This window comes from Hydra viridissima, unplaced genomic scaffold, assembly GCF_058129835.1.
Source record: "Hydra viridissima isolate aposymbiotic clone 2 unplaced genomic scaffold, HvirCarnegie_v1 scaffold_6, whole genome shotgun sequence".
In the NCBI taxonomy this organism is placed as follows: Eukaryota; Metazoa; Cnidaria; class Hydrozoa; order Anthoathecata; family Hydridae; genus Hydra; species Hydra viridissima.
Genome location: NW_028324305.1, coordinates 5646820 through 5790998, shown reverse-complemented (window position 1 = coordinate 5790998; position 144179 = coordinate 5646820). Strand labels below are relative to the sequence as shown.

The 144179-nt window shown below is 28.6% G+C and overlaps 7 protein-coding genes across 29 annotated transcripts; 4 read left to right on the top strand and 3 right to left on the bottom strand.

Moving 5' to 3' along the window:
• Positions 1-2395: 2395 nt before the first annotated feature.
• LOC145190773 (26S proteasome regulatory subunit 8) lies at positions 2396-11227 on the top strand. Its single transcript, XM_090090015.1, has 14 exons — positions 2396-2573; positions 2711-2782; positions 2981-3050; positions 5948-6045; positions 6226-6282; positions 6361-6429; positions 7129-7227; positions 7625-7687; positions 9196-9359; positions 9516-9598; positions 10396-10571; positions 10690-10800; positions 10906-10992; positions 11076-11227. The coding sequence occupies exons 1-14, from the start codon at positions 2490-2492 to the stop codon at positions 11127-11129; spliced, it is 1287 nt and encodes a 428-aa protein (XP_089946141.1). The 5' UTR covers positions 2396-2489; the 3' UTR covers positions 11130-11227.
• Positions 11228-13957: 2730 nt separating this feature from the next.
• Positions 13958-16541, top strand: LOC145190460 (ORM1-like protein 2). Its single transcript, XM_090090016.1, has 3 exons — positions 13958-14194; positions 14695-14846; positions 15505-16541. The coding sequence occupies exons 1-3, from the start codon at positions 14003-14005 to the stop codon at positions 15638-15640; spliced, it is 480 nt and encodes a 159-aa protein (XP_089946142.1). The 5' UTR covers positions 13958-14002; the 3' UTR covers positions 15641-16541.
• Positions 16542-29385: 12844 nt separating this feature from the next.
• Positions 29386-54729, top strand: LOC145190503 (uncharacterized). Of its 14 annotated transcripts, none has more exons than XM_090089752.1 (43): positions 29386-29405; positions 31947-32034; positions 33662-33751; positions 34006-34290; positions 35982-36053; positions 36892-36963; positions 37289-37440; positions 38259-38471; positions 38799-39010; positions 39263-39374; positions 39591-39766; positions 39935-40063; positions 40291-40450; positions 40747-40908; positions 41193-41417; positions 41655-41942; positions 42149-42427; positions 42510-42791; positions 43386-43673; positions 43801-44088; positions 44281-44541; positions 44737-44910; positions 45002-45258; positions 45751-45960; positions 46044-46112; positions 46372-46489; positions 46667-46786; positions 47105-47180; positions 47288-47381; positions 48927-48973; positions 49054-49168; positions 51082-51194; positions 51307-51433; positions 51604-51757; positions 51843-51912; positions 52004-52076; positions 52197-52282; positions 52374-52503; positions 52637-52678; positions 52765-52824; positions 52980-53188; positions 53385-53664; positions 53754-54729. In XM_090089752.1, the coding sequence occupies exons 4-43, from the start codon at positions 34106-34108 to the stop codon at positions 54216-54218; spliced, it is 6645 nt and encodes a 2214-aa protein (XP_089945878.1). In that variant the 5' UTR covers positions 29386-29405; positions 31947-32034; positions 33662-33751; positions 34006-34105; the 3' UTR covers positions 54219-54729. The 14 variants fall into 14 exon arrangements, with proteins under 14 accessions (XP_089945878.1, XP_089945887.1, XP_089945879.1 ...); XM_090089753.1 differs by lacking the exon at positions 29386-29405 and adding an exon at positions 29478-29567; XM_090089751.1 differs by lacking the exon at positions 29386-29405 and adding an exon at positions 31591-31790.
• Positions 54730-58886: 4157 nt separating this feature from the next.
• LOC149886763 (potassium voltage-gated channel unc-103-like) lies at positions 58887-62682 on the bottom strand. Of its 2 annotated transcripts, XM_090091815.1 has the most exons (8): positions 62443-62682; positions 61960-62247; positions 61540-61653; positions 60988-61384; positions 60513-60712; positions 60149-60401; positions 59845-60050; positions 58887-59530 (listed from the first exon to the last, which is right to left on the bottom strand). In XM_090091815.1, the coding sequence occupies exons 1-8, from the start codon at positions 62560-62562 to the stop codon at positions 59054-59056; spliced, it is 2055 nt and encodes a 684-aa protein (XP_089947941.1). In that variant the 5' UTR covers positions 62563-62682; the 3' UTR covers positions 58887-59053. The 2 variants fall into 2 exon arrangements, with proteins under 2 accessions (XP_089947941.1, XP_089947942.1); XM_090091816.1 differs by lacking the exons at positions 60988-61384; positions 61540-61653; positions 61960-62247; positions 62443-62682 and adding an exon at positions 60863-60950.
• A 2353-nt stretch (positions 62683-65035) lies between these two features.
• Positions 65036-73860, bottom strand: LOC145190506 (voltage-gated inwardly rectifying potassium channel KCNH6-like). Of its 3 annotated transcripts, none has more exons than XM_090090013.1 (9): positions 73722-73860; positions 71999-72104; positions 70383-70682; positions 70126-70239; positions 69478-69874; positions 67579-67778; positions 67210-67462; positions 66548-66753; positions 65036-66253 (listed from the first exon to the last, which is right to left on the bottom strand). In XM_090090013.1, exons 2-9 carry the CDS (start codon positions 72071-72073, stop codon positions 65816-65818), a joined length of 1983 nt encoding a protein of 660 aa, XP_089946139.1. In that variant the 5' UTR covers positions 72074-72104; positions 73722-73860; the 3' UTR covers positions 65036-65815. The 3 variants fall into 3 exon arrangements, with proteins under 3 accessions (XP_089946139.1, XP_089946140.1, XP_079923515.2); XM_090090014.1 differs by lacking the exon at positions 73722-73860 and adding an exon at positions 72246-72298; XM_080067389.2 differs by lacking the exons at positions 71999-72104; positions 73722-73860 and adding an exon at positions 71036-71390.
• A 964-nt stretch (positions 73861-74824) lies between these two features.
• Positions 74825-100943, bottom strand: LOC145196704 (dual 3',5'-cyclic-AMP and -GMP phosphodiesterase 11A-like). 4 transcript variants are annotated; one of them, XM_090090011.1, is made up of 23 exons: positions 100477-100690; positions 100062-100206; positions 99783-99983; positions 94319-95357; positions 91069-91158; positions 90829-90891; positions 90607-90696; positions 90328-90474; positions 90166-90227; positions 89721-89808; positions 89495-89606; positions 89342-89409; positions 89065-89157; positions 88912-88962; positions 88611-88757; positions 88196-88303; positions 82415-82524; positions 82079-82166; positions 76919-77019; positions 76309-76450; positions 76093-76167; positions 75923-76006; positions 74825-75171 (listed from the first exon to the last, which is right to left on the bottom strand). In XM_090090011.1, the coding sequence occupies exons 4-23, from the start codon at positions 95342-95344 to the stop codon at positions 75010-75012; spliced, it is 2907 nt and encodes a 968-aa protein (XP_089946137.1). In that variant the 5' UTR covers positions 95345-95357; positions 99783-99983; positions 100062-100206; positions 100477-100690; the 3' UTR covers positions 74825-75009. The 4 variants fall into 4 exon arrangements, with proteins under 4 accessions (XP_089946137.1, XP_089946136.1, XP_089946135.1 ...); XM_090090010.1 differs by lacking the exon at positions 100062-100206 and having other exon boundaries at positions 100477-100943; XM_090090009.1 differs by lacking the exons at positions 99783-99983; positions 100062-100206; positions 100477-100690 and adding an exon at positions 98864-99336.
• Positions 100003-140062, top strand: LOC145190501 (uncharacterized). Of its 4 annotated transcripts, none has more exons than XM_090090007.1 (36): positions 100003-100089; positions 105906-106035; positions 112053-112109; positions 112703-113374; positions 113600-113767; positions 119042-119855; positions 120462-121477; positions 121585-121734; positions 122602-122817; positions 123035-123379; positions 123551-123713; positions 123879-125031; positions 125278-126167; positions 126317-126412; positions 126615-126646; positions 127298-127594; positions 127753-127890; positions 128288-128674; positions 128904-128960; positions 129148-129278; positions 129368-129549; positions 129863-130048; positions 131358-131425; positions 131910-132570; positions 132725-133404; positions 133960-134199; positions 134515-134616; positions 135078-135359; positions 135483-135543; positions 135851-135984; positions 136113-136304; positions 136398-136541; positions 136618-136913; positions 136994-138032; positions 138182-138589; positions 138948-140062. In XM_090090007.1, the coding sequence occupies exons 2-36, from the start codon at positions 105910-105912 to the stop codon at positions 139929-139931; spliced, it is 12567 nt and encodes a 4188-aa protein (XP_089946133.1). In that variant the 5' UTR covers positions 100003-100089; positions 105906-105909; the 3' UTR covers positions 139932-140062. The 4 variants fall into 4 exon arrangements, with proteins under 4 accessions (XP_089946133.1, XP_089946132.1, XP_089946131.1 ...); XM_090090006.1 differs by lacking the exon at positions 100003-100089 and adding an exon at positions 101343-101547; XM_090090005.1 differs by lacking the exon at positions 100003-100089 and adding an exon at positions 105048-105310.
• The last annotated feature ends 4117 nt before the right edge of the window (positions 140063-144179 follow it).

Genomic DNA, 144179 nt, shown 5'->3' with positions numbered 1-144179 from the left:
TGCATTAATCGATATTAGTTGTCTGTGACTTTCCATTCAAGTACTTTTAGCATTTCCTAGACCGATTTGGCAATCGCATTGTAGAATTGTCATCTTAAAAAGTTAAGTTGTATACTAGTCCCATTATTAATCATAATTTATACGCAGCATAAGTTATATTTGTCTAAGGAAAAAAATATGAATTTCAAGTTAGCAACTACAATAAATATTTTAAAAGTGTATTAGTTATTGCCCAGGATCACCGAATATAAGCCAACAAAGCATCCCATTAAGAGTTAGTACCCAATTGTAGCCACCGTGTTACAGTAAGGTACCTACTATACATGAGATGTTGCAAAGTAAGTGCTAAAATATTGGTATTTTATTTGTCATTATAGCAGATAAAAGGTCTTAAAATGAAGTTATACACAAGAGAAAAACTTTTTTTCCTAAATGCAGTCATGAAAGTGAAACTATGCTGTATACTAAAATCCAATTAAAACAGAGGTTTGTTTAAAATGGGAATTATAATTACATTAACGCCCAAATAGCAACTATAGATTTTAATCAGGTTTCTTTGGTTACTTCTTTATCTCCTCTTAAACTTCTCTTTGTTCAAGTTTTTTCATCTCAGTAATTTTATTTTTTCTCGCTTTTTAATCAAACCTAGCTTTTAAAGTCATCACGGAAGATACATTTTTTGCGTTGATTTTAAAAGAATTTTTGTTCATACCATGAATGTTTGGGCAAAATATCGCTATCATCTTTAATAACCCAGAGTCAATCCAGTTAATAATTTTTGCATTCCTTGTATCAATCAGTCAGTTCATTCAATTTAGAATTGATTCATTCAATGACGGATTCTTAACAGTTTCATTCGTATATTGGTCAACAACTAATTTATTTAACAATAGATTCACAGCATAATTAACTTTAGCTTTATTGTGTACTGTGGATCAGGGATGTCATAAATATTTTTTAGAAACAGAAGTTAGCTATAACCAGTTGCTTTTGAGTTAAACTTATAAGAATTTAAATAATTATCCAGATCTTCCACATTGCAATTCAAACAGGTGTCAAAAATTGAGTTTGCGTTTGCAGAATTTTCTGTAAAGACAACACTTGTATTCAGTTCTACAATCTTTTCACCTTGGTCTTGTTCAGTGTTATTCACTGTACAACGTCATCTGTATATTCATTTTCTGGAAATCGAGAAGAGTGATGTTTTTGGCTGTAAATGCTTCATCCTCTGATTTTTTGAAAAGGCTACTGAAATTAAATTTGTCTAATGTGACTCCTAGATTTGTACCCATTAGCTCCTGACTGGTGTATTATTTTTTAAGTGGACTAAAAAAATGTCCAATTGCTGAAGTCAATCTGAACAATGCGCTTACATCTCTACAATCTCAATCTAATTTTCTTGTGGTCTATCGTTATCAAAGTGTGTTAATAAAAGTGAGCCAAAAAAATCCAATTCCTTATTTGATTCATTCAGTCTCGCTGGCGTTGCAGTTGGGCCCAAAAAACTGGGATGTATTCCAATTTATCTAAAGCATTTAATATCTTTTTTAATTATATCAGTGCTCATGTTTCCAACATAACTTCGAACCTGACTAGCAGGTTCGAAATCATGTTAGAAATATGAGCACTAAACAGGTTTTAAAATTGGTTTGGAACTTGAGCTTTTTATAAATAATTTTAAAGTGAAAGAAAAGTTTGTGTTGAAAGTTTTGTTTTTTAAAGTAAAGGTTCTTTATAAGAACATATAGGAATGAGAAGCACTGATATGGTTAAAAAATAATTACATGCTTTAGAGAACTGGTCGATAAACGTAAAACATTTGATTGTGTATGCTTAAATTCATGTAAAAAAAGTATGAAGCAATAGTTAAGTTTTTAGACTTAGGCGCAAACGTCATATTGTTAAAGCAATATTGAGATCATTAAACGGTCAGTAAAATGAAGTTATGTTCCAAAAGGGTGTCTTTGACAAAAAAAAAAATACAGTTAATCAAGAAGTTTTCCGAAAAATAATAGTCTATTGATAGACCATATTATATTTATACATGTTACTTTCGTGATCGATACACTTATTTAGACATTTTATATTTGTGATCTATATACAATATAATATAATTTTTTATGCAATCCGTCTTCAAAAATTTATCATGTTTATACAATCGATGCTACTCATAATTGAGCTTCTTTAAGTTGCTCAAGTGTAGCTATAATTATAATTATTACCTGCATATTGGAGGTAATAATAATGACGTTTTTTTTTTAACTCAATAAGTTCAATAAGTAAAAAAAATTTCTTTACCTATTGTATATTTATTATTTGTGCTGATCCCATTCTTTTACATAAATATTGGTAATGATAAAATAGGCAAAGCTAGAAATCTTATGCTAGACATACATATTTTTTAAAATATTTTGCTTTAGTATAGATAAAGATAACGACTCTACTATTTGTATACCTACTAGTAGAGATATTTATATAGCTTATTAAAAATGGCTGCAGTAGAAGTAATCACAAGTTATCCAAGAGCACCAATTGTAAAGAAACCAATGAAAGTCATGGCTCAACCTGTGGAGGTAAAAAAAACTCATTGTAATATGTATGCATATGTACATATACAAATTTTAAGAACTTTAATAGAAAATTTAAATGTGTGATTGTTTTAATTTATGAAAGAAGAAAGATTTATTCAAAGTTGAAGCTTTAAGTTTAGATGGAAGTAGAAAATGAAAAAACTCATGAGGGTCTCCAGCAATATTATGTGACAAAGATAGAAGAGTCGCAAGTATGTTGTACATATAATTTTACTGGCTTCAATGTATAAAAGTCATCAATATTTATCTAATGATAACTTCTATACATTGAAAACTATTTTCCTAAATATTTCTGTAAATCTTAGGTGAAAACTTTTTTTGTTGTTGTTTTGTTTAAATGGCATTTAAGTTAATTAAGTTTACATCACTATTTGCATGTAAAAATTTAGATGGAAGTTGCTGAGAAAGTAAAAAATTTAAGGCGGTTAGAAGCACAAAGGAATGAACTAAACGCTAAAGGTTAAGTTTAAATGTATTTTATGTAAGATTTTTTGTGTAAATGAATTTTAGCTTTGAATAATGTTCTAAATAGTCAAAACAAATAGTCAAATGTTTACACATGTTTATATGTGTGTGTGTATATATATATATATATATATATATATATATATATATATATATATATATATATATATATATATATATATATATATATATATATATATATATATATATATATAAATCAACAACTAAGCAAACTCCTATATTTTGTGATTAGAAAAGAAATATAATAGGGATATAACAGGTTTTGAAAATTGGGGCAGTACTTTAACACTAGGATAAAACTCTTAATACTAGAAGAACATGTAAGCATAACCTAAGATCAGTCACTTATAACAATTTAACTATTACACTAAAACAGACAACTAAAGATGGAATAAGTTCCATTACATACCAATGTGTCCTTTCTTGCAACACCCTTCCAAACACCCTAAAAACAGATTTTATCCTTATCTACAAGAATCTGTTTTTAAAGTCACCCTATCATTTCTACCTAAAATGTTATGCTTAACTTCATTCTTTACCTCTCTAACTTTTTTATTTGTGTATATATACATCTAATAATTTTTTATTTGTGTGTAAATGTATCCTGCATATATATCTGAATACATTGTGTTAATGATTTGACCTATACTTTATCTCAATTAAAAGTCTTTTTTATGGGTGTATCTTATAAATTTTTGTAAAGTTCTACTGTTATTATGTGATTAATTTATAATGTTTTTCTTTTGTATTTTGTATCTTATTTAGGTCATTGTGTTTCATTAGTGAATTACTATTTGCAATAACCTGTATTTTTTTGATAATGTTAATAACTGTAATAATGTTAATCTTCAAATGATTGCATTAGCTTAAAAATTGAGTCATTTCTCTCAGTTTTCTTATGTTTGCTGCGCAAATTTGGCTTAAACAATGTTCAGTGCACAAAAATTCAGCAGTGATCATTGATATGAAGGACAGTTTGATCAGTCTTCAAGAGCTTCAGTTAAAAGTTGAAGATCCAAGTTTAGGAGCTAGAATATTAAGGAGTCTATTCCAGTTAGGTTAGCAAAAGTTGTTAAAAGTGTAATGCTTTCTGATATTTTGGCTTTCCTAAGTAATTTCTACATCTTGTCATCAGTTGATGCAAGTCTTTGCTTGGCTTCAATTCTAGTAACAGATCAGCAAAATGTTGATTTTTATTTGTTACCATATCACTAGACACTGCAAATTTTTGTTGATTTGTATTTGTTACCATTTGTATTTGTTATCACTAAACAGTGACGATTTTTAAATGCACATGTTGCACTAGCAGAAACTAGAGTGTGAACAGCTTTTTTCACAATCTGCTCATACTTAACCTGATTGTGAAAAAACTTTAAATCATTCCATAATGTATCCATGCCACAATTGCATATCATCCACCATGAGCTATAGACAAGTGTTGAGGTATTTGTGAAGCCTCTGACTTTTGTAACATACTGCTGCATATTTGTAGTATCACATGGTAGCTCTTGAATTTGCTGCTCAAATAGTCGATTTTTGAAATATGTAACCTTGTGAAGTGCTTCTGGTTGTATGAAAGGGATCTCTAATATGGAAAACTGTACACAATCTAATGAAATCTAAATATTCATACATAAAGAACACTATGAGCAAGGAAATTCCATTACACTGTGTTGAAATTCAGTGGCAAATGTCTTAGCTGTATTTCCAAATTGACTTCAGTCAAACTGTGACAATTTCTTTTTTTATGCCTCTGACTATGTCCTTCTGACTGCTGACTGGTCTGTTTGCTATCTGCAGTAAATCAAACTGACTCAAATTCAGTTCTGACTCCTAAACAAACCCATATCATTTCTTATGAAAATGCCACCTGAGATCAGAGACTTTTTGGAGCCTCCCATTTTGTGCAATTTTGCATGCACTCTGTTTTGAAGATAATGTAACTGCAGTGTAATTCTTGTGAAGATGTTGGAAGATTTGAACTGATAATATTTGAATCAGCTTCAATTATCTTGTCATCTAAACCAAATACTTTTGCTGACTTGTGTGTCACTGCCTCTCCTTTGCTAGATATATGAGCTGTGGCTAACCCAACAATTGGTGTATCGTTGAGATGAGTTAGAGTGCAAGCATCAGTACTAATAACATAGATTGTATAGCATCAGATTTGCTTTCAAACATTATGCTCTGAAAACAATAAAAAGAAGTATTATAAATAAATGAAATATGGATTATATAAATGCTTTATGACCATCTGCATAATATGCCATGTATCTTGTGCTTAAGGCTAGCAAACACTAATGGGCACTTGCCAGAGAAACTATGTTCAATATGAGCTAATATCAAATACAGTGAAATATTATAATTATTGTTAGAGATTTTAAAAATAATATTGAACACTAAACAGTTTAAATTTTTTATGCATTTAAAACACGTTTTATTGAAATATTTATATTGTAAAAGACAATATTAACAAAGAATAGTTAACACCATCATACAGATATATATATAAATATATATATATATATATATATATATATATATATATATATATATATATATATATATATATATATATATATATATATATATATATATATATATATATATATATATATATATATATATATATATATATATTCATCAGCTTTTGTTTTCACCAGTTGGATTTTATAATAAATGGTTATAAAATTCATTATTAAAACTGGTGAATAACACTTCATTTAAACCAACTTTTCCATAATAAGAAAACTAGTGAAAATCAAATGTTTAAAATCAATAAGTAAATGTACAATTAACAAGTAAAAATATTTCAACAAAAGAATGTCTGTTCAGACAGTCAGATTGACACTTAGCTTTCTTCGTTAAAGTGCGTCTGCTAAGAGAAGAGTTGCAGCTACTTCAAGAGCAAGGTTCCTATGTTGGAGAAGTTATTAAACCAATGGACAAAAAGAAAGTTTTAGTCAAGGTAATTTTTTTTTTATCTTTTTGATTTCTTTATTAATTACACTGCTAATATAAATAAACAATTTAAAGTTGATAACAAATGTTTTGGAAATGTTTTTTGTCATCAGCTTTACAATGTTTTATCTTAACTTTACATTATTTTGTTAATGAACTTTAGTGCTAAAGCTGATTTTTTTTATAGGTTCACCCTGAAGGAAAATATGTTGTTGATTTGGATAAAGGAATTGAAATGTCACAAGTTTGTCTTTTATCTCATAATGAAAGCTGTATTTTTTTATTTTAGGAAAAGTATTTTTTTGTATTTTTAATCATTTAGATAACTCCAAATTTAAGAGTTGCATTAAGAAATGACAGTTACACTCTTCATAAAATACTTCCGAACAAGGTATATTTATCCTGTAAATTAATATTGAACTCTGAGTGATTCAATATTATTTTTCAGTTCATTTTGATTTCAGTTTAAGTATTAACTTTTTGCTTAGTTGTTCATAAAAGTTTACTCAAGATGTTATTTTTTAAAAAAAGGCATAATGAGGTTGAACTTAACAACACAATTGAAATTTAAGTTAATAAAGTTAAAATAATTAAGGTGGTTTTCATTAAGACTCACTTATTTGGAAAAAACCCTCCAAAAATAATCTATTTTGCAAATGTACTATTTTGTAAACCATATTTTTCTTACACTTTTTATTATATATATATATTTTGTCAAATATTGTCACTTGGATTAAGATCTGTTGATCTAGGACACCATAGAGCATGCTATTTGTCAAAATTGGTATTGTTTATTTTGGCTGTAAAACCTCTTCGGGAATGGGTTAAGCTGAAATTTTCTACTTAAAATTACTTTTATTGGATTAATTTTTTTTTGCTTAATTAACAAAAATTTGAGCATAATTTTGTGTATAAATTAACAATACTGGAAAAATGACCATAAGTTAGATACATTCATTTTATGGTTTCAGGTTGGCTATGTTTACAATGTCTAACATTTTAAAATGTATAAACTTTGCAAACTCTATTTTTTCAAAATCTTGATGATACATAAACACTAAATTATTTCACTAAAGTTGCTTTGTTCTAGGTTGATCCTTTAGTCAGCTTGATGATGGTTGAAAAAGTTCCAGATTCTACTTATGAAATGATTGGTGGCTTAGATAAACAAATCAAAGAAATAAAAGAGGTTTAATAAATAGTTGTTAAATTTATAAGATAAATGTTTGTGGGTATATATAAAATTATAAGATAGACATGTGTGTATGTAAATTTATACAAACAGATTGTCACAGTTAAGTCAAGAGACAGTATAAAAAGTAATAAAACAACAGAAGATTGAGTGAAACTGTGTTTCACCAGAACACAAGCGTGAACATTTAACTTGATTGATACAAACTGCATTCATTTCTGAATATTCTAACAAATAAATAGTTAATACATAATTAACAAGTAATTGCTGATCAACAATATTATAACCATTTATTATGTGTATTTGCTAGAATATTTGGAAACAATGGTGTCCATTTTATCATTCTTTTTTAGTTCATTCTTGTATTTAAGTTACCTTTTTTTTTTTTATTCAGGTCATTGAACTTCCTGTTAAACACCCTGAATTATTTGAAGCACTTGGCATTGCTCAACCTAAGGTTGGTGTTAGAGTTTTATATATTCTCAACCTGTCTTGACCATTGTAAAATATCTTCGCAGAGTTTGAATGGATTGAAGTTCTGTCAAATAAGAGAGAATTCTCTATTTGTTATTTTTTAATAATTTTTTGTCTAAATTCTATTAGTTAAATTAGAACATTTATATTGTTAATTCCATTTGGGAAGCTTTAACATTTTTATTTATTTTTTGTTTTCCATTTTTTGTAATAAAATAATAGTAGTTAATAGAATTGAACTTATTGATCTTGATGTTTATTGTAGTGTTCCAAAAAAATCAATTTCAACAGATCAGGTCTCTAAAAGCTCTAATTTTGATCTTTGTGAGCCCACAACTGTTTCTACAAAGTTTAATGCCATTTTATTAAAGTTTTGGGGTCACTCAAGCTCAAACTATTTACATAACATTATCTTTGTTGATGTTATTCAAATCAGCTTCAGAACATTAATTCAGATAGGGTACATTCACATTCCCTTATCCATATCCAATTTAAATTTTTTTAGAATATATATTTAAAGATGCACACTGCACAAATAATACACATCGTAGAAAACTAGATCACAGAATTTGTTCAAGGTGTTCTGGAGCCCTGGCAGATTGTTGGCCCTGAAGGTTTTTTCACTGTCTGTCTCTTCACATCCAAATCAACTCTGCCATCAAATAAAGATAAGCTTACTAAAGTTTAAAAATACCAAAGGTATTGTGATGGAGTTCTCAAAGTACCATTGGTTGAGTTGAGTCCACCAGATTGGTAGATACTTCAGAATCTAGGAAGCCTAAAGTATTGCATGAGTGCTTGGTAGTGGAAAGGAAATCACATTCAAAGATGGAATGTATGAAATAATTGCAAATATTTTGTGCAAATGTAATAGTCAGCCATTACTTTTGCTGAAAACATTTGAAATTGTTTCTCTTAAGCATGGTTTCTCTCTTCCTTCTTAGCCAGGAAAACATTGACCATTGCTACCATTTTGCAAGATGAGACATTATTTTTTTGCATGATGAGTAACTATCTTCCTATGTTGTTATGGTTCTTGATTTATTACTTGTTGCAATATCAAAAGAAGAGGTGGGCTTGAAATCCTTCCTGGTTGGCCTGAGCCTTGTTATTATTTCTCTTTTGGTACTCTTCAAGCTTTTTGCAGCTATCATAATATTTTATCAGGGTTTGCATTTGGGATCAATTCTCTAGATTGGAAATTCTGCTTGCTGTCAAATTTCAATAACCTTTAATATGATAAGGGATGCTGATTCTTTTATGTTAACCTTTAGTCTTTGTGGAAGAAAGTAGATAGTCAAAGAACATCCCTATTTATTGGAAAATGTTAGTCTGGTAGTTCATCTGTACCTTTTCTGTCAACCAAATTTCAGTACTACTTCTTGTTTTTGCTGCTAAAACTTACTTGCAATTATAAGTTTCAATCATTTTAAAAACCATTAGTCAGTATACTGAGCTCTGTGTATTAATTAAATGTTTTTGTTTTTTTAGGGCGTGTTATTGTATGGACCTCCTGGTACTGGCAAAACTTTGCTAGCACGGGCTGTTGCTCACCATACTGAATGTACATTTATTCGAGTTTCTGGTTCAGAGCTAGTCCAAAAATTTATAGGTGAAGGCTCAAGAATGGTTCGAGAACTTTTTGTTCTTGCAAGGTATTTAAATATCATTTGTCTTGTTTATTAGATTCATTTCAATGCCATGTTTTTTTTTTTTTTTTTTTTTTTTTTTGTTAGTTCACAATTTTACAATAATATTTTTAAATATAGTATGCACAATAAATAGTTTTTATTTCTTTAAAATATTTATAGAGAACATGCACCATCAATTATTTTTATGGATGAAATTGACTCAATAGGATCATCTCGTATAGAATCTGGAGGATCAGGTGGAGGTAAACAGTGAAATCTAATTAATAAAATTCGCTATGGAAATTTGGTGAAGGAAAATTAATTTATGTTGCAAGATAAAAAAAAAACTTCATTATTCACTAATGTAATACCTGACTTTTTTAGGGACTGATTAGTTGTCAGTCCCCCAGATAAAAAATGAGGAAGCTAAAATTTCAGTTTTCCTTTTAAAATTTTACTTTTTATTTCATGATAATATTTTCAATGGTCTAAATTGTAGTGCGTCTTTGAAATATTGCCCAACTATTATTTAATACTACAAAAAGATAAATCTTCCAGACAAATAAGTCTTTGCAAATCATTGTTTCAATAATTTTCCATTTTATTAAGAGTTTATTTATGTGTTACTAATTTCTGCTATAACTCGTTAAATTATATTCTCTTACCAAAGAAAAAAAACTAAGTAAAACAGATTGGTTCCTCTACAGCCAACTACTTGAAACATTTTTGAGAGTACAAACATCGCTACTGAGCTAAAGAAATTAATTAAATAAAAATACGAGCAACTATTATAAACATAAAACAGAATTTTAAAATTTAAATTTACAAATATTTCTCTCTTAAAATGAGTCGCAGTTATTCTGAATTTATTTGACATTCATTTTTGTTTACTCTCAGACTGTTCCAATGTTTTAGTAAAAATTTTCAACCCAAGTGTAAGGTTTCAATTTAATTACTGCTGAATGGCCAGTCCTGCCCAGGGTTGAAAATGTATCAGTCCTATTAGTAAATAATCCAAATGTTTAATAATCGTAAAAGAATCTGGTTTTCTTTCATGTAGGCGATAGTGAAGTCCAACGTACCATGTTGGAGTTACTTAATCAGCTTGATGGTTTTGAACCAACTCAAAATATAAAAGTCATTATGGCTACAAATCGTATAGACATTTTAGACATCGCGTTACTTAGACCTGGTCGTATTGATAGAAAGATAGAATTTCCAGCACCTGGTGAAGATGTGAGTTAAACTTTTATGTTTTATCCAGTTAAATACGAACTTATAAAATTATCTTTTTTATCTTCTTAAAACAGCCTATGCTATTAAAATTTGTATAATGTTTGTGTAATACATTCAGGCACGAGCGGATATTTTACGTATTCATTCTCGAAAAATGAATTTAACTCGTGGGATTAACTTGAAAAAGATAGCTGAAACCATGCCTGGAGCATCTGGCGCCGAAATTAAGGTAAATACCGTTTGAATTAAAGCTTAATAAAGTAGAAAATTGCTTTTTGAAACGTTGCACAGTATACAGAAATTTATTGCGATTGTGACTTTTTTTTTAAAATAGGGAGTTTGCACAGAGGCTGGAATGTATGCGCTCAGAGAAAGAAGAGTACACGTTACTCAAGAAGACTTCGAGATGGCTGTAGCGAAGGTAAGGAAAAAAAACGGTCAGTTTAAATCTAATTATAAATGTGATCATAGACGCTTATAGTAATTTTCTGTTTCCTCAAATAGGTCATGCAAAAAGATTCAGAAAAGAACATGTCAGTTAAAAAGTTATGGAAATAAAAAAGGCGTTCAAGAATTCTTTTCATCGGCAACTAATTAGTCCATTAGTGTTCTTATATTCCCGTTTTCATTTATGAAAATAATAAATAGAAAATAAATATTTTATCGTTATTGTCAAAAATTGAGATATGGTTTCCTTTTTAAAATTACAGCTAATATTTTTACACTGTTAGGCGTAATTATTAGAAATAATTTATCGCATTTCTATTACACCCAATAACGAAACGCGTGAACGATGTTAGCTAGTGGCTCTTTATCTAAAAAATTATTAAAATAACATTCGTACAAACTTTGTAAATGAAAACGGTTACAAAATAATAGACATTTAATTTTAAACTTTAAGGATAATATTTCAATGCGTAAATATTAGCAATAATGTTTTTAGACTTAATCTTTCCAAGTTCTGTTGTTTAATGGACGAAAGATATCGCTAAGATAAGTTTATTCTATTTTTCTATTACGTAGCTTGGTCATTAAAAAAAAAAGATTTAATTACATTCGGAATGTGCATTGAACCGAAGCGTCATGAGAGTGAAAAATGTTTTCACCCCAATTTTCTACGGCGAAAATTAACTCTAAGAATAACCTGAAAAATAAACCGGGTTCAAAATATCTGAGGCGTAAAATTACAGGTTTTTTTTTTTTTCATAGACGTCATTCTAAGGCAACATTGGATTTGTTTATTTTTAAGTTTTTAATCTCTATTTGGTGCTACAAACTAACAGAAACTTAGAACTGTGAAAATAAAATTAACTGTTCTAAAATAGTAAGGAACATACTGTCTTATACAGCAAAAAACGAAAATAACTTAAAAAATACCACGAAGGATTTTTTGGTAACCCAATTTTCAAAAAAAAAATCGATCCCAGCTGTCCGAAAGTTTTTCTATATAAGAACGGTTTTGAAAATTGTTTTTAGTTAGATTAACAAAAATGTCGACAAGTTTTTGTAAATTTATTGCTTGATGTACTGAAAATAGAAAGCAACCAACGCACGATGTTCCTCTCATATTAGATTAGTATTAGAATAAAGAAAAATAACGAAAAGATTCTTAGAACTTTTTTTAGTTTTTTAAGCATAATTTTGTAAAAATGCTTTATGTTTTTGACGATTGCCATTGGTTTCTCGAACAGGTGGTCAAACTACTTAACAGACTACCTGTTTTCGTTTCTACCATTGAAGATGGTGAATTCTTATTTAAACTAGGGAAAACGACAGCTGATGCTGTTCTAAATAATCAAGCCAGTGTGGAATTACAAATGTTGTTATGTGCTTTGATAAAATTGCATTAAGCGTAGAAAAAATCAACAGAGCTTACAGTCTTCGACCTTTTAATAGAATAAGATTTATTTTGAATTTCTTTAATCAAATTTGTGAAGAATTAATAGCAGATGCCTACCACGTATTTTGCTGATCAACATAAGAACCTGATATTTTAATGCTTAAACAATTCAAGATAAATTTTCTGCCTTGAAAAGTCGCATCGCAACACTGAAAAGTCATTTTTACCAAATCAGTTGGCCAACAAGTATCCCCAAAATTATTCAGCATTTCAGTAACCATGGTAGTTCCGGAAACTAAAGTAAATATTTAAAAATTTGGTACACTTTATAGAGCTCGCTGGATCGCGAAAACAATATATATTCTGAAGATGGAGTGACTTTTTGATCGCAATAAACTGGTAATTCACCTGACTGCTTACGTAATGGAAGCTCTTCATCGGTTCAGCCCATTTGTAATCTTTGAGTATTTAGCTCCCCTTTCTGTTTACAAGAAAATCTGTTGTCAAATCTCTAACAAAAATTTTAAGCTTTTCAATAATTAAAGATTTTACAAAACATTTGTTTCGTATATTTATTTTACAAATAAATATACGAAACAAATGTTTTGCAATTTAAAAGTTTAACTTTACATTGCAAAAGAATTTTAATGTAATATTTAAAACTTGAATATCCTTGCGGACCTCTAAATATCATTTAATAAAGCTATAACTTTGCAGGTGTCACCATATAGCTCAAGTTTAAGAGGATGGCGATTTTTAAATTTAACGACTTTTCGGAGACGACTTCATTATATCCCAAATGGCAATTAGATTTCCGCGTGATGTAACGAAAATAAAGTAAATTAAAATTTAGGATTTTAGTGGATTTCAAGAACATAGTAACATTTGTTATAGTGAAAACTTAAAGTATTTTTAATTACTAATAATTTTCTACATTTTTCAGTTTTGATTTTGAAACAGCCATCTTTAGTTTTTAAATTTTGTTAGATTTGCTTAATATAAGGACAGCATAACACTGACGTAATATCAAACGTCGAACTATTCGACTTAGGAATTTTAAGAAATAATTGCATTACCAGGGTTTTAAAATCACTTACTTATTAAACAAAGATGTTTTTATTATAACTATTGTTCTTATTTTTTAGTTTATAAAACTTTATCTTTATGAAAGCTAAGTAATAACAACTAATAAGTAGTATAAAAACCCAGTTTCTGAAATGGTAGGTAGCAAACATTTTCTGAAACACTTTCAAATAGATTAGGTATCATCAGTAAAAGACTTTCGTTTCAAAAAGTTCTTTTAAGATAATAAACGCATGGCAAGGAGATACCTTATAATGCATAGCTAGATAGCTATGCATGCTAATGATCATGATTAACGTAACTACACAAAAAAATTTTTAACAATCATCAAGAACAAACTTATACTGTCTTTTAATTTAAAAAACCTGAATGTTTGTGAGCTGAGTGTTTTGGGGAGGTAAAATGTATCTAGCCATGTTAAAAAAGTGTTTTTTTACTTAGCTTGTGTGTATGTAATGGTACTTTACAGAATATAACTTAAAATGCTTTTAGTGAATCATAACTAAAAATGTCAACTCTTGTGAATGAGAGAACTAGAGCTCATAGTACTATTGATAACGCGAATGAAAACTGGCTTGATATGAAGGGAGCTTGGATCTCTTATGGATTGGTTGTCGCATTTTTTCACCTCGTTTTGCTAAGCATGCCATTTTTTGATACTGCAACTGTTTGGACTTTGACAAATGTGTTTCACAACTTGGTGAGTGTATATATCACTGTATCATTTTATGTGTTATAGCCATTATTAACTTATGATAGCTCTAAGTTTTTTTAAACTGGTAATCAAAAAGCTTCTTTGGTACTTTTCATCTGTCAAACCACTAAAGTAATAGGCAAAATTATATTATTTGTTGCTGCTATAGTATATTAAATATAAAAGCAGCCTTTCAAAATTACTTATGACCTAATTTTTCTATAACCAAAATTCTGAAGTAAACAAACTTTCATACAACCAAAGGCTGATTTTATCTTTATTATATAATTAAGATATTCTGAAAGTTCAGTTAAATATGAATTAACCAATTAAAATTGAACAATCAAAAGACTGACTAAAGCCGAACTCAAAACCAAAGCTTTTATTAAAAGCTGGCTGATATAAAATGAATAAGAAATAAAAAGTAAAGGTTTTAGGTGTTCTTTTTTTTACTGTTAGAATTAAAATATTGATATAAAAATACTAATAAAAAAGTTTTTTTATAGGCCAACTATTTAATGCTTCATCATCTCAAAGGCGCGCCATTTGAAACATATGATCAAGGTCAGTCAAGGAGGCTCACACACTGGGAGCAAATTGACAAAGGAGAAATGTTTACTGCTACTCGCAAATTCCTTACACTTGCGCCTATTGTTGTGTATGTTTATCTTAACAATTTTTTTTTATGTACTCTCTCTTTTTTTTTTATTTTTATTTTTTATTTTTTTTTTAAATTTTGTGGTGAAATACTTTTCATAAGTTGTCAGATATCCAGTATATATATATATATATATATATATATATATATATATATATATATATATATATATATATATATATATATATAGAGAGAGAGAGAGAGAGAGAGAGAGAGAGAGAGAGAGTAATACTGGGACATAACACAATTTCCATGTTATCTATTTCAATTATTTTGTAAAATATTTTTAAGTTAGATTTTGTTAAATTTACAAGAACAGATAACTGTCTAAGATGCACAAAGCAAAAGTGATCACTTTATCAGTTATATTCAGGCCATAACAAGACCTTAGTAATGTATGTGAGGCCCTAACAGGACCAAAACAATTAGCTTATTGATTTTGAACAAAATTTATTTTTAACCTTTGTAGTCTTATAATATATGTAAGATGTGTAAAAATGTACAGTAATGTGTGTGAGAGTTTTTGTTTGATTGATGTCTTGTTAGAGAATAATCACTGATTATTATGGCCTCCTTACAAGACTTACCTATTAAAACATAAGAAGTTTTTTGTTTTGTTGATAGTTACTTAATTTAACTTATTAAAATGATATTTTAGATTTGTATTGGCAAGTCACTATTCTAACTACAACTATTCGCATTTTGTCATAAATCTTCTGACGTTGGCCTTGGCCCTTGTTCCAAAATTCCCAGAGTTTTACAAATTCCGTTTGTTTGGTCTAAATAAGTATTAATCATTAAATCATGATGTGCAATTTTGCATAAAATTTTTAATACAGTTTACAAATAAACCTGTTTAAGTTTGATAGATTTGAGAATAAAATATATTCTGTAACTTTGAGCTTTTTGCTTCTTATTTTTTTCAAATCATACAATAATATTTATTGCCAAACTTCTTTGCCTAAATATACACGAATATATGTTTAGGCAGCATTTCAGTTTATTGTACGTCTTAAAGTTGTTAGAGTGTTCTCTATACATATTCAAACATTTCAAGCAATTGAAATTGTTGTATTTGTGAAGGAAGCGACCTCAGCCTTTTCTTTGTTTTGTGTGCGTTTGTGGTTTAACAGTAAAGTTTTAATCTCTTTGATTTTAAAAATGTGTTTTATTCAAAACTCCCTCTAACGGTGCAAAATGGTTCTTTTTTTTTTTTCGCTTTGCTAATCTTTATTACAATCATTTTTTTTTTTTTTTTCATTTTGCTTGCCTCAATTTTATTCGAGATTATTTTGCATTTGATATGTTTGCGTTTCCAATTCTTTTGTTCACATTTCTAAACTTTGGTTTGTCTTCTTTAGCAATAGATGAGGGATTATATTATAGATTATGGTGTTTTTTGTATGATATACAGGCATTACGATTAAAGGTAGACAAAAAGTTTTATTTTAAATAAAAGATGCTGCGGGACGGCATAGTTTAAAACGATTTTGTACGATAAAGTAAATTGTCTTTCTTTATTCGATGCTTTTATGCATACTTTCGTACTAATTTATAGTTATATTTCTAGCTTATTTGTATGTTATGTTAAAAGGTAACAAATTGAAGATTTTATCTTAAGGTTTGTTTCTGATTTTGTGAGGGAGTTCTTAAAATTATTAAATTTTTACAAAAAGTGTCAACCCGAAACCCTCGTAATCTGACTTTTTCTTCTCTGGTTGACGCGCCGCTGAATAAACGCTGTTTAGCCTATATCACAAAAACTCAGGTGAATGAATCATAAGATATGTATTTAAGGCTGTAGGTATTTCATATATGCCATTTTATCCGCTTATTTAAAGATGGCGCTTGATGTTTGCTCAACAAGCTGACTGATATAAACCTTTCTAAGATGTGAGGTAATAATCTTGTTGAACTTGAATGTTGTAAGCATTAAATTATGAGCTGTGCCATAAATGAAAGAAATGAACAGAGTTGCAATACAGAGAAATGAACATGTCGTAAACAAGAAAAACAGAATTTAAAAAAAAACAACAGAAAAACAGAATTAAAAAAAATAAACTGAAAAATGAACTTCATTTTTTTACTTTTTAAAGAAAAATCAATTAGCTATACAATTAATATTAATAAGAAAAAATAGTTTTAAAAAAGTAGTTACAAAAAATTAAATATATATAGCCAAAAAATGAATTGCATAAAAGTTTAATCGAGTAAGAGTTAAGAACAGAATAAGTGAAAAAAAAATACAAATTTAATATTTTATTGGTTTCCTATAAGCTCAAAAACAATAAGAATTCGTCTCTGCATTGATTCGATTTCATGCAGAGCTAAAGTTGCACTTTTAATCAATACTCACTTAAAAATTGCTTCAAATTCTAAGTTGATTGAATTTGGTAATTTAGCAATTGAGTGTCAATCCATAACCAAACATTTTCGATTGGATTGATATCTAGTGATCTAGGTCACCAAAGCAACAAACAGATTTTTAAAACCCTTATGAGAAAAACATCCCCATGAGCCTACTGAGTCTTGATCTCCCTTTTGTCACGCTTGTAAGTAGTGTTCGTTATACAACTACTTTCAGTTACAAATCTTTTAACATAAATTCTCCCTGTGCAGTTTACGAGCTGAAAATTTGACTCGTCGCTCAATATCACTTTCGCCCTATCTTCTACTGCCCAATTCAAACGTTGTTTGCACCATTTTCGTTTTTTGCTTTGATCGATGATTTGCAGGATAGACTTTTTTATAGCAATGTAAGAACGAATATTATTTTTTGCTAGCGTTCTTCTATCAATTTCTCTGCTTACAATTTGACTAGAAAAGGATTTTGGCTGAATATTTGAACTCATTTTTTTGTTGCTGAGCCTAGGGTTTTTTTTTATTGATTCTGATTATTGAATATGTTTTTTTTGTCACGGTCACTAAGCTTTGATGGTCTTCAAGAACGAGGTATGTCAACGACGTCACTTGTTAGCTCCCAGGTTTTAACCGTTTTGCACGCAAAATTTTAAAACACCCTCAAGTTTTCCTATTTCAAACCAAGGCCGGAGTGGCCTATAGGGATATCGGGACTTATCCCGGTGGGCCGATAGTCCAACATGTTTTGGACCGATCTACACAAAAATATTGCTGTAAAACGTAAAGATAAGCGACACAGTGATATGATTACATATACAATTCAATTGTATATCGAGGTAAAAGACTGTTTCTACTTATAAATAGGCCACAAATATACTCAAAAATATCATAAAACTCAAGATATCAAATTTCGATATCCTTGAAGCTAAAATTTAAAAATAACAATATACCAATATATATCATTAAAGATAAAAAAAATAATTTTAATTTCACATGATGCACCTGTTGCATAAATAAAATGGAGAATGTCACAAAATTGCAAGTTAAAATTTGACGATTTTTAGCGATTAAAATACTGTTTTTTAATATTAAAATGATTTTTTAGTTAAGCATCACGAATACCTAGTAATTTTATCAATTAAATCGGTAATTAAAATAGTTAGTGATCAAGTGTCAAAAATGTATAATTAATAAACTCGATTAAACTTCTATGTCATCTATAAAATGAATCGTCTAACAATCAGTTAATTTTACAGAAGTTCAGTAGAATGTGTAAAAGTATTTTTCGGCTATTTTATCAATACAAACGTAAATAGCAAAAAACAAAAATAATAAATTTAAAATCTAATTTCGTTAAATATAAACATGAGAAAAACCAACATTTCTTAATGAAAAACTTGATTAAACTTTTATGCACGGGTGTTTATTGTAAATTTAACAAAAAAAAGATGCATTCTTTAAAAAAAAATCTAAAAGAGTAGAAAGTGTGGAATTACAATCAAAATGAGAAAAAAGATGACGAAGAAAACTCAGAATTTAGAAATACAGAGGAAAAAGACTTGGATTACCAGTTAGCAAATAACTTAAATTTCACAGATGAACTTAGACGTTGTTTAGTGGGCGTTGACGATACAATAGAAATTCCACGAGACCCATTTCCCAGAGTTCCTACACAAAATAATCTTTGCTTCTCCACAAAGTTTTTCATATGTGTTACTAAATATGGTTCAGTGTCAGAAAAATACAGGGTGTGTCAGAAAAATACAGGGTGTGTTAGAAAAAGTGGTACGATTTATTTTTTGAAACTACAACACTTACAAAAAAGTGAGCAACAGTAAGAAGCATAATTGTGAGTACTGAGTAATATAAGAATAATTACAGTATCCAGAATATTCAAGTGAAAAATTGTTCAAAATACCTGACCATAACAGTTTTTGAGAAATGACTCCGTGGATTGCAAAGATTTTCACTAGGTGGATTGCATTTTTAGTCTACTTCACAATACACTCTGCTATTTTGAATATTTTTTGGAGTTTCCTCAGTAAAAATCTTTTCATCTGTGAAGAAAATGTTCTGAACTTGACGAATAGGAAATCTATCTCATGAATTATCTGATAAATCTAATAAATTTTGGCAACATGCGACATACGTCGTTCTTTTTGAGCATCAGTCAACTTATACGTCGTTCTTTTTGAGCATCAGTCAACTTCTGAACACATTGTCATTTGAATACCTTTAAATTCAAATATTTAACAATTCTACGAACAGATGAATGAGATATTCCAGTTCTCCGTGTTATCATCCTTGGCGATAAATGTTTTAAACATTTATCACTTTCAACATTTTCAAACAGGACTAACTATCAAACGGCTTACAGTGCCTCTGTTTTCTGGTGTATTAACAGTTGGGCGCCTCCCACTACCAATTCGTCTATCGGCAACACCTGTCTGTCGAATACGCTGTAATACACGATTTACTGATTGAATACTCCAATTTTTATTTGCAAAGAATTTACAAATGCGAATTGCACCCCAGTGCTTTTCATGATAAATAGCATCAATTGCAACTAAATCTTGTTTGTTTATTCGCATGTTATTATGAAATGCAATTAAACATTCAAATATAATATTAATCTTACCATTATTACCATAGCATGAACACCTATATGATACAACACAATGTGTAACACTAATATCTGGCAAAAAAGAACAAAAAACAACATTTCTAACATTTTTGCAATTTAAAAAAACTTTTAAAAATACCGTACCGCTTTTTCTGTCACACCCTGTACATATATATATATATATATATATATATATATATATATATATATATATATATATGTATATATATATATATATATATATATATATATATATATATATATATATATATATATATATATATACATATATATAGAAAGATTGATAGATATATATAGACAATCTTTTGCAAAAAGATTCTAAAGCGTTTATTTGTGGCTATTCAGAAAATATCGGAGATAGAGACTTAAGTCCTAAAATTCAAAATAAACTATTTCAATGTGAAAAATCTTAGAGAAAATTTGATAATTGACAAACAATGGTTTGTGATTCGTTTACATTGGCTACTATCTAAGATATATTGAAAAAAGACCAACTGAGTGTAATGATTGGCATGCGCATATTCTAAGAAATGATTGATTAAAATTTCAAGGATTTGAAGTAAAAGAAATTTTTTTTGTGATTTGTTTATATTAAAAAGATCTTAGTGCAGAGGGAATGAATAATAAGATTAAATCTTTATTTGACAAAATGAAAATATCAAAGATCACAGGCAAATCAAGTGTAATTTAAAAAAAAAAAAATAAAACTTACTCTAGAAGATCGCCTTCTGTACCAGCTGTTAAACTACGTTAATTAGGTCTTTAACACACTCGATATTGATAGAGGGAAAAGAAATTCGTGAAGATCAAAATGCAAAAGATAAAATGAAAAAATTTTAGTTTACTTACATTACATTTTTGCTTCAAATTTTCTACAAAAGAAAAATGTAGATTGAGATGAAGGCAAAGCTGAAATCAAAAATAAGATTTAAACTTATTCTCTTAAAATGTGATAAATTACGAAGAAAGTATTCTATTTTTTAAGTAAACAAATTCCATAGCAATTTATTTACGTTTATTCGCTTTTTAAAGACGAACTAAAAGTAATACAAAGTGTATAAGATATAGCTAACTTAAAAATGGCCAAATATAATTCCCTAGAAACTAGTCAGATGTATTTTCTGTTTTTACATTGCTTTTCACACTCTCTGTACAGTTGCTTCTGTAGAAAGATCGTTTAGTAAGCAACAGTTAGTAAAAGAAGAAATAGTATGGGATAATCGCAACCGACTGATCTTTCTACATAACCTATTGGAAGTTCTTGGGCTAAGATAATAGATCTAAATAATTTAAGTAAATTTTCATTTTTGTAGTAATTTAGTTTTTGGTTATTTGTTTGTAAATAAATAAGCGTTTTCATCTTAATTTTTTTATACAATATGTATAGATAGTATAATTGTATTCGCTATAAATGCAGGGGCCATATAACATAATTTTCGTCTAGGCCCAAATTGTCTAGTTACGCCACTTAAATCTGAACTATTTTTATACTTATACTTCTAATAAGAATGCTATTGCCATCGTGCAGATATTCGCGTTGAATGGTTTGAAGACAATAATATTAAAAGACAAAATTTTATAACGGAATCAGCCATATACACTATAACTGATTCCGTTATTAACTTTTTTAGAATCGTTTATCGGTTTTGTTTTACGTGTTTTTTTTTTTTTATTTAATGTAATTTCTTCTTCATCATCTTTCTTTTTTTTTACGTAATTTTCGGTCATCAATGATCTTTAAATAGCTATTATAGTAAAAGAATTATTCTTTTATTATAACAGCTGATTAAAGATTATTGGAGAACAGCTGAAGGGTGCATTAAAGTCCCTTTTAAATTTATAGCTAGAAAAACCTTCAAACTAAATGATAAAAAATAATAACTTTAATACTACTTTTTTTTTTACATAAAGTAAGGAAAGTGTTATTAAATAAGTTGTAATTATATTACTATAATTCGTGTCATTTTTATCACATTTTGCACCTTTTTTTGCGTTATGACCAGTGAAACTTGTCCAGTAAGGCGGGTCATTTTTTTTTTTTTTTTTTGGCTATAGCATAAAAAGTTGTTCTATTGGTCCAAAATCTAGGGACCATAAGATTTTTTAAATTTTAACCTCAGTAAGTACTTGCAACTTGTAGTTGAAAATGAGTAAATAATGTGAAAACGTATATCAATTTTATAAAGGCATATTCTTATTAGTGTTCACTACGTTTAGTTTATATTACATTCGCTGGTACATGAAATGAGATTAGATAAGTCTAAGTAACCGTAAATTAATCATACATTACCTTAACTCAACCAAAAGTCATCCTAGCATATCGTAAATTTACCCTCATCAAACCCTGTATTACGGTAATATATGTGTTTAACATGTTCTGTTTTATATTTTATATTGTTTAAAAAAAGTGATAATTTGTTCTTGCTACAACAGGGTTTATTTCAATCAGTTGTTTATAATCAATCTTTTCTAATTGTTATCTGATATTGTTTGGACAAGTTGGTTTCCATTGTATTGAGTATTAATAAATGGCGTCCGTCAGCACAAGACTTTGGACTAAACACTCAGTCCTGGGCCAGCCTGCAGTTATAAAAAAAAATCAACTTCCTACATCTAGTGATGTTTACAGACTGTATGATTACTACTTAAAGTACAATAAATATGATTGTATGCAGAAGAGAGTGACAGCTGTAGCACATGAAGTTGTAAGTATCTACAACACTGCGAGTATCCCAGTAATTGACACAAAGAGTGTAGTCAATCGTATAAAGAAATTGATTGATAAAGTTAAGGGTCTTGCTAAATATCCCAGTTTTAAGAAGACATCCATCAACTACCAAGACTGTTTGAAATCATTACAAACTGTATTTGATATATGTACTTGTAAATGTATTGACAGCGGTATACAAGAGAATTCGCAATGTATTTGTCCACTGTCGCATAAAATACCTCCAACAGAATGGTCTTTCTGGTTGGACCAAAAAACTCAAAGGAAAATGTATATAGGTGCTATAGATATAAAAGCTACAGGTAAGTTGCAGAAGAAAAAAATATGAGACAAAAATAAGTTATATCTACAACAACATGAGTGATGATGCTGATGATGATGGTGGTGAGGACGTAGAACTTCAACTAAACATGGGTAATGAAGTTCTTGATTGTGAAATTTCCAGTGGTGAATCTGATGATGGTGTTGCAGCACCCAGAAACATGAAACAATATCCGGAGTTGTGCAAAGCTTTGGACAGATGCAAGATTAGTAACAGAGAAGCTTGTCTTGTAGTGAATGCAGTGCTAAAAGATATGAAGCTATTGTCGGCAGAAACTGCAATAGATCCTGCAAAACTTAGACGTCAGAGAGGTCTTTGGCGGCAGAAACAAGTTTCTAAGCATGCTGCCGAGATGCAAGAACTAGTTTGTATTGGATTTGATGGGAAGAAAGACTTAACTTTTGTTGAGAAGTCTGGTATACGTAGAAGCATAAAGGAAGAACATTATGTTATTGTATCATTTCCAAACAATAACTACATTGATCATGTAATGCCAGAAACAGGTAAAGCAGCTGACGTTGCAAATGAGATATTATCGATAATTGCAAATACAAATTCAGCAAGTACGCTACAAGCAGTTGTTTGTGACGGTACAGTAACCAATACAGGCAAACGAAATGGTGTGATTCGAAAATTAGAGAAAGGCGTTGCAAGACCACTGCAATGGCTTGTTTGCCTGTTGCATACTAATGAACTACCATTTCGGAAATACATTTCTGCTATTGATGGAGGATGTACAAGAGATCCTAGTAGTTCAAGTGGTGTAATTATGAGTGCGCTAGACTTTGATCCCAAGGATTTACCAATTTCAAAGTTTAAAGCTATGTTAGGAAAAGTGGTTGAGATTAATGATGAGGTTAAGAACAGTCTCAGTACAGATCAAAAATATCTTCTTAGAGCATGCTTAGCAGCGCAAGTGATGAAATTAGGTCTTTACAGAACGCAATGCCAGGAAATTTAAACCATGCTAGGTGGCTGACAAAAGCCAACAGAATTTTGAGATTGTATATGTCAAAAGAAGTCTGTTCCCCATCACTATACAAAATTGTACGCTTTATAGTAAATGTTTACGCTCCTTCATGGTTCAATATCAAGAGTCATCCTTCTTGCGCTGATGGTGCAAAGAACTTTTTTTACTTGCTGAAGCAGTGTCATAAGCTTGGAGCAGAAGATTGGAAAATATTAGAGCCTGTGTTGCAGAACAACAACTACTTTGCCCACTCCGAAAACATTCTTCTTTCTGGTGTTTGTGACAATGATGATTCTGTGCGACATTTCTGTTGTGAAAAAATAATTAAATTGAGAAGTACTTTGTGTAGTTCTTCTGTGCGTGTTTTTGATAAGTCAAGTATCAAGCTAAACGCCAACGCTTTGACTTACGTTGATATGATTGACTGGACTACAGCTAACCTCACACCACCACCGTTGCTAGCAGCTATTGAGAATGAAAAACTTCAACACCGTCAGTTTGATTTCATTTTTGGTATACCCTGTCACTCTCAGGCAGTTGAGCGTGCTATCCAAGATATCTCTGCAGCAAGCTCAACCGTTTTTGGGCATGAATCGCGACATGGAATGATTTTACAGTGTACTGCATCAAGAACAGAACTACCTAGTGTTAGCTGTAAATCAGACTTTTTGTAAATTACGTTTGATTATATTGTTTCATTGAACTAATAATATCTAGATCTAATAATATCTCATTGAACTAATAATATCACCATTTAAGTGAATTTTATGTTTCGACGTCGATAACACCCCCTTATCGTTGACAGGGCCGAAATTAAGGAGGTGCATCTTTTTTTTTACTTTTTTTATAGTAAGCAAAAAATGCTTATACACCCCCAAAAAAATACTTTTTTGCGCTAGCCATGGATATGGCCTTTGTATCATTAAGTGCTTGATTAATTTCTTATATTTTTAGCTATAAGCCTTTAAAGGGTAAATCTTTGCGGTAAAGTTGCAAGTACAAGACACCTGTTGTTTTAAATGTTTTTGGCCTTTTTACAATAACTAGCACCTAGAGCAACTTTTTAGACCATAGCCAGGTTAGCAACTTAAAAAAAAAAAGTATGACCCGCCCTATTGTCCAGCTTCCGCTCAAATGTTGTTTTTCAACATTTTTTAAATAATATTTTTTTTTGATTTTGCATTTCCTTCAAGAGGCATTTGATCATTGTAGCGACAGCTCATCGTTTTTTGAAATGACATAAATCGGAAATTGTTCCCCACTATAAGTTGTTTCACATTTTATTGTGAGCCGTAGCATCTTGCTGAAGTCACATGTCAGAGTTGTTTTCTACTCACTAGACTGAAAAGATAAAAAATTAAAAGATTGTTTCATACCAATCTCCGTTGATCCTAACGTTTTTTGAAAAAAAAAGTTCCATAATTTTTATGCTAAGTTAAAGTTTATTCTCACAAAAGATTTCATACTCTTTGGTGTGGTTTAATGATAAAACCACACCAAAACGTCGCACAAAATGGGTGTTATAAACGTTGGTGGGTATTTGTTTGACTTTATGTGTGTCAAATTCTCTAGTTTTGTTTGTTCACAAGGCCGCTCAGATGAAAGTGCGCCTCATCAGACAATTTTTAAATTTTTTTTGTCATTCTCCGCAAGATTTAGGACATCCTTACAGTAATTTTTTAAGAGTGTGGATGAAGATTTTTTTTCAAAATTTGGTTAATTATCCCAGTTAACCTGCACGACTTAGTTCCAGCTTGGATTTATTTGGACAATTTGGATAAGGTATTGACTGGGAAGTATGTATGTATGTATGTATGTATGTATGTATGTATGTATGTATGTATGTATGTATGTATGTATGTATGTATGTATGTATGTATGTATGTATGTATGTATGTATGTATGTATGTATGTATGTATGTATGTATGTATGTATGTATGTATGTATGTATGTATGTATGTATGTATGTATGTATGTATGTATGTATGTATGTATGTATGTATGTATGTATGTATGTATGTATGTATGTATGTATGTATGTATGTATGTATGTATGTATGTATGTATGTATGTATGTATGTATGTATGTATGTATGTATGTATGTATGTATGTATGTATGTATGTATGTATGTATGTATGTATGTATGTATGTATGTATGTATGTATGTATGTATGTATGTATGTATGTATGTATGTATGTATGTATGTATGTATGTATGTATGTATGTATGTATGTATGTATGTATGTATGTATGTATGTATGTATGTATGTATGTATGTATGTAAAATGGTAAAATGGTAAAATTTAAAGTGTTTTTTAGATTTAACAAAATGCAAAAAAAGTTATCGCTGGATGTTTAAATCCAATTTTTAGAATCTATTGTGAAGGAAATTAGATATAAAATCATAAAATGTCATGAAATTAAAATTGAAGTTTTGGTTCAAGATAGTCGAAACTCCTCATGTTTGAATAATCATAAATGTAGCTGTAAATATACTAAACTTATTTACAATTTGAAGTAGATTTTCATTGTGATATTATTTACATATGAATTTACAAAGGTATAAAAAAAATCTCAAACGCTCGTCGATGTGACCAAGGATTTGATGTCATTCTAATAACTTTAACTTCATAACTAATAAATTCAAATCATAACTAATAAATTCAAATGGGAACATGGTAGTCGTGTTATATCAACATTTTTACAAATATTAACCATAAAGTAAACTTGTTTTAGATTCCCTGCAGAATGTTTGCCGAAAAGCTAAGTGAAAATAATAGCAAATAAAGGAGTTGAAGAATTATTTAAAAAAAACAGTATATTTGTATTAGTGTAGATTTTTATTAGTTATAAAATATTTAGAAGAAAAATTTTAAAAGCTAATGAAAGGCAAAATGATGATGCAAATGCAAATGACTATAGCAATATTGACTTGATTGAACAGTAAATGTGTATGTAATATATGTATATTATTGTATCCATTATTTAAACAATTGTACTTTTATTATTGTAATATGTTATCACACAACTTTTTTTGCATCTCGACTGTTATCATTTAAGCGTTAACTTCATCATTTTTTTTTAGTTAGGGAGGAATAGTTTCAAAAGGACGTTATTTGTAAATATGGTGTAACTATGTTCATGTTCAAGAAAGCAGAAAATTGTTGTAGTCAAAAAAATATTACATTGTCTCAGTTGCAGATTATACCAAAGCCGGCATCCCTTACATTAATGAGTCTGAAAACATTGGTTTCTGTACATGAAAAGTATTATGGAATGTAGTAAAAGTATAATAGGGGCGTAATAGTTATATCATTGTATACAATATAACATATAAAAAAGATAGGGGAGACCGGGGCTTGTTGGCTACAGTTTTAGTTTTTGAGCTCTGTGCATTTCTGGGTGAACTTTTTTGAAGATATCAAACTGCAGCTCAAAAGAATATGAACTTGGTAAGCATGTTCAAGTGTCAAACATTATTAAAAAAATAATTGATGGGCTTTCAAAAAAGAAAAAAAATATGTAGAAACTTACCCCGACCCGGGATAAGTTGCTTGTACTCTCAGGGCACACCATATAAAAAGAGACCTGCCTTCTTTTCTTTTATAACTTTGCATGTCTGTAGATCTGCAGTGTTATATAACTTTAGTAAATTTATGACCAATGCGAAAAGTTTTAAGTTGGCACATGTTGCCAACTAGCCCCGCGATCATTGTGCCAACTAACCCCAAAAGCTTTTTGCCCACAAAATGGCTTATAAATCCCCAAAAACGCGAAATATGGAGAAACGAAAAATGTGACTCGTTAGAGTGAACTATGGAACACTTACATATATTCGAGTTTACTTGTAGCTAATTCTATTGCTTTTATAAATTGATAAAAAACACAAAAATCGCTATAACTTCTATGCGCATGCGCTTATATCCCTGATACTACACTGAAAGATGAACTAGTTATGTAGGAAGGTTTCGTGTGAATTTTGGAAATTTCTGGTGGAAAATTCCAAAATTAAGGGCAGTGTGCCAACTTACCCCTGTAGCCAATTTGCCCTGGTCTCCCCTATGTTAAGTTTTTTTCATATGTTATATTATATTTAATGTAACATATAAAAAAATATATATCGTTTGCTCTGCAATAGCGTACTATTCTATAAAAACGCTTTTATAATTTCCCAAGTTTACTGCCAGAAAAAATTAAAAAAATTTTTTTTAAGCATTCGCAAATAGAAAAGTTGTTAACTTTTTCAATCAATTTTTTGCCCACCCCATATTCAAAACGAAAGCTAAATAATTTTGAAAGAAATCATTTAGAAAAATTTGAAAGATATTCACTCCTTATCTTAATAGACTTAACTATTTAGAGTCGGTATGTAGTTCCCCACCAATTAAAAAAGCTTTATTTAATTTGTTTATACTGCATTGACGTAAATATTACTTATTGCATTAAAAATCTTTAGTGCTGCACTAATAACATAGGTATGCAAGTAAAGGAAGTTTTGGAATATGCCACATTTGACAAATTCTTTTCACTTTGTGACTTGTTAAATGGGGATAACTGTTGTTAGTTTCAGTTTTCTTTTAACAAAATCATTTATTTCGACCGATTTTTATTTAGTTTCCTATCTTTAAATCTAATCTCTTTAAGAGTATTTACGGTTTTTAAGCCTGATCTTTTGAATATTTACCGTTTATAATCCTAATAAAATATCAGATAAAAGAATTTTCAAACCATTAAGCCAAACAAAGTTATTTGTTCCTAATTGCGACAAAATTTACTCTAATGAGAATTTCGAGAGCCCGTGCCTTAAAAGAGTTTTCATTTCTGAAAAACGAAACGATTAGCGAAAGGTTTTAGTAATCCTGTGATAGGGGTTCCTTTTTTTAACATTTTTGTTTAGAGATTTTTATGTACTTTATAAAAACGAACCAATATATATATATATATATATATATATATATATATATATATATATATATATATATATATATATATATATATATATATATATATATATATATGTATATACTAAAAAACGTAGTTTAAGTTTTTGAGAAATTAGAATTATACAGATGGAATGGCTAAAAGTTTAGATGAAACCAGTTTCATTTTAATATTGCTCAGAATTATACAGCTATAAGCAAACTTCGGTGCGATGGGAAATGAGAATAATTAAGCATAAACTAACAGCTAAATTATTAATGAGTTCGACGGCATGAAGTTATTTGTGTTTGCGTTTTTCATTTTCTTGTAAGTAAAGGTTAAAAACAAAGTCACTAAGAAAAATCCAGATATTATGCACGCATATATTGTTCTCCAAACAATTGTCATTCATAATTCAGTGCATTAAAGGAGGGGAAAAAAAAGTTCACATTTTAAATTCTTTTCTTGATTTTTATAAGTGGGGTTATCACTCCTACACGTAACATGCTAAACGTAGATTTACCAAAAAAAATAATAATAGTAAATAAAATCTTTTACTATCAGCTTTTATTGTTATTTTTAATCGTAGAAGGACAAAAAATATACGAAGGTGAGTCTAGGTTGAAGATTCTGGAATATTTAAGGCGTAACCATCCGCTAAACACAATTATTGTTTATTGATAGGTTTAAAAAAAAAAAAAAGACAGTATTTAAAAAAGTTTGCATTTCAAAGAATCCTATGTTGGCTACCGCGGCATCTTTCAACCAATTGGTAACAGATTTTTTTGTTTACAATTAATATTCTTTACACCAAAAATAAAATTCTTAGCCTAAAAATTTTAAGAGGGTAACGATGGAAAAAATAGTTTACCAAAGTCCCTTATCATTTAATGCAAAATTATCTTTTTTGTATGGAATGATTAACTTTTAGCTCTTTAACTAGGTTCAGTAGTTTTCTAATTTTACGGAGGTTTTTCTCTGTAAATAGAACAGAATTCGAATAGCTTATGTCAAGCTTAAATGGAGTTAAGGGTTTCAATGCATATTTTTTTCACTAAAAGTAAATGGATAAAAATAGTTCTCTGTGCTAAGAAACTCATCTAATACAGATTGCAAAAATGTATATGAACTTTTTTCAAATTGATTAATGCCGATGTAATAATCGACGTAGCTTTTTAAACTTTCTTATAAAGAATAAATTTAAAAGCAAATTTTAATGATGTTTATGCTTATTGTTAGGAAAATTCTAGATGTTATTAATCAGGTCCGTAGACAAGGGATAATTTTAGCATCCCTTGCAAATTAAACTCATTGTTTGTTACTTCGGTTGTTAAATCTGTTAAAGTTGATCACCGTGCTAGCTCTTTAGAACTACATCATCAGGAATGTAATCCTAAATTCGCATTATCCAACAAATCATTGAAAAAAACATTTGGATTTCTTCATTTTGCAAGATTTTCCAGTCAAAATCCTCAAATATAGCTAACAACATCACTGTTTTTAAAGAAAAACAGAAAGAAATTGTAGCTTTTGATAGTTTACATACAAATGATCTGAAGTTTTTGAGTTGAACATACGTAGACCAGCAAATGCCCTTGCAGAAAGTGCAGTACCACGTAAGATCTTTTTAGTAATGATGTTGGTACAAGCATTCCATAAAACGAAATCAGTTGTGATAGTATAGTTGAATCATCTCTATTTCTTCATTAGGTTGTTGTTGAGCTAAAAGTTATGTTGCTGATGCAGCTCAATATCAGATTTTCTTGTGAAAACACTCAGCTTTGACTACGTTTTCATAATTGTTTTCATAATACGTTTTCATAATAACCATAATTGGAGAAAAATATCGACTGTTGTTTTGATGCCCTTATTAGAATGCGAACACGATACCAGTTATTAGCTAATTTACAATTTAACAAACTACTGATAAACAATTACTCAAGAGCGAAATGATTTTTCATGATATTCCTATGGACACTGGGCATTGTATATAGGACATCATCATCATCATCATCATCATCATCATCATCATCATCATCATCATCATCATCATCATCATCATCATCATCATCATCATCATCATCATCATCATCATCATCATCATCATCATCATCATCATCATCATCATCATCATCATCATTATCATCATTATTAATCTTATTGTTGTTATTGTTGTTGTTGTTTGTTTATATATTTGTGTTACTAATACTGCTAAAAGCTTTTTCCTCTCGATTAACCTCAAACTTTCTTGAAAAGATTCTTAAGAGTTTCTTAGTTTAATTATTTCTTATTAATAGTTACTTCATCAATTAAAATGTTCAATAAAGAGTTTTCATTTCAGTCTTCTGACCTTTTAATGTTACTTAATTTTATATTACGAATAAGCAATAAGATAGTGCGTTTTACAAAAGTACACGCTTCTTATTTGTTCTCAGGCCTAATCTATTTATTTAGTTTTTTTAAAAATTTAATCGAATATTGAGTCCTCGCTTATTTTTGTCTTCATTTAGCGTATTCAATAGACCTGTAACCAGCGATATTACGTAGGAGACGCTTAAAAGGCATCAACAATTTCCTTACACTGTTGAATACGCGAAATGAAGAAAAAAATCTGTCTATATGTGTTATAATAACAACAATATTTATTATAAGAACAATTAACTTAGCGCACATAAATTATAAAAAGTATTACAATAAAAAGCATGAAGAATAATAATTGAATGTCAATACGTATCAAATATGCATATTTAAAGAAAAAATTTTTTAAAAATTTGGCATTTAGAATTTTTATTCATAAATCTTTCATGTTTAAGTGAGTGAATGCGTAAGAGAAACGCAAAATCTCTTTTTGAAATCTGTTACGTTAGAGATTAATATTATTGACGAAGCGTATTCATACGTTTTCATCTTCTCGTGTTCAACCGAAACGCTCTTATCTACTTTCACACTTTTTATGCAACTACGCTTATAATTAAACTTTGAAATATTTATCACCGTATGAAATTTTTGAATTATTTGTGGGGAATTAGTTGTCTTTATTTTCAATTAATTTCAGTTGGATCTCGTCAAAAGTAAATTTTGATCACATTTAATTTGTGTTACTTATCTTGATATTGATTTCTTTAACACATTTTTTTGTTTAAATTTTTAGAAATCTCTTTTTGATGTTATGTTATCCCAAAGGTTATACAAACAAATAGTGTTTCTTTTTCGTGAAAGATATTCCTTAACTTGTTTTTGTAAGTAAATTCTTTTGTAATTACTGTTTGTTTTAAACAAATTACTTTATTTAAGAAATTTCAAGAATTAGCGGAATGTTCCTCAGAACGAGGAATCAGAGACTGAAATCCTATAAAAACACTTGATCAAGTTCAATAAATAACTTCGTGCGATCATTTCGTATTTTGATTTGAACTTTGCATTTTTTATCCGCCAAAATAATAAATTACGATTGGCTCTAAAATATCATGCTCAGGTTTGCGGAGGAACTTTAGTGTGCATCACGGACCAGTCATAATATAAGTAAACGATAAAGTAAAAGTTGAAAAACTTGTGCGTACTGAGAAGCAAAAAAATTTATCCAACTTGATTTTAAATTTGGCATGAAAAGGCATCTTTAAGACAAACCACACCGCATCCTACAATACCCATTATTTATTGATAGAAAACTCGGAAATGCGTCTGATGTGACGTGACTGCCAATAACTCAGTTGCTTTTAAGTTAATGAAAATAGCTGCGTATTGACAATCATAATATATATTTATATCTTATAAAGCTTATAAAGCTTAGATTATAAATTTTTTTACATGTATATGTGTGTACATACATACATACATACATACATACATACATACATACATACATACATACATACATACATACATACATACATACATACATACATACATACATACATACATACATACATACATACATACATACATACATACATACATACATACATACATACATACATACATACATACATACATACATACATACATACATACATACATACATACATACATACATACATACATACATACATACATACATATACATAAACATACATATATATATATATATATATATATATATATATATATATATATATATATATATATATGTTTATGTATGTATGTATATGTATGTATGTATATGCATATACATATACTAATTTTCCAAAGTTTAAATCTAATATTTAGAAAACGTTTTTGGCAGGTAAAAAAGTAAAAATTCTTTATCAAAAATAAAAGATAAAGAGCGATTGCACTTTATATTCAATTTTTATATTTGAGATTATAGAAGCAATTAAAGTATTAGTCAATTAACTCATTGTTAGTCACACTTTTCACTTGCTACCAGCTACTTTTTGATAAGAATAGCATGTCAAGGACAAATTAAAAACTATAATCACTGTAATGTACTGCAAGGGAGCAATTTATACCATAAATTGATTTAGCGAAATATTAATAGGAATTAAGTTTACCGATCTTTGATACTAATCGAGTCATTAAATCTTCAAATAAGCTGCTTTAAACACAGGATACAGTTCTAAATTTATCAGTGGCATTAGGCGATTAAAAGATAAATGTACAAGTAATTCGTTAAACTTTGTTTGAAAATAAAAATCGTAAATCTATTTAACTTTTCTTTTGGAAAGACTTTATTCTGGTAAGTTTGACTTTTTATAACAATTTGAATGTATTAAAAACCACGAATTTAAAAAAAAAATTAAATACGAACTGTTGTAACGGATATCTTTTATTCAATGTGTTCTATAAAGGAATATTGTAAGCATACCACAACACTTGCTTCAAACGATATTCTCTACTTTTGATTGCTGCCGACGTTGTTTTTTTTAGTAATCGCCAACGGAGAAGATTGTTTGACACCATCTCAAAAAAATCGCGTGTAAAAATAATAAAGAATGACATTTTGATAAATAAACATTGGTAAGAGTTATTTAAAAATTTTTAAAATTTAAAATTTGTAACGAGGATCAAGGAGCGTGGCTTCGTATAAAACGATTGACATTTAATAAAATTTTTTTTTTACACAAACAAAAAGCAAAACGTCCGCAGATTGTTGTACGACGTTTAATAATTAAATTTTCTTGAAGTACATTTTAATAAAGTTTAAGCGGAGAAGAAATAAATAATATATTATCCTTATTATGCGATTCATGGTTATGTTTATTGGAGTTTAGTGACGATTTTAGAGCTGTTTCTGTTTCGAGAAAAAACACCGAAAAAAGGACAACCTTTCCAACTACACTATCTTAATCAAGCATAAACAGTATAGCATCAATGTCAATGTATTTTATCGTTTCACTGCTGTTTGTAAGTTTTTCAAGCGTAAGTTTATTAGATATTAACGAATGTCAAAGCAAATGGGTTCCAACACTAAATGGAGGCTATACTTATCGGGTCGACTGTTCAAATCTTGGATTTAAAAATGTTCCCGAAAATTTATCATCGCTTACTTCGGAATTGTAAGTTTGTTAAATATAATTTAATTCATTCTAGAGGATTTAAATTTACTTTCTTGAACAAATTAACGCGCCAAATTTAAAGCGGTATTGAATTATAAACAAAAATCGGGAAGCTTGTGTCTGAATCAGTATATAACTTACTGTTATAATCAGATATTTCCATAATCTGTTGTTTTTTTTTCCCCCCGTTTTTTTCGAAGTGAAAAATCTGAATCACTGACTCCATACTGATTTCATTCAATTTTGGAATGAACATTATAAATGGTTAATTATAATTTTTTTCTTCTTGCTTTTATGAAACAATATCTTAGTGCAGAAGCACATAAAACTGATTGGTAAAAATGAGTTGCCAATAAAAACAAAAAGCATTTTAAATTATTGGTTTAAAAAAGTCAACATAATTTATACAATAAGTAAACAAACAATTTTTTTTAACATAATGCAATAATTATTTTAAAAAAAACTACTTAATCTTTTAATAAATCTGTAGTTGCAGCTACTTGATTATCTTATTATTTTTCATTTTTCTTTAGTAGAAAATGTTTTGAGTATTTTGAAAATTTTCAAAATAGTGAAAACTAAACTAACACCAGATTTAACTTAACTTGATTTAAAAGTCACCTATTTGCAACTGCTTAATCTTCCAGCCTATGACTTTCAGATAAAACCACCCTTGGGAATCCCAACAAAAATAGTCATTTGGTTTTTCAAAATAATGTATTTTTTAAAATGTTTTAAAATGTTATTAACATTAAATGCTAACTGTTTGATTGATTTTTAAATCAATAAAAGAAATTTATAAGTTTAAAAATTGATAAAACTATTAACATTGTTCATATTGAAATGGTAGTAAATTAATATATAGGAATTTTACTTAATTTTACATAATTTAGAGACAGAATTGTAATCATTTGTGAATAAAGAAAAAGAGTTTAGTAAAATAAATTAGGGCAAAAACAAAGATTTTACCATGCTATAATTTAGGTAAATATCTAATGTGGTTAATATATAGTTAGGTTCTTTGTAAAATTGTTCAATTTATACAATTTGTACAATTTATTTGGTAACTACTATATTATTTATGGATTTTTGTAATTTAACATTTGATTTACATTTGAAAAGCTTAAGGTGACAATGATGCTCATAAAAAAGATTGAAAAATTAAATTTAATTTGATAGATTTATAATGAAAGTTAGCTTAACAATCCAGAAGTTGTAGTAAACCGTTAGATTTAAACAATGAATGTCTACTAGTTTTACTGTATGTATGAAAATAACTAGTTAACAAGCTGAAGAGATTGTTACTTTTATTTTAAGATTGATATCTGAGTCAATTTAAGAATTTAAAGTATTTTTTATAGTTTGCAGAGAACCAACAGCTGGAAAATTGAAAATTTTCAAAGGATTGCGCATCCCTATTTTATAATGATCCTAATTGACTGATATAATTTATAATAATATGCCTATATAGCATGTAGTTTTTTGCATTTGTATTAATGATATAAGTATAGGACAAATGTTTATATAGTTGTATCTCAATCATTTTATCTAGTTATTTCATAGCCTCCATAATTTATTATAATAATACTTACATCACTTCGTGTTACAAATAATTTTTATGTAGTTTTAATATTACTAATTAATTGACTCTACTAATGTACTAATACCCTGTTAATTTGTATTAATTTTAGCTTGTTGAATGGAAACAGTATCTCATACATCGATGACAAGGCCTTGTTTAGCCTGACTTCTCTGCGTACACTGTATGAAATAAAACAACATATCTTCACATGCTTTCTTATATTTTTATGTTTCCAAATACTTCTTATTAACATATACTAATGTTTAACACAGTTTGACTGTTGTAACATTATTTAAATAAATGACATATCTTCATTTAATGTTTGCTTGTCTTTTAGCTTGTGCACTGAGCTGTCTGATATATATATATATATATATATATATATATATATATATATATATATATATATATATATATATATATATATATATATATATATATATATATATATATATATATATATATATATATATCCAACAGATAATATATTGCACTATATTAAAGTTTAATTTTTGTTGCTTAAGCATACTATTAAAGTAAGAAAACTATTTTGACAACTGTAACCTAAAATTGGACAAAATATAAATTGATATTTGATTTAAATTTTTGTACTTCTTAAATCTTGTAAAGTCTATTCAAAAGATTAAAAAGAATGAGGTTATCTTATTTCATTACTTTTAAAATATCAAGTATTAAATGGAAATATGTCATGAACTTTAAGTAGTAACTATGTTAAAATTCACCTGCAATACAGAAGGTATTACAATAAACTATTAATTTGTTACTACTATATGCTCTTATTGATCTTTTCTAATTGTAAAGACTTGCTTTTGACATGCTACTCTAATAACATTGACTATTTTTAAAAGAACAATCAAAAAGGGTTATACATTTTTAAAACCCAATCTTTTGTATTTAGTTGATCTAATATTATTTTTTAAAATTAAACTTTTCATTTTGTGTAAATATTTTGTACAAAACTTGTTCTTTTTGTGTATTCCATATAAAAATTGTTTTAGTGACCTCAGAGGAAATGATGTAACAAAATTAGAAGAATCAGTGTTCAGAGAAAATCAAGGTCTTAAAAAACTGTGAGTATTGCACAATATTGTTTGTTAATATTAGTTAAATATTGAGTTCTGATTCAGTTATCTTCTAAACATCTATCCAAACTAATTATTTTTTCTTATGAACATCTGACTTCCAAAAAATAATATTCTCTTTATATATTCACTTTTTTAATAAACATAATAATATAATCTTTTTTCTACATATCTACAAATCTTTTTTATGATGCATAAATAAACTTATTTTATTTTTAGGTATATGTAATGCAGAAGTTTTAGATAAAATAAAGAACAATTGTTATGTGTACTGCTATTTTAAAAAGTCAACTGCAAAAACCTTTTTTCTTAGATATTTAAGCGGCAATAAGCTTCACTGTGATTGGTCAATATGGTGGCTTGTTTCCTTCTCAAAAACTTTAGAATATTTTGAAGGTCAATGTTTTACTCCAATACTTTTACGAGGAAGAAATATCGAATCACTTACTTTGAAGGATCTTGAAAGTACTTTTTAGTTTTAGCTTTTTTATCATTAACTTTTCTAAAATTCTGCTTTTATTTGTTTACTGCACTTAAACATTTCTATAGAGAGTTTGTTTGACAGAAATATTTCTTCTTTTATAAAAAAGAACAAGAAACTATATACATTTAAACATGCATGCATATGTGTGTGTGTGTATGTGTGTGTGTGTGTAGTTTCTTTTTCTTTTTTATGTTATGTTACTTTGGATATTTTATACATCCATTTTGCCTATATTTCTGTGATTAAATATAACTTAAAAGTGGCAAATTTTTCTTTCAACAGTCAATTTTTACTCAATGAAATAATCCTAAATCTTTAACGTTAATCACTCTTCATTTTTAGTACTAAAATTTCTGATTTTTCAACCAGTTTTAATGATCTTCAGACCTGCAGAATTATCAAATTTGATGATCATTCTTGTTGTTATTGACTTAGTTGCTTGTGGCTCATAAAGCTTTTATACAATATAATCTATATAAAAACACTACTGAAAGAAACTTTAAAACTAAGTTTCACCTAAAAAAATATTTTTGGTTCAGCTTTTTAGAGCACAAATTTTCTTTTACTAGTTAACTATTACTTAGGTATCTCCAATCGCTGATATCCTTAAGGGTAAGAAAAAAAAAATCCTAGGTGATATGACATTAATCTTGAAAATTTATTTTTGTGCCTATTTTAAAAAAAAAAAAAAAATCACTATTCATTTTTAGCACTATTATAAGTTTCTATTGTATCTACATAAACTAATTGGTTAAGAGAATTTAAGTATTGTTTAAAGAGGTTTTGTTCCTTTTTATAGTTGATTGTTTAAGTGTCAGCAAGCTAAGAAATGTTGTTTTGGATGGGGACTATCCAATTACTGTATTTCGAAAAGATAAATCAACAACTGAAGTAATGGTTTATTGTCACAACATGGGTTCTACTGAACCAAAAGAATTCTTAACACTCCCTTCTGCTGAGGAACAAAATTATGTTGAAGTGAAGAATATTTGTGATTTTGAGACTGACCAGAGTAAGAAGTATTATTTATTGCTCATATGCAGCTTAACAAACAAGTTTTTAATTTTATTTATTTGTTGAAATTATTGTTTGAAGAAAAATCCAGTTTTTCTATAGTAACCAAATTTAAGTAAGATTATAATCCAAAGTATAAAGAATCTTAACTGATAGAAAGCAGATAAATTGTAACATAAAATGAAAGTTCTCTATAAAACTATTTCTGATAAATGTTGAAAATTTTTAGTAATAAATATCAGGCATGGTGTTGCTAGGTTTAGTTTTACACTTGCACTATGTCCTGGACAAACAAAATATTGTTTATGATTTTAAACTTTTTTAGAACTAAAAGAAAAAGTTGAACTTCTAACTGATACAGTGTCAAATTTTACTCGTGTACGTCTATTTTTGAATAATCTCACTTTGAGTACTACTGACACAACCTTTAGTACAAACAAAAATTTATTCTTTGGTCAGCCAACGTTATGTGGGGATAATCAATGTTTGCCTGGCAAATCATCTGTTGATCTTCGTGGAACACGTTTTTGTTTTAAAGTATGCTATTTATTTCTTATATTAATATGATAACATTATTACAAATTTAAATAATTATTTTGCTTGATAAATAAGTTATGTTAAGAATAATTATTATAACTGTAATTAATATAAACAATTTACAATGCTCATGAGAAATGTTATTGTTTAAATTATATAGTGCAAAGTTAAAGCTATATATTTATCACAATCCATAGCTTTATGTTAGTCATGATAAAAACTTTTTTATTTATCTAGTCATTTATTGTATAGAGTTCAAAGCAAATCATAATGGAAAATGAATGTAACACTCAGTGTGGAAAATGCCCTATAAAAACTTTTTTGGAGCTTGACTTTATAGATAGTGATAGACAACCATTCTTAGGTAATTATTCTGTACAAAAATGTTATTGTTTTTAAATTAATTGAAATAAATCTCTGATATATTTCAAAATTAATGCTAAATAAAAATTTTCAAGCTTTATCTTGTAAATTTTTTGTTAAATTTTCTTTGAGCAAAAAGTGAAATTTTTTCTGCTTTTTGAATTTCATTATTCCCTGTCCAAGTTCCTTTGTTTTTTTCAACTAAAAACACTTTTAGCTTGCACACTTCCAATTGGAATGCAGAGCAATAAGATATTGAATGAATCTATAACCGCTTCTTCAATTGCTGGAGAGTCATTCTTACCACACTATGCACGCTTAAACAGCTTTCTGGATGGGTGGTGTAGTGGTAGCAATGATGCCTTACAATACCTTCAAATTGACCTTGTAAAGGTATAAAATCTCTTTGTCAATTATAAACTTTGTAATTCTCAGTTTTTTTCTAAATTATGTTCAATGAAGAAATTGTTTTCTCTAAAAGTTTGACAAACTCTTCAAACCACTTTCTAAATCTTTCTTAAATTTGATAATTATTACTTTACTTAAATTGAAAATTCATAGATAACAATAGTTTCTGGGATTTCAACACAAGGACACCGTAACAAAGCTGACTGGGTGACCTCATACAAGTTGTTTTACTCTAAAGATGGTGAAGATTATCAAATGTATCAAGAATTTGGTGAAGATAAGGTTCTCAATAACTAGCATTCTTTCTTTTTTGTTAAAACTATATTTTAGTGCTTTTTTATTGGGTATTTTGTTAACAAATAAACTGGTATCAATTTTGATATAAGAATGTTTTATGCTCTTAAATGATAATTGAAAAAACTGAATAGTTTAAAAAAGTATTTGTTTAAGCAATTTTAAGTAATGATCTTCAAATCGAAAAACTAATGTGAGTGATTTCCTGCTTTTAGATTTTAAAAGGCAACATCAATTCAAACTCTGTAATCACACACTGGTTCTTACCCACCTTCCGAGCAAGATTTATTAGAGTGAATCCTTTTACTTGGAACAATGCTGGAACATCAGAGTACAAAATATGCATGAGAGTTGAACTGTATGGCTGTTTAAATGGTATTATTTTTATTATGTATTACTAATCAAGATTTAATGATGCAATGTATTATTTTTTTTACAGGAGAAAACTCAAAAAAACTCATTACTTTGGTTCTTCTGTTAAAAAATAAAGTTTACTACTGTGTATTTTTTGACTGTCTAAAATAATAAGATTTAACAAAATAACAAATCCCAAACAAGATAAAAACAAGATAAACTATTTATGATATTTCTTTCATTTTTTTTCTTTTTTTGATTTGTTAATTGTGTGTAACTTTTTATAAGTATTTATCTTAAAAGACTTTTTTCTTAAGATTTTTCTTCATACTTGATTCAACATACACCAGAAGGGCAATGTTTATTGTCTGATATTGTAGCTAATAAAGCTGAGCATTCAGTAAAAATGAACTCTAGGTGTGCTGGTGATAGTTATATGTTTACCTATAGCAATGATAAAGTGCAACACACAAAAACAGGTCAGCATTTCTTATGATCTTCATATTTTTTGATTATTTTTCAAATAAAATTAATTATAGTTACATGATCTCAATACATATGTATTTAGACTGGTGCATTCTCTGTATACAAATATATTACAAATAAAATAGTTACAAATAAAATAGTTAAGAGTCTCCCTTCTAAGATAACAAATTAACTAATTAGTTAATTTATATTATTATCAGTATATGAAACAATTTATTTGATGCATGATGTGATTATTACAAAGGTAGTTTGATTTTTTTTCTGATGATTTTTCTAGGTCTTTGTTTAAGCACAAACTCAGAATCAGCATTTATTCTCACTTCAAATTGTGAAACAACAAACCTGATGTTTCAAACAGTTGAAAGTCAAGAGATGTTTTTAATTAAAGATTTAAATGGCAATTGTGCACGAATATATGATAATATTCAAACTAGATTCCTGTTTGCCATTTGGCGTAAATGTGAAACTGGTGGGTTTAGCAGAATGAGGCTAACAATTAATGGTAGTTGTTTTTGAAATAATCAGATTAATTATAAAATATAAAACCTTGTTTTCTAGTTTAGCTATTTCATCAGTTAATTGTGTGAATATTCTGCAACCTTTAAAACCAATCTGGATTGTAGATTGTACCATAAACAGACTGAGTAAAGAAGCTTTTTTTCTTAACTTTAGAATTCATAAAAGCATTTCTTTTGCCTTACTTATGTTTATGAATTTTTATATAACTTCTTCATTTCAGGAACTACTGCTATTTCTCCTCGATTTAATGAAATACTAGACACACTAGACATCAAAATGTTTACAAATGTCAAACTTGTTTGTGAAGCTTTATCTGACCCTATTTCAATTTACAGATGGCGCAAAGTTCATCCTAAATTCAAAGATGTTAAACATGATCTTATGCCCAGTACAAGGCTTAGTGTATTTGAACTTAAAAATGTTACATGGGATGATGATGGAACATATGTATGTGAAGCTTGGAACTCTGAGGGATATGCAGCTAAAACATTTCATTTGCTTGTTCAGCGTGAGTATTAATTTCATCTTTAACATTTACTTCTTTAGGAATATAAAATCCAAGAAGTTTGCGTATATATCTATATAATGTCAGCACCAAACTTGTTCAAAAGCAAAAAAAGTTTATTTTTATATGAAGTTCAGTGTCCCAAAAAATCAAAACATAGCCATTTTGAAAATTCTTTCATTAAAATTCAGTCTTGACTTATTTTTAAGCTATTCAGTGGTTTCAAACAAAACCTTCGAACCAAAAAGTTATTTATGGTAATTCTGTGTATTTTGACTGCGTTTCTCAAGGAATTCCAAAGCCTACAGTTTCATGGTTTTTAACCAAAGGAGATATAACATCTGCTGTTTCAGATAAAAGAGCATATACTTTTGAAAATGGTACCTTGCTTATACAGTCAATTAGTTTTGTAGATGAGGGGAACTATACATGTCTATCATCAAGTCCACGCCTTAATGTAACAACATTTGCAACATTGGATGTTTTTGGTATGTTAAACTTGAACAGTAGTTTCTTGACATGTATTTTTATATTTTTCTTTTGAATAACTTATTTTATTTTTTTCTTTAGCAATCCAAAGTTTCATGAAAGTCCCTGCCTCTCAAAAAGTCTTATACAGTCTTGATGTTTTTTTTGAATGTGTTTCAGTAGGCCAACCAAAGCCTATTGTAACATGGCTACGTAAGATTAATGGTAGATTGGAAGAAATATGGAGTAGTTCCAAATATTTAGTATCTAATGAAAATACTTTGACAGTTCTTAATCTTACTTATGAAGATGCAGGTGAATATATCTGTATCTCTAAAAGTCCTAGATTGATAAAAAATGTATCTGCAGAACTGGATATTTATGGTAAGAACATTTTCTTCTTCATGCTGTGATAACATAATATTAATACTGTACAGTGTATGAAAGTTTTAAGATTTTCATATTAAATTAGTGTCATTTGTTACTATTTTCATTAAAAAGATCTTAAGAAAATAGATAAAACACTTACCATTCATATTCTTTTTTGTCTTTTTTTTTTTTTTTTTGTATTTTTGTTAAAATAGCTTGTTTGTTGGTGATCACTGATTTTTAAACTATAATAACTGTAACTGTAATAGTTTATGCCTAAAAAAGTCTAACAGAACTAATTTTACACAAAATTCACATTTCTTTCTGATAAAAAAAGTCTAACAGAACTAATTTTACACAAAATTCACATTTCTTTCTGGTAAAAAAAAATGTAAAAACAAATCTTTTTCTTTTTAATGGTTTTCTCAGTAATAAAATTTATAATACTTTGATGTTCTGAAGTGACTATGTCTGGTATCACGTTTGTTGATAATTTTCCAAAAATTTAGGACATTTATAACAACTATGAAACTTAATAACAGGCGCAACAAACAGGAATATTCTTAACGGAAATGCTTGGTAGCTTTGAGATCCTTTTTTTAAATTTAGTTACTCAAGAGTTTTCAGCAAAACCAACAGATGCAGATGTTTTATATGGTTCTGATCATACTCTTATTTGCCAAGTATATGGAGTGCCAAAGCCACAGCTTGTATGGTTCTTTCAAAGTATATTAGGAAATGATCCAAAGCCTATTGTTAGCAGTGGAGATAAAGAAATACTTCTTAATGGTAGTTTAATTATAAAAAATTTGACTATGAAGGAATCAGGAAGTTATTATTGTGTTGCCCATAGTCCAGGCATTTCAAAAAATGTTTCTGCACAAATAAATGTTGTAGGTAAATCAAATTTTAGTATGAGATTTTTTGTTAATTTTCTTAAAAAATTTCTTTCTAAACTTATCACATGTTCTTAGGATTATTTTTTATTAATTTTATTATTTTAGCTTTTTTTTTTATTGTTTAGTGACGCAAAAGTTTACTAGTGTACCAGTGTCTAAAGAGTCCCTACTTGGAAGCACTATTTTATTTGATTGTCAATCTGAAGGTATTCCTCAACCTGTAACATCATGGCAGTTTCAAGGTTTGAATTCTGATAAACCTGTGCTAGTTGCTTTAAATGAGCGTTACAGGCTGCTTCAAAACAATAGTCTTCTAGTCTATGATATACAAGATTCAGATGAAGGGAGCTTTATATGCGTTTCAGTTAGTCCAGGATTGGTGGCTAATGTTTCTGCTCAGCTGCTTGTTTACAGTAAGTGAATACAAAGTATTTGTGTAGACACAAACTGTTGCTTAGTTTTTTTTAACTTAATTATATCAGTTAAAAAAAATTAGTTAAAGATAGTTTGTTAGACTTGCAGGTCAATGTGGCTGACATTTTAAAGCTTAAACTCTGAATCAAGAATTTTGAAGGGCATCTCCTGTAATATGCAATTTCATTTAGGCAAACCTCAATTATCACTTTCTACAACTAAGGCAGATGTTTTGGTTGGTCAACCAGTTGAGGTTGTTTGTAAAGTTAATGGAGATCCAGCTCCTGTTATTCAATGGTATAAGTTATCATTAAACTCAGTAGAAATTCCTGTTAGTAACAAAGAAAGATTGGTCTTTTTAAAATCAAAAAAAGAAGATATTGGAGCTTATATTTGTGAAGCAAAGAATCTTGTAGGAGTTGTTCGAGAAACTTTTAAACTTCAAGTGCAAGGTTTTAAATTTTTCTATTTATATTTTTTTTATTTATATTTTTTATTTATATTTTTATATTTTAAATTTTTATATTTAAATTTTTATATTTTAAATTTTAAATATTTTAAATTTTTCTAGTTTATAATTTAACTTTCAGAAAATATTGTTGTTTTGTTTTTATTGTTGCATATTATTACTTATCATTTTTTATTAGCTGCATGTTCCCTTGAAAGGATTGAGAGTGACAATTATCTCTCAGAAAAATATGTTTATGTTGAGAATGAAGATGTTTCTATCAAATGTAAAGATGGTTTTAAAATAAATGGAAGCAGTCATTTAACTTGTTTGGAATCAGGTTCTTGGAATGAAAACATGCCTTTATGTGAAGGTGAGATTTCCTAACAAATCAAGAATACTTTTTTTTTTTAATTTTTCCAACATTCTGTATGTTTCCAACACTTTCAATATTTCTTTTTCAGATATTAATGAATGTGAGGGAGCAGGTTTCTCTAAAGAAAACAATTCTATTAGTAAAAATGAAGAAGAAATTTGTGATGAAAATGCTGAATGTTTCAATACTCCTGGTTCATACCAGTGTCTATGTAATGAGGGCTTTGTAATGGTTCGTTCAAAGTGTAAATTGTTATCACCAGGATCTGAATCTGGAAGAGGTGGCTCTGACAGAAAAGCAACTACAACCCCTGCACCTCAGAGTTATACTTGGTTGAATAGCTTGGTAAAGTTTGCTTTACAAATTAAGTTCTTCTCCTATAATAAAATTACTTTAAATAGACATTAATATATTATAATGTTATATAATAATATTATATATATATATATATATATATATATATATATATATTATAATATATATATATATATATATATACATATATATATATATATATATTATAATATATATATATATATATTATAATATATATATATATATATATATATATTATAATATATATATATATACATTATTATATATATATATATATATTATAATATATATATATATATTATAATATATATATTATTATATTATAACATATATTATTATATTATAATAATTATATATACATTATATATACATAATATATATTACACTATTATATTATTTCTTTCATAAATAATATTTTGTAAGTATAGCAATGTTATTACATACAAATAATAACTTTTAATACTATAAAATAATTAAAAAGTAGTTTTTTTAATTTTTCAGGTGGCAAAATATAAAAACTCCATCATAGATGAGTCAAGTTACCTACAGGCACTCAAAACTTTTGTTGGGACCATTTCTGGATTGCCTCATCACAATTGGAGGGTTGATGCTTTATCTCGATTAGTAGAAGCATTAAAAGTAGCTGTCGAGTTCAGCAATGAAATTGTGTTTAATGAGAACCAAAAAGATAAATCTGTTAACTGTATTCAGGTAAAAAGATCAGTTTAAATGTTTTTTGTACAAACTAATTTTTAAAGTTCTTATTGAAAAATATTCTTCATACTTTTATATAGACATTTGCTGCTAGTGTGAGTTCTGCATTAAGTTTGGATTTTAAAACTGAATGGTTAGAAGTAAACAAGGTATTTTTTTTTAAATGCTACTCTTTTGTTTTTTTTTGTTGTTGTTGTTTTTTTTAAGAATTACACAAAAACCTACAATTATATTGTCATAATAAGTTTTATCAAAAACTTATTGTGTTCAGCAATCTAATAGAGATTTTATCAAAATTTGTACACTTCATTTTCGTTCAGAACTAATACCATAATTTTATCCTCTACATCTTAAACTTTTTAAGTTACGCTCACAATTTTAACTCTCATTTGAATATTATCTTTATAGCAGAAAAATGGAAGTATTTTTCTAATGAAATATTTGGAAGAATATATCATTAATAAAGTAAATCCAATCAAAAAACATCAGCTAAATGATCTGTTTGCATACACGTTTGAAAATTTAGGTATGTTTTTAATAAAGATATGTGAAAAATGTTATTTATCATAATCAAATTTTCTGTAACCAATTTTGTGTAATTTACTGCATACTGAATGAATCTGGAGGAGATTATAAAATCTTTTGAATGATTATAATGACAGTTTTAAGGTATCTTTTGTGTAAAATAATATATATCTCTTAGATATAAGTATACAACCAGTGACAGTTTCTCACCAAAAAGAAGACTTTAAGATTTCTATGTTGAAAGATAATGTGGGACATTATGTCAGAGTACCCAGCACTAACTATCCAGTGATTGAAAGTAAGCTCGTTTGTTATTAAATATGTTAATTTATTACAAATCCCAAGAACTTTTAAAGTTATAAAAATGTAGATTTAAACTATCATAGATCAAATAAGAAATTTAAAATGCTTTGTGAAGTGAATCTAGTGTGTTTAAACTAATGTTAATTAAAGTTAACAAGTTAATAACTTAAAATCATCAAAAATCTTTTCTAAAAACTAAATTTTTACTTTTTCAACGTTCATTTTTTTATTCAGAACTTTTTTGTTTTGTTTTGTTTGTTAAAAGACTTCCTTATTTGAAATATTTTGTTTTGTTTTACAAACTTTTCCACAGATTCAATGAGTGTAGCTATTGTTTATAAGAACTTGGATAAGCTATTACCAAATGCCAAGTTAGAAAATGTTTACAGGTATAATAGTAAACTCTTTATGAATTATAAAAATCATTTGTATCTGTGGTATTTTGGTAATATGATTGGTAATGTGGCCAATGGTAATGCAGCTTTCTCTTTTTTAGTCCAATCATTAGTTCTCAGGTTTTCTCGCTGTCTTTTTCTCACTTATCCAAAGCCTTTATAGATCCAATTCAAATCACATTCAAGCTAAACAAGGTAAGGCAATTTTCATTTGTCTGTACTTTATTTACAATTAAATATGATCAAGATTTGAAATTTTCTTTACAAGACAGAAAAAAATATTTCTCTACAACTGATTTTGTTGTTGTTGTTGTTATTCTTAAACATACAAAAATGTGTATTGTTATACCCCATTTACACCAAAAATAAAACTTGTTTTAATCGTGGTTATTTAAACTTGTGATGCATTTTCTCTGTTCACACTGCTTTTTAAAACCTTGTTTCAAATAAAAGAGTCAAAAAAAGCAGTATCTAAATAAAACACTGTTTTAAAAGCGAGTGTTATTAAAACTCTGTTTTTTTTTGGTGTAAATGGGGTATTAGTTTATTTTGTGACTTTTTTAACTTTTAAGTACTTAAAGTTATTAAACTGAGCTTAGAGTTTTTAGTTTATCTAAAACAAAATAAAAACTCTAAGCTCAGTTTAATTAAGTATAAGAAGTACATAAAAATATACATATATACCTGAAAACATAATGGAAACTTAAGATAAAATGTAAAGCAACAAATATACATGGTGTGAAAAGGTGTAAAGAATAGTTCCAGTCTCAGTAATAGAGAATAACAAGATTATCGATTTCCAAGAATTTAAAAAAAAGACTTTGAAAACTTGTAACAAGTCAGATGGCATCTATTGTCATGCTGGATCATAAAAGCCTAAAAAATCACATATAGAGAGGATTGCTTGGTCCATGAAAACATGTTAATAAGTAGTTTTTAGTGACAAAAGTAAATGTCAGAAAAAGAAAAGTTTTTGTGAAAAGAAATAAAAATGGTGGTGATGAGAGCATTGGTATTTGGAGCTGCTTTAGTTTTAATGGAATAGGTTATGTTCAATATCTTTGCAGCTCAAATAAACCAATACACCTACATAGTGATGCTAGAAAACTTCAAGATACTATCAGCAAGTATCCTGATTAATTAAAATAAACGGTGGGAGTTTCAGCATAATGGGGCTTCTGAAAATCCCCCTTGTACACTCAAAACATAAATGGAAGAGATTAAAATTTTTAATATATATAATAAATAGTAATAAAAAATATATTTAATAAGCTCAAAATTTATTCTTCTGGCCTGCCTGATCAACAGATTTGAATCAAATCAAACATTTGGTTCTAACAAAATTTTCAGCATTTACCATGGCAACTTTTTAAACACTACTTTACATTTTGGATTTGCCTAAGTTTATAGTTATTTTTTATTACATATTTTTATTTTGTTCAATATTTGTAATAAAATTTTATGTAGGCTTTTATCAAATAATAATTTTTCTTTTTAATTAAAAAAGATAAAATAATATATTTATTGGTTTTTACTTAATATTATTTTTAACAAGTTATAAGCAAGAAAATCTTAATGCAAAAGTCTTAACCATTAACTTCTTTTTTGGTTCATACTATTTCAATATTTCATTTGATGACACAACATTCTTACTTTAACATTGAAGAGCTCAAGTTGCTCAAAGAAAACTTCAGCTTTCTAAACTCTTCTTATTCTTCTTGTTTAATTTGTTTATTTTAGAAAATTGCAAACGAAATGTTTTTCTGTTCCTATTGGGATTTTAAAAGGTTTGTTTGAAGTTTTTCTTTATGTGCACAATATTATCAGACCTTGGTTTTGGTATTCTAGTAAATATACTTGTTTTTAGGCCATATAATGGTGGATGGGCAAGGGATAGCTGCAAAACCTCAAATGCTTCTTCAAGATCTGATATAATTTGTGAATGTTCGCATCTTACTAATTTTGCAATCATAGTGCCACAGGTATATTTTTACAATTTAATATGTTTTTTTTTTTTTTTAATTTAACATAAATACTATATAATAATGATTATGTTCTTATAATACAAAAATAGATACAATAAAAAGTCATTTTATTGATTGCTAACAAATCTTTATAATTTAAATGATTAAAAAAATGTCTTAGGCCAAATTTTTTGAAATTTAGAGTAAAACTTCACAAACTGTATTTACCAATATATTTGTTGTGTTGAGACTTTAAACTGTTTAGAAATGGTCAAAAAAGTGACCCTGGCTTATACACTTACACACTAAGTAGACTTTTCAGTATATAAGTTGATGTGGTGCATAAGTCAACTTGATCTATAAATTGAAGTCACTTAATTCACTCATTTTAACTCAAAGTTGTGTCTAATACACCAGTATAATCAGCATTTATTTTACTGACTTGTAAAGCACTTTTTATAAAAGTAAGTTCTATTAAAGATTTTCTAGTCAGTTTTAACTTTAAAAAATAACTTTGGGTACAACCATTGCAAATCACAGCAATTGAGTCGTACAAAATGTTGTACAAACAAATATTTTTCAGTTCATCAACATTTGGACTCAATGCCTGATTGTTTTGATAAATATTTTTAAAAATAAAGGTAGTAATCAAAATGTTAAGTATTTATCTCTTTTCTTATCAGTTTTTTTTTTTTATCTGTTTTTTTTTTTTTTGAGGAACCTTACCAAGATGGCCATGAATTTCATGATTAATTTAAACTTAACTTCCAATTTTAATGTTCTTGAAAACATCAGGGAAATTTTTACTTGACACTTTTCATCTGTAGACAAGAAATAAGCTTCAAATTCATTCTTAAGATCTATTTTAATCTGAGAAAACCTGTTGGTTTGATAATTATTTAGTCAGTAGATTTGTTATCTGATACTATCTAAAGTTATCACTAAATTCCTCAATGGTGGCTAATTGGTATATAAGGCACAAATAATCTAGATAAGTTTGACCCCAACATTCTTCTTCAAATACTTTTTAATTCCACTTTTTCCAACTTGGTAATAAAAATGTATACTATTAATGTAAGTGTTAATTTAAGTGTATATATTAAAGAATTGCTTCAATGAGTTATAAAAAAAGCTTACTAATAATAATGTGTATTAATTGTTAAATCTCCACAAATTTCAACAATTGGTTTATCAATTACATATTAAGTTATTGATTAGAATAATTGTTCAGGTGTTATAATAATTGTTCAAATGTCTTAAACTGTGAAATCTATTTTTTCCTCTGACCATCTACAAAATAAAACTATTTTTATACAACATTATCTTGATTTCTCTTTGGCACAGCTTTCCATCTTCAACCGCTGAATACATTAGATGTTATCTTCCTTGAAGCAAAAAATTTATGGAAACTTTGCAGCAAATCATTAGTATCTAATGATTTGCTGCAAAGTTTCCATAAATCTTTTGCTCTATCCATCTTCTTATTGTCTGTAGTCAGAAATGTTCTAAATAGGAGCAATTTGATTTACTTCTTTTGATATAGCTTTACTTATAAGACCAATTGAATTTATTCTATCCTAAAGCAGCAAACAGCAATATCCACACATAGATATTTTGTTCAATCATATTGGTATTATTCCTGGATACATAATTATCCTCATTTTGCTAATCATTATCCAATATGAAAGAGTAGATTGCAGCAGAAGACTTCTAACTCCGATTCTTTTGAGTTCACTTTTCCAATTTGCATTGTACTCATGATACTTAATTTGGTTTAAAAAATATTTATAATTTGAACAACTGTGTACATTTATTAAATAAGTCTTTTCAAGATAGTTGAAGAAATATAGTTTATATAGGCCTAAAATTACATACCACAAAAATATACTTTTGTATATTATCTTTATTTTAATTTTTTTTTTATATACAAGGATAATGCAAAAAGGATGGTCTACTTGACATTTACACTGACTGCTGCTGTTGGCATTATATGTTTAGTGCTTCTAGCTTTGGTGTCATGCCTTGCTCATATTTGTTGCTCAAGGTTGATAGTGTTTTTGTATTATTTTGGTTTTTAAATCAAAGTTAAGATATTTATAAATTACTTTGTAATTGTTCAGTAAATATATTTTTTGTGGTTTTTTCTTTCTTTACAGGTACATGCAATCTGCTCGTCAAACTATTATTTGTAACATCAACCTGGTCATTATTGTCACTATGATAGCATTTGCTGGTGGCATTATCATATCATATTTACAGCTTGTTCCTGAGACACTAAACTCTGTAAGTTATGAAACTTTATTTTCTATCATTATGTGCTTTGAAGCTTTTGACAACCTTGCTTTTAAAATAGATATATATATATATATATATTAGGTTTTTTGGATTATCTTATTATATACTTTAGTTTCATTTTTCAATTTTTGATTTAAAACAGTAATTTTTTCTCACAGTATTTTTGCTTCTCACTTCTTGGTGTCATACAAATATTGGGAGTTGCTTTCTTCGGCTGGATTTTTGCAGAATCTATTCAGCTTTACTTTTCTACAAGAATTGCAATAGACAAAGGAAGCGGTCATCTTGTTTTGTTTTACTTTTTTGGATGGGGTAATTTTTTTTTACTTAAAATATTATATCTAGTTTTATTTTAGCTATTTTAGTTTAGATACAAATTTTTAAATTTTTAATTTAGGCACACCAATTCTTCTCCTTGCAATCACTGGGGTCTTAGTTTACTTAAACAAGTTTAGTTTGCAATCAAGGTAGTTTGATAGAAAAATCTCAAAAAGTCTGTAATTGTTTATCCAATCATGACCACATTGTTATTTTATTTTTTATTGTCAATTTTTGTAGGTGTTCTTTGCATAAGTTCTCTTTTGATTTGGTTGGAATAGCAGTTGGAGTACCATCTTTATTGTTCATATTGGTAAACAATAACAATTTATACTTAAATATTTTTTTATATGTCATAGTGTTTTCATACAATTTTTAATTGATAAATTAATTGCTGTTGCCTGATTGAATTTCAATACCTTCTCTATTGTAGGCCACCCTTGTAATGCATGTTGTGATTAGTATATCAATGCGTAGTCATAAAGAATTGCTTAATCCTTATGTTGTTAGTCATACCAGGTTTGATGTTTGTGTTCATTTGTAATTTTTAAATTTTTTCAACACTCTGGTTAATACTGCATTGGTTAATTATTATTGTGATCAATAAAAGGCGCGCACTACTCTTCTCCAAAATTCTTCTGTTCATTCACGTTTTGTTAGTGGGAGGTGTGACGATTTTTTTGCATTTAAATTCAAATACAATGTATCATCATATTCTTGGAGCTGTTGCTCTTATCGAGGTGATAGTTTTTCCCTTTTCTTTTTAGTTTTTTAGTATTATATCTTTTAGCATAAAAATGTGCTAAGTAAAAGAAACTACTTATACAAACCTGATTTCTATTTGGTATTGATTTCTACAATTTTATACTTCAGGGTATATATCTGATAATCTATCATTGCTTTTTTGATCGGAGGGTAAGTTAATGAGTTCTATGTACCTATAAATTCCTGGAAATTTTTAATTGTAGTTTTTTTTTAAATATCTAATTTTGTATTTTTAGATAGCTGGTTTTAAAAATCCCAAACCAAGAACAAATCTTACCACCAAAGATACTGTTGTAGTAAGTTTATACTGACATTTTACCATTAAAAAAGTGATTTTAAAATAGTACAAATTTCTTTTTTTAGAGTTTAAGTGAGTTCTTGTTTCAGTAATGAATCTTTACTTAAATATCATTTTAAATTACATGTTATTAATGTTTTTTACATTATACAGACTGCAGTCTCAGGTAACCATGGAAATACTTTGGAAACACTTGCGGCTTCTCCATCGGAAGAGCGGAAGAGTCTCATTGTTCCTACATCAAAAAATTTACCTTCTAGTGAATCTGCGCAAGGACTCTCTCTTGCTACTCGTACACGTGATAGTTCGTCTGAACAACTTGAATGGGATAATTCGTTTGCAGATATGTACGGGATACCAAGGTATATTATTCGTTTGTTGATATGTACGGGATATCAAGGTAAATTATTCGTTTGCAGATATGTACGTGATTACCAAGGTAACTTATTTTTGAAATATTTCCTGAAAAAAAAATTACCATTCTGCCCATTATTATGAGCTGTATACAATAAGTAGTTTTACTTTCAGAATTGTATAAAATCAATAATGTGAATTTAGTATTGGACAGAGTCATGAAATGAAACCCCTTCTACATACTCAAGCAAGTAATGATATTCCAGAAATTATATATGAAGAAAACCTGGCGCGCTTATCTCACTCCACATTTGATTCCAACATTCATAAATATGAATCGTTTAATAGAAATGCAAGTACTTTACCCCGACAAAAACAACGAAACCTCGACGTTGATGAGGTCTCAACTGATGGTAGTTACAAAAATAAAAAGCCTATTCAGCATATAAATAGTAGAGCAAGTAGCATTGTTTCAATTGAGACGGTAAGAAAAGTTCAAGATTTTTAAACTTTGTAAATCTTATAAAGTTCTGTAAAAACTAAAAATTGCGCTATATATTTATTGCGTTTTAGCACTCAAGTGGAGTTCCTAGCCAAGTGATTCCTGTCTATTTTCCTGTTGCTCCTCCGCACTACGAAATGACGATGAAAAAGGATGAGCGATATAGCGATATGTTTCTTGATAGCGCTGACACGTCTGGTCGAGCTAGTTTTGTTATAGATTCTGATCGAATGTCGAATATTTCATCAGAACTCACAAATATTTTATACGAACTGCAAGCATTTAACACAAAACCTAATGATATAAATTCTTTACCGCGTACTAGGGACAAAGTAGATACAATTCTTAGTAGGTCTTCTACTTTTCGACCTGATAGTCAGAAGATTAAAACTGTGATTTTAAAAGACCAAAATAATACAAAGCAAGTTCATACAGACAATAATCGAATTCGAGCATTACGCACTACTAGGACTCGTGCGGAGGCCGATCCATCAGATGGTTACCATGGCGCATCTGATAATTATGGTAGCCTATAGTTGGTTTTTCAAATATTAGTTTAACTATTTTTAAACAGATTTCCTAACAAAATTATTTTCAGACACTTGTTAGGCCATTTTTTACTTTCCTAACTTTGTGTTCGTATTGTTGCTGTTGTTGTTGCTTGTTTTAGTTTTTTCTGAGTAATTTATATTTTTGCTTATGTTTATTTTTTCGTACATTTATTTATAAAAAATAAAATTAACTCCTTTATCGCCCCTCTTGTGCTCGCTCTTGGAATCATTCTATCACGTGAACTGTTTGTGCATGATTTACAAAAAACACAGTTATTTATCATACTTTTGTCTAAATGAAAGTGTGATGCTGCGTTTATATTTCTTTTATTTTTTTATTTTAAATAGTGTATATACAATTATTAGGTTAAGAACGGTTTTTATAACTTATTGATCTTTATTGTTGAAAAAATGTTTTATTTCAAACGCCAAGTTTTTAAATGATTTTTCTTTCGCAGCGTTTAACCTGTACTTTATATAAATATATAAATAGGACTGATGTTGCTTTTTTTTTTTAGTTGACCGTTTCTAAGTTTTAGCGCACCCAATTAAGATATCAAATAGGTACAATTCGTTTAAATAGCGTCAAAAGTTGCCTGCAATTTAAGAATTATTTTACATAAGGCAGTTTGCTTAAGGTTACGTCACCATTACATATTCCTTTTGCTTGCAAATCTTTTGAAATTTTAAGAACAAAAAAATAAGCAATTGTATGCTTGACTTTTGCGAAACCTTTTTCAACATCACGATAAACTGTTAAACTTATTAAGAAGCAAACGTGTCACCTGATTAAAACTTGCAAATTCACAAGCGAATACAATTCAAGGTCAGACATTTTAAATCTGGAAAATACTTTGTAACGACTCCTGCTATTGTTTTTCAATATACAGTGACGATCATAGAAGTAGCCCACTCCATAATAATTTCTTTAAATTGCATTCTATAGCGTCCTTTTAAATATTTAATTTTAATGGCATTTCTTACAATAACTTGCAAGTTTGAATTTGCATTATTATGAAATAGCAAATGCTAATGGAGAATTTCATTTAAAAATTGCAGTTTTTAAATAAAATTCTTTAATGAGAACTGGAACTAGGGGTTGTAAATATTATTTGTAATGTACATTTAATTTTCTTGTAATTACTAAGCATTGGGCGAAACATTGTTCTGTAAATAGCACTATTTTTTTTTTTTCTTATACAGCACTATTTTCTTTCTATAATCATAACTTTTCGTTGTATTTAGTAAGCTTTTCAATAATTATTTTTATACTCCAGTTAAAAATGTTTTTTTTTTAGTCTGATAGTTTAAAGCTAATAAAAAGAAATAACTTTTTTTTAATTCTCCTAGTAAAGAAAGAAATTTACCTACAAGCATATGATGCTTCTTTAACTAATAGTTTTCCTTTTTTTCCTTGACTAGTCATACTCCTTTAGAAACTTCTGTGTCATTTTTGTATCAACTCGTTTAAAAGATTTGTCTAAAAACCTAAGAATATTTTTCAAAATGGAATCTGGTCTGTAATTAACTTTTAAAAAAAGCCTGGGTTTTTGGAGTCTTGTAAAGTTTATTTTCATTTTCTCCCTATATGTTTCTGCATAGCACTTTACAAAATATTTTGATGTGTTAAATATTTTCATGCTTAGAAAGAATGCTCTTTTTAAGTTTGGGGTAATTACAAGTTTTGCTTTTAAAACGTAATTGACTTTGAAATTAAATGTGAAAAGATCTTTTAAATTTTTATTTAAAAGACTTAAATTTAACTTAAAAGTCAATTAAGTATTTTTCAATTAGGTATTTTCAATTACGTATTTTTCAATTACGTATTTTTCAATTACGTATTTACTTTGAAAAAAAACTTTAAAAATCAAGTTAATCGTATTTAATTTGAAACATATTTTTGTAAAATTTTTGTGCGCCTGAAAACTTTTGATTTGATTGGTTGATATTTTTTAATGACGTGAGGTTTTCTTCTCAATAATAAAAATGGTGTCTATGAAAACGATTGAATTTTCTTTTAAAATTAATTATAAAAGAAAATATTTCGATGGTTCAACTGTCAACGAATTAAAAAAACTTTGGAAACCGAGATATCAGTTCTCTAAATGAATGCACGAGGTGTAAGTGTGCGAGGTGCACGAGGTGTAAGTGAATGGTGCACGAGGTGTAAGTAACAAAGATTGTAGAATTTTTTTTAGAATTTTTATGAGATCTCTTGCTTCAAAACCTAAGAAAACACAGGTTTTTAAATTGACAAAAATTAAGATAGCTTTACATCCTGCAATTTTAGATCTTTTTATAGGTGTCTTTCTATCGGTGATTTGCAAGATAGTATAGATCAAGTAAAACAGAGCAAGATGAGGCTTAGGACTCACAAAATCTTTGCAGATATTCTCAGAGTGAAAAAAATTTCATTAAAAGACTTTTGTATCATTCTCTATGTGCTATCATGCTAGCATCTAATTAACTGGGGACAGACTAGAGCAGTATTTCAAGAAAAATTTCAGATATATATTCTGTATTAATGGTATCCTGTATTAGATCCTACATCAACTAAGGTCCTCTAAACTATTCATTTGAAACAAGTCCTTGAAAATTAAGGAGGAAAGATTTGTCACACATATACTTTAGTGTCACACATATACTTTAGTGTTACAAGAACCTTGTTGGACACCACTTAAATTTGATTGATGGCGCCTACTTGGGACACACATCGGCCATTCTAAAAATATGATAGGAGTATTCACTGCAAGTTTAAAGTTCATTTCCGTTAAAAAAAATTTTTTTTAATGAAATAGGATTTTACCTTAAAATTACCACTTCTGGACCTTCTGGACCACTGTGCATCAATTAGAAGCAAACAATGTAAATTATTTAATCTCAACAGAAATCAAAACCAAGATCAAAAAAGGTGACATTATGATGAAGGCAATTTTAGTCAATCTATGCACCATCGTTAATTTTTTGAAAGAAGACATGTGGTTTTAAAAACGATCACACTGATGTTTCATATATGGTGCTCTGATTTTACTTGCAAATAATTTAATTTATCAAAAAAGTAAAAACTATTATTGAAAAGGTGAATAATTTCAATAAAAAAGAAAAACTAAATACCTTTAATATAGACCAGTATCGCGAGGTTAGAACTATTTTGGTCTAACTCCAATTTTAAAAGTTGGGAGAAAATGAGTTATTAATTTTAGTTAATAATAATAACTTTTAAAATACGCATTATTTTAGAAATTTTTTTCTAAATAATTTGCTTAAACAAAAATTATTTAAATCATAAGTTATTACTTTTTTAAAAATAAAAGCTAAAACTTTAAACAATTTTTACTTTTAGAAAAAATCAAAAACTTTCTCCCAACGTTTAAACTTGGAGGTAAAACAAAATAATTCTAACCTCGCGATATATCAATAGAATGAATAAGGAAAAACTGGTTGAAAAGTTTCAATTGCACTTTCATGAGAGAACTTTGGGACCAGTAATTAGAAAAAAAGTCCGAGATATAGATGGGAAAGGCGATCTAATAGATGTTGAGATTTAATCAATCAAAATTTTTCCACCATCTTGGTTAACGGCATCGAATTTTTGATAGTATACAGCGACTTTTAGGGGGCTGTGGTCAATAAAAGTTCCTGACAAACGCCCAGAAACATTGCTATTAAACCTGCTTTAACATTGCTATTAACGCCCAAGCTTTAACATTGCTATCAACCCCCTCAAACATTGCTATTAACGCTCAGAAACCTGCTATTAAACAATCGATTTTACCTGGTAGTTGAATATTCTCTTGTGGTATATCATCTTATGTTAATTCAGCACAAATTTCGACTGTTATTTATATTTACTCATTAGAGAAGTTTGTAAACTCCAACGACTAAAAACTCCAATGTCAAACACGTGGATGCAAGTGGAAAAATAAGTTGCGTGGTCCGGACGTACCAGAACCAGTAGGCCGCCTTTTTAGCCATACATAGCTGAGTTTCTATGGCAAAAGACTTGGCAAAATCAAGTTTGGCGAAATGATAAACTGTATTTCAGGTACTAATGATTCGTATCACTACCGTTTTTAAGATTTTATGAAATAATTTATTTTAATAAATAAACGACGATTAAAATAAAAAACTAAAGTAATATAAATAAATCAATTATACTATAACTTATTTGTTAAACTGATAACTTTTTTAAAAAACCTTTCTCCCTCAAACATTTCCTTCGAACGGTTTTACTTAATTAATTTTGAATATTAATACCAATATTAGGTTAACATTTGTGAAGCAACTTTTACCTTTTTTCTTTCGAGATTTTTAGCGCTAATACACAAATCTTTTCTAAAGAAACCTTTATCTTTCATAAAGTTTTTAAAATCAAGTTTTTAAAACCCCCTGATAAATATTAAATAATATAAAGCTAGCTTCATATAGATCCTTCCTGAACAAATTCCATTTTTCAATCGCTATTACTAAGTGCGAAGCATTCATTTAAAACTTATTTTCCACTTCAATATAAAAAGATTGTCTCAAAAATAGTTAACTATGTCTTGTAAATGTTTTAAACAGAATGAAAAATATGGTAGTGCAAAATACAAAAGTTGATTGGAACATTTTTTGCTTACCGACATGCTTTAGAAAATAAGAAAAAAAACAACATTTTAAAGGATTGTTTTTTTCTTTTTCTTTTTTTTTTTTTTTTGTTTTCTCATCAAACCCGGTTTTTTTGTCAGCAATATATTGAAGCATTTTATTCTCTTCCTATAATGATCTCAATTAAAACTCTTGAATGGAAAGTGGATCCACTCTATAAAATGTCGTTTTTATTACTTCAAAGAATTCTCAGACGGATAATCGCGTTCCTTTAGCACGCCATCAGAAAAGTTTTCTGTTTTAAATTTCAATATTTTAAGTATAGATTTTATATCTTCCCTTGTTGTTTTTTCTAAAGTCTCCAAACCAGTTTTTACTTGATCTATACTATCTTGCAAATCACCGATAGAAAGACACCAGTGTGTCTTTGGAATATTTAAAGACACTCGATTAGCTGAGATGTCAGTTGCAAAAATAGAATGACCAGCAAACATTTCTCTATTCAAAGTGTGAACTGTCTTTGGAGCAATACTATCACCATCGCCACTGAGAAATACGTCATCGTCATCGCCACAGAGAAATCTTTCGTTGGTTTTCTTCAGATTTTCTGGATTATGTTTAAAGTAGCTTTGCTTTCTTAATTTCTCTCGTACACTTTGACGTTGTTGGTTGAGATTGCACAGAGAACTGTAAATCTCTCTTTTTTCAAGCTAAATATAAGAGGAAAAAAAATTTAAGCTTAATGACACGATGGTTTTTTTTTAATTTTAGGGGAAAATAAATGAAGTTCTTTTCTCAGTAAAACAACATCTAAACAGTTTTGGAGTAATTAAAAATAATAAATAATATTAATGATAAAAATATTATGTCCATAACGGTTGTTTAAGATTGGATTAGTTAGTTGTTTTTTGTTTGTTTGTTTTTTTTACATATATATTTTTTTATTTGGAAAGAAAGTTGTTTCTCTCCATTTTCAGAGCAATTAAATTTTTTCTGAACAGAAAGGGTATTGCACACCGCTTACTTCTAAATTTCTCAAATTAAAAGTAACTTGAAAATTTTCGTTAAAGCTTTTACGAATTTCTGGATAAATACGCATTAGTGATAGCAAATCATCTCTTGAAATTGATTGAAGATCACAGTATGAAAGTGCACACACACTTGCGCAGGATTTACCGATAAGACGGTTGTTGATCAAGCTGAAATTTTCACCTAACGAATCATATTTACCTAAACAGAATGTGCATGAAAATTATTGTTTTTTTATTATAATTTTTTTTTCAAATTCACTATTATTACACAAGTTAAGCCTCTAAAACTTAATTTACCTAGAACTGCTAGAACTCTATCACCTTGTAAGACCTCCAACGTACCACGTTCTACCCACATCAGCTTAAGTATTTCATCACCATAATGAATGATATAATTACCCGGGGTGTATCTAGTAGTTTTTAGTTTGAGGGATACTGACCGTAAGCAACCGGGAGTTAAACCACGAAACGCTGAGTTTCCCGCCAAAAAACTCTTTTTTAAGTGAAGACATATATCCGCTTGAAGACCCTCCGGAAAATGCCTTAACACCTGTTGAGAAGACACCATAAATGTTAAACTAAATCAATTTATGCAAAGAAAAAAATTTGATAACTTAAAAAAAAGAAAGTTAGGTTTCTTTTGTGAAAACTTTTAAAAAACCTCGTTCGTATCTATGCCGTTTGTGTAGGAATAATCATACTGTGAGTAATCTTCAAGACGTTGACGTAAAGGTGAGGGAATTCGATGAAAGCGAATGAACTGTCGAATCTGACGCATAACTGAGCGATAATGAGCCATCCCAGAATACAACTTGTGAATAATAGTAGTGACATTACCAAATATGATTGCATACATTAAAGCTGAAATAATGTATATGGAAAATTCTAATAAAATGAAAAACCGATATACATGATAAATCGACATTTTTCAGACTAAACACCAAAACACCAGTAAAGTATTCTTAAACATGTTGCAGTTTTTGAAAAAATTTAAAACACGAATTCACTCACTCCATTTTTGATTCAACGGTGCTTTTGGTTATGAACATTTTTGCGATTTTTGCAAAATCTTTTTTTAACAGTTCATTTTATATAATAAAAAACAACTAGTAAATTGAAAGGGGAAAATAACTTACCCCCTAAAATCAATAAAAATATTGTAAAGAATTTCTCCCCGTCTGTGTTTGCTGATATGTTTCCAAAGCCAACGCTTGTCATGCTGCTTAGTGTAAAGTACAACGCTGTTAAATAAATTGTCTGTAGATCAAGACCGGAACTCGTTGACGTTGGATTTAATTCTTTGTTGACGTCATTACTGAGTTTTGCGAGCCAACTGAGGCTATTTTTAGTTGGATTTTGGTAAACTCCAATAGCATACCAAATACAAGCAAACCAGTGAGCCATTAATGCAAACCCAAATAAAAGAAGTAGTAACAATGCGATACGGTACTCGAAGTATAAATCTAACTGGCGTGTAACTCGGAGCAACCGTAACAAATGAACCGTTTTTAACAAACCGAACAAAGAAGTGGTCTGGACCGTAACGTAGTAATACAAAAGCAATTCAATTAAACCTGTTTTTAGCCAATTACTTTGTATATTTGAAAAATATAGAACCAAATAAACATATAGATTTAACAAATTGCAGCAATTAAAAAATACCTTGAGCTAAAAGTGAATAGGTGTACCTGATTGATTTTGAAAATCATGATTAATAACTCGAATGGAATGGCCGCCAGGAAATCTAAGAGGAACCAGCCTTTTACATAGTTGATAGCAATGCGTCTTGAGTCTTTTACCACCTGTGTGTAATTTAAAAAAGTAAAAACCAAGTATTGGAAAACCAAGTAGTGGAAATATTTTTTCAAATACAAAAAAAGAGTTTTTAATGTTTTATAGTTGTTATTAAGAAATTTTTGTTTAAATATTAATTTTTTATAAAAGATCTTCAAACTTTGTTCTTGATTAAAAACCTTTTCATAGTTTCGTATTTTTAACTTGATTGTTTTTACAAATATAGATGCAGACTTAAGAATGAATACGAGCTCTTTTTAGCTCTTTGCAACAAATTTTCCTACATCATTCATATTTATAACATCTATAGATACCTCATCGTTCGAGTCCACGTAAGATGTTCGGAAATTGATAACAATATCAACAATAAACATGACGTCAACAATATGATCAATGATTGCCAATGAGTTTGAGAAGGAGTATTTAGGAATGATATTTCGAAATGCTACCGAGAAAGGAGTCACAATGGCGGTGTACATTACCAAAAAAAGTACAATCCAGTCCCAAATAATTTTATGAGCTGAATAATGGAGAATAACGTGTTTCATATTCTGTTTGTTCCTTTTAGTGACGGGAGATAAATCTGATCCCAAAGACAATACCTAAATTAAATCGAGCAAAGTTATCTAAGCTAAATGTGAAATTTATCATCATAACTATCTGCATAATTATTTAAATATTTTAAAAATCTGCATAGCTATTGCTGTTATTGTCATCCTAATTCTCATCGTCGTTGAATTGACGTCATCATTATCATCATAGAATTCTTCATATAATTGTTAAAACATTTTTTTAACCTTAAGAACACCTATTGCCGTACGCAACAGTGTATGCGACATGACTCTTGGTCGGCCACTTGCTTTGAAGCTATAATATCTTTCATTTGCTGAGCCACCTTCCTCACTTGTAAGACTCATAGCTTGGTAAAGTATCGTTTATATTTTTTATATTTTTCTTAAAAAATAACCTGTCAGTTATAAAAACATTTAAAATTCTTCAGCGAAATGTAAACAACTTTTTTACGTTTTTTTTTTTTTCCGAGCATAAGAAAAGTAAAAGATGTTTCCTTATTCAAAATTTAAATGACTGCAAGCTGATCTCTTCACATTTATCATAAGGAGACTCTTTTTTTTTGTTTTATTTGAAGCAATTTATCTTTTTTTCATATAATCCAATATTCTATAAATAATTTGAATATATCTGTTATTTCATTATATTAAAACGCCAATCATTAATAATTTAGTTTTTTCGCAAAACTTAATCAAGACTTCGGTTGTCAAGATTTACGGTAGGTTTTCGTAATAAATATCGGTCATTACCATTTGTCTTTAGATATTTTTTAAACTTGTGAAAAATGATAGGTTAAAATTTAGAACAAATTATCAATCTAATAAATATTTTGAAATTTCCTGAAAGAATTTGGAAGTATGTCATAGTAAATATACTGTGACATACTTACAAATTCTTTCTCCTATTGAACCGCAGATATTTACAGGTTGTTAACACCGATGTTTGAAGAAAAGGTGAATCAAAACAGCCTACATTGTATCTGCACAATTTAAAATAATTGAAAAGTAATTATAAAAATTTAAGAATGTTTATAAATAATTTCATGATAGTAAAAAAGAAAATGAAGTTGAGGAAAATTATTTTCGGCTCACATAATTTTTAGGGTATTTTAATAAATTTGCGATTTTAACACAAAGATTTCTTCGTCTATTTTTAACTTTTCTCCCAAGCTGTTGTTTTTTAATTGTTATACTAATTATATTTACATGATCATGTGATACAATTGTTAATGGTATGAAAATTAATTATACAATATAACTGTTTAACAATGATGTTGTATGATAGAATTTTTTTTGTGGTATATATTATTTTAAAAGATTTTTTTTTTTGTTGCGGTTTATTGTTTTTAAATTACAGATACTTATTTATCATTATTATTAGGTGTTTTTGTTATTTATCATTATTATTAGGTGATATTGTTATTATTATTATTATTAGGTGTTATTGTTATTATTATTTTTTGTTACTGCTATTATTTGTTGCAACAAATGTTTTTATTTGTTATCAATTTTTTTTATTTTAGTATTTTTTTCTTGTTATTATTATTATTTCTTGTTTTCGATGGTTTATTTTAAAACCAAATAAAGAGTTTGTAGAAAAAGTATTTGTCAAAACAAATAAACGAATTTTGTAAGCTGAATTTGCTTCAAGTTTTCTTTCGTCTTTTCATCAAGTTCATCATCAAGTTCATCATCAAGAGCCCATCATAACCAGACGGAGCATGATACCAATTGGGCTTATTTTTCTTTTTATTAGCTCTGGATATTATATGGTCCTTGGTCGTACAGACACTATTATGGCTAAAACGTCGCACAACTATTTAGTTTCGCACACCTGCGAAAGTTGTGGAGCAACTCGCTTAAATATGTAAATTCTCTACAGCTGAAAATATTAGAGGAAAAAAATACAAAGAAACAAAACAACTAAACCTAACATCTTGAGTTCTAAAAGCACTGTTAGATACAATCATAAAATGAAAATCTATTTTACTAAATTACCAATTGTGAAAACTTCTTATTGTTGAAGCTTGAAAAATGCGTATAAAAGAGTTTGAGAAATTTTAGTGGACTCAAGAAATAGAAATACATCAATAAAAAGAGAAGCAATCATTAGAGTTGTTGCGGAATTAGCTTCCGCAGGAATTTTTCCCCAAAAAAAGGCAAATGTCTTTTAACACACTACAGGTTTCCGTAGAACATTTTGCCAAAGCAAGATTCCAGAGCTAAAAGTATTTAAGTCACGAAAGAATTTTTTTACAAAAAAGAATTTTAGTCCGTAAAAAATTGATGATTTAGTGTGGAAGTATTGGTCAAAAACGGTTCTTGTTTGTTAACATTTACTCATTATATTGAGATAAAAATAAGTATAGAGCGCTGTTTCCTTTCCTTGAAGAAAAAAAACTTGAAAAAAGTAGCTTTAGTTCTTTTTTGTGGGGAGGAGGGTGGAGGCAGAGAGGGCGGAGAGCAGAGAGATTTGTATAGCTGGTATGATCCCAGAACAATAAATGTAAACAGAAATTATAGCATTAACATCCGAGAGAAAAGTCACGCACTATTTTATAAAAAGTGAGCCGAAAATCTCCTATGCAACGTATTCATAAAGTCTTTATTTTTGAATAACAATAACACCGATGATGGTTAATACTTGCATCTAATTTTTATGCTTGGATATAAAAATACAAACAAATGTGTGCAATCGTTTCTTGAAAAAAGTTTTTATCGAGAAAGAATCCTCTTAGAGGAAATCTTTGATCTTTGAAAGCAGCTGCATTAGTTAAATTATTTTTTAGGGGAGGCTGAGGCAAATTGCAACAGAGGCAAGTTTCAATAGTTTCATTTAAAGGATTTTTTTTTTTTTATTCCAAAATATTTTTACATTATAGAACTATAATGCTAACACGTCAGTGATAAAAAAAACTTACACAATAATAAAATAAAAGTTAAGAAAGTTGTTGAAAAACATTTTTATATATGCGTGTATGTGTGTGTGTGTGTGTGTGTGTGTGTGTGTGTGTGTGTGTGTGTGTGTGTGTGTGTGTGTGTGTGTGTGTGTATGTGTGTGTGTGTGTGTGTGTGTGTGTGTGTGTGTGTGTGTGTGTGTGTGTGTGTGTGTGTGTGTGTGTGTGTGTGTGTGTGTGTGTGTGTGTGTGTGTGTGTGTGTGTGTGTGTGTGTGTGTGTGTGTGTGAATACACACACACACACACACGATATGAATTTTTTTCTTATAATAACGAACTTGTTAACAAAAAAACTCCTATTTAGTTTCTTATAATATTAAATATAATTTAACTTACAGAAGTTTCCATTAAATTTCTCTAAGAGTTTTTTCTTAAGTATAAAGTTTATGTGAACCAATAGAAATTACAGACTAATTAATATTATTTTGAGGACTCTGCAAGGTTTATATTTTTAAAGTATTGCTTTACAACTTGCCCCGTTTGTTACAACTTGCCTCGGAGCAGGGTAAGTTGCAACATCCTTTTTTTTTTTTTTTCTTTTACTGAAGTATTAATCTACATCTGCTTGGACGAAAACATTCCATTAAAACGTCCCAGACCATTGCGTTGAGTAGCAAGTCCTTAAAATAAAGTGTTTTGGTTTTCAAATAGATATTTTGTGTTGTTGTTTAGAAACGCTCTGGGAATTATTCTCGTTGTCAAGTTTCAAAATTTGAAGTATAGATTTAATATCGTCTTTCGTTGCTTTTTCAAAATTTTCCAAACCAATTCTTACTTGATCTATATCCTTCTTCATTTCACTGATTGTAGGACAGCAGTATGATGGTTGATGGTTAAATGTTTCATTAAGTGTCTCTTGGTATGTTGAATGATCAGTAACAAAAATAGAATGCTCTCTATTTAAGGTGGAAAAAAATTTTGGGGCAATGCTATCACCGTCGCCACTGAGTAATCTATCGTTGTTTTTCTTCAGATAATCAGTGTTATGCTTTGAGTAGCTTTGCCTTCTTAATTTCTCTCGTACGCTTTGACGCTGTTGGTTGAGATTGCACAGAGAACTACTTAAATCTTTTTCTTCAAGCTACCGGTAACACAAAGCAAAAATAAACGCACATAAGAATATTCATACCGTCATTAAAATATAGGTAAACGCACATAAGAATATTCATACCGTCATTAAAAAAAAAAAAATACCTTTAACAAGCTCAAAATAATTTATATATTCTTTGATGGTAACAATGTTACCTCCAAGGTATTTACTAACAAAAACCCGCTCGTACATGTGCACATACACCAACCATAGAAACACTAACTTACACAACTCATAAAGAAGAATGGAACATATCTGCAAAGAAAAGTATGGGTCATCACTTACTTCTAAATCTCTCAAGTTGAAAGAAACTTGAAAGTTTCTGTTAAAACTTTTATGAAATTCAGGATACGCACGCATAATTGATAATAAATCGTCCCGAGAAATCGATTGCAGGTCACAATACGTAAGTGCACACACGCTCGCACACGATTTAGCAATAAGGCGATTATGGACTTTTCCGAAGTTTTCCCCGAACGAATCACATTTTCCTAAACAAGTTTAATGATAATCAACATAAAATTGCATCAAAATAATGTTTGAGGTAAAACTGGAAAAAATTATTTTAGACTGCTTGATTGGTTTCCTTTGTATCTTTGATATTTTTTTGTAGAACTGAACTTAAGAGTTAATAACGATAATTATGGTAATTATGATAATTATGGTAATGTGTATCCAGAAAACAAAAAAACTTGGAAAAAAATGAAGCACAACATATTAATCCGATAAATCCACATTAATTCACATAGATAAATGTTTATTTATTTTTTATTATTCTATTAACTTTTTGAAAGATATTGACCCTCTCCCCTGAGTGCATCAGTGATGCACCCGGGGGAGAGGGTCAATATCTTTCAAAAAGACGAAAGACGTTAAGAGTTAATTTTGATTAGAATAAGTATAAAAAACTTCAAAATTTGCGCTGGAAGAAAAACATAAAAAATCACCTAAAACAGCCAAAACTTTATCTCCTTGTAAGACCTCCAACGTACCACGTTCTATCCACATCAGGTTTACTACTTCATCCCCATAATGAATAATGTAATTACCTGGAGTGTATCTAGTTGTCTTAAGTTTAAGAGATAATGACCGTAAGCAACCAGGTGATAAACCACGAAATGCCGAACTTCTTGCAAATAGGTTCCGATTCAAATGAAGGCATACATCTGCTTGAAGACCCTCCGGAAAATGGCTTAATACCTAAATTTACAGATAAATAACTTTGCATTGTTAATTGACAAAGTTAACTTTTTTTATATTATATTTTTACAAGTGCGAAAACACAAAAAGACGAACATAAAGAACAACGAAATAACCTCGTTCATATCAATACCATTAGTGTACGAGTAATCATACTGTGAGTAATCTTCAAGACGTTGACGTAAAGGTGAGGGAATTTGATGAAAGCGAATGAACTGTCGAACCCGGCGCATGGTTGAGTGATAATGAGCCATTCCAGAATATAGCCGGTGAATAATTGCAGTGACGTTTCCAAATATGACAGCATACATTAAAGCTAAAAAAAAAACGTGCATTTCATGTTTAACTAATAAAATGAAACTGGAGCATACTGAGTCATTGCTTGAAATTTTAAAAAACAGTTGTTGACATGTGGTGAATTCCCTAAATCATGCAGAAAGAACCTCAGAATTTTCAATTGTTTTGCTTTTTTATAGGTTCTTAACATTAAAAGAAAAGTAATGACACAAGTCATCACCGGCAACTAACTGCTCTTATGATGGTACATTTTAAGTGAATTTGACCAACAAGAATTACTTTTATTATTATTATTATTATTATTATTATTATTATTATTATTATTATTATTATTATTATTATTATTATTATTATTATTACTATTACTATTATTATTATTATTATTATTATTATTATTATTATTATTATTATTATTATTACTATTACTATTATTATTATTATTATTATTATTATTATTATTATTATTATTATTATTATTATTATTATTATTATTATTACTATTACTATTACTATTATTATTATTATTATTATTATTATTATTATTATTATTATTATTATTATTATTTTTATTATTATTATTATTATTATTATTATTATTATTATTATTATTATTATTATTATTATTATTATTATTATTATTATTATTATTATTATTATTATTATTATTATTATTATTATCATTATTATTATTGTTATTATTATTACTATTATTATCAATCGAAACACAACATGGAACTACAAATAAATATATGGTCTATATGTGCAAAGTTCACAAAATATCTGGTCTATAAGCATAGTTCACTTTTATTTATGCCTGCTCACAAACAATTACACTAAGATCTGCATTTTCGACAGCAAATCTATGTTTCTTTAGAGCGAGACAGCAAATAAAGTTCAGATAAACTAAAATGTAATGATTTATATAGCCGTGTAATTTTGTAAACCAGTTAAGTCCTTTGATGGCATACCTATGGTTAACTCATCAATATGCCATCATAGAAAAAAGCCACAGTTTTTATTAAAATAAACTGTGTTTACCTTATTTTACATAAAACATTAAAATAAACATAAGTAAATTTACAAAAACTGCAGATGAAATGCATGAAAATTTTATTTTTTTATGACGTAAACTTCATTTCTCAATGACGTAAATTTCATTTCTAAATGACGTAAATTTCATTGCTGAATGACATAAATTTCATTTCTGAATGGCATAAATTTCATTTCTGATGACGTAAACTCTATTTCTGAATGATGTATAACTTCATTTCTGTATGACGTATAATACAATCGTAAAGCTAAATATATAAGGGCAACTTCAACATCACGTGAAAAAATTTACGTTTATTTATTTCAAAAATAATATTTGTGCAAAAGGTAAGAATTTTCAGCAGAAGCAATGAAATATACGCATATAGATCTAATCACTAGTGCACCAAAACCAGTATTTTAAGAAACATGTTCAGTATGCCATTAAAAGCCTCATCTTTACTTAAGCTCCTATTTTTGTGAATAAAAGTTTATTTTTAATAGAGTTCAAAAATTAAAATGAATAAAAATAGTTAAAAACCGGGGGAAGATTTAAGTATTAATACTATCATTATGAAAGAGAAAGTTTTAAAACGAATTTCAACCAAACATTAGTTTTACTTGGTGATGTGCCAACTAAACATAGAAAAGAATGGAAGAAAAAATGATAAGATAAAAAAATAGCTTACCTCCTAAAAGCATTATAAGTATAGTAAACAGTTTTTCCCCGTTCGTATTTGCAGACACATTTCCAAAGCCAACACTTGTCATACTACTTAGCGTAAAGTATAACGCCGTTAAATAAGTCGTCTGCAAGTCAATCCCAAAATGAGGCGCCGTTTCGTTATAAGTTTTATTCAGATCTTTGCTGAGTTTTGCGAGCCAACTCAGGCTATTTTTTGTTGGATTTTCGTAAACTCCAATTGCATACCAAATACATGCTAACCAGTGAGCCATCAATGCAAAACCAAACACCAAAAGTAGTAATAATGCTATACCATATTCAGAATACATGTCTAACTTGCGCGTTACTCTAACCAAACGCAATAAACGCGCCGACTTTACTAAACCAATTAGAGTAGTTGTCTAGACAAAGTTGCAAATACCACTTTTAATGTATAGTTCAATATAATAAACCTTTTTTGGTTTATCATATTGAATAAACCTTTTTTGGTTTATCGTTTTGTTTTAGTTTATCACAATACATTAAAAGGAAATAGAACAGCAAAACAACTTGAGCGGACATCAAACAAAGTAGTATTAAAGTTGATTAAATGTCGCTTGAAATTTAATCAACTCTATTTTTTTATCAATATTATTTTAGGAGCTTGGGATACCTGATTAATATTTGAGATCACGCAAAGTAATTGAAACGGAAAAGCTGCTAAGAAGTCCAAAATGAACCATCCTTTTAGATATTTGACAGCAATGCGGCAAGAATCGCTTACGACCTATTGGAAAATCTCATCTACAAATCTGTAAATCATTTGTTGAAAAAAGCTGTTGACGGTTTTCACACAGGGTAAACCGTTAACAGCGTACTTCAACCGTTAACTTCGTTTTTATTTTAAATCAAAACAACCAAAATAAGTACCTCATCGTTTGAATCCACAAAAGAAGTTCGGAAGTTGATGAATATATCAATGACAAACATGATGTCAACAATAATATCAATAATTCCCAACGAACTAAAAGTGCCTATGCATGAATTTGAGGACATTAAATTTAAAAATGTCACCATATAAGGAGTCACTATAGCTGTGTACATTACCAAAAATAGAATAATCCAGTCCCAAATAGCTTTATATGCCGAGTAATGAAGAATAATATAGGAATGGATTTTTTCTTGGTTTACTTTGCTAAGTGGTGAAATGTCTGAACCCAAGGACATGACCTAAATTAAATATCATCATCATCATCATCATCATCATCATCATCATCATCATCATCATCATCATCATCATCATCATCATCATCATCATCATCATCATCATCATCATCATCATCATCATCATCATCATCATCTTCATCATCATCATCATCATCACCAGCATCATCATCACTATCATCGTCATTATCATCATTATCATCACCAGCATCTTCATCATCATCATCATCACCAGCATCTTCATCATCATCATCATCATCATCATCATCATCATCATCATCATCATCATCATCATCATCATCATCATCATCATCATTATTATCATCGTTACAAAACGTATTGTTTCAATACGGTTTAACCTTAAATACTGATACTGTCGAGCGTAATAAGGTATGCGACATGACTCTTGGTCTACGGTTTGCTCTGTTGCATCGTTTTATATTTCTTCGTTCAAACCACATATTTAACAGTAGCAATCAGCGTTTAGAGCGATTTTAAAATAGACTGTTTTTTTTTTCGCAATATAGTAAATAAACGTAAATTTAATATGTTACTAATTTTGTTCGTTTGTTTTCAGTGAAGTGAAACGAATATTTCAGGAAAAAATCTTCTAAATAATTTTAAATCAAATGCCCCACTGCCAGCAATCGTGCAAATATAATCTTCAGAGAACTTAAAAATTTAACTTTAAAAAAAACGCTGTAATGAGAAAGTATTAGCCCATTAATATTTCGCTTATTTTATTACATTAAAACGCCAATATTTAATAATTAACTTCTCTACTGTCTTGTTTATAAATTATGAAAGGTTTTATAAAGTATTGACTATAGACGATATTTAATATTTATCCATAAAACAGATGTTTATAAATGTTTCAAGCTTGTTAATAGGTTGAAACATTTTATTTGAAAAGCTTTAGGAACGTTTAGTCACGAAGGTCATAAAATCATAAGCGTTTGATTTTCTTTATTTTTGATAAATATTCTTAAACCTTTCCACATGCATACACAATATAGCATCAAAATATATTTATCCCTGTAACTAATTACAAACATGCAATGATAAGAAGATATGACCATGAGTACTCATCATGGTCATATCTTCTAAGAAGACAAGAAGGTATGACCATGAATAATCATGGTCATATCTTATCATCGGATGTTTTTAATGTGCTAATTTAAAAACATATACATACACATGTAAATATGCATAGACGCACACACACACACACACACACACACACACACACACACACACACACACACACACACACACACTCACACACACACACACAAAGTATTGCAAGATAACTTATAACCTACACGTGTAATTTCGGCAGAAATTTTTCTCTCGCGTGTCACGTGTCTTCGAGGTTTTAGATTTTGATTCGCCATCATAAATCTTTATGCAACCAATTTATTGCAAAATCTAGAAAGAATAACTTTTGATTAAAAAAAAAAAAAGGATATCAGCAAAGGGTATAACTTAATTACACAGAATAAATGTAGAGATTCTTTAATTTCTTACGCTTTTCTATTTATTATTATTATTATTTTTTTTTATCAATACTCAACTTTGTTTGATCATAAAACCTTTTTTAGAAGAAAATTTCAATTTTAAGTAAAAAAAGATAAAATCAGTCAAAAATAAAAAAAAAATTTTTTTTCTTTTCACTTCCGAGAACAAACGATTGCAAAAAGCAAAAAGAACAAAGACTCCGCGAATAAAGAATTCGTGCAACATAACAAAATTTGTTTTCTTCCACCTGCAGATAACTGTAGCCTTTACACTAAACGGTTCTATCGTATAAATTATGCATTAGGAACTTGGATTGCTGAGTAAGACATGTGGTATCCATTAGTTTATTATGAAGCAAGTAAAACAGATCAGAAAATCACAAGTTTAACAAAGAAAAAGAAGTGCTTTCATCATTGTAAATATTTTACAAACTTTTGACAGGAATCTGACTTCTTATACAAAATTAAACAACTTAATCCTGTGCTGGTTAAAACTTACATCTATTGAGCAACAATTAAATCTAATATCAAATTAAAACATAAGAACTGGCAAAGAACCGTTAAAATAGGATACCTATCGTGATCACTCAGCAACATTTTCGCGATTTTGGCTTTTTGCTATTGTAGTTTTATTTACATTCAATGTGCCCTTTGAAAAGCTCTCGAGAATTTTTTTCTTATATTTAATCAAATGTCGTTTGACGAAATTTTTTGTTGAATATTTTATTATAAATGAAATTTTCATATTACTCTTCTGTAAAATATCATATTTGCAGATTCGCTAGTTTGCTATTAGTTCCAATAATACATTCCGCATGGATCCCTCTTGTATGAGGTTTATAGATCATCTAGTCGAAGTAAATTTGCCATTGGTCCGCTAATATGTTCCAAGTGTTTCCTTCAAGTATACGAGGTTTATCAATCCGTTGGAAGTTGAAATTTGAAAATTAATTTGGGCTTTTTTTAAGTTTAACATTTACAGGCTTTTTTCTTATATTTTTTTTAAGGAAACTCTAAGAAGAACTTATCACAGACCACCGCCACAGGGGGAATGACATTTAAGGAGTACCCCGTTTTCAACCTCACTAATAATGCTAATTTGCCAAGAGCGGGATTCGAATCAAAGACCCTTGGATTACGCGTCCAGCGCAAGACTAATTTGAAACGGCTGTAATTATTTATATCTAAAAATTTGAAACAGCTGTAAATATTTATCTAAAAATTATTAAAAACTATTAGGATTGGAAATACACTATAAATACACTACAAATACACTACAAATACATTATAAATACACTATAAATACACTGCAAATACACTACAAATACACTATAAATACACTATAAACTGTTAGGATTGCAGAAAAAAACAACAAAGGTTTCTAAGAAATTTATAGTTAGGCTTTGTTAGATTAAGTTTATATAAATTTATGAAAATTGCACTTATATCACAATTATGTCTAATGCTATTAACATAAGCATATTTTAAACATAGATATAAAAAAATATTTATAAAAAGATTTGCTTACGTGAAATGAGAACTGTTATTAGAATCTCGGCCGAACTTCGTATCCACTGCAGTATCAAATTTAAAATACTTCATATATTTCGTAAACGGATTACAAAATTTCATATTTCACATTTCATAAGCGAAGAACAAAAAGAAATAAATTTCTTTTTTTAGAATGCGTAAAAATGGAAATCCCACACGCTAAACTCAGTCAATAGCTTGGTAACGAAAAAAGAAGACTAACCCAATAGCGTTTAGAGTCAATTGTTTAATATCTTGATATTTTTTTATATCGACTAAGAAAGAAAAAGTTAAAAATATCTCCAATTTTCATAGGCGCTTTTTCACCGTAACAAATCTTTTTTAAAACACCTTTAGATCAGGGTGCCAAATGTCAAAAACCAAAAGATGATTCGTGTATGAAACGATTCCGAAGATGATTATTTTCCTGCTTTCTTTATAAAAGTTTTCGGATAAATTTTTTTTCAGAACCTAAAAAAGTTAGACAGAATAAATATTTGAACTAAAAAATTTTGCATTCATAATTTAAACCCTTTCTTTTGAAGAGTTAATCAGTATCATGAGGAAAACTTGAATTTTTTTTTTTCCATCTGTTTTATGAACGGATTTGGAGTTCATCTGGATTTACATAGTTTCAGATTGATAACATTTAAGGACTCTTGAATCTTAGATGAAGGGGCTAAAGAGACTGCAACAACTTCACCCAAATCAGTCTGAAGAAGTATCACTTTTTCAATTAATTGCTTGAATATAGCCAAAGTAAACATATTAGATGCCAAAGTATCTATTAATAGGTGCTTTTAAACCTAAAAAACATCCCTCTAATAGGTGCTTTTAAACCCAAAAAATATCCCTCTAATAGGTGCTTTTAAACCCAAAAAACATCCCTCTAGTAGGTGCTTTTAAACCCAAAAAAACCTCTAATATTTCAAAAAAGAATACTTAAGTTGAATAGTTAAAACGTTGAGAAATATAAAAAACCAATTTTGTTTATGGATGGCGCACAACGCAGTTCGCTAGAAATTTTTTTTTTTTTTTAAAAAAAAACCCATTAATACTAGTTAAACTTAAAGTTGAACGTTTAAATAACTCATGTATATATTTTTTTAAAAATCATTTTAAAATTTATTTCCGTGTCACATCAAATATCGCGTCACATTAAATATCTTTGTTCAAGACTACATTTCAAATTTCAGGTTCAAGAAGAGAGGGTAGCTTAAAAAACATCTTGATCTGGTACTAACGGATGTAACACCGGTTCAAATTTCAGGTTCAATAAGAGAGGCTTAAAAAACATCTTGATCCGGTACTAACGGATGTAACACCGGTTCAGCATCAGCGCTAATTTCGCCTTGTTCGAGCTTTTTATTCATTTCTGACCATTTTTCCTTATTTTCTTCCGCACCTTTAAGTAGCGGCAGAAGTAGAGGATTGAAATCTGATAAAACCTAAAAAAGATATATATATATGTATATATATATATGTGTGTGTGTGTGTGTGTGTGTGTGTGTGTATGTATGTATGTATGTATGTATGTATGTATGTATGTATGTATGTATGTATGTGTGTATGTGTGTATGTATGTATGTATGTATGTATGTATGTATGTGTGTGTGTGTGTGTGTATGTATGTATGTATGTATGTATGTATGTATGTATGTATGTATGTGTATGTGTGTATGTGTGTATGTATGTGTGTGTGTGTGTGTGTGTGTGTGTGTGTGTGTGTGTGTGTGTGTGTGTGTGTGTGTGTGTGTGTGTGTGTGTGTGTGTGTGTGTGTGTGTGTGTGTGTGTGTGTGTGTGTGTGTGTGTGTGTGTGTGTGTGTGTGTGTGTGTGTGTGTGTGTGTGTGTGTGTGTGTGTGTGTGTAAATACAAATTAAATATTTATACAGTTTTAACGACATAGCCAGATGAACCTATGATTTTTTTTATTTTAAAAAATATGGTCCGATAGCAATATTCGACACGTTGAGCGGTCCTATTTCAACTTGCCTAAATCAGAAGCCAAACTGCAAGAGTTATGGCATAGATTAAGAAAGTAAAAGCCTTTTCATTACAACTTTTTGCAACTGAAGAAATGCCAAAGATTCTTGACAAAAATACGATAGTAAAAGTATATACTTGCTTTCTCTAAATAAAGTTTTATAAACTTTTTATGTTTGACGTTAAAAAACAACTACAACAAACAGTAACTTACTTTATAAATAGGTATACACATCATTTGAAAGAACTGAGCTTGTAGCTTGGGAAGCTGCAAAATATGGTTACGATCCATCATTTCCTAAAATCAAGATGTATAAAAAGCTTTTATTTAGCATTTTCAATTTGTAAAGAAAATGTAAAACAACGAGTTTTAAAGAAACTTACCTTGGGCTCGAGATGAAGCTTATCGCGTTCCATGTCTCCTTGATGAAAAAATTCACTGGTCACTAAATGAACAACCTAAACGAAATATTTATCATAATATTTATAATTCGGATAAATCCTTAACAACTAACGCTTAGAAAACTACTTATCATATACATTTTTATTTCCCATTTAAAAGGATATTTCTTTTCTCTTGCTTAAAGCAAGATGACATACTCTTTTTTGTATTTCCCATGGTTTGGTGATGCCATTTAAATCACAGGCTGTCATTAGCATACTTCTTAGCATTGATCGATGTTCATACTTGTTAGTGTCAAACAAACCACCTTTGACTGTCACTTCAAAGGTATCACGTTGCCTAAAACATAGACCTTTGATACTTGATATTCAGCTATGTGTAATTATGTTTATAGCATACTTCCAATACATATTCATATTATAAAGCATACTTATATAATCTTACATTTCATATTATGAATTGAAGTAAAGAAACTTTTTTTACTAGATTATAATAATAAAATTATACTTTTGTTTGCAGCTTTTTAATTAAGTTCCCTGCCACTCCATGACTTTTCCTTCCTACAACTAATCCATTACTTAGCTACGTATTTTTTTTACTTTATTTAGCATTTGATTAACAAAACTAAATAATGGTTAAATCATTTTTTGCCCCTTAAGTTATCACCAAACAATCAATGACTTTGTATTTCAGGTTTTAAATATAAGCAAACAATCTTACATCTTTTTAAATACCTCAATAAGTACTCTGTATTGCTTTAAATACCTTATATAGATGGAGATATACCTTAAATAGTTGGATTAATACCTTATATAGTTGGACAAATCTGTGGCAAGAATGGCATGTTTTATTAACTTCATTAGTTTTCTGTACTCTTCTGAAGGAAGTCTGGAGAAGATATTATTGCCCTAAAAATGTATAAACAGATCAAAATGAAGTTGATGATTGAAAAAATACAATCTTCGTAATCATTATCTTGTGTTAAATAAATATATCTTCATAAATATATATCTTGTACTTTGACCTGAAAACTTAGTAAAAGTTTCTACAGTTAAAAAGTGGTGTTAAAAATCAGCAATTATTAGGAATATAAATTAAATTCACAGTTTGTCATTGAAAACTCAAAGTTTTTCTTTGTGATTTTCTCATAGCTTTTTAAACACAATTATTAACGTCACATTTACCATGTTGAAAAAAAAAAAAACCCTCTGATAAAATATTTTATGATTTTAATGGTTTAAAAATTATTTTTAACTAGCAGAATATAAATTTAGAAGACTTTTTAACAAAGTTAAATGTAGTTCAGCTTTTAAATAAACACACAAATGTAATGTTGTAAAAAAATGTAGAAAAATATTTTTAATACTCTCAAAGGGTATCTGAAGAGAAAAGTTTTTTCAATACAACTGCTCAAAGAGGTGCAAAAACCCAGGTGTGGAATTAGTGCATAGATTCTTTTGATCTTTTCTATCATTTTAAATAAGTTAGAATATGTTGTGTCGTTAACGAATACTCAGATTTTCTGATACAAAATATATTCTGTCTCTTAACATCAGCCCTTTACATTTATATATCTTTTTTATAATGTCCAAAAAACGTCACGTCTATATTTATAGCTTCCTTTGGTCCGCATTCTGTTGACTTTTTTACGGCATCACATCCCTGAAACGTATTGGCTTTTGCCCTCTCGTTGATCGAGTGCTTCTTCGATTTTCAATACATTCTTCCTTGGGCAAAAGTACTCTGCATGTATCAAGTTTCTCACTATTGTATTCATTATTTACGGGATCATGACTACAACCTTCATTATCCTCTGATGTACTAGTCTCGATTAGACGTTTATTAATTTGGTCACAATGCGCCAACGTCCCCAAATTTTTTCTTATTATAATGGCAGTGTTTTGACCGGCTTGGGAAATAAAGGCTGCTGGTTCTGGTTTTGAATCTGGTCTTTGACGATACCATAATGGTGATCCACTCTCAAAGCTCATAGTGAGAGGAGATCTCAACTGTCTACCCATCATCTCAGAGGGACTTCTTGACTTTCCTGCATGAGGTATTGACCTGTAACTCAGTAACATTCTACTTAAATATCCACTTAATAAGCCTTTATCTGGTGAATAGGCTTTCAAACCCATTTTAACAGTCTTCACCATTCTTTCAGCTGCTCCATTAGATTGAGGATGATATGGTGGGGTCTTATACGGTAAGCACCCTATTTTCTTCAGCCACTGGCATAAAGTGGTGTCATGAAATTCTGCAGCATTATCTGACACCAAAACTTCTGGAACTCCATTTCTTGAAAACACACTTTGAAGAACTGTCTTAATTGTGGAAGCTTCACGATTGTTTACCTTAATGACCTCCGGCCATCCAGAGAAGGCATCTACTAGAATCAAAAATAATCCAACACCCTGTATAGAGGCATGGTCCATATGCACTCTGCACCATGGCTTATCTTCACTGGGCCATGTATGTACTGTCGTTTCATTCTTCACTTTTATCTCTGCACACCTTTCACAACTTTTAACATACTCTTCCACATCTTGACAATAACCTGGCCACCATGCTTCCAACTTTAATCTACATCGAGTTTGCATTATTCCACAGTGTATGTCATCATGGACCGATTTGATAAATCTTCTTCTCATTGTCTTAGGAGGTACAATTAGGTCACCATTGCAAACAATTCCTTTTTCAATAGTCAATTTGTCTTTGTTAGATTTAAAAGGCTTTTCTGCAACGGAGCATCTGCTCCAATTATTTTTATCAATTCTGGCTTTAATATCCATCAACAGTCTATCATTTTCTGTCTCTCTCCTAATCTGCTCAAGGTTCACGATGTCTGATTCAACTAAGTGTATAAAGGTTTCTTGGCTATTTTCTTCACATTGCGAATGAAAAGACAGTCGTGATAGTGCATCTGCATGGGGAATAGTTTCTCCCTTTTTATAACTGATATCATAGTCAAATGCCATCATTTGCAGTGCCCACCTTAAAATTCTCGCAGATGCCACTTTTGGAAGTTCCTTAGTACAATCAAATATGAATTCTAATGGTTTATGATCAGATATAAGCTTGAATTTTCTACCTAACAAAAATTGCCTGGCTCTGTGAGTGGACCAGACAATAGCCAGTGCTTCTCTCTCTATATTAGAGTATCTTGTTTCAGCATCTGTTAAAGACCGTGAGAGAAATAGTACAGGGTGACCATCTTGTGATAGTATACCAGATATTGCTTTTTCACTGGCATCAGTTGTTAATTCTAGATCTTTATTGATGTCATATACTTTTACCACAGGGTCTTCACAAAGGTTCTTCTTTAGTAACTCGAATGCATATTGATGTTCTTTCTTCCATTCGAACATAACTCCTTTCTTCCTTAAATTATTTAACGGTAGAATTTTTTCAGCATACTTTTCAATGTGTCGACCATAAAAGTTTACTAATCCTATGAAAGACTCAAGTTCCTTTTTATCCTTAGGAGAACTAATTTTAAGTATTTTGCTGACCAAATTACGATCTGGAGTCACCCCCTTTTCTGACAGTTCGTATCCTAAAAATGAAAGAGTTTTTGTTTCCATCACTGATTTACTTTTATTTATAATCATTCCTGACTCTTTTAATTTGCTCAAGATTTTTTCTAAATTGAATTTCAGTTCTTCAGCATTTTTACCACCTACACAGATATCATCTTGAAATATAATCATATTAGGAATAATATCGCCTACAACCGATTCTATTGCTCTCTGAAATATTGCACTTGCAGTTTTTATTCCAAATGGCAAGCATGTCCATCTTAACAATCCAATAGGGGTATTAACTGTTGTTATTTCCTGTGCATCCTTATCCATCTCAATTTGGTGATATGCCCCCTTGAGGTCAATTTTAGCAAAATACTTCATTCCTGCCATCTTATGGAATACATTTTCAATATTTGGAATAGGATATGAGTCTGAACAAATTTTTTGGTTAACCCCTATTTTGTAGTCTGCACATATGCGTAAATCTCCATCTTGTTTTCTGACAATAACAAGTGGTGAAGCCCATTTGCTTCCACCAGGTGGAACTCTTTGGAGCAATCCTTGTTGAATCATTTCATTGAGCTTTTTTATCACTAATGGTCGTACATGAATAGGAAGAGGTCGAGACTCAAAATAAGACGGTTGCATGCCACTTTTTATTAATATATTTGCTTTGTAATTTAATAATCGTCCTGTAACACTAGGTTCCACACTGTTAACCAAACTTGTCGCATTTACTTTTATTATGTCCATACCAATTAAACCATGATTCTTTATACAGTCTGCAACAATAATTTTTACAATATTTATTTTAGATTTTGTTTCCAGTGTTGCCTCAAATTCTCCTAAAACTTTAATAATTGTGCCATCAAATTGTTTTAAACGAAGATGGCATTTTTCTAACTTAGGTTTAGACATTAGCTCCCAAAAATTTCTTGGTATAATTGTGACTTGACTTCTGGTATCCACTTGCATTTTTATATTAAAGTCATTTATTTTGACATAAGTTTCTGAGTTCGAGTCATTGGTGAAAATAGAATAAACACTTACATCATCATTCTCTATCTCATCTACTTTTCTTTCATATTTATTACTTGATTTGCATACATTTTGAAAATGGTTTAGTTTCCCACATTTTTTACAGTTTTTTCCAAATGCTGGGCATTTTCGTGGTAAGTGTTGAAGACCACAGTATTTACATTGATTTGGTTTATCTTTATTTTTATCCATATGGTTGACTGAAAGGGGTTCTACATCATCAATGTTGTTCTGTGCACTAAAAGAGGATATTTGTTCTAGCTGCCTGATGAAATCAACACAAGATCCTAGTTTAGGATATTCACCATTTTGTAACATTTCAAGAGCTTTAATTCTCTGATCAGAAGAATGCAACCCATCAATTAGTCTCATTTGAATAAGATCATCTTCTGCAGTCTGGCCATCTTTTCCTAATTTTTCAAAGTTACAAAAACGTGATGCTTCGCGTAATCTTTGTGCATATGATACAATGTTTTCATTGCTTTGCTGTTTTAGAGCTAAAAATCGGACTCTTTCAGCAATGATTAGTCTTTTTTGAGGTCTTAAATAGGACATAATAACATTTTTAATGTCAGTAAACATCATCCTTTCTAATTCTTCCGGATATACCATAAGCGAAATCTTTTTAATTGCATCAATACCTGCTTTTGACAGAAATAAATCAGTTATATCGCGATTACCGTTTGCCTCATCTGTTAGTTTTTTTGATCGTGCAGTAGCTGAAAAGCATCTAATCCAGGCTTCTGCATTGTCTGGATCATCTAAAGTTAAATCAGATCCTACTCGTAGCGCCATTGTTGTGTCGTTAACGAATACTCAGATTTTCTGATACAAAATATATTCTGTCTCTTAACATCAGCCCTTTACATTTATATATCTTTTTTATAATGTCCAAAAAACGTCACGTCTATATTTATAGCTTCCTTTGGTCCGCATTCTGTTGACTTTTTTACGGCATCACAGAATAAATAAATTTAAATAAATAAATTTTTAGAAATTATTCTTACAGCAACTTATGACAAAAGTCAACACCAGTATAAAATTTTTTAGGGAAAATAGACTTAGGAATTTTTATTTTGTATTTATATTTAAATGTTTTAACTTCTGGAATTAAGTGAGAAGCATTTACAAAACATTTTGAATCAAAAATTTGTTTAAACTTTTTAGTAAACTTTATGAAATTAAATTGAAAAAAAAAGTACTATTTATAAGACCATAGCAGTTTACATTTTGTGTCAGACACCTCTTCATTTTCTTTAAACCTTTATTGAATAGTGGTATACTCCTCATATCTCTTAAATTATTTTATAATTATCAAATTATAAAATGATATGAGAGATGTGAGTTGATGAGATGTTGCAATTTTTTGTACCATATATATTCATAAAGATCTCTTTTAACGTACCTCACTATTGAGGATCATTACTGCACGATTAAAATGATGGTGCTCTAATGTTGACGTACTATATAACTTTACTAGTGGAGAATCTGTTCTAAAAAATAAATATTTACAATCCTCAATTAAAGCAATAACAAATGAATCTCAATCTTAACTTTTAAACTAATTTAACTTTTACTTCATATGATTTAAATTTAAAAAATGTAAGTAATAACTTTTACAAACAAAGCATTTTCACTAAACATCTTTAGTACTGTTGACTACTTTGATATTTTTTTATGCAATAAGTCTCTCTCCTGAACTTTTCTTCAATGCATTTAAATAAATAAAAATCTAAGCTACTTCATTTGGAACTCATTGTTGGTTCCCCGATGATCAAGATCATGACATAAACATCCAACAAGCAAAGCAAGACATTCTTTTGAACTAAACTGCTCACTCATCTTTCCAGTCTAAAAAAAATCCAGATTATATAAACTACTAAAAATAATGTATATTGCAATCATTTTGCCCAAAATTTAAAAGAATTAAAATTATTACACTCAAAAATTACATTCAAAAAATTACTTTAGTGATTATACCTTATGATGATGATGATGATGATGATGATGATGATGATGATGATGATGATGATGATGATGATGATGATGATGATGATATATATATAGGTATCATCATCAATATATATATATTCACTATATGTATATACAGTGATTCCAAAAATTATTGGCCTATCCTTGCATAACTACTTTATCTTTGCTATCGTATAAGAATTATAGGAGAAAATTACTTTGTGTTAGTATCATTGTGTGGTCTATTATCATTAGTAAATACATTTTAAAAATTTCAGCTTTTCAATTACTTTTGTTCTTGTTTTATTGACAAACTAGTTTAAGTTTGTTCAAATATCACATACAAAAATTATTGGCACAGAGGAGCGAAAAATTTTTTATCAATTGCAAAATGGGGATTTGATCAAATCTAACATCATGTTGGGTAAACTTTGATTTTGATGCCTTTTTGTAATCTACTACTGAATTGAACAAGTTACTAAAGAACAGACAACTTGACATTATTTCATTCATTCTTCAAAAGGTCTCCAAGCTCATGGATATTTTTTGGCTTGTGTTTCTTGATCCTCCATTCGATCTCATCCTATAGATGTTCTATGGGACTGAGATCAGATGAGAATGAAGGCCAAGCTAATGCATGAATACTGTTTTGCTTGAGCCAATCCTTGACTAGATCTAATGTATGCTTAAGATCATTGTCGTGGACAAAATTAAATTTTTGGATTGATGGTAACAAATGCTGCTGTTAGTTATCATGATAATAAAATTGATCTATTATATGGTTTAAAACATGTAACATATAGCTTGTTCAAGTTTTCGCATACTTCAGATATTTATCTTGATTGACTTTGTTAACTAATAGTTTCTTTCGTCCTACACAACCCAAAAGCCAAGCTTCATGAAGTCTATTTTATATGGCATTGGCATGTAATGATATTCATAATTCTGTCTCAACCTCAATCATCACAGTATTGGAAGATTTATATAAATCAGACTTAACCATACGTACTACCGACCAATCCAATATTTTGGTTGTTTTTCTTTTTTGACCAAGTACTTTTTCTCAAGGAAGTAAAGTCTTAGCAGCAATTTGCCATTGAGAATGACCATTCTGATGGTGCTGAATTACTTAAGTTCGAAGATCATTACTATGTCCTTTCTTCTTAGGCACCATTTTATTTGATTGTCATTTTACACTATGACTAGTGGTTCTAGATATGTTGATTCATTTTTGTAACATTCTGAAAAAATCACAAAAGTTCTAGAACTTTTCAGGAGAATTCTTATTTCCTGTCCTCTGGGCCAATAATTTTTGTATATGATATTTGAACAAACTTATACTGTTTTGTCAATAAAACAAGAACAAAAGTTATAGAAAAGCTGAAACTTGTAGCATATATACTAATGACAACAGACCATACAACCATACACTCACTTTTCTAACATTTTTCTCCTATAATCTTTACACGACAGCAAAGACAAAGTAGCTAAGCAAGGGTAAGCCAATAATTTTTCGACTCACTCTATATATGTATATAGATATATATAAAAGAAAGATTAATGAAAAACCATTTCTCTTAAAACTTTAAATCAATTTTCGTTTCAGTGTAAATCTTTATTTACATTTCACAACATTCAGTGTTTTCTTTTTTTATCTAAACCTATTTCTTTAAACCTGCCAATTTAAATGAGATATTTATGTTTATGTTAAACTTTCTAGTTTTTCTAAAAAGTTGTCATTATAACAATTTCTTAGGATTACTTTTATAAGAAAGTTTTTTTAAAAAAACTTCTAACACACTTAGTGGAGAAATAAAATATTTTATATAAGGAAAATAAAAATATAACAAGTTTAAACAAGAAGAAAAAAAGATTTTATACCCACAATTAACTTTATGTTTACTTTTTAAAAATATCTTCAGACAATGATAAGTAAACCAATAATTACAGCCAAATGAACTTGTTCAGAAAACAGTTTAGAATAGGAAGATATTGAAACCTAAAGCTTGTCCCTCAATTTATACCTGGTTTAACTGTTATAGGAGTAAAATATTATATTAACTTTTCTACAATACCTTATTTGAATTTAGAAAGCTTTAAAAAGCATATGATAAATACTTGCAAATTTTTTTTATAAATCTTTCAACTGCCTATGGCAACTTTAAAAATTGTTTAGGATACCATTTCAAAAAACCACTGTTTTCAAGAACATTTAAAAAGAGACCATAAAAATTGCTATCAGAATTAGATATAAATTTCTTAATAACAAATCTAGACATTTTTAGTTCTTTATTTCTTTATAAAAATCTGTAGAGTGATTTTTTGATTTAATTTTGGAAATGCATGCATATATTTTATTTATATGATTAGTCTTATATTACATGGAATTTTTATAAGTGTATTTTATTTTATATATACAGTATGCAGCAAAATTATTCATACCCTATCATAAAAGATGTTGTAGCAATGAAACAAAAATCAAATTGTTTTAAATAACTTTAATTGAAATTTAAAAAATGTTTATTGTAACAATTATAAGTAATATTAACTATAATATTTGCAAAACTAAATCTTGTTTTTAAAAAAAATGAAAATTGTTTAAAAATTGAGATATTAGGAAGCGTCAAATGTTTTCATACCTCTCAAATTTTTATTAAGTATTTTTAAGTTTTTTGTTTTATTTGTCATAAAGTCCTTTGATTATGATAGCTGCATGCAAGCGACAAGGAATAGTATCAATTAAGTTTTGTAAATAGTTTCGAGGAATATTACGCTGAGCTGCCTCCAAAGCTAAAAAGAAGTTTTGTTTGCTGATACTGTGCTCATCCCTATTAACTTTGTCATCCAAATAATACCACAAATTTTCAATTGGATTGATATCTGGACTTTGCGCAGGCCAATCCAACAATTCTATTTCATTTTCTTCAAAATATACTTTAGCAATCTTATTGGTATGTTATATAACTAAGACAGCCCCAAACAAGTACATTACAACCTCCATTTTTGATGGTTGCTTTTAAAAAACGTTCACATTTAGTTACTCTTTAATAGCTCTGGCAGAAATAACAGGCTCTCACTTTACTTCTTGTACAATAAGCTTATCTTCTCGAGATGTTGTTTTTGGTGGACAGACTGAACGTGTTTTATTTTGCACACTTTCAGTTTTTTTATATTTTTGTGTTATTAATTTTAGCGTTGCCTTGCTTTTATTATATTTTTCAGCAATTTTTCTGTACCTGAAGCCTCTTTCATGATCATCAACAAGCATTTGCTGTACCTCAACACTAATTTTGTAAGTCTTAGGCATTTTGGAAATTTTTTGAAATAAAACAGAAGAAGTTAAGACATGTACCAGAAAAAATCTGTGCGTGTTCTGATGTGGTGTTTACGGAAACTGTACATCATTTAAAATAGCTAATTGTTTTAAAATGTGATTGTATTAATCTTGTTCAAAATTTAAACAACACTGTTATTAAAACAATTAGCTTTAATTGAAATGTCATCAAATCAAGGTAAGAAGCGAGAAAAAATTTTGCATTTTCTTGTTGATAATCCTGGCGTATCAAACAAAACAATTTCTAAAGAGCTGCAGATTGCTTTGAGAACAGTGCAGAGCATTGTGAAACGATTTAAGGACACTGGTACAATCATAAGAAAATCAGGAAGTGGAAGAAAAAAATGTTTTGTTAGACGAGATCTTGGTAAAAAGGTAAAAGATGCCTTAGACAGAAAACCAGAGATTTCTGTTCGAACATTAACGAATAAATTTAAGACAAGTGCTTCCACTATACAAACAGTAAAGAGAAATTGTGGTTATAAATCTTATAAAAAGAAAAAAGTTCCTCGTCGTGAAGAAAAGCAAGAAAATGTCGCAATTCGATTTTCAAAGCTGCTCTATAAAAAATTATGTGCTAAAAAATCTTGTTTGATTATTGACGATGAAACTTATTGTGCTGCATATTTCCAATCTCTTCCAGGACACCAATATTATTCAGCAATTATTCGCAAGAAACTGAATTCCAAATATAAATGCATTGGAATGCAAAAATTCGCTAAAAAACTCTTAGTTTGGCAAGCAATTTGTGAATGTGGTGAAAGAAGCTCTTGTTTTGTGACTACGGGAATAATTAACACCAAAATATACATAAAAGAATGCCTCAAGAAACGTCTTTTGCCGTTTTTAGGAACACACACGGGTAACCCGTTATTTTAGCCAGATTTAGCATCATGTCACAACTCTGTGACAACTTTAAACTGGCTTAGAGAACATAAAGTAGATTTCGTTGAAAAACACTGCAATCCACCAAATTGTCCCGAGCTACGTCCTATCGAAAGATATTGGGCTCTTGTCAAAAGAAAACTAAGGTTAAATGTAAAAGAAGCCAAAAACATTAAAGACTTCAAAAATAAATGGATGAGAGCTACCAAGAAAGTCCAGCCGAAGACTGTGCAAAAGCTGATGTCGAGTGTACAACGCAAAGTGCTTGCGTTTTCACGTACAAAAGTTCACAAACTTTCTTAAGTGAAATTTAAAAATATTAGTATATGTACTTTCAAAATATACATAAGATTCAATATCGAAATACAATAGTTAGATAAATATCCTTTGTAATGTCCGCGCAGATTTTTTCTGGTACATGTCTTATTTAAATATTTAAAATTTTACATCTGTAGTGTAAACAAACAAAATTAAATAACTTACCAGCAAAAACAATCAAAAAATAAACTTACAGCACTAAATAATTTAATTGGTATGAATACTTATGTCATATTTAAAATTGCACTTTTTATGTTATATACTTAATATAACCAAACATAATAACTAAGCATCATAGTTATTAACACAGAATTATTCTTTATTATCTTGTTTACACATATCAATTTTTTTATAGCAATAAAAAATAAACATGTTAGAGTATGAAAACAAAGTTTAGTAATACGCTTGGGGTATGAATAATTTTGTCGCATACTGTGTCATTTATATATATTCTATGAAAAAGGTTTAAATATAAGTTTTATTATAACCTATATAACTTTAGATTTAGAGATTAAACAGATGTATGCTTTTTTTTCTGAGCACTTGTTCAAAGTTAGTACTTTTTTTGTGTAAATTGTTTCTACTGCTTCTGAAATTTGTTTATTACTGTAATATAGTTAGAACAAAACATAAGCAAATAATTTTTACTATTGCTATTTATTTAAAATTTTCCAGCCCCTTAAATATACATGCAAAAACAGTACACGGACCAGATGGTATAGCAGACCATGGTAGCACCTGTAAATATAGCACCCTTATCCACTTCCCTATCCCAGCACCTAATAAATTAAAAAAACCATCTATTGTATGTTGGTAAATTCTTAAACACAGCCACTTAAAATCAGATATATCAGATATGTGATGTTTTAGATTCTTTAATTTATTGGAATTAAAGACTAGTTCAACAGCTTCAAATCTAAGTAAAAGCTGAGTTTATTCACCTAATAATATAAATCCTTTATCTAAGGAAGCTTATTACTTCATTTGCACCTACTCTGGTTGCCTTTAACTTACTGTTAATGCAGCAAACATTGACTGAGTTACATTGAATGCATGCCTCCAGTTATGATAAATAACTCTTCGATAATTATTCTTCACTGTAATCAAAAACCGACAAAGTACCTGAGTAGTACAAAAGCAATTATATAAAATCAATTTAAAAAATCAAACATTTGTTTCATTTAAAAATTTATATTTTTGCTGTAGAAAAAATGGAGTTTACCAAAAATAGAATAAATTTACAACAAGTAAGAATGCTGTATAAAAAATAAATATACAAATTCAATAATGTTGGCAGTACTCAAAAAATAGGAAACTTTAAATTTACTAATTCAATTTATAACTTTAATTTTACCATGTCTCATCACTCTCATGAAATTCCAACATAAACTAACTAATGAAAGATAGCAAGAACTATCCCATAAAATACCTCATATTCAATTTGGTACTTTTTAAGAAAACCAAATTCTTTGAACATCCGAATGGAAGCAGTGAGCATTTCATGTTCCATTAAAGAGAAATCATCAAAAGACAGACTTGTTAGGTTTAATGCTTGACATTGAGGAATGATTGATAGCTGTGCAATTAAGAAGTAAAAATACAAATTTTAACATTTGTTTTTTTAAAACATAACATTATAAAACCATTTTAATTCTCAAATAATTATTGACCAGATAAAACTGTTGAATAGCAAATAGCAAATCTATAATTATACTTGTTTAGAAACTTACTTTTAATTTTTCAACATCAACTTGTCTAGCATTGGTATGATACGAAAGTGCCTGTATTAAAAAAACTCAAGTAAAAAACACTTCAGAAATAATCAAAAGAATTTCACACAATTTATTTCAAATGTAATTTAGTTTGGATAACTTTAACATTACCTCGATTGCCACGGTTTGTTGTGCTTTACCTTTTAGTATCTTGTCATACATGATACAATTATTGATACCCAGCCCAGAGAAAATTGCAAAACCCTTAAACAGAAATTTGCAACTGATGAGCATAAAACATTATTTTAGATCTAAATTTAATGTTAACTGTATCCTAATTTAAGGAACAGAAAATATATTGGAAAGATTTTATCTATATTAAAATTATTAAAGATTATAAGCATGAAGAATTGTAAGAACAAAAATAAATAAATTGCTAAAATAATACCTCAATCAACTTTCTATCATTTTCTGTAAAAGTACTATTAACTGTCCTTTCACTTAACTTTACCACACCTAAAATAATAAAATAAAATTGGAAAATATTTTACTTGTTCTGAGCATATCATTCTATTAATGCTATTTATGTAGAAAACTATACCAATTATTTGACCAATATTATTCCTTATTGGTATACAAATATTTCCTCCATCTTGGTAAGTGAATGGCTTCACTGAGCTGATAGGAGTTGCCTCTAATATATTTCTTTTATTCTAGTAGAAAGAAATGTTCATTAAAACTTTTGTAAATTTTTTGAGCTCTTTCACTCATTTAATGACAAAAATAAATAAAAAGCATCAAAAATGAAATCTCAAACATATTTTCACCTTCCGATTTTTTAATGCAACTGAATCAGCAAGTGTGTCAACAAAAGGATCAAAATAAGAAGAAAACACGATGCTGTCTCTTTGAAATCTAAAAATAACAGTCTATAACTTTGTTTTGTAGATTTTTAAACCGTTGAAAACAAAGACTTATATACAAGTTTTGTAATACTTATTTATAAAAATATTCAAAAAATAATAACAATAACAATAAAAATAAAGGCATTAAAAGACAACTCTTTAAAAGCTGTCATCGATTATTATCACTAACAATTAGAACTGTAGGTGCTACACTGACAAGTGTATACCAAAATTTTAATCTCAAAAAGAAATTAAAAAAACTACAAGAAAATCAATTGGCCCAATCAATAAAACTATAGTAAAACAAACAACAACAAACAAAACTATAAGAAACAAAGTATATGTAGAAAGAAACTTAAACCATTACTTTGAATAGCGATACTCCTCTTTGTTATCTGTTGCTGTCAGTTGAAACAACTGTGTAAAAATCTATGAAGAAAGACAAAATATGTTACCAAACTAAAATTAACATTAAAACGATTTTTTTTAAAAAAAAGTTTTAAGTTAATTATCTTATTCATATTCTAACCTCGTCTGTTTCTTTTGGATCTTCAATTAACATCAAAGAACTCTTTTTGCATTGGAACATTGTCGTAGCTTTGTCAAGAATTTTCTGACTAAGGTCAGTAAGTGAAATTTGTTCTTCAAATACACAATGAGCCAATTCCAATAATGACTTTATAATGAAGTAGAAAAACATTAAAATACATGAATGTAAATTCAAAAGAGTTTAGAAACAAGAAATTGTGTTTTAACAAATTATCTTCTTTTACACTTATATTTTTAGAAACTTTTTTTATCAGTTTACCTTGTTACGATCAAATTCTTGTTTGGACAGCTCAAATAATTTTGCATTGTTAATGCAGACAGCACAAAAGGACAAGAATGCAACTCCTGCCTAAAAGGACATCAAATAAACAAGTATATTTATAATTTTTTTTTTTTAAAACTAGTATTATTTTTAAACTATAGCATTTATGATTGAAAATTTTAAAAAAAAATAGAATAAAAAGATTTTAAAACTAAAAACCTGCTGATCATCAATTGTGAACCCTCCTGATTTATGATTAACACCCACAATTACTGCTGTTAACTAAAATTATATAATAATTAGGCTAAAATTGACTACTACAAGTTTAAGACCCTTTTAATTTCAGCTACTAAAACAAGTGGATGTTATGATCTGTAAAATATAGCCTGGTAGTTTGTCTTGATATTCTAAATATAAAAACTTATTTACATTTCAATAAAAATGAAGGTGAAGACCTACCTCATTTTTATTGTCAATGACTGGTTGAATAAGAACATTATTGACTTGGCCATCATACCATTTATCATATGTTTCATCAAGTTGAGTGCACTGATAAAATAAAAAAGTATGACAATAACTTTAGGAAATAAATTGACAAATCAAACTATTTTTAACATAATAACTTCTAACTTTAAATTGGGAACTTTAATTCTATTTTAAAATTACATTTGATGTTAATATTTTAGTTCAATGGTTGAATTTACTTAAACTTTTTTTTTTTTTTTTTTTTAACTTTGATAGAAAAGTTCACGAAAGAAATTGTATTTTATATACATAAAGCCGAGCATTATACCAAGCTATACCTATATCTTTTAGAGTAAGAAATTTTAAACAAAAAAAGAAAAACAATAAAGATAAGGGATGGCTTTATTATACATCCAACAATTTTAATGGCTTTTTTTATGGAGTATACTAATTTAATTATTTTTAGTTAAAAACATTAGATAACACATTTAAACATTCGATTATGGCTTTACAAAAATCTTATTGGTATTGTTTTGCAATTCTCTCATTTAATGAGTTCTCTTTTTTTGTTTGTTTGTTTCCAAACCTTTTGCGAAAAGTAAATAGTTGACAATTATATATTAAAAAACAATCGCGTTCTATTTGGATCATATGACATTTTCACTCCGTGATCCTCCAAACTTTCTAGACTGTTATTGCATATATTTGCCTACGCGTTACTCTTTAGATATCAAGTATGTTTATTTTGAAATTTCGTTTTAGAATGGAAATAATCTGTTTATTACATTTATTACGTTATAAATAAGTTATTATTACATATATTACTCTTGAATTTGATGAAAACGTGCGATGCGAAAACAAAGAAGCTTAAACGATTTGTAAGGTTCTAGTAGTTTACTACAAACCATAAACAAAGTTGTCAAAGTTGTGAAAATGCCGCGGTCTGGAATTTGGATAATTAACATTCCGCGTACCAATGAAAATTTATGAGCCTGATCATATTACAAACAAATTATGACACTTTACATTGTAAAGTGTCATAATTTGTTGATGAATTTCTAGATGAATTGCGATAGACTTGTAAAGTTTACAAGTCTATCGCAATTGATCTAGAAACTGCCTTGTTCTATTCCAATTCGTAATTTACAATAGGCACCTGCAAATAACATTACAGGGATGGTGGGCAAGAAAAACTATTTTATATAATAACTGGTTGAAAAATATCGAGTCGCATTTTTGTAATTTTTAAGTTATCGTACCTTCCTAACATAATTAACATAACTAACATAATTAACATAAAACTTTGTTTCAAGCTTGAAATGAAAAAATGGTCCATAAGACAAAAAGTGAAATAAATAATTGTAACTAGGAGAAAAACATTTCAGCTTTTCCACCAATAGAAATCACCCAGAATAATATAAAAATAGCAATAAGTTCGTGGCGAATTTTTTTCCTGGTAAAATTTTTTTTACGAAAAGATTTTCCTAAAGAAATAAGCTCTGAGTAAAATATATATATATATATATATATATATATATATATATATATATATATATATATATATATATATATATATATATATATATATATATATATATATATATATGTATATATATATTGTATTTAAAGACTACAAGTTTACGAAATGCAAGACTGAATAACACTCTGAGAAAAGTTATTTTATAGATATTTTAATCGAAAACTTTACATGGAAAGAATTTCCTGCACCTATAAGACGTAAAAAACATTTTTAATTTAAAACTGAAGACCATAATTGTTATAGCTTTTATTGGTGGTAAATTAGGTAATAAATAAGAACGAGGCAGAATACAGAGCAGAGAACTGAGATAAAGCTTTGTTTGATAAAGCCAAATGCTCCCAAAGTAAGCACTTTTTAAACAAACTACCGGACTTGTAAATTTTTTGAGATTATTTGAAAAAAAAGGAACCACTCCCCGTGTGATTAATAACTTGATGGTATTAGCCCACGCTAATTCAATTTACTTGTTTATTTTTTCAGCACGAGCTCAAAAGGTTTCCTGTGGTTTTCAAATCTCTACAGCTGAACAACAGTTTTTATGAATATAATTTGGCATTTTTATTTCTTTTTCTGTTTAACCACTTGATTTTTGAAAAATGCAAAGCAAATCACTTATTCGACTTCAAAAAAAAAAAAGATTTTCAATATTTTCTTCTTTTAACATAACTCATACGTCTGTGGTAATGCAATTTCCGTAAATGGTCATCCAGTTTACGTATATGCATTCTAATTCCAAGTAAGAATTATATTTTTCTTTTATACGGCTTGGAAAAGTTGAAAATTCAGAACAATTAATAAACAAAGTTGTAAAAAAAAAAATTTGTAACTTAGTAGCAAATCTTGTTTAAGAAAGAATATAGTTCCTTAAACTTTCTTACTTATTGTCTTAAAGTCAATATTTAAAAACCATAAATCTATGGTCTGAAACATTTAAACAGCAGTTTGAATGGACTTTCAACTTGAATGTCAATATCCGTTTCAAAACAATAATGGAAGCTAAGTAAGTTAATTCACTTTGGTAAAGATTGAAATTAAATATTCCCAGAATTGATTATCGTCATCTAATATTTATTTACTGCTTCTATTTAAACAAACATTTCCTCTTCCAAGGAAAGATTTTAAAAAAACTCTCAGAAAAATGGGATGAATAAGTTTTAAGCATTTAACGGAAATGTATCAAGCAGCGCCATTCGAACTCGGGACAAATAATCCTCACCTCCTCCCCTTGCCGCACTTTATTCAAAAAATAATTAAAATATTGCGAAATAATTTTTAATTATTTCGTTATAAAATTTTCAAATCAAATTTATTCTTTTTGCCAAACATACAATTTCCATCAAGTCCTTGTATACTTGGATGATATTACCAATCCATCATGCCTAAAATCTTCAGAACTTGCCCTTAATTCCTTAATAATCTACACTCTGCTGATGACTTTCTGTATGCAGATTCTTAAAAAACATTAACAAAATTATATTTACTTTTTTTATTCCTCAAACTTGAAATTCTCTTTTTAAAGAGATATTTTGAAAGGAATTGTTGTTCCGAGTATTGATAGAAATAATGTTGACCTGTTAAACCCAATCACTGAACAAATATGTAACACAAAGAGAAGCCAAGTTCATGCTTATACTCAAAAAAATGATGCTCTTTAAGAAAAAATTTGCTTACACATATTTTATTGTTTAGATATAAAACACTTACCTTGGTGAGATCATTGCAGATGTAACTTCCTCCAATAGCTGCGATTTCTCCTATTAGACCTTTCCCAAAGGGAATTTCAAGTAAACTTGGACACGAAAAACTCTCTTTCCTCACGTGTTCGTCGATTCTAACATTGAGAAGCTTCTGTCTCAATATATTCCCGCTTTCGTTTTTTTCAACTAAGTACAATGAAGCTTTGTCAATATTTAGCATGAATCCAAAGTTTAGTAATATTTTTAGACATGTCCTCTTTAGACTTAAATCTGTTGTTATGTCCGTCAGGACTTCGAACATTACATCGTGTTCGCATATTTGCCTTTGTTGAATTCGATTTTCAACATTGATAAGTCTTGCTGATACAGACCCTGAATAAACAGACGACTGTATAAAACGTAAAAGATTGCGTGTTTTGCATCTTGTAGCGGATTCTTCTTCTGCCTTTATAAATTCGTAGCTTGTATTGGATTGATTTTTCTCGCATACAATATCGTCATCGGATTTTGTTCGATGTTTTTTATTCGATAGCGCGCGTAATTTAGGAGATAAGGGACTCAAACTTAACACATTTCGATCCGAGGAAGGATTTAGATAGTCCATATTTTGATCTGATTGGTATGGTTCGGATTTTCGACGCAATATACTTGTCGGGTATTTGTATGCATCGAAACTACGATTTTCAATACCCGATTCAGAATTGCTCTCTAAGGATATTTTGTGTACTGGAAACACTTCACCTTCAAAATCATTAACACTATTTGTAGAGACCTTTCTTCGAGAGCCTTTAATTTTGTCAGTCATTTGTACGTCGTACCATTTCTCAATTAAATCCATAGATGCATTTTTTATGAAATATTGTTCTGTAAATTCTGTGTTTGAATTTAAGTAGTTCGTAATAAATTGGCTTGTGAACTCTTTATTACTATCAAGGTAATTGGTTATTTTTGTCTCGATTTTGTAGAAGCCATTATTTTTAATTTCAGGTAATATCTCTGAAGTGAAGCCCATAGAAGTTATATGATCCGTCATTATTGTTCTAAGTCTAAAATTAATAACATTTTATAAATAATTTCAAATTAAAAATAGTAATTTGAACAAGTTAAAAACAATGTGAATGTAAATAATAAATTACCTGTTAGTAATAATAAATTATGCAGAAAATACAAATGCCTATTTGTTTATAATTCTCAAATATATTAAAAATTAAATGGTTGATAAATACCAACTAAAGTAAAAACACATTCTTTACAAAAGTAGTTCTGTCAGATTCTTTGTTTATCATATTAAAAAGCTTTTGTTATTAAAATATGAAAACAGAGACTTTTTTACAAAAAAATGAAAACCAAATCTTCTTCAATAGGTTATTAATGTTTGGCTGTTAATAAAAACGAACACTGCTGTCTTGCAACTAAATTAATAATAATAAAATAAAAAACGATTTTTTCCTTGCAAAAAAAAAAAAAAAAAAAACGACCAATTTTTCCTATAAAAGATTTAGATCAGAGAATAGAGAATTTTTTATCTCATTGTTATCAAAATGTTATGATTCGCTGAATACAGTAAGTATTTACAAACCTAGCTGAATATGAATGCATTAAAAGTTTCGATAAGAGAATTAGAGAGCGCTTTAGGCGATCTGAAAACATGATATTAATTAAGGTTTAATTGAGAAAAACGTGTTTGTGTACGCGAAAATATCAGGCTGCTGCTTTCTCTTCTGACTATTTTAGATTTAAACAAAACAATGTTGTATTGAGAAAATTATTTCAATGGATTAACATTTGAATAGACATACTTATAATTATATTAAAATAAACAAATAATTTTATGCTTAAAAAAAAAGAGTTTAAGTCAGACAACATTGTTTTTGAAGTAAATTCTTACATTAATAAAAATTAAATAGATTTCCGCTCAAGCAGTGATAAATGACAAATATTGTAATCTGGTGTTGCTTGACGTAGCAAATTGTAACATCATTTATAATTCAAATCATCAAAAAACTTTTAAATTTTAAAACCTCACTGTTATTTATTATATTTTATTTGTGATTTTTTTTATATGGGATTTATCATTATTATTTTCATGATCTTCTATTTATCAACTCTTTATTAAATATTCATTATATATTTGTTAAATATTCATTACTACATATTTTTGTTTATATATGTATGTCACATTTTGTTATATTTTTAAATGTAAAAGAGAAAAAACTTTCTTTAAAAACCTAGAAATGAATTAAAATTAAATAGTTACATATACTTAATTTTATATTTAAACATAATGGGTGTAGTACTCCATTATTTCTTTAAAAACTACGTTCTATAACATTAAAACACCATTTATTTCAAAGCTTCAACATTTCTCGTCAGATTTTTTTTACTTGCGAAGATGTTTAAAAATTAAAATTAAACTTAAAATTAAATTACGGCTAATAATTACCTTGGTTTAAAGTTTTGCTTCCAAAACCGCGTAAAATTTTTTAAAATTCTCAACCCGGAAGAAAAAAAAAAAAAAAAATCGAAAATAATGTTGAGTTAAAAGATATGCAATATATTTATGTAGAAGTGTCTTTAATCTTTCTTGGTGAAGATATGTTGGTAAATATCTAAAAAAATTTTTTTTTAAAAGCTGTATTTAGCAAGAAAGTGTTTATTAAATGAATGTAACGTGGTGCTTAATGAAAATCCGAATGAATTTGTGTATGTTGATTATGTTTTTGTGCGTGCACACATTAACATGTTCACACAAACAGACCTACAGAAACATGTATTAACTCGTATTCTCTAGCGCAAAACCACTACTAGATCTTGCAGTTTCTTTGACAACATAAATATACTTCTCCGTTTGTAAGATTGTTCCGCTCCATTCGTCATTTTAAAGCGATCAAAGATCTGTGTTGAATTGAAGTGCCTTTTCAATATCCCCCAAAAAACTGTAAATCCATTTTGATGACAGCTTTTTTATTCTAAATTTAATTCCGATAAATTTCTCAACAAAATTATAGAAACAAATGTCTTCTTGTTTAATAAAAAAAAAATCTCTTTTTACAACCTCATGGAAGTTTTCTAAATACCATCGTCGTTTTTTCCTTTTTTTGATATGGAGCAATTTTTCGTAAAACACTATTTTATCTTCTGTTTTGAGTTAACCTTTCTTTTAGATTATAAGTCAAGATTATACATTTTAATTCTTTGTAATATTTAGCACGTGCATTTAATAAACATATACGGTTATCAACTTATACGTCGTAAAACATTAACATTCTGCTATTCAAACGCAATTTTTACCTTTTACGATCATTAATTTTCTCGTATAATATTCCTTTTACAAAAACAAATTATACCTGTGTATGCGTTAAAATACGCGATATACATATTTTTGAGGGGTTGACTTACTTTTTCTCATTAGAACTAAACAAGCTAATAAAAACAACTCGTTACATGAAAATAAACTGATTATCGTATTTTTGTAAGCCTTTCGGAAATTCTAACTGTCGTTTACGCAGCTTCTAGTGTTCGAAAAATTTTAGAATAGTTTTAAAACGAAAGCAACAGTTAATTATGTGTGTATGTTGTTAATATGTGTATGGGTTATTTCTTAGGCTTTTGTTAATCTATACGTTGTTCGTTGTTAAACTTTTAGTTGTTAAACATTTTTTTGCAAATAACTGTATTATAACGTTTTACACAAACGCGGTCTGTTCGCATGAGATTTACGTGCACTTTTCTTTAACATGACACGACACTTTCACGATATTTATCACTTTAGTGCAATTTTTTGAACTTCGTAATTATTTCAATTTGCATTCATTTAAGATTCATAGATAAAGTTGATGATTTTATTTTTCTCATCGTATTTTCTGATCACGCAACTAATTGATAGGTTTTTTGAAATTTTATCTGCTCTTATGAAACCTTATTCACAAATGATAATAGGATTAGGTTTTAAAATGTTTGTAAGTTATGATAAACAAAATATAACACATTTAAACCCCCGGACGCAAATAATATAAACTGCCAAAAGTAAAATTTAGCATGAAAAAATAAGTAAATATATATATATATATATATATATATATATATATATATATATATATATATATATATATATATATATATATATATATATATATATATATATATATATATATATATATATATAAATTCAATTTTTTTAAATTCTTTTTTTTTTAATTTTAAATAATTATGAAAAGAAATCAATTTACGAACAAAAGAGTTCGTACTATTTTTGTTTTTTGTGATTTGTTTTTCACTGTTTTTCTTCGCTTATGTCGTGGTTTAATTTTTATTTTTTATCTTTTTTATTATTTTTATTATTTTTTTATTTTTTTTTTATTTTTGATGCTTCGGTTCAACAAAGTCTGCAAGTTTATCTGGTCATAATTGCAGATAAAGAAATCCCTCCGTGGCTTTGCGTCAGTGGTGTGAGAGGCGTGTATTCTCTCAATTGGGGTTTTTTCTTGCGAACTACCTCTTATATATTTACATTCTTTAAAGATAAAATCTCTGTCAGATAAAAATTTCTTACCTTACAGAAGGCACATCTCTCTCGCTCATTTTTTCAAACAAGCATGAAACTTTCTGTTGAACTGCTATGAGCGTTTCTCAGCTATATCAGCTTTACTTTTCACATTTAAAAAAAAGGATTTCTAAAGTTTGCTGTCGATACAATCATTTGGGAAAACACTTAAAAGCTATAGGACGTTTCACGAAAAACTTTTTTAGTGAAACGTTCGTTCAGCACGAGGCAGATGTTTTACTCTTGTTTTGTAAAAAACAGATCTTTTAAAATAAAACAAGAATTGTGTTTATAACAACGATAGCTTTCCTTGTTTCTTTTGCATGCTCTTGTTCTGCGATTTATTTATTCATTTCATTTTATGATTGCACTGATTTTACAGAAACGTGAAAGTTATAAAGCTTGCATCAGAGCTCGATATATTTTCTACTAATATGCTTAGCAAGAAAAAGCAGCCGAATGGACTAAAGAACGAGCTCTACGAAAACTTGACGAAATATTTCAATGACTCATAACGTGACGTAATCATTTCGGCAGCTGTTTATATCGGCGAACGAAGACCGCTATTATTTCATTTACTTTAAGCGTTGTATCTTAGTAGCATGAATCAAAAGTAGAAGCTGCCGTCTGAATAAATCAAACATTCTTGAGCAAATATTTAAAATGATTTAAGCTCTCTTAAACTGTTTTACAATCTGTAACAATTGAAATTACTTTCATTTTTTTGTATATCATCCGTAATTAATCTAAATATTTTAATCAACTTCGATTAAGATATACACTTGATTCCACATATAAATAAAACGAGTATTCCCCATTGAAACGTTAAAAAAAAAAAAAAAAAAAAAAATGTAAAAAAAAAAAAATCATTAGATAAATAAGTAAATCGATAAATAAATAGATAAGTAAATTAATAAAATGGTCTTACTGGTGCAATAATATTTTGATCGAAGCCGCTAACACTTGAAACAGTCGAGGAATGTAATGATGGTAAACTTTAAACACATGGTGGCAATTACTCGTATTCTATCAGTAAACAAAACTTGTCAAAGCTTGATGAGTTTGGTTTTTTTCTCTGGCTTTTCACTTACTTCCTGTGTTTTACAACTGTCTGTGAACAGATTAAATTCTAAAATTGCAAATATAAACTTCTTGACAAACTGTCAATCACACCAACAAATGGCTAATCAGGAAAATTTCAACAAACCTTTTTCCCTCATTAAATATTAGTCTATGTAGGTAACCTTTTTCTTTTTTATTTATATATGTAATATAGGTAAATTAGTAGCTGGGATTGAATGGGGAAGTTTTCACTTCCTTCCGCACGTTACAATAATGTTTTTTCTGGTTATCTGAAATTACAACCAAATCATGTTTTCCAGTTCCAGTTATATAGATAAAGATTTTAAAAAAGCTGTTCTTACATTTACCGGTTTTTTTTTTTAAAAAAAATATATACATATAAAAAATAAGTTAATTTTCAGTCTTCCTTTTTAATTATCGCCACTTTTTTTTTACATATTTTTAAAAACTATTTTTTACACCTAACACCAGGTTTCATCTGTGATTCTTAGATTTTGTTTCCATCACAAAATCCTGAACCCACTTGAAATTTCACTTACCACAGTCTTTTACTCGCTGAATGCACTTGACTGAGGGAGAGAGAACCTTTAAGGTACTTGTTGTCTAATCTTGCATTTAAGGTAATCTTACACCTCCTTTTTTCAATCCTTATCCTGTTAAACGAAACCCAGCGTTGGGAACCAACATGTGATACAGTCAGTGGCGGATTAACCTGTTGGCAAATGAGACAACTTTAAATACTGATTATTTACCACTATTCTACAATCCACAGTTTCTATATCTCTGCTAATAAGTAATCAAATCTTTGTATTAACATAGAATGAATTCTAATGTTACTACTAGCCGAGTAACAGCAAAATGCGAGCTAAGTTTTCTATAAAAACAACATTTATCAACAACTGCTCATTTTTTAGCTTTTTTTTTTTACGATAAGATAAACCGTTAAAAATATTTTTAAAATGTTTTAAACTGAAAATATTAAAATGTTGTGTTTTTAAAAAACAGGAAAATACTGATAATTATTAATTAATGTCGATAGCTAACCCTTTTCTATCACAAGTTCGATAAATAGAAGATAGTTTTCACCCCCCCCTATCTGATAGACTTAAACCATTGAGAGAATAAATACAATCTTTTTTAAACCAATAGCAATTTGCATTGTGGAACGGAAAATCAATTGAGTTCTCTGTACAAATGATAAATAATGGCTATTTGATAGCGGTAATCGAGTGGTTGAAACAATTCATACCATCAAATACATTCTACACAATGAATCATATTTGCTTTTATGAATTAATTATCAAAAAATTTGTATAATTGAATTAAATATTCTCTTCAATATTCATGCTAAAAATAGCAAGTTTAAGACTTTGGTGATAAAATTCCCTTTTCAGGAAAAATACTTAACAGAGTTGCTTTTTTAATATTAAGTCCATCATATACGTGTGCGAGAAAAAATTCAGCGTTAATTTTCTTTCATTTTTTTAATATAGACTGAAGATGATAGTTTCTTTAGGTCGCTAGAAATAAATTAAGAGGAGCTGGTGACACAGGTACACCTCTACTTCAAAATTTACCGTACTACTGGTGGTGTCATGAGCAATCAAAATGTAAGTAGTGTTAAAAAAATATAAAATTGACCCAAAACATTTAGATCAACTGGTGTTTACTAATACTGCCAAGGCATTACAGTAAAAAAATATATCTTTCAATTCAATCAGAATGCTTTTTTTAAATTTTTTGTCTCACTGAAAAATAATGATTATCTTGAATGGTGAATTTTTAACGATTTGTCATTTTTTAATTTAAAGAAAAACTTTGAAGGCGTCAAACCAACTTTTAAACAACAAATATCAGCTAAACCTAAAACCAATAACAAACTATCTAAACCAACTTCTAAACAACAAATGTCAACTCTTCCATTACCCCTTGTATCCTTGGTATGATAAAGCAATTGCTATTATTTTCAGATTTAAATCTCTTCACAAAAACCTTGATTTTCTTGTTTATTATATTAAAGTTATTTTATAATTAAAAATTATTTTCTTCCAATTTTCCATTGACCAAGAATATTTCTCACTATACTACCTTAATCTTTTTCAGATTATCCGGACCCAGGATGACATAATATTTCTAATAAAATTCTCAAAAATTGAAATTCTTTTAACTAATTCTCTATATTTAAGACTGAAGTCATCTTTAAAAGTTTTATCTACCACTTATTTGCTTTGCTTACTGCTTTTGAAATCATTTTTTTTAATCTAAACTTTTAAATAACCTCAAAATTTCATAAAAATCCTCAAATGTGACATAAATTGTCAGCATTGACATTTACAATTCGTTTTGTAATTCTGACTTCTTAATTGGTTATTAATTTTGATCTGTATCACAACATCCTTTATCTGAAAAGGTTAGTCCATGAAGCAATTTCACTATATGGCTGAATAGTACCTAATTGATGTGAAGCCAGAAGAAAGTTTCAAAATGTCGTCTATTGTGCTGTTCAGTGAAGCATCCCATCTTTCAAGACAGATATGTCATTCGCTTTACCACTATTACTAAGTCTGAGGCTAAGATCTTTACCTCTGTCATTAATCAGTCAACAAATCTATTTTCCTGGTGTTGTTATTCTCAACTATTCACAATAGTTGATCACTGTTGTATGATGAGTACGATAGCAAACTTTAGGCTTTTCTATCACTGTCATATGATTTTCCTCAATACAGTACGTTTTCCTCGGTCATGTGCACTTTCTGAAGATGTTTTTGTTCTCATCTTGCGTAACAATTAAAGGATTGTTGTTACTTCTAACAAGAAAAGCTTCAGTGATGGGATTTTTATTGTTAGCTCTTGAAAACATCATAGAATACTTTTTGGTACAAACACTTAAATATATGTGTTTTTTATCTTATCAATATGTTTTACCTTTAAAAGATTTCTCACAAGACCTCAGCAGCGTCATTTGATGACTAAAGCTGGATGAAGCAACAGGAGCACTACTAACATCAAGATTTGGTTAAAATAACTTTGTAGTTTTTTTAATACTAGGCCATCTTTAAGCTCAAAGGCTATATCTTTATTAGATAATCATCATCAACTTCCATGTCATCTTCCAGATCATCACCATTAAGACGTAACTATCGAGGAGAGAATGGTGCTTTATTTTAAGAGCTTTTTCACGCTATTAGTTAAGCTGTATTTGATCAGTTGACTTACGTAAGTTTTTCTTTCTCAGGGTGACAGTCTCTCAACATCCAGTAGGAACACTTACTATGGATTACGACAAATTAATTCAGATCTTTGGCAAAATCCTGAATTATGTCGTCAAAATCCATAGCAGATTACTGTCAAATGATATAACACCCAGCTGAGATAGGCAATCTTAACTCATAGTTTAGCAAATATAGACTTAAATTTAGTTCAATTTAAAAAACGATAGTTTTGCTTCTGCATATGTTCCATCAACAGAAAGATAAATCCAAAATGCGATATAGACATTGAGGAAACCTGTGACTAATTTATCTTCAATTTGAGATAGAATTAAGTTTGCTGTAGATTTCTGATTTTTCTATGTAGATCAAAACATTATAAAGTCTTTTATAAATCCTTCTTCCAATTCATACAAAATTTACTAAATCTGGCCTCATCTCTATATATTGCCTAAGACAATAGATTTTTCGTTTAAAACATAAGATTTTTTGCTTTACTCTCACAGGTGTAGAACTTTTAGAGAATTTTTTTTTTAAATTCTAAGGTTTTTAAATTTCAAAAAACAATATTTTCAATGATAAAATCCGACATCTCGAATGATAAAATCCTACAATCAGTTTTTTAAAAACTGACTTAAGTGTCGGATTTTATAACTAAAGCAATAGACACAAAGACCAATTATGGTGTGTTTAACAAAAATTTTAAAAATTGTTTTTCTCTTGTTTCGCCATTATCTATTGCAACCGAAGAACAAACCTTATCCTCACTGAATTGTCTAAAAGCTTTTTAAGGAATTCTACAGATCTATATTGTTTAAACAGATTAGCCTCAATCCACACCAAGACTTTAAAGTGATAAACCCAGAAAAAAAATTTGATTCCCCACCCACCCTTTAATAAAAAAATATATGGATACATTATTGCATGTGCCTAAAGCCTACAAAATGGTTAAGACTGGTCTGCAGAACTCTTTCATTTAGAAAGCACTGCCTTATCTACCCCTTGATCTTTTTTTAGAAGTATTAAACTTGAATCAAATTTGCGAAGCCAATGAGAGCAGATATATTTTTATGTAAAGTTTTTAAAAGGGGCATCAATATCAAAACAAAGAACACTCCAACATGTATAGAAAGCCATGTCTAAAAGTTTATCCAGCTTCTAACTGTTTCTTGCCCATAGCTATTTCTTGTTAATATTCTGAGCTTTATCTCGAACTATCTCAGAGAATGTGGACCAACCCCTATTATGCCTTAATTCAATAGCTTTTGGATCACTAGGTATAGGTTCTTTTAACTTTTCGATAGAATTAGACCATTATTTTGCAACTTCAAGACCAACTTCAATACAACAAAAATTTCTCATATTGAAACATCGCATTTTTTGTCACGTATTAATTGGACTCGCTGCAGATCATTAGCATTGTTACGTCACGTTAAGTTGTTAGCTCATATGGCAGAAAATTTCTGTGACTTTCAAGATACTACTTAGTGTCTGAAGATTGTAATTATAAAGATGATCTTGCTTCTCTGAAAAAAAAAACTTACTACTGTAACTATCAAAAGTAGTAAACTTTATGAAATTAAAAAACTTTTTAGTTACTTAACTACTTATATTTAAAAATATAACTATAACACATATGTAGCAGTTTTACAAGCAGCTTTGCTGTGCACTTATAAGGAAAAAGGTTTTTTTGAAAGCCTTTACGCCAAGTATATTTTACAACAATTAACTTAAAATTTTTCAATATACAAGAAAAGTGAGATAGTGAATAGAAAATGAATACATAGTATACCGTCTTTTTAAAAATAAATTATGCATGTTCATGATTTACACGATTATACCTACGTAAATTGACGTAAAACAATTAAGAGCCCAAAGGCTTTTTAGACGTTTTAAACCTTAAATTTTTACGCGCCAAAGAAACAATAAGGCGCCATCTATAAACACACTACGCGTAGTTGTTTTTAATATTTCCTAGAAACGTTGGTATTGATGCGAATGTAACGCTGACAGCTGTCTCCTAATAATCTGTTATCAAAATTCTCTATAAAAATTTAATTTGTAAAACCCTGCAACAGCTGCCTAATCAATATTATGTAATAACAGCTTAGTGTTTCAGCTTCATATGTAGCGCAGTACCACCTAGTGCACTACATACAATTAGGTACACCTATTACATAGCAACCTTTTCATCTTTTATTGAGCTACTACTTATATACCTTAGCAATTTAAAAAAAAATTTATATTATCTATAATCGGTTGTAATGAAGCTACATGCTTTATTTACCTTTTTATCAACATCAGCATAGAGAAGGCTTTAAAAAAATGATAAAAATTTTTATTAATATTCCCTTCCTAGTAAAATCATTATTAATATTGAAGATATTAAATAAAGAATGCATACGGCTGCAGCATAATGTTGGACCCTAGTATAAGAAGCTAATTTTTATGTCAATATGTGTGTGTGTGTGTGTGTGTGTGTGTGTGTGTGTGTGTGTGTGTGTGTGTGTGTGCATGTGTGTATATGTTTATAATGATTATTATTATATAAATAATCTATATTTATAAATACAATATATTATATATATATATATATATATATATATATATATATATATATATATATATATATATATATATATATATATATATATATATATATATATATATTATTTTGTTTATTGTTACATATGTATTCATACATAAATAAAAATATAGAAAATTTGTATATTTATAAATATAGATTATTTCTTAAATAGTAACATGGATGGTGATGGGAAAGTTTCCTCATTGTCTCCTGATCATTCTAATTGCAAAAAATCAGATGAAGACACTATTTCAACAAGTTCAGTAGAACCAGCACCATTTCGATATGTGTTCAAGCATGAGGTTAGAGACTATTACACTACGAATATGATTTTTTTTTTTATACTGTTATGCTATGATAATTATTATATATATATATGTATGTATGTGTGTGTTTGTGATAAATATCAAGTATGTTTGGATTTTTTTGCAAAAGTAGACATTACTTCTTATATATATATATATATATATATATATATATATATATATATATATATATATATATATATATATATATATATATATATATATATATATATATATATATATATATATATATATATATATATAAGGTTTTGCCATATAAAAAGATGAAAAAGTGTTTTGCTTATTTTTTCAAGCATACATGTATTTCTTAGTAAGTACAGTATCATTTTTTGATAAATGAAAGCTGTGCACTTATTAATAAAGCTTTTTCCTATGACACTTAAAACAGAATTGATTTATTGATTAAACATTTACATTGACAAGAGTTTTTTTTTTGGTGACACCCAGAGAATATTTTTTGCACTAAAAAGCTTTTGTTTTTTTCATCTTTTTTGCTGTGCTGAACTTTAGATCAGCCCCATTTTCAGCATAATCATTAAATCATCCCCATGTTTAGCATAGCCATTGGTATAGGCTAATTTATTAACTGAACTTTCATAGCTGTAATGCAGTTTTAAAAGAAAATCTTTGAATCCAAAAAAGAAAATTGTATTAAATCTCAATACCTGCTCTAAAAAGAATTTTAAAGAATTGAATCTAATATATGAATCTAATGAACTGAAGTTTTTTATTTCAATAGGAGTAATTCTAGCTAAAATTTTTTTGTTTAATTTCCATTACATGTCTTCTAAAAAAAGTGTTAGTGTTGCCATTTTTGGGCTTAAATGCTATAAATGCCAAGTTATTGCCTTTAATTTAGCAACTTTTAAATTGTTAAAAGTTGCTAAATTAATGTCATTGTCAGATTCATCTACAGTAGAAATGGAAGTATACCATGACTTGATGACTTGCCATACAGACAATAAAGCAATTAAAATTCTGTCCTCTGTGTAGTTCTGAAGCAGTTATTCATTAGAGATTTTTACCATCCCACAAAACTAAATTTTAGTGATCAAGGTGTTTTAGCCATCTACAATTCTTTATGAATTGGTCTTAGATTGTTTAAAGTTATTTTTTGCTCAACTTCTTTAAAATTAACTAGGGATTGCAATCCCGCATTAATTTAGCGCATGCGAGATCCCGCAAAAACTACTGCGGGATCCGCGGGATTTGCGGGATTTTGAAACTATTGCTTTTAAACAAAAAAGGTCAATTCTTTTAAACTAAAAAGACAAAAAAGATATCAAATTAAAAGTGTTTAATGTATTTGTGAAACAAATCAATTTAAAAATTTATCTTCAGCTATTAAAATATTTTTCTTTCTATAAATATAAAAAAATCATTCAAAAATAAGCAATTATTTAGCAAAGCATTAGTCGAACTCGTTCAAATTTTTTTTTGTTTAATTAATGATTATGTTGAAATTTTCGCTAATGAGTATGTTGAAATTTTTGTTAACGAGTATGTTGAAAACGTGAAATTGAAAACGTGCATGCATAATTGTAAAAAATATACTTTTAAAAACTACTTTTTAAAAAGTCTTTAAAAATTATTTACATCAAGATTTTAAAACAAAAGTACTAAGCATGTCGCAAATTAAAACTGTATGGAATTATTTAAAAAAAAGTGATAATGAAGAAAATGCAAAGTGCATGTTATGTTCGGCTATTTTAAAAATTAATCAAAGATCAACTAAAGGGTTATTAATCCATTTAAAATCTAAATGTGGCACCGATTTAAAATCAAATGTTTTACAACAAGACGGAGCTTCAACTTCAAAACAGCATGAATCAGTTGAACTAGAGCCTAAAATATACATGGACTGTGAAGACGAAGAAGTAATTCCATCGAAAAAAGTCAGAACAATTGACACGTTTTTCGTAAAGGAAATTTCTATGGAAAAAAATGGTATCGCGCATGGTTGCAAAAGATGGCTTTACATTTAATAGTTTTTGCACATCTTCAGATTTATGGTACTTGTTTTCAAAGAGTGGTTTCCAGCTTCACCTAATACTATAAGATCGATGGTAGTTAAATTCTCAGATTCTGTAAAAGCCGATATAATGCAATAATTCATATCACTAAAAAAGCAAAATCAAAAGTTTTCAATAACGTTTGACGAATGGACATCACAAAATAGTCAGAGATACTTAAACTTTAATTTACATATGGAGGTGAAACACTTTAATCTTGGATTGATTCGAATCCATGGATCGTGTTATGTTAGAAAGATTTCATAGACTAAAAGTGTGTATTGAAAAAGCCTTAATTAATGTTGGGTCAGAAATTCGTTTCACCCAAGAAGAGTGGTCCCAAATCAATGACTTAATTATTTGCCTGGCACCACTAAAACTTGGTCTCGAACTTTTATGCAGGAGAGAATCGAACCTTGTCACGGTGGAAACAACTTTTCAATTTATGCTAGATAAATTGCAAAAGCAATCATCACTTTTGAGCATAGATTTAGCCGCGACACTTCGTGAGAGGTTTACACAACGTCGTAATAAGAATTTAAATGGACTACTAGTTTACTTAAAAAATCCGATGAAGAAAATGAACTCAAAGAAAAAGAAGCTGTAGATTTTATTAACAATTCCCAAATACTTATTCCTACAATTCTATCGCTGAAAAAAGAATTGAAAAATCAAATACAGAAAGACAAGAACAGCTAGACAAAAAATGTAAAGGAGAGACCAAATTTAGATTCTTTAGACTTTGATAAATTATTGAAGCCGGAAATGTCTGCCTATGAAAGTAATGGAGTAAGAAGTTTCTAGATATAGCGCATAGTTACTTGATGACCATACCACCAATAAGCGTAGAGGCCGAGCAAGCTTTTTCAGCTGCTGGTTACATATGCAGTCCTTTGAGGAGTAGATTAAGTGATGATACTTTAAGTAGGGTCTGTTTCTTAAGAGCCCATTTCTTACAATGATTTTCTCAATTTGATATTTTAAAAAACAAATAAAGCTAATAGTTCTACGTAAAGCTAAAAGATGCTCTATGTACTTTGGCTTATCTTTTTGTTCATGAAATGTTAAGAGTTATTGATTTACAAATGAATTGCGTTTTTTGGCTTTATTTACCTTATCTTATCAATTTAATAAGTTGAGTATATTTTTTCTGAAATACTTGAAAGAAAAATACAATTGTCATTTTGCCTTTTATAATGTGCATAAGAAACCTACTAATCCCGCGCGGGATCCGCACAAAAATTAAAAAATTCCGCGCGGATCCCGCGGGATTGAAAAGTGTGCGGGATTGCAATCCCTAAAATTAACCAATCTGAAAAAAAGTTTTCCTAATTTTTAAAATAACTATACATCAAGAGCTGAATGTGTTCTGAACATCGAAAAATATTGTCTAGAAAAACCTAAACTAGACCATGAAAGATTAGTTCTTTTTTTGTGATAAAACAAATTTCAGTGTGAACATGGAAACTAATTTTGTCAAAACACATGCTAATGACATTTACTGTCAAATTTTACAATGATGTGTATGGGTCAATTTTTACTCTCTTTATCAGCTAAAATAAAAGTTCAGTTTTACAATTATAAACTGGAATGCAGAAACAAATTTCTGTAAGAAAAAATTCCATACATATCTGTTGCTAAGATGGAGACACCCGGTTTGAGACTCCTTTACTATTTTTTTTTTAGCGTTACAAATATTTTGGTTTTTGTCAGTTTACTGTCAATAGTTTTTTTTATATGCTTTTAACCTGACTTTTGGTTCTGACCATAAAGATAATTTTTAACAAAAGTAAGCATATTTCTAGACAATAAGCGTGTATCTTCAAGTGTTGGTATTTTTTAGCAAAGTTCAGCAAATGCACATTTTAATAAACATAAACACATAAATTTTTCTATGAATTTTCTGGCTGTTAGAAGTTGTAAGTACTTTTTTGTACTTTAAAAACAACTAAATAGTGAATTCTATAAAAAGGTTTTTTATAAATATCAAACCAATATTTTGTAAAAGAACAACAACTTGGCCAGCTCTCAATTTTAAGCATGCAAAGATAATTTTTTTTAAGTTTAGTAGCACAGCTCTAAAGAAAGTTTTTTGAATAAAATCTCACCATGCTGAATGTATAATCCAAAATGTATAATTCTGTAATAACATCATTTTCCCAATAAATAAGTTTAAAAACAAGTTCTCCATCATACTATTTTAGTATCATTATTTTAGTCATAACCATGGCTTTCTTCAATTACAATCATTATTTTAATGTTATATTCACTTACATACAAAGATTTTTTCTTCTGTAATTAAGTTGTTTGAATTAATAACTGACTAATCTTGATCAGAATATTTATGACATATAAGGAGTTGCAGGGCTAAATGATGTGCCAAATTTTTTGGGGGGAAATCAAAAAAAAGGTACATTTTTATTAAATAAACTTTTATTAGACAAGAAGCTTGAGATTAACAATATTTGAAAAAAACCTTAAAGATAATATTAAAAAAGAAATGTTTTAAAAATAAAAAATGACAAGTGATTACGTCTATATTTAGTTAAGACAAAATGATCAAAAGTTTATACCAAATTTTTTCAAAATACAACTTATTTTCTTCATCCAAATACTGCATCATGGCTTGGAAGTCCTTCGTCTTTGTCTCTTTAATTGGTACCACACATGAAAGATGTTCAATTTCTGCATTCATAATTTTTTCAATTTATATTCCTCATTTAAAAACTCAACATGCTTGAAATGGTAATAGGGTACTAAAGTTTTTCTTAAAATAGACAATTTCTGGACTGTCTTTTGTCACTTTAAACTAGGTAATCTGGCTTATTCTGAACTTAGATGTATCAAAAAATGTAGTCCCAAAAGTTTTCCTGTTTATTGATTCCCAACTTGTAAAAGACATTGAAGAGCTTTTTTTTTAAGGTGTAAAACAGGGCAACTAAACTTACACTTACAAATGACCTAAAATTAAAAACAAAAGAAAAAAGTGAAAACCTAAAAATCAAGCGAGAACATCAAACTAATTTGTAAAAAATATTAATTACAAGTTTACAAAAAGTAATGATACAATTTCTGTTGGTAGTTTTTTTTAATATCTTTTTGTTTGTTTTACTGCTCTTGTACGCATCTCTATTTATTGTTTTTTCACTTTCTACTTTTCTCTTACACTTGTTTTTTAAATTTTAAATGGCAAATAAAACCACAAAATAAAGTGTGAAATAAGAATAATTTGAATGATAAGTATGATAACTAATTGTATCAATAAAAACTGACTAATATATTGTAAGTATATTGTATATCGTAATATATGTATAATGTAAGCAATGCGTGCCTAATAATTATAATGGGGTGAATGGACTTAGATCAATTAGAGAAGATGGCATGCATGGGGATGGGTTTTTTCAATGATAAAGAGGTAATTTCTGAACTTAGATCTCTTTGGATTGTATTGGCATGGGCACTTAAATTATTTTGGTGTAAAAAAATATATTTTTTAGTTTTTGGGACTTAGATCACTTAGCCTTGCCACACCTCATATATATTTACCCATCTTTGGTTTCAAAATTATGAAAAATTCATTAGTTACCAGAAACTGAATTTGGCCCCTAGCCCTTAAAATTTAAATCAAACTGTTATTTAAATAAATCACACTTAGTAGTTATGTCATAAGTAGATTATTTCATTCACAAAGTCATAATTTGAAATTACTGCATAAAAAATCTCTTGTGCATTCCAGAACATGGTTTTTCAGTTAAAATAATTTTAAATTCATTATTTTAGAATTATTGTAAAGCATTGAAAATTCTGTTTTGAAAATGTCACTCTGACATCAAGAGATTTGTTAACTTAATAGTAATATACCCAGTTTTTAAAAAATTTTGTTTTCAAGACACCTTAATTAATTTTAATTTTATTTCTTTTGAACGAATTAACTTATTTTTATGATACTGTTAAGTTTTTGTACTTGCTTTTTTTTAATAGAAAGATGATGTAGAAAATGAGCTGGATGCAGTTCCAAACACTGCAAACTCTCTTGATGTAAGTTTTTTATTCTAAAAGAAATAGTTGTTTGACTTTTTTATTCAATTTATTATTGTTATTTTATTGAAAAAATGTTTATTAATAAAAAAATATACTTAAGTTAGAATTTTGGATTGCAATGGAAGTTGATAAATGATACTACAGGTTATTTGCTATTTGGGTATTTCTGTTCTTGACTGTAATAAAGCTCTAGCTTTAGCTCGATGGGTTATGCCTGTTATTCAAGCTGTAAAACTTTTTGAATGCAAAATGCTTATGTTCCTTTGTGATTTGTTTGTAATTGTTAAATAATATATATAATTTCCAAGATACAATAGTTTGCATATATTTCTAATTGAACTCTGTTTACAAATATGTTTCACAAATTTTGATTTCTTGCTTAATTTTCTAATGCAACACTTGGAATGAATGTTTTTTAAATACTTTAAGTCAAAATAGACTGAGATAACTAATTGGGAAAAAAAAGATTGTTATAAGCATCAGACCACCTATTTGTCTTCTTGCAGTTATCTGAAATTTCTCTAGTGACTGAATACATGCTTACATTATAATATACTTAGTAAGACAAAATCATCTTTCAATTATTTTAGGAAGATATTACAACCCCAAGTTGTGAAACTTCTCAAGAACTGAACTTTGATGAGACTTTTCTTATTGCTGATAGCTCAAGCAAAACAATTGTTTCACCCCTCCATGAAGTCAGCACTTATGCACTGTCATCTCCTTCAAAAGATGCAAATTCAAATGATATTTTTGAAAGAGCTCAAGTTTCAGAATTTTTTTTTTCAAATGCTGTTGATGCAAATAGCCAACAATCTTTATTTGTTGAAAATGAGATTGCAATATTACAGGATAAAATCAAAGTTAAAGATGCTTTACTTTTTGAACTTCAAGTTCAAAATGAAGAATTACGCCACCAGATAACAACAATTGCTCATGGAGATACTTCTGCATTTAATGCAGACAATGATAAAATAGTTTCTGAACTAAAGCTGCAAATAGCTAAAAAAGATAGCGAAATTGACCGCCTATCCATTATGGAGAAAAACTTAAAACAAACTAAACAAATATTAAAAGACACAACTTGGGCACTGCGTGTTAAAGAAGAGGAATTATTGAACATCAAAACAGACATGCGTGAAAACTATGAAAAAAGACTAAGAGAACTAATGCAGCGATTAAATGATCAAGAATACAAGATGGGTATGTTACAAAGCAAAAACAATGAATTAATTGAAAAAGACAATGATAGTATTTTAAGAGTAAGTACTTTGATAGTTAAAAATCCCTGTAGAATTTTCAATAGTTTAACAGTTTACAAGTAAAAAACCACTCAAATGTATGCAGTTCAAATTAATTTTTTAAAATTATTTTAGTTCTTCATCTCTTTAAATCAATTTTAGTTGATCTTGTTAATCATGCATGGCATGAAATGCTTTATATTTTGGTTACCTGAATTTATTGTAGAATCATTTTCAAACATTAAGGTTGATGAGTTATCTCAGCAAGTTTATTTATTAAACCAAGAGCTTGAAATGAGAGACAAATTGGCTCATGTTTCAGAAAGAGAAAAAGAAAACTCAACAGGAGAATACAAGTCACAAATAAACTTCTTATCTCAGCAAGTTCAAGAATTGACACATCAGTTACAAAAGGTTTTTTATAAATATTAGTTATGGATATGTAAGCTTAAGGATTTTAATGTAGGGTGACCAACTGTGAAGTTTTTCCCAGGACTGTCCCAATTATTCTTTGTCAATCAAACAAGTTGAGAAACAAAATTGTGTTCAGATTCTTGTTGTGTTTGTTTTGTGGTTGATTCAGTTTCTAGAATTTCAAAAAATCAGGACATTATTTTCAATATCGGGATGTGGGACAATCTTTATAAAACCGGGACTGTTCCAGATTGTGCAGCTGGTCACCTTATTAATATTAACTTTAAGACCAATCTTTTTAAAAAATTTTGTGTGTAAGTATGTATATATATATATATATATATATATATATATATATATATATATATATATATATATATATATATATATATATATATATATATACATATACATATACACACATGGATAATCACTTTGAAATCTTTTTTTTAATGTCCTGTATAGTTAAATGATGAACTTTATATACATATTAACGAAGAACATTATTTTGAGAATGATTGAAAAAAAACACCAAATGGAAAAAATGTCTTCCTATATTCATATATTTTTAATGAAAAAAAATAAACAATTAGTCCAGAGAAGTTTTATTGCCCAAAATAAATAATAAAGGTAATTTCTACTACTTACTACAATTTTTATAAAGTTATTGGATAATTTTCTACCAAGTTGAGGACTTTGGTTTGATCTTGGAATTAGAATAGAGATGGTTGACATTCCTTACATGAGAAATTAATTAACCGTGTTATGTGCTTTAGTATATTCTTTTAAAATACTAGAAAGAATTTCACCTGATAATCATACCATGTATGTGATATAAAATTACAGAAAACAAATAGTTTTTTTTATCTTTAAATAGTTTTTAGTTGTAATAAGTACAAATATTGCTCTAGAATTTCAGTGTGCCCTCCTCAAATTTTAAAAAGTTTGAGGAGGGCACACTGGAATTCCATAGAAATTTGAGAATAAGGCTAGAATTAAACTGCTTATACAATAAAATGACTTTAGTGCCCTGACAAATGTCAATTTTTTAACAAATATTGACAGACTCCAAATTTTGAGAATTAGGCTAGAATTACACTGAGCAGTCAGTTGAAGGACTTTAACATACTTAGGAATATCAATTTAAAAAACAAATATAGTTGATACAGACTAGAAATTTGAAAATAAGACTAGAGTTACATAAGCAATCATTAGAAAGTCTTTAACTGATATAGAAATGTCAAACTGGAAACAATTATTGACACTCAACTAGATATTTGAGAATACTGATAAAGTTATATTTTAGTCTTATTTTGCTCAGATCATTAAAATAGTTAAAGTGTTATCTTTGTGGATTTAGGACCACAACCACAACCAAAATAACCTCTTGTTGTCTACTGTGCCCTGAAACAATCAACTTTTTACAATGAGAAGTTTATTCTTACTCTCCACCTAAGTTTGAAATACAAGACAATACAAACATCTAATCTCTATGGAAAAATCAAAAGTACCTGACTTCTCTTCAAACAAAATTTTAACAAACGTTTTTAAGTATAACCTGTCTGATGATGAAAAACATCTTTTAACTAGAGGATTAACAACAACAACTCACACATCTAGTAATATATCTCCAGCATCAATAATTTTAAACAAATGGTTCTACGACAATTCTACTTTGGCAACAATTCTTCAGATAAACATAAGCATCTGTTTCAGATGACATCTAACCTGGATACCTCCCAACATGGATAACACAAGTGTTTTAAGTCAACATGCAAAGTTGATGAAGAAGTTCTAGCTCTTCATTCACATTCACACTCCTAAGGACAAAAATAATTTACCTACAAGATGCTAGCATCATTTAAATCATTAGAATCCAATCCCATCATTATCAAAAAGCAAGTCAAGGAAGAAATAATCTGAATCTTAGACACAAATAAACAGAAAGTATGTGAACTACAACCAGAAAACACAATATACAGAAAACTAACATATGACTCCACAAAAAGTATAGTTAGGGACCTTAACCATTTGGTAGATTATATGTTTTGCCACCATGTGATTGATAAAAAAACTACTGACGACCTATGACTAAAAACACTTTATTTTCACCATTATTCTATGGACTCCCAAAAATTCATAAATTTAACATTCTGCTTAGTGACAATTTGGTCCATCACACCCTTAGATCAATAAGAGTGTGACTAAAGAGCAAACCTCCAAAATTTATAACTTTTAATGAGTCTCTTCCATCCTACTTGAAAGATACAACTCCCTTCCTTAGATTACTTCAATATTAGAAATTCCCCTCTGATGACTATTAGGGTATCCACAATAGAATTTGTCTTCTTCATTTTGTTAATGTTTCATAGTCAACCAAATTAGTAAAGATACCGTCAACGGGGGTGACTATGAACAGCGGGGTGACTATAAAAAATCAGTACCAAGTTAACTAAAAGGTGAAACAACACACACAATCGATCTAAATTGTGTGTTATTTTGGTCCAGTTGCATTAAATATAATATTTAAAACCTAATTTAAGGCTGAGCAAGATATTTTCCTTTTTCGGCTTTTCTTTATCGCATATCAACAGCTTGAGTTACATTGTTCGGGCAGTTAGTTGACTTATCAAGCTATATCTTAAGAACCGCGCATCAAAACTCTATAAAAGTTGCTACACGCCAAGTTCAGGTACATATTGTTCTAATGAATTCAATATTGAGGGTGTAGCTTGTCAATAAATGATTATTTGCTAATTTAAAAAATACATTTTTTTTTATCAAGAATTCAAGTTTTTTTTTATTAATTTAAGGAACTATGCCTCGAAATTACAAAAGAAAGGAAAATAGCCAGGTTACAAAACAAATTACACTCAAAAAGACTTACAAGCAGTAGTAAATAAAGTGAAAAACCACGGATTTACTATCAGGAATGCATCTAAAGCTTATAACATTCCGCTAGGAACTATCCATAAAAATGTAAAACTTGGAAATCAAGTTCCAAAAAAGCATGGTGGACAAACCAGACCTGACAGTTGTACAGAAAATTTAATTGTTCAAACAATTACTTTTATGACAGATTGGAGGGTACCTCTTAATTCTTTGGACATTCGACTACTAGCTAAATGTTATTGTGATAAAAGGAAAATAACAGATTTTATATTTAAAAATAATATGCCTGGTGTAGATTGGGTTCAGTCTTTCATGAAAAAGCATTGTTTGGCGAAAAGGGTTGCTGACAATGTAAAGCACAGTAGGGCTTTAGTCAATGAAGAAACCCTTAACCGTTATTTTAACAACTTATATCAAGAGTTAAAAGGTATACCTCCAGAAAATATATAATTATGATAAGACCAATATAACAGATAATCCAGGATCCAAAGCTGTTATTGTTTGTTGTGGACATAGACACCGTGTTGAAAACAAACAGGAACATTCAAAGCAATCAACTAGTATAATGTTTGCTGGTAACACTATTGGAGAATTTTTGCCGCCTATGGTTGTTTATAAAGCAAATAATCTCTACCAGGGTTGGACCACCTAAAACTGTATACCATATCACCACTAATGGGTGGTTTGATGGTAGAACATTTACCAGATAGTTCATGGAGATATTCTTGCCTATAGCTGTTTTAAAAACCAGAACAACATTGCTGATTGGTGATAATCTGGGTTTACATTTTTCTCCTGAAGTTATTGAAGCCACGATTCATCATGACATCAAGTTTGTAGCAATGGTACCTAATGCAACCCATCTCTGCCAACCACTAGATGTTGCTGTATTTAGAGGATTAAAGCAGTCGTGGAGGACTGTACTCTCAAAGTGGAGAATAGAAAGTTGTATAAAAGGGGCTGTTCCAAAAGAACACATGCCTTTGCTTTTAAACAAGTTAGTAAACACCTTGCAACCTGAAGCTTTATTTTCCGGATTTCAAGCAACAGGAATCTACCCTAAGAACAAAACAGAGGTGATAAAACATCTTCCTGGAAAAAATAAAGACCCTGGTGGTGAAGACACTGTAATAGTTCTTAACGAATGCGTTTTAGAGATTCTAAAGAACAATCTAGGCTTAAGCACAAATCCAATTGCAAAACGAAAAACACGTGGTTCAAAGGTTGAATAAGGAAAAAGAGTTCTTTTTTTAGATGAGTCACAATCAAGTTCAAAAGAACAAAATAACAAATATAGTGATTGGTACTGTGCTACTAACTAGGTTTTAAACTTTTTATGTAATTTTTTCACATGAATTGATTTGAAATAAAAGAATCTACAACATATTAAAATACACTTTCTGTTATCTGTTTGATCTTTAACAGTATTTTTCTCCCCTTACAATAGGTTAGTCTATCCATAATCTAAGAAATAAAAACATGTCATATTCAAAGTCACCCCGAATCCCGTGTTCAAAGTCACCCCGTTTTAAAAATACGAAGATGCTTGTATATAATAAGAAAATTGAGGTACTTAATTTATAATATTTATCAGGCCTAGAACCAATTCTGGAAGCTGGATAGTATAATGTTTTGTCAAAAAAAAAAAGTAGCGATTAGACGAACTGTTTTGTTATATGATGAAATGTTTAAAAAGTGTTCATGGTCACCCCTGTTTGACAGTAGTTGAACTGAATTAGAGACCTGATCAATAAAAGTGTTTTGTAGATGACTTTTATTTCACACCAGGTAAAGATGGTTGATAATGTAAATAAAAGTGTTCTTTGAATAATTTTATTTCAATGGTTTTAAAATGATGAATAATTCTGTATTGCAATATGTTACAAAAATGTTAAATGAGATATTTTATATCTGGGGGTGGGGAACTCTTTTAGGATTTAAGTAAAAAGAACGTTATTTTCTTTCAGGTAACAACAAAGTTCATAACACTTTAAAAGGTTGTGAAATAGCCATTTTCACAACCCTTATATATATATATATATATATATATATATATATATATATATATATATATATATATATATATATATATATATATATATATATATATATACATATACACACACATATATATATATATATATACATATACACACACACATATATATATATATATATATACACACACACACATATATATATATATATATGTATTTATGTATGTATGTATGTATGTATGTATGTATGTATATGTTTTTGTTTGTTTTCTAGTAAAAAATTGTGATCACTTTACAAAATTATTGTTTTGGTTTATGTTCTTGTTAAATGTAATCTAGGTTGTTTTGAGCGATATTTCCCTTAGTATTTTCATATTCATCTTAGTATGAGACAGACTTTGACAAAGAATCATTGAGAATGCAAGAACTGACATTGAAGTTAGAGAGCTTGCAAGCAAATAGTACAAGTCTTGAAAGTCTTGTAGAAAAGAAAAGTCTACAAATAAAATTGCTTGAAGAAAGTCAGGAAGTTGCAGTTCAAAACCTTCAAAATGAACTTTTTAAAAGTCAAAGCCATGTTAAGGAATTAGTCTTACTTCTTGAAGGTGTCAGTACAAATAGTGACATGCTGCCTACAGGACAAGTTGATGAAACTGCAAATGTGTCTACTGATTTAAACTTTTTGTTAAAACGTACAAAAAACTATCTTGAGGTAGACAGCGATTCGTTTGGTAGTGTAGATGATATTCAAAGTGAGGAGCTATTGAGTCAGACAGATGGTGATTCAGTGAAGCAGCAAATTAATCATACTATAAGCAAATATGAACAGCAAATCATTGATCTGCAAAATCTATATGACCAAGATATGTCTCAACTAAACACAGAAAAAGAACATCTTCTCAAGGAGATTCAGGAGTTAAAAGCAGTTTTAAACAAAGCAAACCAATCAAAGGAAATATCCATCTTTGAAAAAGGCGAGCTGCATGAAAATTACAAAGAGCAAATTTCAGAAATGAAGAAAAACTTTGAAGCAACACTTGAGCATCAAAAAAAAAGCTCGGCTAAGATGATCGACTTGCTTCAAAGTGAAAATGACAGGTTGCAACAGCTGGTGCATGACACTCAGAAAAAATTTGATAATACTGTGGCTGGTTTGGAGATAATTCATGAACAATCATGTTTAACTGCTATAAATACTAGTAAGGTTTTTATTTGAAAGTTCTTTGTTGCTTTTATATCTTGTGATGTTTAACTGTTAATGTGCAGGGTTTTTATTCTACTTGTAAACATTTTACCTAAAGTAATAGTTAATCTTATACTTTTTTCTGTTTTTACTTGTATACATTTCTTATTGCTTCTCAAGAATTTATTTGAAAACTAAAGTTGCTTCCATTCATCAAAGTGTAAACTGATGATAATGATAAAACTCATTCATTTTTTTCTTTAAATTTTTATTATTTTTTGTTAAGTATTTGATTAATGCTACATTTTATTACCTATTATTTTATTAGTGCCTTACAGTGTTTTGCTGCATTTAAACCTAAAATATTAAATTTTAATCTTCTAATAAATTCACATTCAGAATGGCAAAATGTCAATAAAGTAGAATAGAATTATCTAAGTGTGCTCCAAAATAATCAAAAAACGAGTTTAAATGACTGCATCAAAACTTGATGATTAAAGTTTAGATGCTGCATAGTACTCGAATGCATTAACATATTTAGTTTTTACTGTTTGTTATTAACTGTTATTTAGTTATAATTAGTGTTAATTATTTTTAAATTATCATTTATTATTTTGTCTAGCTGATTGTCAAGAATCAGTTGCTGAAATTGAACAACAGCTACAACAGCAGATCACTGACATTAAGTCACAGTATGATAACCAGCTGACAAGTTTAGAAATTGATTTCCGCCGCGAGAAGGAAATGAAAAGTAATGAGCTTGAAAACAATTTTTCTTCACAGTTTCTTCACCTTCAGGAAGAAAAAGTTGGTTTAGCAAAAAAAGTTGCTTCCTTAGAAGCAGAACTTAATGTTGTACAGCATGAATATGATGATCTAAAAGATAGGTACAGTTTGGTGGATGAAGAAAATGACAGATTAAAAGAAAAAGTTGGAGTTCTCGAGGTTATAGCAAGGAGCATTGATTCTAAAAATTCATTGAATTTAAATGGTAACATTTCTGAAAACTTCAAAGGTGCAGATGAAAATAAAAATGTTATGGCTGATCAGTTACTTGATTCTTCTGAAAATGATGTTTTGATAAAAAGCAATGTATTGCATAATGAGTTAGTACGACTTCGTAAAAACTTCAATGATGCCAAAGTTGAAATAGAGAATTTGCGCAATGAGCGCAATAAGTTTGCCACTCTGAGTGATGCATTGAGCCAAAATCTTCAAGAACTGCAGGTAGAACTTGAATTTAACAACAGTAAATCTCTTTTACCTGATTTAAATAGTACAATAAAAGAGGTGGAGCAGTTAAAGCAAGACAACAGTATTTTGGTTCAAAAGTTAAATCTTAATACTCCTATAGAATCACTTCCTGGGTTTAGTAGTGAACATATGATACAAGAAGTAACGCTTCAGCCTCTCTTTACTGAATCTAATCCAGTAGATTTCAATGAATTCCCTGAAGGTGATGTTAAAAGTAACATTGGAGAACAAGAGTATGAAGAAACAATTTTTGATCAGTTGGAGAATTTAAATTTAATGCTTTCAGAAAAAACAGAAAATGAAAAAAAGCTTTCAGAGGAAATTGAAAGACTAAATAAGTTTATTGAATCACATCAAGAAAGTAAAGATGATAAAACCACAGCTGTAAGAAATTTTTTTAATAAAAAAATTTTACACAAATTGAATTTTATATGGTGTATAAAAATTTAGGCAATTTTATGTAAAAAAAAGTTTTTTTTTATTTCTTACAGGAACTTAGGAGTCAGCTGGAGAGATCTGAGCAACTGAGTAATCATCTCCAAGAAATGTTCAGCATTCAACTTATGAAACTTCAAGAAGAAAACAAAGAACTCTCCAATGATGTTCTGGTTTTTAAACAAAAATTGGAAAAACAAAAGCAGGTAAAGACTTGGTGTGCTGTGGGATAAAAATTACTAATCTGGTCCTAGAATAATATTTTTTAATTTATCAATAAAATCTACTTTTTAAAAACAAATCCTGAGTGATATCTTTTGTTTAAATTCTTTTTTTTTTTTTTTTTTTTTTATTATTATTATTATTATTATTATTTTTATAAAAAACATTGTAAAAGGGTTCTTTAGATGGTGTAAAAAATATGAAATTTGATATGTTTTTTCATGAAGTTAAAAGTTAAAAGTTATCCATTACATCAGGAAGTAGTGCTAATAAGTAAATCAAATATTGTAATTTTTATTTTCTGTAACAATCTGAAAAAGCTTAATTAAATCTTAAGAAACTTAACAAAATAATTTAAAAAAGCTACTTGTCTTTTGTTGCATTTTGTAAAACTGTAAGCGTATTCTGCCTTTTAACTTGAAGTAAGAAGTAAAGTCAGAAACACAAATTTCATTCCTCTTGTAGATCATGCTCTTATCTTTTTCACTCTACACAACTTTCTACCCTTGACAAATTTTCTAGAAAAAATTTTTTTAATTCTTAGCACAGTTTTCACTTAATCTAATTTAAACTGAAAGATCAGTGATGCTTTACTGTTATCTCTTGTTTGTTGTCTTCTGTGTTCTCGGGAAACCTTACCTTATCAAAATACATATTGGTATAGCTTAGACCAATACTTATTATTTATCAGTTACAAACTGATTCTTTATAAGCTGAATCTGATAATGGTAATCAATATTTTTTTATGATCATCTCTACTGTAAATATAATTTAATGTAACAAATGTTAAATTCATTATGAATTTAAAAAGTTAACATTTGGAAAAATCAAAAAAAAGTTCACTTTTTTAGCTATCTGAAGAAAAAGCGCAGTTAGAGTTGTTACTTGAGTCAGAGAAGGTTTCAGCATCCAAAGTCAACCAAAAATTGTTACTAGTTCAACAAAAGCTTCAAGAAGAGCAAGCATCTTTTCTGGCTTTAAAGGAAGAACTAGAAAAAGTCAACCAAGAGTTAAACATAAAGCAGGAAAAAGAAAAGAAGGTTATCAATGAAAGCATGCAATATCAGGTCTCACACTGTGATGCTGTCTTATTATTCTATAGTTATTAATATGCAATACTTAGTATATAATTATTATTGTATAATTGGTTAGTATGTAAAATATTGTTTTACATTCACTTTATGAATTTTAATCTTATTTTCATTTGAGCTTCATGCATTTACTTTTTTTTTTTTCGAATGAAAAAATATGTTATTTACTTATTGTTTTTGTTATTTGCTTAAGTTGGAGTTAGCTGAAATAAAAGAAAGGCTGGCTATAAATATATCTGATTTCAACAATCTCAAAGTAACAGTTGATCAGAAGAATGAGAGAATTGAACAGCTTAGTGAAGAATTGAAATTAAACAAAGAAGACTTTAAAAGACGAGAGGATACATTGAAGCAGCAATATGAAGATATTCTTTCTACTTCAAAAGAAGCCATGTCTATCACAAACTCAGAATGTTTGAGCAAGCTGAGATCTGAACTCTACATTGATCATCAACAAAGATTAAAAGCTTCAGAAGATATGCTACATGAGGAATACACTAAAAGAATCAAAGAGTTGTCTGATATGAAAGAAGCAGAGGTATTTTTCTCTGTTTTTGACTAAAAGTTTTTGGTGCTCAGGGTTTTTCTTCATTATGTTTAATTTAAAAGCAAACAAATTTCTTTATAATGGTAGTAAAAATGGTAGTAAAAATAGTGATGTTTTGATATTTTGATAATTCAAATATATTATGTTTTATACTTTTTCCAGTTAGTAGACTTAAAATCTGATTATGAAACCCAACTTGCAGATTTCACAAGTAACTTTTCTGCAGAAAAAGAAAAGCAAATGAGAACACTGAGAACTGTTTTAGAAAGAAATCATTCAAAGGAGATTCAAGAATTACTTTCACACCACAATAGTGAAATAGAAGGTAAAGTACTTGCTCAAATATTTAATTCACCACTAAGAAAACATTTTGATTAAAATAAACAAAAGCTGAATGCACTTACATTCTATTGATGCTATTCTTTTAATGTAAAGAAATTTTTTTTAAAGATTTTTTTGTTTTCTTTTAAATTTTTATTTAACTCCTTAGCATTGCAAAAGCATTATTCCGAAGAAACCGAAAAAATAGTGTTGAAATTACATAATGATTATAGCACTAAAATTGTTGAGTCAGAGAAGGCACTAACAGTGGCCAGAGTAGAAGAGTTTGAATCTCTAAAATTTGAAAATGATAAGTTGATTAACAAACAGCTTGAAGATCTCAGAAAATCGCTTCATGAGGAGTTTAAGGAACAAAGTGCTCTTTTAGAAAATCAACATAAAAAAGAAATTGATGAAATATCAAAAAGATATCTTGATGAATATGAAATAAAGTTAGCTCAGAATATAGAAGAGTTAAATTTACAACACGAAGATCAGTTAGAAGTCCAACGAGTTAGTTTAAATGAGATTTTTGAAATAAAACTTGCATCAGAACTTGAAAAAGCAGCAAATGAATTAAAAATAAAACATATGCAAAACTTGGAAGACTTTGATAAAGATCTGCAACAGAAGCACGAAGCAAATATATCCAAAATTATGTCGGATATTCATGTAGAACATGAAAAATATGTTCAAGCAAGGATAGATGAAGTTGTGTCACAACATAATTGCACAATACAAATGCTTAAAGAAAGTTGTGATGCATCAATAAAAAAAAGTAATTTTGAAACAGAGAACACAATAAATGAATTAAAAATAGATCACAGTAAGATTCTTAAAGAACTCACAAAACTGTATGAAGAAGAGCAATTGGAGCTGATTGAAAGTAAAAAAATGCTCGAAGAGAAAAGTATTGAAATGAAGATATTTCATGAGACTCATGACTCTGTTGTAAACAGATTAGCCAGATTTGAAGAAGAATTTGAAAAAAATTCAAAGGAAGTTGAAATTGCTTGTGAAGCTAAGTTCAAAGCTAAACTTGATGAGATGGCTGCTTTTTATGAGGAATTAGTAGAAAAGAAATTGGAGGAGACTGAAAATAATTACAAATTATCAATAACCAAAAGTATAGAAGAAAAAGACCTAGAAGCTAAAATGTTACACAATGCTTTAGAAGAACTTGCTCTTAAAAATGAGAGTTTACTATCCTCTCATCAGCTTCTTCTTGAGGAAAAAATAGCACAGCTTAAGTCACAATATGATGAATTAAGGTCAGCTAAAGACATGGAAATTATGAACCTCTTAGAAAAGCTTGAAGAAAGGTATTTTTTCATTTGTTAAACTTTCTAAATGTTGTAACTCATCTTTAAGCATGTTTTAAGCAACAAAAAAAATAAATAAATAAAAAAACAGGAGATAAAAATATTAATTACAAAAGTTTATTATTGGTCGATTTATCTATAATTATTATTACATATGAATTGATAGTTATATTTTGTAATGATTTATTATATGTTAACAGATTTTATCTTTTATAAAATTTCAAGTATCTTTTTATTATTTTTTAGACGAAGCATTGAAGAAGAACTTCATTTGAAAGTTAGCAAATTAAAACAGAAGAACACATTTCAAATTGATGAATTAAAAATTAGTCATGAACAGCAATTAGAGCAATCTTTAAATGATTTACAGCTGGAACTAACTAAAGAGCATAAAAATAAAATTAAACAGCTAAAAATCAATCACAGCAAAGATATAGAAAAACTAAAGTTTGAACAAAATGAAGAAATATTAATTCTTCGAAGAAATAATGAGTTAAAAAAGATAAATGGTTTAGCAGAGTTGCACACAAAATTAGTTTTAAAACAAGCTATGGAGATAGAAAAGTTAAATTTCAACACAAGAATCTTACTTGAGAAAGAGGCTAATATTTTTAAAAAGCAAATCAAAGAAATGTCCTCAACTGTTGAGCATTTAAAACTTGAAAACAATAAGCTTATTTCAGAGAAGTTAATTGAGAAATATGATAAAGATGTCATGACTGAAGAAGATTTCAATGTTCAAAAAGCTCTTATTGATGAGATTTCTGAACTGAATAGGGAAATATTGAGCTTACAGATGCAAGTGGAAGAAACAGCAAATCAGTTCAGCGAATGCGATGGCAATTGTGAGTTTGCTAACAAGTTAAAGAACACTGTTGAGAAAACTCAACAAGAATTAGAAACTTTTCAAGTCAGTCATAACAAAGAACTAGATAAAATGAAAAATGATTATGATTGTCGGATAAAAAAAGTAGAGGAGCAAGTGGAAGCTGAAATAAAAAGCAAGTTGAAGCTAATATCAGATGAGAAAATCCAAGAGTTTCAGGCTGCTCGTGATGACTTATTTCATCAACAACAAAGTTTACTCAATGAGTTTGTAAAGCAGCAAGAAAGTGAAATGACTCAACTTCAGTGCAGTAAGTTTTTTTTTTAATATTTTTTGGGTTTTTTGTGCTTATTTTCAAATGACCAAAAATTTTCAGAATACAGAGAGCTTTATTTGTTAAAAGATAAGTTAATAAGTAAGAATAAAAAATTAATAATGTTGAATTTTTGTGTGTGATAGAGTATGAAGAAGAAGTTCAAGATTTGAAATCAAAGCTGCAGTGTGCAAATGATGCTAAGGAAAAAGTTCTAAATGTTGCTGCAATTGTTACCAAAGGTGAGGTTTATATATATTATAGTTCTCACTTTATGTACAATCACATTTACCACCTCACCAACAGATTTATCTTATCAGTTTAGCAATCATTAAAAACTATGATCTTTATTACAATACGTTTTTACTTAATAATTCTAAATAAAAGTCAGTAATTAATCTGCATTAACAAATATTTATTTTGTATGTGAATTCATCTCTTTAGACATCTCAACAAATACTGATGATCTTTTTCATGTGAGTATTGAATTAGAAAGTACTCTTACAAATAAGTTTCAAGTATGCATAGCTAAAATAATGCCTAATAATATTATATGAAAATTAATATTAATGTTAAAATTTGTGCCTAATATATATATATATATATATATATATATATATATATATATATATATATATATATATATATATATATATATATATATATATATATATATATATATATATATTATATATATATATATATATATATATATTTTAATATATATATATATATATATTTATGATATTTTTTGTAGTATTTATATTTTGTTGTTAGTTATGAAGCTTCCTCTTGTTTTTATTTAAATGCAAGGAACTTATTTATAAATTAATTCTAACAATAGAACAAAAGAAAACAAATAAAAACTTCATAATAGGGCAATTAAAAAGATAATTTTTAAACAGAATTTGCTGCTTTTTATATTACTTTCTGCTTTCACACAAAACAAAGCTTTGTTTACATTACTTGTATAAAGAAAGTATTTTAGAAGTTTCTGTTTTACACTCAATTTTCTTTATTTTTAATTTTACTTTTAATATAAAATTGTTAATGTTTTAGAAGGAAAATTTATGGAATTATTTTTAAAATCATTTTTTCTGTGAATGTTTTTTTTTTTTTAATGGTAGAATGATGTTGCAACTATAGAAGCAAGTTATAGAAATCAATTATGTGACATGGAACAGAAAATGGCTTCTGCTTTAATAGAAAATGAAGAATTTATGTTGAACAAACACCTGCAGGACCTTACAGACCTTGAAAAGAACATGGAATTAAAGCATTGGAAAAAGTTGCAAGAACTGGAAAGAATTGCTGAGGAGAATATTGAAGAACAGCGCCAGCTATTGCTGGAACAGCAGAAAAAACATGCAACTGATTTAGAAAACATAGAGCATAAAAATTTCCTAACTGTGCATGATTTAAATGTATGATTTGTTACTTTAAACTTGTATTCAATCTAATGTTAAATTAGTTGTTATATGTGACTACAATTACAGTTATTATTTCACAATAAAAATATTTTTTTCCTGTTTAATCATAAAATTGTAAAAATTAAAAATAAAAATTGGTGTAATTACTATAGGAAAAGCATAATCGCTTACTGCTGTCGATGCAGAAGGATTTTGAACTAAAGACTCTTGAGCAAATAAATGCAGTGGTGGCCAACATGGAAGTTGAGACTGATAGAATAAAAGATGAGTTGCTTGCAGTACATGAGCAGGTAAAACAAAGCAATCCATTTAAATCCAATCCAATCCACAATGTCCATTTTTTATAATGTATTAATTTTCTTCTATTTCATACTGTTGTATAATTGTATTGTTGCAATGATCATATTTTTGTAACAATCATATTTTTGCAAGTATCATATTGTTATAATGATCATGTTGATGTAATGACCATTTCGTGGTAGTGATCATGTAGGTGTAATGATCATATTGATGTAATGATCCTGTTGTTGTAATGATCCTATTTTAACTAGTATCAATTCTATTACAACTTTATTATTATTACTTTTAGATAAAATGTTCTCTTTAAAACTTTTTTTCACATGAATGTTTCCATTACTTGAATTTCTTTAAATAACTCTTTCTGAAACTTAGTATTTTTCTAATTAGGAGTTAGACGACTTAAAAAAAGAAATAGAATTGCTTACCGTAAAGTTAGCTACTCAAGAGAGACATATAGAAAATTTAAGTAAAGACCATGAAGAGTTTTATGTAAAGGTTCAAGACCAACACCAAGTTGAGCTATTGCAATTGAAAGAGTCATTGAAAAATCACTATCAGAAAGAACTAATAGAGCTAGAGAATTCTGTTGCAGGTAAAATCAAAGAAGACTCCCACGAGAAGTTAAATGTTGAAAAAAAGCAACTTATGGATGAGTTAACTGAAAAAGAAATTATAATAAAACAACTAAATGCAAATTTACTGCTGGCTGAAAATTATGAGCAAATGAGTGAAGATAGAATAAAAGGATTTGAAAAAGATATAGTTCAGTTGCAGGTCAAATATTGTGTCTATTTTTTATATTTTTTTATATTTTTATATTTAGACCTTTGTTTAAGTCTTTGTGCACAACTTTGAAATTCAATAACTATAAAACTGATAGCAAATAGAAAACCTTTATGGCTCTGAAATTTTGGTATTAATTTTTTTTTTTACCTTTTTGCAATGAAAAAAAAATGTATATTTCAATTTACTTGATAATTAATTCTTGATGTTCTTTTATCAGCATGAAAAAGTTCAGTTACAAGAAAAGGTTGAACTCAAAGACAATGAAATCAATAGAGTAAATAAAAAGAAAAATCTTTTTTTTTTTCTTTTAATAAATAGTAATATTTTAATAGACAGTTTTTTGTTACATTTATGCTCTGAAAGTCTATTAGGCATAAATTTAATGTTCTAAAAGCCATAAATTTTGTTTTACCTAAAGTTATTATACATAGTATTTGTAGTATGTTTATCTCATTTTATAGTTGGCTGCAAGCTTAAGAGAAGTTAACTCTCAAAATGAACTGATGTTCGAGCGACATGATCGTCAAGAGCAAGAAAGTTCCAACCTAGTCATAATTCTACAAAGTGATATTATCAAACTTACAAAGGAGCGGTAATGAAATTTTGGGTAAAATTTGTTTTTCTGCATTTATTAAAAGCAATACTGTTTTATTCTATAATTCTTGTAATATATGCTTTTAGAAATGATTTAACTGGTGTTTGTCAACAATTAAGAAAATCATTAAACAATTTATTAGCCAGCATATTAAATTCTGAAGAAAACATTCACAAGAAGCTGGATGAGATGATTATGTCGAATTTGAGCAGTTCTATTCTGCCTGAAAATTTGTTCTTCAACATAAAAAATGGTAGAAGTGATAGTGGTATATTTTTAAATGTATAAATTTGTAACAAAAGTAGATATATAATAGATAGATTTAATAAAAAATATTTAGCAAATTTCATCATAGATTTAATAAAAATTGATAAGCATGCTATTATATAATTATTTGATAAATATTTATAAGTAAAAGTTTATAAAGATATAGAAACATTATAAAGTATAAAATAAATGCAATTTTAAATTTACATAGTAGCTTTTCTCCAGTAATAAATTCAAAGTGATGTTTCCAATATAGAAGAAAGTCTCATCAAAATATGTATAACTAAACTGTTAGATGTTGTTTTCTTTTAAAGATAACAGTGCTAACACCACACTAGCACTACAGAACGATATTACCAGTGTAGATGAAGCTTTCAGTGAACCTGTTCTAATTACACAAGATGGTAACAGTTTAGCTCCTGATGATGCAGAAGGTTTTTTTAGTCGTGCTGAGCTTTCAAATTCTAAAGTCAATATTCAAGATCCAGAGCAACTTAAAGGTTTGAAAATTTATTTTTAGGTTTTATGCAGCATCAGAAAAAATGAGATATCTGTCATGTTTTAGCAATTCCATAGATAACTGGGTAATAAGTTATTGAAACAACCTTTAGGTGAACTGCGTTTTGATTTTAAATGTTGAAAGGTTGTTCAACTAAGGTCTGTCACTGTTAAGGACTTGTATCCACCAGTGAGAAAGTTTCTGATGAATATTTTGTGTAAACCTTTTTCAGAATTAAAAAATACTTAAAGTATAATTTGAAGATTAATTTCCACAGGATATCCACATGCTAAGATTTTATTCTGCCATTTTGATTTTGAACTTATTTATAATTTCTTTTTGTATTGAAAGGCTGATTATCAAAAAACTAAAAAGATTACAAAGAAAACTACAAAAAGTTACAAGTAAATTTTTGAAATTTCAAGAAGTAAAGTTATTATTCAAAAACACAAAATTTCCATTTAGCCATATATAGACAAAAATTATTTTACTGCAAATAACCTTGGTATTTTACAAGTGCATTTTGTTAAATTATCTAGCTGCAGACCACATCATTGAATATCTTTTAAAAAGCAATATATGAGAAATGTTTTCTCTAGACTTCTAAATAGATAAAAATTTATATTTATAAAAGACTGTTTTCTTAAAAGAAATGATTTAACTTTTTAAAATAATATCATTTGTATGTCCAAATTATTTTTTGGGGGATTTATCTTTTTTTGAAATACCAAATGTCTTTAAGTTATAATTTGCATGTGAGATAATTAAAAATATATATATCTATACTGAAAACTTTTATTTATTATTTTGCTAACTATTAAATGTTGTAATACTATAAGGTCAACCTGCATTGATGTTTTTAAATTTCAAATTATTTCATGTATTTTGTATTTAACTTCTCCATTAAATTTTCATTTCCTGATTTGATTTGAGAACTCAGATCCAAACTATTGCCAAAAAGAAGCAACCCTGAGAATGACTATGAAATTTGTAAAATTGTATTCTATTTTTCTAGCATGGGGGAGTGCACTAGTTGCCTAGGTCATACAAATAGGATGACCTGCTTCTGCTCTGCTTAGGAAGATAAACATTTTAAGTTTGCTTCAGATCATAAGTATTTGAAGTATTTGAAGTATTTAAAGTATTTGGTTATTAGTGGTGTAAATATTTGAAAATTTTACAAATACTGTTTGCTTTTCTCAAAATATTTCATGCTTTCATATAAATGACTACATTATTTTGATTAATATTGTTTCAGCATATTCTTACCAATAAAAGATGTTATACCTTTTTTGCTAAAATTTATATAGATGTTGGTGAACATTTGTTTGTGGTTGTTGACCATTTGCTGCAGATGTTCTCTGCCACCGTTGGAGAGGTATTACCTAAATTTCTAACAGTTTTTAATAAAAAATATTCAGCAGAAAACCTTATTTACCTAATGTTTATCTATAAAGTCCTAAATACATTTGTTAGCAAAGTCATGTAAGCCTAAATCATAGCAGTGTAAATCATAGTGCAGTGTAATTTGAAATTGGTAAATAGAGTATATATTATAAACTGAACTCTCAGAAATAAAAAAAAATACAATTTTTAAATTCAAACAATAAATTTCTGAAATAAAGAAAAAAATCACATAACATCCATAGTTTTGTACCTCAATAGTTTTCTTAAAAATGCTCAAAATACAAACTTGCCACCAGAATTCTAGTAAATGCCTTTTTCTCTACCTCCATAATTACAATTGTATGTGTTCCATTTTAAAAAATGATTAATAGCTTAAAAACTATTTTAGCTTCTTTAAATAATTTTGTTAATTAAAAACTTTTTATGCTTGACTCGTTTTTTTTTTTTTTTTCCAGCTGAATGAAGTTCGAAATGTTTTCAGTGAAACACAAAGTATTAGTAACAATCTTTATGCTGATCTCGAGATAAAAAAAGATCAGCTTTTAAATCTACAATCTGAAAACAACAATTTTGTTCAGCAGTTGGAGGAATATGATTCTGAAGTTAATGAATTAAAATCCAACATTGCTTTAGTAAATGAGAAAAACAACTCTCTTCAAGTTGATATAAAAGACTTAACAGAACTTAACAATACTCTAGAAAGTAAACTTAAACTGCTTAACATAGAGTTATGGAGTGCTAATGAAAGAGTTGCAGAAAGCTCAAGAGAGATTTTAACATCTCAACAAGACAAGCAAAGTTTAGAAATTCAGTGGAAAGAGTGTAAGGAGAAGTTGAAAGAGAAAGAGTTGGAGTTGGAGCTTACTGGTGAAAAACTCTCAAATTTACTGGCAGAAAACAAGCAATTGATGGACGAGAAGAACGCAAAAGAAATCAAGTTTGCAGATTTAAAAATGGAACTTGAAAATGATAGATACACTCGAAAACAAGAGGAACTTGCAGTCTCTAAACGAGCATCAAAAGCAGCATTTATGACTGATGAAGAAAAAGAGAATTTAAAACATGAAATAGAATCATTAAATGAAATTATCAGGGAATTAACAGAAGAAAAACAAGGTGAGAATAATTTTTTATGAAATTGTTAACACAAAATGATTAATAATTAAAATTTTATTTTTTATTTATACAAATATTATTATATATATTTATTTTTTATTTATATTTATTTATTTTTTTTTTAATTTTATTTTTGTTTTAATTTTTATTTCAGAGCTACGCTCTCAAATGTTAGATAGTGGTTATTCTCATAAGGAAGATTCTCTACACTCGGAGATCACAAAAATGGCGATGGAAAATGATGAATTGGTATTAAGTATACAAAAACTCCAAAAGCAAGTACATCGATTGGAAGGTGCTCTTCAAGAAGCACTTGATGAAAAACAACAAATTGAATCTACTTTCCATGATATCAATCAAGCACGATTAAAATCAATGAATGACCAGGCTCGAGGAGGAGGCTCTTTAAACCCATTGGTATTAGACTTCAATGGGGATGCTGCTGCTAATAAAGCCAATTTGAACCACATAAGTCCCATCAAAGATTTACTTAGTTCCACAGTTGGTAACTTTTCTAAGAATATGCAATCAACTGTAGTTGCAGAGCAAAAAAAACCAGTTTTTACTCATGGAAGTCCCATTCTTATGGATCATCCAGACCATCAGAATTTAAGCACTGTTAAATTGCCTATTTTAGATGAAGTTGCAGAGTCAAAAGTGAATGCAGATCATTTTGGTTATGTTTTAAGTGATCAAGATGTTCATTCTTTACAACAAGTAATTGCACTTGTTGAAAGCATTAATCAAGATTTAAGCACAAATACAGCTTTGCAAAAGAAAGACCAAATAGTGGAACCAATTAAAGCTATTGAGATAAGCAGGCTCAAGGAAAAGGTTGATTTGGTTTTTTTATGCTTTTGTTATTAGTATTACTTTTATTATTATTACTATTGTTAATTACTATTGTTAATTATTATTATTATTATTATTATTACTATTATTATTATTATTATTATTATTATTATTATTATTATTATTATTATTATTATTATTATTATTATTATTATTATTATTATTATTATTATTATTATTACTATTGTTAATTATTATTGTTAATTATTATTATTTTTATTATTATTATTACTATTGTTAATTATTATTGTTAATTATTATTATTTTTATTATTATTATTACTATTGTTAATTATTATTGTTAATTATTATTATTTTTATTATTATTATTACTATTATTATTATTATTATTATTATTATTATTATTTTTATTATTATTATTATTATTATTATTATTATTATTATTATTATTATTATTATTATTATTATTATTATTATTATTATTATTATTATTAGTATTATTATTATTATTATTATTAATTAGCATTTTTAGTGTTAGTATAAGATATTTTTCATTAATTTTGTTCTACATGTAAAGGTCTGTGAACTTCATGACAAAGTGTCAGAACTTTTAGTCAGCCATGCTCACATGATCAAATTGTCTTTGCAACAAAAAGAGGATATTGATAAATTTGCTGACCATGTTACACACCAAAACAAAGAAAATAAAGATTCACAAGAAGAAATATTTACAATAAAACTTTATAAAAAAGAAGATTCACAAGAATGTGCTACCAGTTTCCAAGAAAAAGACCAGAAAACTTTTGAAAGTTTAAAGGTTTAATATATGATTATTAGAATGATGCTGATTTTTTTAGCTAATCATATTTTGTCTCATTGTTTTCTTAAATTATAACTATTTATAACTTATTATCAGTTTTTTGTAATGTTAATTCTTATTAATTTTATTGACAAGTCTATGGTTGTTTTCCTCTCTGGGTACTAAAAAAAGAGATTATAATATTTCATATTGAAAGGTTTCTTATTTTTATTTTAAAAATAAAAAAAAAATATTGGTTAAAAAATAGTCATTACTTTTAAGAAAAAAAAAATTTTACTTTTCTTGATTTCTTTGTTGTTTTTTTTATTTTAGGTTGAGTTAGCAAGCAGTGACAATAAAATCAAGTTGCTTGAGAAAGAGACAGAAAAGTTGGGTAAAGAAATTACCTCTATGCGAGAAGAGTTGCGCAGGAAGGTAAATTTGTCTATTTTTACTTATAAAGCAAAAGTAGGGTTTTTAAAGAAATCATTATTCCACACTTTAGTTCATATAAAACTTGAATACAAGTAAGCTGCAAATATTCTATTATCTTCTCATTAAATCTAGTGATTTTGTGTTGCTTTGTGCAATATTGTGTTATAAAATTCCCATTTCTGATGGGTTAGATATTGGGGGAGGGAAAGAACGTGAACATGCTTTTTAGTTAAATTTGTTTTCTTTTTTAAAATCTTATAAAAAATGTTTGTTAAAAAAATACTAAAAAATTATTTATTCCTACTTAAATTGATTATATATTTTTTTGTATAATTTTAGATTAATTTAGTCATGATAACATTCAGATCTTAGTTAAATTCTTTAGTTGAATATTATTTAAATTAAAAGATTTTACTTTCATCATTATAAACAATGTTCGCCTAACTGTTATTTGAACATAGGACATAGAAGGTAGCCAGCAAGCAACTCTCATTAAAGACTTAGAAGTAGTGATAAGTGATCGTGATCGAGAATTAAAAGAGGTATTATTAAAACATAGAAATGTTGATGAGGAAAAAGAACTTTTTAAGCAACAACGAATTTATGTAGCAGAATTAGAAGCGTGTTTAAAAGAGACTCAATTTGTGTTGAATTTAAAAAATGAGGAGTTGAGTACACTCAAGTCTTGGTTTAATGAAAAAAGACCTGTTCTTGATGAGAGAAAATCTGTTAACAAAACAAATGTTAGTGCTTCATTGAATATCTTACATTGGTTTAAAATTTTCTTTACATTTTTTTGCTGTAGGGTTTTTGCTGCAAAGTTTTTTAAATAGAAATCATAATAGTAACCAAGAAAATTTGTTTAGATTTTTGAATTACAAAGTCAGCTCCAGACTTCTCAAGTATTGATTGATGAAACAACAAATTGTAAGATTCTATTAAGCATCATTTCTCATTTCTTTGTTTATTTAAAGTGAAGCAAATTTTTTTTGCTCAGAAATAAAAAATTTATTCTGCAACCTTTTACTCTCATTAATTATATTTATATATATGAGAGACAGACAATGAACATAACAATAATACTGTTATTGCATAAATAAATTATATCATAATTTTTCATAATTATATCATAATTTTTATATATTATAAATTATATCATAATCTTTTAGTTTCTGTTACAGATACTTTTTTTTTCAACTTTTTTTTTGATCTTATGTATTTATCATTTTATCAGATGATTTTTGGCAAGAAGATACTGATAATCAGACAGCTAACCAGACAGTTCATGAAAGACTGATGAATCTTTTACAACGTCAAAAACACCTCCAAGATGAAACAGTAAGATCTCTCACTGACAAAGATGTAAAGGTGAAAATCTTTTAGCATTCTTTTTGTTATATATTCTTTTTGATTTTAAGAAACTTTGATAATCCTCACTTTATGAAATTATAAAGAAAAAGATTAATATAACTTCAAAAAAGAAACTTTTAATTTAGTACTTGCTGAATGACATTCAAAGTGAAGCAGAAGAGGTTCTGAATTTGGTACTAAGCATACCTGAGTTGAATGAGGCTTTATCATTACAAAACCTGCAGCGTCATCAAAATGCTTGGTTGACTGAGAAAAACTGTTTACTCGCTGTCATTAAAAGTTTAAAAGATTTAGTGGTTAAAGTCAATTCAACAAATGTATGTTAATATCATGTTTTATTTTTAGTTAAAATGTTGCAAAGTTGTAAGAATACTTATCACGTTTATACTAATTTCATGTTTGTTTTTTAGATATTAGCTCCTGAGAGTTTTATCGGTGACCGTAGAATTGAATTAGTTAATGCAATAGCTGATTTATTCGAAAAAGAACAAGAAGCTGTTTCTGCTGAATACAAACTTAATGATCAAAATAAAGAGAATCAACCTGTTACTGAGGTAATCTTTTATAATTTGTTATTTTGTGCATTTCCTAAATTCTAAAACTGCATAAAATCACCGCACTTAATTTTAGATTTCTACTTCATTATCAGCGCTTCTTTCCAAAGATCGTGAGTTACTCGTTGATGAAATTAAGAATCTGCGCTCTGCTCTGAATGAAAACAGTTGTGTTCCTCTTAATAATCAAATTGATGAACTAAAGCGTGAAGTTGTCATCTTGAACACTCAAGTAGATCATTTAAAAGATAATCTGGAGAAAGAAAAACTGGCAAGAAAAGAATTAAATATCGAGAATTCTGAAAAGCTTGAAAAGTTAAATGAGTTGACGGCGCAAATTCTCCAATATCAACAGAGTAGCAATGAAGCCAGGTTGTTGTCGATATTTTGTGATTTCTATTTTTAGTTTGTTTTGCTTATTTTGATTTTTTAACAATGACTTTTTGTTTTAGAATGCTTTTGCAAGAAGAAATTTCTCAGTCAAACCATTTAAAAAAGCTCTTAGAAGATGCTGAAAATAATATAATATCTCTGCATAATCTCGTGCAAAGCGAGCGTGAAAGTCTAAATAATCTTCTTGATCAAGATAGTAGCTCTGTAAACGAGCTGGAAAAGCTGCTCGAAAGCGAAATGGAAAAAAGAGTTTCACTCGAAGCAAGGTTAGCAGATCTTAAGCAATTACTTGAAAAAGAACAGTCAAAAGTTAAAGCCATTGAAAGCGAGCTCAGCAGCGAAATCGATAATAAGTTTTATACTGAAAAACTTCTTCACGCTCAAAAACTAAAGATTGCAGAGATGGAACAGAATGAACACAAGTTAGAACTGAAACTTGCAGAGTCACTTTCTAAACAAAAAACATCGTTTCAAATGTTAAGTGAATCTCGTGAGTTCCTTCAAACTGAAGATGATCATTTAAACGAAATTAAATCACAGCCTGAAGCTCGTGGTGAAACTTTCCTCAAAGAGAAAATTCTGTCTCTTGAAAAAGCAAAAATTGATTTACAGGGTGAACTAGAGGAAAATGCAGTTTTGTTGAAGACATATGAAAAAAATATTCGTTTACTTGAAGCAAAATTAACTGGTTGTGAAAATATTTTATCTGTAAAAGAAGCTGATTTAGAAAAATTACGTGCAGAATTTGGTAAAATCATTAAATTAAATGAACGTGAAGTTAGAAATCTCCGCGATGAAATTAAGCAACTTAAATTTCATAAGCCAGAAGAAAATCGCAACCTAGTTTCAAGTGCTCTCGAGAAGGAATGGAGTGCGAGAGAAAAAGCGCTGCATTTACGTGAAAAGGCACTAATAGAAAAAGAGTCCAAGTTAGACGAAGTAATGTTAGAGCTTGAAAAAGAGAATAACCTTTTGTTGGAAAGACAGAGGAGTCAAGAAGATATAGAGCAAGCGATCATGAAAAGAAAGAGCGAAATCGAAAGACTGGCTGAAGAAATGAGGCATGAGAAAATTCAAAAGCGCCATGAAATCATTGCTGTAAGTTATGGATACCGTATGTTAAAAAAAAAAAAAGAATTCTTTGAAAACAAGTTGAATAAGTATTTCGATTTTTTCCAACATCAAATGCATTTGCGTTAAAATTTCTTTTTGTGTTGAGAATTTCAATGTCTTTTTGTTTTTTTAAGGATAAATCCGCCAAAGATTCTTTAAACAGGGAGCATGACCAACTTAAAGAAAATATCCATCGTCTCGAACACAAAATTTCTTTTTATCGTCAGCAAGATGCCAAAAATCAAGAGCTGCATGACTTTTGGGAGAAAGAGCGTGATCATCTACACGCTCAGATTGAACAGCTCAAAGTTCAAAGAGACAAGATTGAGAATAAACGATGTAAACTTTCAGAGAAAGTGGTTGATCTTAAAGAAAAATTAGCGTTTTTAAAGAAAAAAACCGATAAGAGTAATCAAATGCATTTAAAAAAGATTGAAAAACTTCAAGATGAAATTAAAACATTAAAAGAGAGAACTACTTATTCTCCCGAAATTACTGAAGATGGGCGGAAGTTGCTTAATGCAGGCTGGACGATCGCTAAGGTAAATTTTTTAATGCAGGCTGGACGGTTGCTAAGGTAAATTTTTAATCTGAATTTGATTTTTGGTCTCCTTGAACTTAGATGAGCTTTAATTTTTTTTATTGACATTTTTTAAAATTTCAAAAGCAAATGTTTCCGGAGATTTTCTGTCTCTTCATATAAAAAACTGCTTTTGGCACAAACCGAAACCGATGAACTAACCAAATAATACTAATCGTTAATCTTTATCCGATTAACGATTAGTATTATCTGGTTAGTTCATCGGTTTCGGTTTGTGCTTTGACAGGCTTTTCAAGTTGTTGTTAATCAGCAGTATAATGGCAATTTGAAATGCAGCAAAAACGATTTTTTTTCTGCAGGTTCAACGCTTGTATTTGAAGTACTTTCGAGCTGAGAGTTTCCGCAAAGCTTTATCTTACCAAAAAACTTATTTCCTGCTTTTGTTAAGCGAATATGGAAACGGCGAACAGCTCACGCTTAATAAATTTGTTGGTCGACCAGAAAGGTTTTCCTTAACCCGGTTCAAAAAGTTTAAAATTGTAGCTTTGGTTATTATTTCCGTTGTGCGAATGAAGTTTCTTAAGTTGAAGTATCAACGTAATCTTTACAAATCATCGGCGAAATATCCTTACAAAGATAGAAAGGAGAAAAAGTTGCACGAACCTAAAACTAGTCATCAGAACAACCGATTGTCAAACGAAAATGTAAAGTCAACGCCAATGATTCTCAATCAAGAAAAACAATCATTCAGTAAAACTAGCTCTGACGAAAAAACCAATATTAGCAAAAGTTTAGACTCTAAATTTTCCAGCTACGATCAAACTTTGAGAAATAATGCTCAATCTAAATCCCCCAACGAGATATCTCAAAACTTAACGAATGACTCGGAAAATTCGACTGAAAATATTGTATCGCCTCTTAACATAAACGACACGAGTCCTGCTTCTGACAGTAAAAATCTCTCGAATACACCGAGGTATGTTGGAGTTAACTCATATAACCTTAAGAGTAGTTTTGTGACCCAAAGTCAATCTTACTCACCACATATGAAACCGCCCAGCGATGCGCCTCGCTCTTATCCAAGGCCGTCTCCAACGCATTCAGATTTTGCATTAAGACATACTTCCCCACCTGTAAGGGATGTAGATAGCGATGGAAGTAATATTTATATACCACAAACACTTTCAATGAACAAAGATTACGTAGAAATCTATGCGCGACCTAATCAACACTCAAGTACTTCACTTAATCAATACATACGCAAATTGGAATCCCTCCAAACTCGTCTTAAAGAACAATCGACACGTTTTGATAAAAATAAATCTAACTTAGTAAACCTATAATAAAAAACCATATTTTTACTTAATACTCTGTAATAAAATTTTAAATCTTGTTTTTAAAATATATATTGAAAGAAAAAAAAGTTGGTATGTCGAGGAATTTTACTCTCAGTTTAGTGTTCATGAGCACTAAATTTCTGAATTTCTTAGGCTTTGTTAAGTTCTTCCACTAAAATACAATTGTTGAATCCTTGAATTCTCCATGGCTCTAAAATGAATGGCTTTTTCCCCATAGAATAAATTTGTTTAGACATTCAAAAAGTTATCAACGGTGTTTAAATAATAAGTGTGTTTTCGTTTTTAAATCAGAAATCTTTAACTAGTAGGCAGGGGTTGGGTGTACAAGTATAGTCTCAGGTTTAGTTCATTTGTAAAAACAGCTCCAAACGTTTCTTAAAGCAAGAGAATTTTCACTAAAAGTTTAGGAAGCATTGTTCTTGCAGAGTTTTCTACGAATCGTTGCCACTTGGATTTTGTTTAATTTTTTAATTAAAACTCCCATAATTATTTCAAAAAAATTCAAATATATTTATTTTATAAAAGATACATATAGTAACTATTTAAGAAAAAAAAAAGAAAAAAAATAAAATAAAAAAAATACTAACAATACTATTATTTATCACTTTTTTTGCGATCCGTGGCATCCTATTTGTTAATTTATTATTTTGGGTGTAATTGATAACCAGGATTCTTCTAATATCTGCCACAGGTGCTCTTTGGATGTTGGGCATTTTTGTCTGACCTTTCTATCCAATTCTTCCCACAGTAACTCTATTGGGTTCAAATCTAGTGATTGGGCCGGCCAGGTTATGTTCCTTTATATAGTTCTTACATAATTTTGAGGTGTGTTTAGGGTCATTGTCCTGCATAAAAACAAAACCACGACCAATAAGTTCTTAAGCCGGAAGGTATAGCATTGTTTTCTAGAATTGTTTTATATTGTTCTTTTTTCATAATATCCTCAATTTTAACTAGGTCACCTACACCAGCTGAAGAAAAACATCCCCATACCATAACTGACCCACCACCATGCTTGATTGTCGGCACTAAACACTCTGGAATCATTTTTTCTTTTGTTGTTCTTCTGATGTAAATTCTACGTCTTTGCCCAAACAGTTCAAATTTGGTTTCGTCGGCCCATAGTAATTTTTCCCAGTCTTCTTCTGTCCTATTTTGGTGGTTTATAGCTCAATTTAACCTTTTCTTTTTATTTCCAATCCGTAGCAACAGTTTCTTGACAGTTATATGGCCAGAAAGTCCTGCTTGTTTAAGACGTCGCTTCGTAGTGGTTAATGAAATAGATTTTGAATGACTCCTATTAAAGCCTGAAGTTATTTCCGGGGCCGTAAGTCTTCGGTTTCTTTTACTCATTAATATTATACTATTATCTTCTGCTTTTGTTGTCTTCCGTGGTCTACCAGATCTTTTTTTGTCTTCAAAAATGCCTGTTTCTTTCCATCGTTTGATGGTATCTTGTACAGTACTTCTGACAACTTTTAATTTTTTGCAAATTTTACGAACTGAATAACTTTCTTTATGTAATGTAATTATTTCAGAACGTTTTGCAACCGTTAAAGAAGATTTTTTACACATATTTTTTATTAAATAGTCGAATTATAAAATTTTAAAATTTTTTTAAGATTTTTTAATGCAACCGTATTAATACCAAATGAAAACTACACAAAACTAAATATTCTTAATCATTTTAGTCGGATATCATTATATTATAAATATTTCCTTCATGTTTCAACAAATAAATAACTTTAACAAGACCAAACTCTTAAGAGTAATGTAACGCCATATATCAAGTTAAAATAAGCAATTAAAAAAAACAAACTTATTTATGTAAGTTTGAAGTTAGTAATACCCAATTACTGACCTCAAACTTACATAAACACTTAAAATTAGTTATATATAAATTAATATTATTGATTAATTTAATGATACAGGATAGATCTTAGCTTTTTATATAAAAATATCAAGTGTCCGGAAACTTTTGGCCAACAGTATATATATATATATATATATATATATATATATATATATATATATATATATATATATATATATATATATATATATATATATATATATATATATATATATATATGTAGTAATAAAATACACGTTTTGTTAATTTCTAGCATAAGCTTTATTTCATTTTTGGTATTAAAAAGTAAGTCTGAAAATAAATTTAAAGTTAAAAAAAAACTTGCCTTTCAATTTGTTATAAAGATAAACTTTGATAGAGAACTCAAGTCTCAAATACTAAGTTCACTAAAGTCTAAAGTTTACTTCAGTTGAAAATTTCAAAATATTTGTAATGAAAACTGTAAGACAATTTTCGCATGTTGACTAGGGATTGCCAGTGTACGGTATACTAAAAATTTACCGTAGCGTTTACCGTAAAGTATAACGTAAAGTATAAACTTTTTACTTATTGATTTTTTTTTATTACTATTATTATTAATTTATTTCAGAACAGAAAAATCCATAGAATAAACAATCTTAAATCTTAAAAAGGTGAAGAGCAACACAAACAGCCTGGTATAAAAATATAACAACTTAAATTAAAGTTTTTACTAAGTAAATCTAAGAAACAAAAATTGAATTATAAAAACTTTAATCATGATAAGTTAAATAATAGACATGGTCCTGTAATTTAATTCATTAGGAAAATATAATTATCAAATTATCAAGAAAGTCCAAAAATATTTCACAAATAAAAGTAAACAGGTATACTAATCTGTATACTAACTTTTAGTATACCAAGTTTACGGTAAAGTATACCGTAAAGTTAGTATACCGTATGCTGTATCCGGCGATCCGTAATGTTGACGCATTACATTCACAGAACAAGTCATTTTATAGTGCGTTTGCAGATATCAAGCCGATGATGTTTTCCGATGGAATATAAGTTAATTTATTTTATTTATCGGACCGACGTCGGGCCGATGAAGTAAAACGATGCCAATCTAAAGCTGATATAAAACATGTCGGCAAGACATCGGGCCGACATCCATGTGTTATCTGGGGTGAACGGAAAAAAGCGTAACTAGTTTATATAACCACATTAAAACAAGTTTTATTTTTAGTGTGAATGGGGTATTAGTTGATGTTTTATTTATATATATATATATATATATATATATATATATATATATATATATATATATATATATATATATATATATATATATATATATATATATATATATATATATACAGTATTGGACAAAACATTTGCAACCAACATCGAACAATGCTAAAAAGTGTTCCTAATTTTACATGTCTTAAAAACGAAACGAACTATACTACCACAGCAAACAGTTCAGGAGTCTGGAGTCATAGCATGCTATGACATGAGCAATCAGCTGACAGGTTACAGCACACAGGCAGAATATCGTTGACAAGTGCCATTTTGCAGCGGACAAAACAAGTGCAACTTTTTTGGTTTGTTTCATTTTCTTAAGTCTGGTCCGTGTCAACGTCACAGAAGTTTTTTAACAATTAAAGGAAGTATCCAGGAGTTTCCAGAAGCATGCAGAAGCTTCCAGAAGTTTCCAGAAGAAACAAGTGCAAAAATGGCTCCCGGCAGTCTTGGATTGGAACTAAGAAAGAAAATTATTGGCGATTACGTAAGTGGAATGTCACAAAAAAGTATTTGTGATAAATATTGCGTGAAAAAATGGACCGTATCAAGACTATGTTCCAAATATCGTTCTACAGGGAAGTTGGCAGCAGATAATAAAGGTGGAAGACCGCGTTCCACCACTTCTAGAGAGGATTCTATGATCGTCAAATCCATCAAGAAGGATCCCTGGATATCATCAGTCGAGATACAAAAGCAATTAGAGCTGCCTGTATCGGACCGAACAGTCAGACGATGTGCTGTTGAAGCCAGATTGTTTTCTCGACGCCCTGTAAAGAAACCGCTGATTTCACTAAAAAACCAGAAGAAAAGACTCCTGTTTGCTACATCTCATATTGACTGGAATGTGCAGAAATGGCGAACTGTCCTGTTCAGTGATGAATCGAAGTTCAACATCATTGGGAGCGATGGCATTTGCCGTGTACGTCGACCGGCCGGAAAACGCCTCGATTTACGTTACTGCCATAAGACCGTGAAGCATGGTGGAGGTAATGTAATGGTCTGGGGGTGTTTTTCTGCTAACGGTCTAGATCCAATACATCGAAACGATGGAATAAAGGACCGTTTCATGTATAAAAATATCCTGAAAGATGCTATGT

Bases quoted from the DNA above. Each gene is read 5' to 3' on its own strand.
- LOC145190773 (XM_090090015.1), top strand. From the start codon at position 2,490: ATGGCTGCAGTAGAAGTAATCACAAGTTATCCAAGAGCACCAATTGTA. The intron at 10,801-10,905 runs GTAAATACCGTT...TTTTTAAAATAG, and splicing joins CATCTGGCGCCGAAATTAAG to GGAGTTTGCACAGAGGCTGG. The intron at 10,993-11,075 runs GTAAGGAAAAAA...TTCCTCAAATAG, and splicing joins TCGAGATGGCTGTAGCGAAG to GTCATGCAAAAAGATTCAGA.
- LOC149886763 (XM_090091815.1), bottom strand. From the start codon at position 62,562: ATGAGTCTTACAAGTGAGGAAGGTGGCTCAGCAAATGAAAGATATTAT. The intron at 60,713-60,987 runs GTAAGTTATTTT...ACATTATTTCAG, and splicing joins ATTTTTATTGATTTTAGGGG to CTTTAATGTATGCAATCATA. The intron at 60,402-60,512 runs GTTTTTTAAAAG...TCTTCTCAACAG, and splicing joins ACGGCATAGATACGAACGAG to GTGTTAAGGCATTTTCCGGA.
- LOC145190501 (XM_090090007.1), top strand. From the start codon at position 105,910: ATGGATGGTGATGGGAAAGTTTCCTCATTGTCTCCTGATCATTCTAAT. The intron at 134,200-134,514 runs GTTTAATATATG...TTTTTATTTTAG, and splicing joins AAACTTTTGAAAGTTTAAAG to GTTGAGTTAGCAAGCAGTGA. The intron at 134,617-135,077 runs GTAAATTTGTCT...ATTTGAACATAG, and splicing joins GAGAAGAGTTGCGCAGGAAG to GACATAGAAGGTAGCCAGCA.
- LOC145190460 (XM_090090016.1), top strand. From the start codon at position 14,003: ATGTCAACTCTTGTGAATGAGAGAACTAGAGCTCATAGTACTATTGAT. The intron at 14,195-14,694 runs GTGAGTGTATAT...GTTTTTTTATAG, and splicing joins CAAATGTGTTTCACAACTTG to GCCAACTATTTAATGCTTCA. The intron at 14,847-15,504 runs GTATGTTTATCT...ATGATATTTTAG, and splicing joins ACACTTGCGCCTATTGTTGT to ATTTGTATTGGCAAGTCACT.
- LOC145190506 (XM_080067389.2), bottom strand. From the start codon at position 71,137: ATGTGGTTTGAACGAAGAAATATAAAACGATGCAACAGAGCAAACCGT. The intron at 67,779-69,477 runs GTAAGCTATTTT...TTTTTTTTTTAG, and splicing joins ACTTATAATGCTTTTAGGAG to CTTTAATGTATGCTGTCATA. The intron at 66,754-67,209 runs GTGATTTTTTAT...AAACTTGTTTAG, and splicing joins TAAAGTTTTGGCTGTTTTAG to GAAAATGTGATTCGTTCGGG.
- LOC145190503 (XM_090089752.1), top strand. From the start codon at position 34,106: ATGTCAATGTATTTTATCGTTTCACTGCTGTTTGTAAGTTTTTCAAGC. The intron at 46,490-46,666 runs GTATGTTTTTAA...TATATCTCTTAG, and splicing joins ATACACGTTTGAAAATTTAG to ATATAAGTATACAACCAGTG. The intron at 52,077-52,196 runs GTAAACAATAAC...TCTCTATTGTAG, and splicing joins CATCTTTATTGTTCATATTG to GCCACCCTTGTAATGCATGT.
- LOC145196704 (XM_090090009.1), bottom strand. From the start codon at position 98,892: ATGAGCGAGAGAGATGTGCCTTCTGTAAG. The intron at 89,809-90,165 runs GTAATGGTTTAA...TGTTATTTTTAG, and splicing joins GAGGAGTATCGCTATTCAAA to ATTTCAAAGAGACAGCATCG. The intron at 89,410-89,494 runs GTATAGTTTTCT...TTATTATTTTAG, and splicing joins TAATATTGGTCAAATAATTG to GTGTGGTAAAGTTAAGTGAA.